The 121,778-nt window shown below is 43.9% G+C and overlaps 2 protein-coding genes across 9 annotated transcripts; both read left to right on the forward strand.

Annotated features, from left to right (window-relative positions):
- Nucleotides 1-7,155: 7,155 nt before the first annotated feature.
- CYFIP2 (cytoplasmic FMR1 interacting protein 2) lies at nucleotides 7,156-72,049 on the forward strand. 8 transcript variants are annotated; one of them, XM_066613490.1, is made up of 30 exons: nucleotides 7,156-7,272; nucleotides 9,617-9,706; nucleotides 10,295-10,372; nucleotides 13,386-13,487; nucleotides 16,691-16,872; nucleotides 17,146-17,242; nucleotides 18,033-18,161; nucleotides 20,269-20,373; nucleotides 27,011-27,102; nucleotides 32,832-32,949; nucleotides 35,854-35,973; nucleotides 36,169-36,294; nucleotides 36,785-36,951; nucleotides 38,072-38,219; nucleotides 39,320-39,473; nucleotides 39,612-39,768; nucleotides 40,455-40,551; nucleotides 40,666-40,742; nucleotides 41,957-42,065; nucleotides 42,674-42,793; nucleotides 44,487-44,686; nucleotides 45,795-45,882; nucleotides 50,424-50,567; nucleotides 51,228-51,318; nucleotides 52,283-52,413; nucleotides 57,469-57,541; nucleotides 57,949-58,043; nucleotides 68,369-68,607; nucleotides 69,243-69,390; nucleotides 71,882-72,049. In XM_066613490.1, exons 1-30 carry the CDS (start codon nucleotides 7,156-7,158, stop codon nucleotides 72,047-72,049), a joined length of 3,762 nt encoding a protein of 1,253 aa, XP_066469587.1. The 8 variants fall into 8 exon arrangements, with proteins under 8 accessions (XP_066469587.1, XP_066469588.1, XP_066469591.1 ...); XM_066613491.1 differs by having other exon boundaries at nucleotides 27,014-27,102; XM_066613494.1 differs by lacking the exon at nucleotides 13,386-13,487.
- A 12,912-nt stretch (nucleotides 72,050-84,961) lies between these two features.
- NIPAL4 (NIPA like domain containing 4) lies at nucleotides 84,962-107,442 on the forward strand. The gene is made up of 6 exons (XM_066612938.1): nucleotides 84,962-85,589; nucleotides 96,644-96,892; nucleotides 102,261-102,317; nucleotides 103,591-103,681; nucleotides 104,628-104,788; nucleotides 106,838-107,442. The coding sequence occupies exons 1-6, from the start codon at nucleotides 84,962-84,964 to the stop codon at nucleotides 107,440-107,442; spliced, it is 1,791 nt and encodes a 596-aa protein (XP_066469035.1).
- The last annotated feature ends 14,336 nt before the right edge of the window (nucleotides 107,443-121,778 follow it).

Consider the following 121,778-nt stretch of genomic DNA (forward strand, 5'->3'; position numbering starts at 1 on the left):
TTCCTTTGTGAAAGGTAAAGTATTTCTTCCTGAAAAAGTCCCTTTTTCAAGCCTACTGATACAGTCATCCTCTAGTCCAGTTACGCGGAGAATGTACACTTGATGTCTTAACGGTTGTTCAGTATGTCAGACATGACAATGCAGGAAGTGTTGCACCTATACAAGAACCACAGCAAGTGTCGTTTATCTAACCACCCTGTTTGCTTTCCTTTGGAACATTCGTTTCAGTAAGCCCTTCCGAAATCAAGAGCATGAGGCACAGATGGCTTCTGTTGGCTCATGCCCCATGCTGACCTTTTGATGACTGACCTAGTGACCCTATTGCTCTATCATTGAAAAAAAGGACCCTCTTTGGCTTGAGTTGGTTGTGAAGATGATAATGGCATTAGTTGACAGATGTTCTTGGAACACATGGGAAAGCTTGATAGAGCTGCAGTAACAGCAACAACAAAACTCTTTAGAAATCATGAATTGAAAAGGCAGAGATGAGAGCTTAGTGTCACCTTTACATGTAATCAGTAAAAAAAACATTGTAGCCAGTTGTTTTTTTTCTAGTCAAGTCTCCTGTGCCTTGAGCAGCTGCCTGATGGGCAGAAATTTAATAGGGGAAATATTTCCAAGTTCCTGGTATGGAAGTAAGTGATGGGGAAAGCTACAACTATTGAATTTTTGCAGGCTGGGTCTAACTCTTAAAGTTAAAGAACCTTCCAGAATAAAGTTGGCAACCCTCTGTGTGTGTGTGTGTGTGTGTGTGTGTGTGTGTGTGTGTTAGTTTCACTGTTCTTTGTTTGAGATATTTTGGTTTGATTGCAGCAACTTTCCAGAACCACTGTGCAGTGGCAGACCTCCCCAGCCTTGTGCCCCGGGGCAAAGGTCCGCAATGGTGCCCCCCGCGGGCTGTCATTGCCCCCTGTGCAGAAATCTACCCCACCCACTCACCTGAGGCTCACGGAACCTCGTGCGACATGAACCTGCGTCGGGGAAGGTTCCTGAGGCTTCTCCAAGGCTTTAAACTGTGCTTCTGGGAAACCGGAAGTACAGTTTACAACCCTGTCGGGAGCCTCAGAAAAGATTCCACGGGGTCTTAGAGGCTCGCGCCTGGGGCATTTGCCCCATTGAACATAATGGGAGGTCTGCCACTGTGGCAGATGCTGTTTTTGGCAACATCCATAAACGCATGCATCCTCACAGATATTTTGCAAGAAGCAGTATTTGAGTCAGTAAGTTTGCAGTGCTGCAGCCAAGGGTTGTCATTTCCAGACCTGCAGTGGTTTCCTTTGCTTTTAATAGCAACTTTAGATTGAAGCCCAGCCGGTGAGGCTTCTATCAAAGAAAACAGTATCTCTAAGCACAGCCAGTAGTGACAGGAGCAGCCATGTTTGCTGACTGGTTCACTGACAGCCATGAAGCTGTTAAAGCACACATAAGTCTCCTTCATTTCAAGACTTGGCAGCCTTTTCCTAGCTGAATACACAAAGCATTTAAAGGGCTCTTTGTGTGTGTGTTTGTGTGTTCCCTAGTTTGCTACACAAGCATATAATGAAATCTACTGAATATAGTTTGCAATGAAAAGATCTCAGATTTCATTTTTAAAAGTATCTTTGTGGCCCAGTGATTTTAGAGACAAATGTAGTCATGTGTTTGTACTGATGCCCAGAAATCAAGAAGAGGACTTTAGGAGGCACTTTGGACATTAGGTAACTCAGGGTGAACAGGAAATGCAGATAAATGTGTACTTGTTTTCCTTACACCAGTGTTTCTCAAACTGTGGGTCAGGACCCACCAGGTGGGTTGCGAGTCAATTTCAGGTGGGTCTCTATTCATTTCAATATTTTATTTTTCATATATTAGACTTGATGCTAACATGGTATGTGACTGCATTTGGGGAAATGTTACAGATCTGTACTTTTAACAAGCTACTATGAATAATCTTTTAACAATGATAGTAAATGGGATTTACTCCTGGGTAAGTGTGGGTAGCATTGCAGCCTAGGATTGTTAAAGATTTTGCTGCTTGATGATGTCACTTTTAGTCATGACATCACTTCTGGTGGGTCTTGACAGATTCTCATTCTAAAAAGTGGGTCCTGATGCTAAATGTGTGAGAGCCACTGTATTACACTCTTGTATACACCTAAGATCCCTTAGGTGGGGTGGGCAATCAAAACAAAAGATGATTGTCTAAGGCCTCTCCCTCCTCCACCATTACATCTTGCTGAAATATCTGTCTACCTTTCATTCAGTTACTCTGTAATAGCGTGTTCTGCTTCTGAAGCAGATGTGTTTAATTAAATGATCATAAGTTTTCTTTTTTAAACTGGAACGTGGAATAGAATGTTTACTCTTATAATCATCCTAGTTATACATATTATAGAATAACTGTAACTCAGACAAATTTGGCAACATTTTAAAAAATATGGACCCACAAAGTACCCCAAAATGCAAAATAGGAACAGTGATTTATAGGAATAATTGTGAGAAAATAAAGATTGTCAGTGGTAAATGAGGATGAGTGAAAAAAGTATTGTAATAGTTTTCTGCTATAACAAGGCACTGAAAATCACAGCTCACATGCCTTCTTCCTCTTCTTTTTGCATAAGAGGAGGGGAAAGGCAACTGCTCTTCTTGGTTTGAAGGAAACCATAGTTCCATGTTATATGAGAATTTGGGAAACTAACAATTCAAACCAGGTTCAAACCATGGTTTCTTCAGAGTGCAGAACTGTGTTTTGCTTTAAACTCAAATCATAAGCTTTCACTCTTCTCTTGTGAGCAACAGTAACTATAATTTCCTGTTATATATGAATCTTTGTGTCTTTGCAGTGGATGAAGTGGGTGCATCTTCTCATCCTTCATATGTGTAACACACAAGTGTGTACACCAGCCATTTTCAACCATTGTGCCATGGCACACTGATGTGCCGCAAATGGTCTGCCAGTGTGCCGCGAGAGTTTGGGGGAGGGTGATTTGTTAATAGGGGCAGTGAGGATGTGAGCCCCCCACCAACAGCATGGTGTGCTTTGTCAGTTGTCAAAAAAAGATGATGTGCCTTGACAATTTTAGTATCTTGTCAGTGTGCCATGAGACGAAAAAGGTTGAAAAGTGCATGAGCTCCCAAGTATAGGATCAATTTCTGCACTTTACCCTGGTAAGTGTTATGAAAACCCCTCTTAGAATACTGCAAAGAAGTGTGAAGAATTAGAAGCACGAGTACCCCCCAGAGAAAAGTGTGAGATTAGCAGTGTACATGCGCAGATTAGCTGGTCCTAATGCATAGTATATATTATACAGAATTCTGTTATGACCTCATAATGCAAGAGTGTAGAGAGATAAACTGAGTCACCTTAGTCAGTACTCCTGAGGGAATATTGTTATCATGTTTCTTTCTCCAGAAGGTTGCTATCCCCTCCTACCTCTAAGGTTGCTGCAAGGGCAATGAAACTCAAGCTCTAGCAATGTGTCAGAAATTTCAGATTAGAACCTTTCAAATGACATAGGCAGGATTCATATGTCATCCTAGAAAGCTCTCCTTATAAGTCACTCTGACCCTGAAGCCTCGATTGGCAGCTGCTTTGCTGTGTCAGCTGTTTATCACACTTATCAAAAGGACCATTTCAGAATTACCTCATCATCAGTTTGTTGTGTCCATCTGTTGTTATCTCTGTAGTTGTGTTTTAATCTTTTTGAATCAACTGCCTCACAGTGCAACACTTCTGCAAAGTGTCGCTAACACACAAATACATAAAGCCAAATGGACATTCAGATGTATTCATGGACTGATGGGTGGGAAAAAATAACATTCCCCTGCCCCTGCACAACAGTGATGACTCTGCATGTTTTGTTTTGTTTTTAATATATGTTGAGGAGATTTTAGTGGCTTTGCCCTCAAAAGAGCAGCAAATTTGTTCAGTCATATCTAAAAAACTTTCTGGGAACATGAAGAGAATCCAGAAGTTGCATGGTGTGTTGCAATGAATTATCACAGCTTTTATAGACCTTGGAATAATAATAATAGTATTTTCCAGTGACATGGGCACTTTGTTATATCATTAGTGGCCAAACAAAAATAGTCCGAATTGAAAAAATAAAGCAACATCTCTCAAAAATTTATCAAACAATAAGTGCACATATATTTGTAGAGCATATATTTGTAGAGCAAGGACATGAAGGGCACTGTTGTCTTTGATGGCTCCACATCAGACCCCTTTGACATCCGAAGCAGCGTGAAGCAGGGCTGTGTTCTTGCACCAACCTTGTTTGGGATCTTCGCTGTCCTGCTGAAGCAGGCCTTTGGAACTACAACAGAAGGCATCTATCTCCGGACCAGATCAGATGGAAAGCTCTTCAACCTCTCCAGACTGAGAGCAAAGTCCAAAGTCCAGCTGAAATGTCTGCGTGACTTCCTCTTTGCCGACGATGCAGCTATCACTACCCGCTCTGCCAAAGATCTCCAGCAGCTCATGGATCGTTTTAGCAAGGCCTGCCAAGATTTTGGACTGACAATCAGCCTGAAGAAAACACAGGTCATGGTTCAGGATGTGGACTCACCTCCCTGCATTACAATCTCTGCACATGAACTGGAGGTTGTGCATGACTTTGTGTACCTTGGCTCAACGATCTCCGACACTCTTTCTCTCGATACCGAGCTAAACAAACGCATCGGTAAAGCAGCTACCACGTTTTCCAGACTCACAAAGAGAGTCTGGTCCAACAAGAAGCTGAGTGAACATACCAAGATCCAGGTCTACAGAGCTTGCGTCCTGAGTACACTTCTGTACTGCAGCGAATCATAGACTCTTCACTCACAACAGGAGAGGAAACTGAATGCTTTCCACATGTGCTGCCTCCGACGTATTCTCGGCATCACCTGGCAGGACAAAGTTCCAAACAACACAGTCCTGGAACGTGCTGGAATCCCTAGCATGTATGCACTACTGAAACAGAGACGCCTGCGTTGGCTCGGTCATGTCGTGAGAATGGATGATGGCCGGATCCCAAAGAATCTCCTCTATGGAGAACTCGTGCAAGGAAAGCGCCCTACAGGTAGACCACAGCTGCGATACAAGGACATCTGCAAGAGGGATCTGAAGGCCTTAGGAGTGGACCTCAACAAGTGGGAAACCCTGGCCTCTGAGCGGCCCGCTTGGAGGCAGGCTGTGCAACATGGCCTTTCCCAGTTTGAAGAGACACTTGGCCAACAGTCTGAGGCTAAGAGGCAAAGAAGGAAGGCCCATAGCCAGGGAGACAGACCAGGGACAGACTGTACTTGCTCCCAGTGTGGAAGGGATTGTCACTCCCGAATCTGCCTTTTCAGCCACACTTTTCGGCCTTTTCAGCTGTTCCAGAACCACCTTTCAGAGCGCGATACCATAGTCTTTCGAGACTGAAGGTTGCCAACAGAAGATTTGTAGAGCAGAGCACCTTTGTTCACAGTTTCCTTCGAGGGAATGTGCATGTTTCTCAGACACTGGTGTGTTATTTCTTTTTGTGCAAATTATTATTTTTATTATTATTATTATTATTAGCAGTATTTATATACCACTTTTCAATAAAAAGTTCACAAAGCAGTTTACAGGGAAAATCAAATAACTGTTATGTTAGGAGCTTACGTGCCATTTTAAGTAGACAAGATGTGGTAAACAGAATCTCTTTGCCCTTGTGGGAAGCTCCTGGTTGTAAACATGAAGTTAACTTGTCTTACACAGGCAGTGCACCTTCACCGTCATGATATTTGTAACCTGAACATCCGCAAAAAAAGTTTGACTCTGGATGTAGATTGACAGCAACACTTTGGCTGACACTTGGCTATCTTAGAGCAATGGGCAGGACAAAAATAATGACACTTTTCAGTTTTACTCATACCTGTCCATTGGTCAAGAATCAAGGTCATCCATTACAGCAAAAGAGAGATCTCAGAACTGGGCTACGTTTCCTGATATTTGAGGAGTCAGTAGGAAAAGGAGAATCCTGATCTCCCATAAAAGAGGAGGGCAGAATTGAGATGGTGTGAATTTTTTTCCAGCGCTTGCAGAAATACCTGTATGTTGCTGTCGTGCCCCTCTAGACTTGAACAGTGGAATTGCAACAAAGTACATGTCTAGCTAGGGAAAAAACCCAGGTAGTTTATATTAAAATTTTATTTCATTTGTGTCTAATTCCAAGATATGCTTTTGTTTAATTTCATGTCTGGTTTTTCCCCTCTAAATATTCAAGGTTAGTCTAATTTCCCATTTTACCATTTTTACTCTGAATAATCAAATTCTCCCACCCTCCCTCCCTCCTTCTCTCCCTCTCAATACATTATTGCTCTCTTAATATTTTCCTTTAGTTATGTGGACATAGCTGTGCAGCCCAATCCTATGCATGTTTACTCAGAATAAAGGCCCACTGTGTCAGAGGGACTTACTCCCAAGTATATGCACATAGGATTGCAGCCTTAGATTGTAATATGATCTACAGCTAAAGTATGCCTAAGACCAGTAGAGGAAGGGGGGAGGGGCGGAGCTGTAAGTGTTGCACAGCTCCGAAACTCGCCATGTAAGCTGTCCCTCCCCCTTGCTCTTGGGACCATTCCAAGGAGTGAAAGCAGCACAGAGATGGCTCCTCTGTGTTGCTTTCATCCCCAGATAGGCTCCTAGAGCAAGGGAGAGGGGCAGCTTACATTGCAGGTTTCGGAGCCATGTGGCACTTACAGTTCCAGCCCCCATCGGCTCTGCTACTGCCTAAGAGCCAGTGGTTTGAATGGGACAGGCGTAAATGCTGGATTCTGTGGTCTAATTTTTCAGTTCCCAAACTGTGTGCTATAGCACCCTGGAGCGCTGTAGCAAACTCACTGGGCACTGCGGGATAGTTTAAATTTCGAAGGGAAACACAGGCTGCAATCCTATCCATACTTTCCTGGGAGTAGACCCTACTGAACACAATGGGACTTACATCTGAGTAGATATGCATAGGTTTGGACTTACAGTGATGGACGTGAAGAGGACAATGTGAAAAAATTACTGGGAACTATAGGGGTGCTGTGAATTGATAAATTTCGGGAACCTCTAATCTATTTTGTTTCCATTCATTCAGAATTCCTAAATTTACTGGCTTTGGTTCTCTAACATAGTTTTATATTCTTTGCATTTAGTGGTGAATCTGAAATCCCAGAGCCATGACGACTCACGTAACACTGGAGGATGCTCTGTCCAATGTGGACTTGCTGGAGGAGCTGCCCCTACCTGACCAGCAACCATGCATCGAACCACCTCCATCATCTATAATGTACCAGGTAAGCAGGTTGATTGTAAATCCAGTTGATTAATGAACTGTCCTGAAGCGTAGGAAGTATTCTTTTCCACAAATCTTGCCTCCATCTTCATCTACAAATCTCACTGTAAATAATGCCTTCTCAGAGTGACTACAATCCAATATTGCAGAGTTCTTCATTCAGAGTAACTTCATTCAACTTGTTCTGTATGTTTTCTAACAGTTTATTGGCCATAGATTTTCCCTCAGTAGTGAACACTACTTTCTTTTGAATATGTATGTATGTATGTATGTATACACACATCAAATGTTCTCACATTGTACTTGCCAAGCAGCTATATCAGCCCTAGAAAATTTCCATGGTTGTCTCTGAAGAGCTTGTCTGAAGATCCCCAACACACCAACCAGTGTGTACACACCAAACTATGTATCAGCCACTAGGCAGTCAAACACTCCACCTCAATCCTGAATTGTCCCCCTGCAGACATCCCAGATGCAACCAGAGCCTTGTTCTGGTCGCGATTGGGTGGTTCAGAATGACACTTGGAGCATTTTTTCAATGTCTTTCAGTTTAACCAGAAGTTGCTCTAAAAGATAGAGCAGTTTTTTGATGAATTCCGGTTTAACCAGAAGTCTTTGAAAATATGCTCCAGGCATCATTCTGAGCCTCAGAGAGGCCACATGCAGTGGTGTGTGGCACTTTGAGGCTCAGAATGGCTCTGGATGTGAGTGGAGCAAGGCTCAGGTGGGCTCAGAAAACCACAGGTTTCGTTTTCTGTGGTTTTCAGTATCTGCAGGGGCTCCAGGAATGAATCTCTCACTGGTACAGAGGCACTTCCCTGTATGCAGCGACATTGACGAAATCCTAATCGGAGACATCTTCTAAGAACGTACATGATTCATTTGGTTTTCTGCTGTGTTAGAGCTAGCTTATGTCTACCAACGGGCCTTTCTTCTTCAGCTTGGGCCTGCTCTTCCTCTGGGAAGCAGGGCTGCAACCTCTCATTGAAGCCATTCCTAGAGGGTGTTTTTTGTTTTTCTCCAGTGACAGCTTGTAATGTTGGAAATTCCTGAAGCTCTTATTTTAGCCTCCAGGATTGCTTTCAGTAGTCTCCTGGAAAGTGATAATGATAACTGAAGATCGGCAAGTCAGTAGAAGGGAAGGGTGGAATCAGGTTAAAAACAGTAATGGAGGCAAAAACCTGGAGAGAGGGAAGAAGAAGCTACAGCCTGGAAGTTTCCATTGAAAGTCCAGAAATGACAGGCAATTTGTTCTGGGCTTTTTTCACAGACATTGCTGGAAAAGGCTGACAGCTCTGAGTCCTGTTACACTGCTAGGCAGAGCTTGGAGGGGAGGCAGTTGCATTAGGCCTGACACATGGAGAGTGGCCCATCAGTGCTTGAAACGATCAGCTCAGCATATTATATAAATATCCAGCTGCTTTTTTTCCAGCTCAGTATTCAGTGAAAAGAAGACATATATTGCAGGAAGGAACATAAAATTAATATTTGCATCCAAGCTTCTCAGAGTCTTAAAGGTCCCGATGTTAGGTTTTACAGTCTTGGTTAAGCAGCACAACTGGGGAGGGGTGCCAAATTTGTATAATTTGGGGGGCCCCAAATTGGCAAGGGTGCCATTTATCCTAGAGCTGTCCCTGGCCGCTATTTATCCTAGAGCCGTTCCTGTCTAGCCCTGCCCACTTTGTTACAAGTTAGCCATTTTCAGCCACTGTGCTGTGGCACACTGGTGTGCCGGGGATGGCCTGCAGGTGTGCCATAGGAGTTTGGGGGAGGATCATTCGTTAGTAGGGTCATTAGGGAGTGCAAGCCCCTGCTATCAGTGCAGTGTGCCTTGTCAATTGTCAAAAAACTGATGGTGTGCATTGACAATTTTAGTGCCTTGTCAGTGTGCCTTGAGATGATAAAGGTTGTAAATCACCGACCCGAGATGTTGTGGAGTGCAGTCAACACATGCTATGTAGTGACACGTTAAATGTGTTCAGTGCTTGTTGGCATTCCCCTACCTGCTTTTGACAACAATCTCTGCCCCTGCTATGTGACATAGTTTTGCCATCTGAATAATGTGCATAAAAATTAGGGCTTCTTCTCCCTGTACTAGTCTTAATATTTATAGAAAACCAGGAAGCAGAAGGGTTGAGGAAGAGAAAAGATGGAAGAAAGTCACTCCTGTGCCATATGATCTTCTGTTTTATCTGGTTAGGTATTGTCAGATAACTGATAACAGGGGTAGGGTTCAGCTCATACTGGGTAAAGTTTGGATACTATGTGTGTGTATAATGTGTGAACTTGCCTTAATTCTAGTTGTAAATTGTGTTACTCACTGTTGTCTCTTAATTTGCTCTCAGGCCAACTTTGACACCAATTTTGAAGACAGAAATGCCTTTGTAACTGGTATTGCCAGGTATATTGAACAAGCCACAGTGCACTCGAGCATGGTAAGCACCACAGGTGATGCACAGTTATCTTCACTGTTGGTTGAACTTTGTTGAATTGTAATAATAATAATAACAACAACAACAACTCGGTATTTATATACCGCCTTTCTGGTCATTGGATTACTCCTCTGACTTTATTCAAGGTGGTTTACATAGGCAGGCATTTCTAAATGCCTCAAGGGCATTTTTACAATCATAAACGTTCTCTCTTTCAAGAACCAACAGCATTTCAGAATGGATCTTCCTGGTTTGGTCTCGCTTCTGGCCTCCAGTTCTCCCATGCAGGCTGGCAAGCAGCTCCATCTCTCACATGGAGGGCAGCCAAGACGCTTCTTGCTCACACCAAGAGCAGGTGGAATCACTCAGCTGGGTTTGTCAGCTGCTTCAAGGTCTTGCCATGCTCAGCCGTTCAGGGAGCTGCTGGTGTCCTCGAACTAGTGACTTTCTGATGTTATCTTCAGGCTAACGGAGGCTCTACCCTCTAGACCAGACCTCCTGCCCGTACTTAATTGATTGATCAACTAATTGATTTACTCTGATTATCAGTGCTGTCATTCTGCCACCGATGTTTGTGTGTCTCTATTTTAGAATGAAATGTTAGAAGAAGGACATGAATATGCTGTGATGCTTTACACTTGGAGGAGCTGTTCCAGAGCTATTCCCCAGGTAGGATGTATAGAAAATTGGTCTCCATCCCAGCTCAGCTGAACAAAAAATACAGTCTGGTAAGAACAAGGGATGGACATAGCTGGGAGGATAGGACAGGTTAAGGTCTTAGAGAAGGAGCTCTTATGCAGGTTTTATAAATGACAAAAAGGGATGCAAACTTGTTATATAGTTGACAAATAAACAGCAAGATTGTCAAATTTTCCTACTGCCTCCTTAGCGTGCAGAGTAATGTCTTTCATATAGCCCCAAGATGTCAACCTCCCCCTGGAATGATGGGGAGGTGGGGGACCACCAGGCAGGCCAGAAGGAGGATTGGGTCCAGCAGGAGGGCAGGGATGGTGGCAGACTCTACTACTAAATTGTATGCCCTTTCCTGATCTGGAAAGCCAAACACTTCTTTCCTAAATAGCAGGCCCATGTCCAAGGAGACCCATTGCCGGCTATGCAGCTTTAGGAAATGTTTATTCCCTTACTACATAAGAACAGCCCCACTGAATCAGGCCATAGGCCCATCTAGTCCAGCTTCCTGTATCTCACAGCAGCCCACCAAATGCCCCAGGGAGCACACCAGATAACAAGAGACCTGCATCCTGGTGCCCTCCCTTGCATCTGGCATTCTGACATAGCCCATTTCTAAAATAAGGAGTTTGCACATACGCATCATGGCTTGTAACCCATAATGGATTTTTCCTCCAGAAACTTGTCCAATCCCCTTTTAAAGGCATCCAGGCCAGATGCCATCCCCACATCCTGTGGCAAGGAGTTCCACAGACCAACCACACGCTGAGTAAAGAAATATTTTCTTTTCTCTGTCCTAACTCTCCCAACACTCAATTTAGTGGATGTCCCCTGGTTCTGGTGTTATGTGAGAGTGTAAAGAGCATCTCTCTATCCACTTAATCCTTCCCATGCATAATTTTGTATGTCTCAATCATGTCCCCCCTCAGGCACCTCTTTTCTAGACTGAAGAGGCCCAAATGCTGTAGCCTTTCCTCATAAGGAAGGTGCCCCAGCCCAGCAATCATCTTAGTCGCTCTCTTTTGCACCTTTTCCATTTCCACTATATCCTTTTTGAGATGTGGCAAACAGAACTGGACACAATACTCCAGGTGTGGCCTTACCATCGATTTGTACAACAGCATTATAATATTAGCCGTTTTGTTCTCAATACCTTTTCTAATGATACCAAGCATAGAATTGACCTTCTTAACTGCCGCCGCACACTGGGCCGACACTTTCATCGACCTGTCCACCCCCCACCCCCAGCCCCACAATCACTTCTGTTCTTCACCACTCAGAAAAGTTTGGTGTCATCTGCAAACTTTGCAACTTCACTGCTCAACCCTGTCTCTAGGTTATTTATGAAGAGGTTGAAGAGCACCGGTCCCAGGACAGATCCTTGGGGCATACCACTTTTCACCTCTCTCCATTGTGAAAATTGCCCATTGACACCCACTCTCTGCTTCCTGGTTTTCAACCAGTTCTCAATCCATGAGAGGACCTGCCCTCTAATTCCCTGACTGTGGAGTTTTTTTTAGTAGCCTTTGGTGAGGGACCGTGTCAAACGCCTTCTGAATGTCCAGATATATAATGTCTATGGGTTCTCCCACATCCACATGCCTGTTGACCTTTTCAAATAATTCTATAAAGTTCGTGAGGCAAGACTTACCCATACAGAAGCCATGCTGATTCTCCCTCAGCAAGGCCTATTCATCTATGTGTTTTGAGATTCTATCTTTGATGAGGCATTCCATCATCTTACCCAGTATAGATGTTAGGCTGACTGGCCTATAGTTTCCTGGGTCCCCCCTCTTTCCCTTTTTAAAGATTGGTGTGACATTTGCTATCCTCCAATCCTCTGGCACCGTGGCCGTTTTGAGGGACAAGTTGCATATTTTAGTCAAGAGATCAGCAACTTTATTCTTCAGTTCCTTAATAACTCTTGGGTGGATGCCATCAGGGCCTGGTGACTTATTGATCTTTAATTTATCAATGAGGTCTGAAACATTTTCTCTTTCAACCTCTATCTGACTTAATTCCTTGGTCAGGAGGGGCCGTTCAGGCAGCAGTATCTGCCTTGAAGACAGATACAAAGAACTCATTCAATTTCTCTGCCATCTCTAAGTCTCCTTTTATCTCCCGTTTCCCTCCTTCACCATCCAGAGGGCCAACCGCTTCTCTGGCAGGTTTCCTGCTTCTAACATATTTGAAGAAGCTTTTATTATTCCCTTTAATGTTGCTGGCCATTATAATATAATAATATAATATACAGTATTTATATACCGCCTTTCTTGGTCTTTATTCAAGACTTTATTCAAGGCGGTTTACATAGGCAGGCTTATTAAATCCACACAGGGATTTTTACAAATTGAAAGAAGGTTCTTTCTTTCAAGAACCACTACATTCAAGGTGTTACACTCAGATCTGGTTTAACATTCTGGCCTCCATCCTCCCACGCTCCGAGCAGATGGAACAGCTCAGCTGCAGCTTGCCAGCTGCTTCAAGGTCACACGGTGCCGGTGGCCTCGAACTGGCGACCTTGTGGATGTTAATCTTCAGGCAAATGGAGGCTCTACCCTCTAGACCAGACCTCCTGGCCATTCCTTCCTCATACTCTCTCTTGGCCTCCTGTATCACCTTCTTACATTTCTTTTGCCACAGTTTATGTTCCTTTTTATTCTCTTCATTAGGGCAAGACTTCCATTTACAGAAGGAAACTTCCTTGCCCTTTACTCCGAGGAGACTCTGGCAGCTGCCCCAGCCCCACAGGATGCAATGGCAGCCATTTTGGCACCACTGGTCCTCATGGTGGCCCTGGGGCTTAGGATTGGGTTGCCCATGTCTTTTATTCAGAGCAATATAAATGGAACTCCCAATTATCCTTCCAGGCACTGACCATTCCTGGACCTAGACCTGCTTAATTTCAGCAAGATAGTTGCATCATGTGCCTTCAGGTCATTCTGAGACCCTTGAGGAGGGTTAATGAAAATGGGTTCTTGTTGTTCTTCAGGTAAAGTGTAATGAGCAGCCAAACCGAGTTGAAATTTATGAGAAGACTGTGGAAGTCTTGGAACCAGAGGTCACCAAACTCATGAAGTTCATGTATTTTCAGGTAGGCATTGGACAGGCTCCAAAGCCCCCATATTTCAGCAAGATCCTTGTTTATTATTGTGGCCAGCCCTGATGCTTCAAGTAAAGTTGAAAATGCCTTTATGAATGCACATTAGTTACCATATCTTGGTTTCTTTGTAACATCCCAAATCATATCGGCTCCTAGTCTAAATTTGGTGGCTTTACTAAATCCTCTGGGGTGGTGTTAGGGGTTGGTCACATGAACAGTAGCTGACAACCTCAATTGTTGGGGACTTGACCTGGCCAGCTGAACTCCTAAACCCTCAATAATGGTGGCAGTGATTACATCTAATACACCATTAGGGGTTGTGAAGGTGGGAATTACTGCCACTTTATGGATGTGGGGTTTTTTACTACTTCCCACAGATTAATGCACTTAACAGGGCAGACAGCTAGTTGTCTCCATAACCCATGCCAACATAACACGCACTGTGGGATAGACAGCCAATTGCTTGTCTTAACAACCCAATCCAGTAGCCCTCACAATTGTCCGCTTGTCTTCAAGGCAAACACAAAATAAAATAATAATAATAATAATAATAATAATAATAATAATAATAATAATAATAATAACAACAACAGGTATTTATATACCGCCTTTCTTGGTCTTTATTCAAGACTTTATTCAAGGCGGTTTACATAGGCAGGCTTTATTAAATCCCTATTAAATAGGGATTTTTACAATTTGAAAGAAGATTCTTTCTTTCTAGAACCACTACATTCAAGGTGTTTCATTCCGATCTGGCTTCACATTCTGGCCTCCATCCTCCCACGCTCAGAGCAGATGGAATTGCTCGGCTTCAGCTTATCAGCTGCTTCAAGGTCGCACGGTGCCGGTGGCCTCGAACTGGCGGATGTTATCTTCAGGCAGATGGAGGCTCTACCCGTCTCCTCAGCCAAGTCTCCTCCCCAACTGCACCCCACTAATGCTGAGCATGCAGGTGTGAAGACAAAGCCACCTTACTTATTTAAGTATGCAATCCTATCTTGCACTGGAACAGGCAAGTCAAGAGGCTTGCACTGTATCCAGCGCAGGATATGTGCCCAAAGTGGCTCAGCAAAGAGGAAAGGGGAAACTTTTCCCCTTACCTCCAGGTAAGCCACTGCAGCCCCTATGGGTCTCCTTGGACTTGTGCCACCTCCTGAGGTGGCGCAAGTCCAAGGAGAGCAGAGCAGCTTGAAGGCGCTCTGCACTGCTCAGAAATGGGATTTGGGATCCAGCATAACAGCTGGATCCAAGTCCTGTCGCCCGCTTGGCCTGCCCCTGGGACCTCCCCCCCCCCTTGGAGCTCAGTCAATGCAACTTACCTGGGGAAGCTGCCATGGAGGCTGGATGCAGCCTCTGTGCGCTGGTGCAGCTTCCTCCCGAGGAGGCACAAACGTGCTTCACAGCACATTTGCAACCCTCCTAGGCTGGTGCAAGGGACTTGCACCAGCCTAATGTACAATTAGGATTGCGCTGTATGTTATTTGAGCACATGTCATCTTTGAATACACATGCAGGCTAATCAAAGTAGAAGAAAAGTTTATTCATAAAAGCAAGGTAAAACACCTCCAACAGGGAAACACCACTTCCATTGCCAAAAAGCAAGATTGCTGTTCTAGGGTGTTTCCAAGGTGTCAGCATACAAGATAGCACAAAGAAAACAATAACCTAGTTCTATCTGTTTGAAGATTAAAACTAATCATCCAGTTACCAGTGCTGGCAGATGTCCATTCAAACAGAGTGCTTCACGGCAGTTACCAAGTTGATTGAAGACCCACAAGAGGTATAGGGCCAAAGACCTGGGTCTCTCCTGAATGTCCAAACTAACCTTTTTTATAGCAAAACCTCCTTGACTCATAAGGGATCAGAACCAATCAGTTACACCTAATTCTGCTGAGTCAGTTACACCCTATGATGTTAATCCAATTTCATGTCACCTGTAAAGTGGCATCTGCTAGTTTTAAATCATCACATCTGTGTATCTCTCCTTTCTACACTTACCTGCCCATTCTCAAGGTCTCTGCAGAGCCTGGCTGAATCTTTTACTCAAAATTAAAGGCATATTAAACCCTTACTCACACTGAGGTTTTTCAATACTACACACTTCAATTAAAACCCAAATGAATAACCATCCCTGTGACAGGAGTAAAGGTCAGGGGATCTGGCAGGGGGCACTATTATATTTCACATGTTTATCCTATATTGAGTTTTGCCTGAATTGACCTATTTCAACTTTGGTAGCAGACAGAACACATGGTGCTGTTCAGATTGGCAGCCATCCTTCCCCTTGAGAACAAATTAGTGGCAAACTGATGTGGGCAAGCTTTTCTATCTCTAACCAATTTCAAGTCTATTTTTTTGTTTATGTGTTTTTCAAAGGTGGTCAGCTTCATGACAGAAGTGAGTCCAAACCAGTGAGCTGAGGACGTGACCCCAGACAATGAGAGCCTTTTGACACCAAAGATATTCCCTTTCTAGGGTGACTCAGTGATTAAGCTTAATTTGAAAGTAGAAATACTTTAAATCATATCTGTGTTCTCTCCAAAGTACATAAACAATCATTTTGAGGATACCCAGAACAATGATATTGTGGTTAAATTTGGCAGCCACTTTGCACTGTAAGTCTTTCACATGCAACTCAGACCACCAAGATATGGGTTTACTTAGGGTGCAATCCTAAAACATAAGGGTAATGCAACTTCGAGGTAAGGGAACAAACATTGCCATCCCTTGAGGAGGCCTCTGTGCCTGCCCCTCAACTGCAGGATGCAGCATATGCCCCACTGGCATAGCTATGCCAGTGCTGGAAAGTGGGTTAGGATTGCGCCCTTATTCTCTCAATTTAAGACTATCTTTCAGCTTTTCTGAACATTTAAGATCTGTCATGTCTTCTTATACAGTTCTAAGGCATAAACAGCTGTACTGATTTAAAACACTACCTTGACATTCCATTGTCACTGACCCTGTACAGCAATTTTTGCTACATGAATCTCCAAAAGGGAGAAACCAAGGTTTGAGATATTAACCTCTGGCAACAACACACCACAACACTGTGTAGGATGGAAACATAGTAACACCAAGGGTGAAGAAAAGGAAAAAGAAGTTGGTGCAGTCCCAAGATGTTTATTAGAACCCAGCAGCTTGTTACATGCTCTCTTCTTGCCTCCAAATTACCAGTCTGTTGCTGTTTTTTTCAGAGAAAAGCCATTGAGCGATTCTGTAGTGAGGTGAAGCGTTTATGCCATGCAGAGAGAAGGAAAGACTTTGTTTCTGAGGCATATCTGCTGACACTGGGGAAGTTTATCAACATGTTTGCTGTTCTGGATGAATTGAAGAACATGAAATGCAGTGTCAAAAATGACCACTCTGCCTACAAAAGGTGAGGCTGGTAAATGTTGGCATACATTCAGTTCTGTCATTCTAGTTACACTTGGAATTGTGACCTTTGTGGCATGAGACTATTTATTAATGGGACAGATGTTTCTGAATGCATTTTCTCTAGAAACTTATTTGCAGTGAATCAAAGAAAATAAAAATGGCATTTTTGTTTTAGCTTCTTAAAATAGTCTCCTTTTTAAAAGGAGGCTAAGCCGCAAACTAACACGGCATGGAGAGATTTCCTAGACAAGGCTGGATTTCTGTTGTCTTTCAGAGCTGCACAGTTTTTGAGGAAAATGGCTGATCCACAGTCTATTCAGGAATCACAGAACCTATCCATGTTCCTAGCTAACCATAATAGGATCACGCAGGTAAGTTTTTTCTTGTTTTTTTTTCCATTTGTGTGCTCAGTGAAATTATGACAAGTTTTGCTTGCTCTGAGGTAAAACTTCTAATTCCTGTTTTTAGAACATAGCTGTTTAAGGATAATTTAGGGCGCAATCCTAGCCCCTTATGTCAGTGCTTTCCAGCACTGACATAAGGGCAGTGCAGCTCTGAGGCAAGGGAACAAACATTCCCTTACTTTGAGGAGGCCTTTGTGAGTGACACCCAACTGCAGGATGCAGCACATGCCCCATTGGCACCGCTATGCCAGTGCTGGAAAGCACTGACATAAGGGGTTAGGATAGCGCCCTCAGTTAACATATAATTAGAAATATGTATGTAGCACAAACAATCACATTGCACTCAATAGTGCACTTGCAAGAAACTGGAAGTTACTTCTAATAACTGGAAATAGCTTCTGGAGGTTTCTGCAGGCCATTCGGAGGCCCATGGAGCCCTGGCACAAACTGTAAGAGGCCTCTTGGGCCTCCTAATGGCAACATCAGTACAGAGGTAAGGAGCTTTCAGCTACTGTACAGTAAACCAACAGGTCTGTTGTTGGTCCGAATGTAGCTAAATGGCTCACACCTATCTGCAAAGCAGTAAGCCACTGAGTTTAATGAGACTTGCTCCCAGATAAATGTATGTAGAATTGCAGCCTAAATTTACCCTCTGAATTATAAACTGGAGATGCAATCTGACTTCCCAGTCTTTGAAATCTTCTGTCTTTTGCTCGTATTTGAAATTACTGATGGTCTTATGTGTTTGTTTTTAAAGTGCCTGCATCAGCAGCTAGAAGTCATCCCTGGTTATGAGGAGTTGTTAGCAGATATTGTCAACATCTGTGTGGACTATTATGAAAACAAGATGTATCTCACACCCAGCGAGAAGCACATGCTCTTAAAGGTAACACCCCTGCTCTTCAAAGATGTGTCATCTGTATCTCAATTTCCTCTCTCACTGTGATTCCTTCTTCCAAAATAAATAAAGCCTTTGTGGCTTCTGAATGGGCTTTCATTTGCATTTACCTACACTCTAGATTTAGGTTTTACCTTTCCTGAAGAGAAGTCTTATCTTCAAAGTAGCTTAAATGGAAACATTGCAAAAGGGACTTGGCAGCCAGGTTCAGTAAGTCAGTTTTAGCAGGGATTTATCCCATTGAGTAAAGCAAATGTCCCTTACACTGGCGTGCCTGTGGGAGGAAGAGTTGCAAATGCCCCAGGCAGGGGGGAAATGCTGGGTGGAAGCACAGAGATCCATTCCCCTGGCACCTCCCATTTTTTTTTCCCAGAGCAAAACAAGACAGCAGCACTACTGGCTTGTTTTACTTTGAAAAAAGCTATTCTGAACCAATCTACCTGCCTCCCCCTTTCTCCCCTCCTTTTTTAAAGGGAAAGAACTGGTGGCCCTCAGATCTGCATGGAATCAGGCTATTAATGGCTGCAAGATTGCAACCACTGTTGGTCTGGTTCCAGGCCTCACCATCCTAAGGGCCATCTCCATCTTCCCCTTTTTAAAAAAGGTGATAACATCACCACAGTTACTTCCGGTTGGGGGCAAGCAGCATTTTTATGCACTTCCCTGGGGTAACTGGGCAGTCAGAGCCACCAATGGGCCCTTACATCAGGGTTTCTTGCAATGTTGTCACTGCTGGGCACTTTGGAAACCTTCAAGCAGCTTGAGTAACTGCATCTAAGCTGTGCAGGCTGACTGAGTAGAGTGGGGCATCTTAGAGGCCCCAAGCAAAACTGAGCTCCTTTTAAATTAACTTCTCAGCCCATAAACATTTTTTTTTTGTCTTGGGATAGGGCTGCACATTACAGAAAAGATGGAACTGCTGCTAACAATGGCAGTTCTGTGTCAAATTCCCTCCTCCCTCTTGTAGTCCAGTCAGGTTGGATCCCATTGACGATTCATAAAAGAAACACAGTCTCTAGATATAATGTTAGAATCTAAATTAGTGCTTATACTTTTCCTAGAAATGCTAATATATGATCTTTAAAAAAAAAGAGACAAAGCTTTAACCTCTGTTATTATTTTCATTTTTAATTTTTACCTGGATTTGTATCCTTTGTCCTCAAAGTGACCCTCAAGGTAGTTCACAACATATTGGAGACATAATAATTAAGAAGATTGTCAGGATCCCCCTGACTTACAGGGGGGGGGGGGGGACAGGCTTGCAGGGCTAGAGGGAAGCTCAAGGCAAGGAGGAGACAGGCCGCAAGGCCAGCAGCAGGTGGAGCACTGGCCTGGAGAGCCAGGAGAGGGGAGGAAACACCAGGCTACAGCTTTTTGGCTCTTATAAGTGGGAAGGGGCTGGGAGAGGCCAGTCAGCCTTTTAACCCTCCCATGGAGGAAGGGGCAGGGCCTGGAGGGGCTGTCATGCGCCTAAAGCCCAGCTGGGCCAAGGATGAAATCATCCTGGGGTAGGCAGCTAGAGGGAGCAGAACCCAGTCTGCCTATGAACTAAAGACTGGCTAGGAGCCAGAAAGCCCTGGCAGCTGGGGGAGAAGGGCCTGGGTGATGCAACCCCCTTCCCCCCAACACTCTCTACTGAGGCCCTGGTGGCGGGGCAGTTGCTTTTGCTCGTTACCTCCAGAGCCCTGCCGTTACCTCTTGCAAATATGAGGGTCCCTCCTCAAGCCAGGACCCCACAAAAATAATAAAAAGTTGTTATTATTATTATTAACAGTATTTATATACTGCTTTTCAACTAAAAGTTCACAAAGCGGTTTACAGAGAAAAATCAAATAACTAAATGGCTCCAAAAGGGCTCACAATCTAAAAAGATGCAAATGAATACCAGCAGACAGCCACTAGAACAGACAGTGCTGGGGTGAGGTGGGCCAGTTACTCTCCCCCTGCTAAAAAAAGGAGCAGCCACTTGAAAAAGTGCCTCTTACCCGATTAGAAGGGTTAAAGTTGCAGTCAATCTAAAAGACATAGTAAAAACAAACAGTACAAACTGAACAATTCAATATACAATGCATTTTTAATATCATTTTTCTTCTAGGTGATGGGTTTTGGTCTATATCTGATGGATGGAAATGTCAGTAACATTTACAAGCTAGATGCTAAGAAGAGAATCAACCTCAGTAAAATTGATAAATTCTTCAAGGTCAGTTTTTGGCATAGCTTCAGTTTGGGCTTATAGCTGAAAGAATCTGTGACCACTTTACTTGAGTACCTATCTAAAGCAGGCATGGTAGAATTGGCATGCTGGGATCAAAAGGGTAATGGGAACATTGCAGTAAGCCAGTGATTTTCAACTAGTGTGCCATGAATACTCTACAGGTGTGCTGTGGGAGTTTGAGGGCAAGTCATTTATTAGGGCCATTGAGGGATGTGAACCCCCCACCAGCAGCATGGTGTGCCTTATCAGTTATCAAAAGACCGATGGTGTGCCTTGACAATGTTAGCATCTTGTTAGTGTGCCATGAGATGAAAAATGTTGAAAATAGCTGCAGTAAGTTGAATGGCTGTGCTAACCACACATTTCTGATATCGGTCAACATTTGCTGATATTAGTCAACAGTTTTATCGTGTCTCTTTATGAGACCCCCATTTCTGTTACTTTTCTGTGAGCAGCATAGTACTTAATACTATACCTATTTGCAGCTTTTCAGTGCTTGTGGACATGTGGTCATGCTCTAAAAAAATGGAACATTGTAAAAGGACCTTCTTTTCCCATGTTATAACGTGGGGACAATATAGGGTAGTTGCATTTGTGTAGATTCTTTCTCTGCATTGCACGCAATGTATTCAGAAACTTTGAGCTGACATACTTAAGGGCACATTTTCCAACCCAGTGGAAAATGCCACATTCTGCATGATCGACAATGCTTCTCATGGGATGAATAATGTGGTAATCACATGTGGTGAACATGCAGGCAAGAACCTTTCCCTGTCATAGTTTGTGTGTACCATGCACTTTCACAAATATAACTTCCTCCACGCCTTGTAGCAGTGACCGGAAAGACAAAAGAGAATGCATGGGAACTTGGCTTCATCAGAATACTGGAAGTGTTGCAGGTATCTCAAATTTAGCATAATGTTATCTGTAGTCCTATCATTTTTGGTTATTCTAGTAGAATCAATCAAGTAGCCAAATCGTGTTTCTTCTGTATTTTGGAACCTGTGTCAAATCTGATCTTTAGACAGCTTCTAGAAACAATTCAATCTAGCAGAGTTGTGTAAAATGTGATATATTTTTCACTTTGGTTTTAAATGGATTTAGCGCAACAATAAGAGATAATTTTGTATGACCTCATAGATTCTTGTAGGGCCCAGATCATGGATATATTTGTTAAAATACTTCTCCAGAGCTAGAACCACTGTATACTAGTTTGGTTGTCCCATTTTGGGAGCAATGTCTTCCTCCCCTTGGGTCTAGCCCTGTTCTTGGATCTTACTATGTACAAAGGTTATAGTCCTGCCCTCAGTTATTCTTTGGTAGGCCCCATTGATTTAATGCACAAGATGTGCAAGACTGTAGTCTAAATGTCTTTGGAATGAGCAAGTAGGGTACTGAGAAGGAGTCACTGCAGCAAAGAAGCTGCTGATGGAATTCAATGTGCAAAGCTGATTTTCCTTCTTGTGCTGTTACAGAGTCCTTTGCTGTTGATTTTCCTTTTAGTACATACTGTTATGACCCTATTTATTTCAGTTCTGTCCTGCCGCCCCAGGGCTTGTAGCATTTACCAAAAATTTTCAAAACTTAATAAAAAAGACAAAATGTACATCAGAATTTATTATAATCTCCCTCCACTTGCTTATGTCCAGTCATTCAGTTCCAGGCCAAACAAGTAAGACTTGTACTATTTCCAGATAATAGGCTTGCATTTCTGTGATGGAAGTATATTTCTGTATTATAAATCACTCTGTAAATGGCAATACACTGTCCAAGCCAATGGAGCATTTCTAATCAAGTATGAGTTCTATAGAAGGGAAAGTTTTCTCTGGTGCAGGTTTTTCCATTACAGTGTGGCACAGGAAGTAGAAGCAGCACCTGGTGGAAATTCCCACATTCTTAAAGAAACGAGGGTTGATCTGCACACTCTTACCTTAACTCAGTGGTTCTCAAACCATGATGCCCCACCCAGATTGCCCTGGCATCTGTCCCCTTAAGGGGGTGGAGAGGGGAGGAGGCAGCAACACAGTTGCCAGGGTGGCCTCACTTTGGAGGGGTGCAGGGGCTTGGCTAGACTCACCACAGCCTACAGCAGCCTTCCAGGGGTTCAGGGAGTCCTGCGTTAGCATCTGCAGGGCTCCCCAACATATAGAGAATGTAAAACTAACCATTGCGACCCACTTCCAGGTGGTGATAGTGAAACCAGAAGTGGTTCACAATAGTTACTTTCATAGACGCTGCGTGTTAGGGAGGCTGCTGTAGGCTGTGGTTACTCCATCCAAGCCCCTGCACCCCTCCAAAGCAATGCAGTCCTAACGATTGAATCATTGCTTCCCACTTCCCCCACAAGGACTTACTGTGGAGCTTAAATTCCCTGCAAGTTTGAGAACTGCTGCCTTAACTGTATGTATTACTTCTATCAACCCCCAAAGAAGAAAAGCTAATAATCATTTGCCTTTGATCACATGGCCTTCCTAGGCTAGGTGTTTATCCTGTCTGCCTATTCCACTGAACAGAGTGTGCACCAACACTAGTACTAAACTGTATTATGAATACTTTGTAACTCATTTAAGGTGTACGGCAGTCTGCTATACAGTGATCCTAGGAAATACTTTAAGATGAGATGGTTTGTTCTCTTTGTGCCATCGGCAAATTATGGAGTAACCAAGGATCAGTTTACACAAGTGACAGTCAATCTCCTACCTGGTTGCATTCAATTTTCTTGATCAAGGCAGTCTAGGATTGCCAACTGTAGCTGTCCTTTTAATAGCAGTTTGATCTACAACAATTGGCAGGTGGTCGTGTTTAGCTGTGACAAACTTCACCTGCTGATTTCTGTTTGTCCTTTTGTTTAAAGCACAGAAGCAAACCAGGCTGGGAGATTGTTTTTGGGCTAACCAGTGGGCAACCTGTGGCAGACACAGTCAAGCAGGAATCCAAAGCCTTCCGTATGAAGGAGGCTCCGTGGTATTGCTAATCATGTGCACCAGCTTATGACCCATTTTTTTGCATGGTGATACTAATAAGTCCTGACCACTATAAAGTGTAATTTAAGAACTACCATTCATTTTAACTTAATTGCACCCGTTAATCTGCACTCCATCTGTTGCTTTTCAGCTGTGGCAGTATAACTCTTCACTGACCAGCTGGAAGAACCTGATCTGTTTGTGGCCTCTGCTTATGAATCTAGCCCCATTCCCACCAACAGGGTCCTTTCTGACCCTGTTGTTCTTTGAAGCTATAGGCTGACTCATGTTTATCAAGTAATAACTTTGGCTATCATTTATTAGCTTGATTGTGTGTAAAAACCATATTTGATCCGCTATCACAAACTGAGCTTTTGTCTGTTTGTTTTGTTTTGCTTTAAGTTGATATGTTAATAGTTGTAAACCATTCAAGCGGGAAGCTAGTCACTTGATGATTATCATCTTATCTGATTGTGAGAATTTGCCTGTAGTGGAAAGTGTTCAGATTTCTTCCTTGATTTATGATATTAAGTCAAACCAAGCAAAAGTTATTCATATGTTTAAATTGGTTTTGTAGCTAGAGAATAAAATATTTCGTGATTCCTGCTGAAGTGCTCATGGTATCATTCGGAGTTGCTTTAAAAAACAGTCAGGAGGTGCTGTAAGAGCTCCAAAACCTTTCAAAGGTTTTACTGCTTCTTAGAGGGTGGGAAAGCAGATATCGTGGCCATTGCTGAGTTCCGGCTAGAAGTCCCTGAGGTGTCATGTGCCCCAGAACTTCACTTTTTGTCCATAGATACATAGAGAAGTGACTCCTGGAGAATTTTCCAACAGACCTTAGAGTCCTGATAGCCTGTGACACTAAGTAGAAGCTTAGTCCAATTATTTGTGGACTTCATTCAGGTCTTTGGCTTCTGTTGTAATTGTTCAAATTGTTATTGGAAATTTGTTTAATACAGTGTTTGCCCGCCCCTTAGTCTTGTCATTTCTTCTCCACCCTTAGGTTTTTTTCCCCCCTTTAACTGTTGCAAAATTCCAGATTTCATCACTACCCAACCTAGTATGTTTGAATAGTTCAACAACTCTTCGGCTGCAATCCTAACCATGTTTTCCTGAGAGTAAGCCCCATTGAACCAAATAAGACTTACTTCTGCATAGACCTGGTTAGGTTTGTGCCCTTTGAATTCTTCTGTCTCTGTATTTTTTCTGTCTGGTAGGTGGTTATTCCATGGCCAGGATCCCTGCTACCCCCCCCCCCCCAAGAAAATATTGTGTTGCTTTGACTCTCTCAGATAGAAGAGTACACCCAATAATGGGTGATTCCTTGTGCCTCAAAGTGGAGGCAGAATTTTCAGAAGCTTCAGACTGCCTCTGGGATGAATTATTCACTAACAGGGCTATGTGATTCTCTTGCATTCCTGGACTTTACCTTCTGAATTCAAAGCAAAAAAGAAGACCTTTTATTTTCTCTGTACCCTTCTTCTGCTTTAGTTAGTTGTAGGAGATTTTCTGTTTTTAGCATAAAATTCATTCTCTGAGTCTGCGAACAGAAACTGGGACAGACTTCAGAGCCTTGTGCTCTCAGGATGATGAGGAGAGAATTTCTTGGTGACAGAGAGCCCACTTTCAGCCAGCAGCCTATCCAATAGACGTGAGCCTTGTGTGTGTTGGGGAAGAGCTTATCTCTGAGAGCTCTGCTGCTTAAGATTGGTGGTTGAACAAGGAAGCGTCTTTCAGCATCACAGCCTGGACTGAGAGCTTATTTCCTAATAAGCTTGCCATGTGTTCATTTCTGTCCCCATTGACAGGTGCTGCTTTTTCATTTTCAAAGGGTTTTGTCTGATAGCTGATGTATGGTGATAATGTCAGACAATCAAGCAATTGTAACTGTCATGGTTATTACATGGAAAACATAATTGTGTGACCAAAGTTTTGTACTGTCTCAGTTGAGAGGCCGTAATCCCATAGCAAAGGTCCTGGGTTCAACTGTTGGCATTTCCAGGTAAAGCTGGAAAAACCCCTCTAACTCAGTGGTTCTCAAACTCTCAAGGAATTTGAGAACCAAGGTAAGTTGCTGCGGGGGTGGGGGGAAGGTAGTGATGTGATCCCCAGGATCATGCTGTTGCCAGAGATGAGGGGGGAATTTACACTTACCTAAAACCAGTGCTGGCCTCCAGGGCATGCTCGGAGCCCCATGCAGCCCTCTGCAGGGCTCCCCAAGATCTCCAAATTTCTCAAAATAGCAATTGTAACCCTTGTATGGGGCTGCCTGCACTCCTGCCGGCCAGCACTTGATCAAATAATAGGTAAGTGTAAACCCTCCCTTGTCCCTGGCAGTGGCATGATCCTGGGGATTGCGTCACTATCCCTCCCTGCCCCTTAAGAGTGCAGAGATAGGGCTTCCCAGATTGGTGGGCCATGATTAGGATGACCAGTTACAATGGAGGACAGAGTACCTATACCTTTAACCATTGCATAGAATTTTGGCAGGTGCTTTTTAAACCCTTCCATGTTGAACTTTACCTGACAAAATTTCCTCTTCTATACAATGGTTAAAGGTTTAGGCACTCTGTTCTCCGTTGTATCTGGTCACCTTGGTCATGACCCACCAGTCTGAGAATTGCCTGCCCTAACTGAAACCCTGGAAAGCCACTGCTACTGTGCTGGATGGATCAGGGCAGGAGGTCTGGTCTAGAGGGCAGAGCCTCCGTCTGCCTGAAGATAACATCCACAAGGTCGCCAGTTCGAGGCCACCGGCACTGTGTGACCTTGAAGCAGCTGACAAGCTGAAGCCGAGCTATTCCATCTGCTCTGAGCGTGGGAGGATGGAGGCCAGAATGTGAAGCCAGATCGGAATGAAACACCTGAATGTAGTGGTCCTTGAAAGAAAGAATCTTCTTTCAAATTGTAAAAATCCCTATTTAATAAGGGATTTAAATAAAGCCTGCCTATGTAAACCGCCTTGAATAAAGTCTTGAATAAAGACCAAGAAAGGCGGTATATAAATACCTGTTATTGTTATTATTGATTTCTTTGGGGAGGTTATGTCTCTAAACATTTCCTTCAAGACAGAGCTGCCCCCATGGAGGGAGACCCCTATGGTCACAGTTCACAAGAAAGCATAACCCCTAACTAAATATTGGGGAAGAGATGCCTTTCACACCATCATGCAGGGTTTTTGTCTTCATTGCTGGTGACGATAACAGGAGCATAACAAGGTCTACCATGTTAAAGACATAATTTCTTTTTGTGTGGTCTATTTAGTGAGATCTGGAAGTTAACATATACTATATTTAATTTTTCAGTGTTCTCCAGGATGCAGAAATTTCTGGAGCATCTTCAGAAAAATATGCTCACTGCCCCCCCCCCACCTACCTCCAAAAAAGGATGGTTTATACACATGGCAACTTTACTGTGTCAAGAACTAATGTATGAATCTGGTTTGAAGTATCTCTAACTTCTTATAGATTTATCCAGTTTATTATGAACACTTATTAGTGTTTTTTGCTCATACAAAAAATTTGTGGGAAGACTATTGCAGAACTTTATTCTTCTCTGATGGACAGATATCTCCCCCCACCCTGATCACTTGTATTGCTTTCTCAGACCAAAGGGAGCCTCTCTGCCTTATTTAAACCATCTTTTGTTTTTTCTTCCAGCAGCTGCAGGTGGTTCCTTTATTCGGCGATATGCAGATAGAACTGGCCAGATACATTAAGACCAGTGCTCACTATGAGGAGAACAAATCCAAGTGAGTGCCTGCCATAATGTCTCTTGGCTTTGGTGTGTCCTGGTCAAGAGAGGAAGTTGCCAAGACACTTGCAACTCTCCTACTCTCGTGTGTGAGGTCTGTGTATGAGTGCCTGAGAGTGTGTGCCTGTTATTGTACGTTACTAGGCATGACTCCATATGAATGACTGCTTAGATGTGGAATGCATGTGGGCTCATTCCTCATTGTTTTCTTTGCTTGAATGGCAGTGGTCAAACTATCTGATCCTGTGCAGAATTAAGTCTTCTTAAGCCCATTGAAATAAATGAGTTTAGGCACACCTAACTCTGCAGAGGTTGAAAGTAGCCCCAGCTAGTCTCTGCTGTCCAACTGGTTCAGCCTTCCAACTATTTCAGCAAAAGAAGCTGCTGACAGCCTGGTCTACAGTTCAGTTGTGAGACCCCTGGGATTTGAAAGTTTTGTGCAGGTAGAACCTTATTGAACATTATTTCTTGATCGTTACTGTCAACTTTGAAATTGTTCTGCAATCTTAGTGAGTCTTTCCTGGCTTGGCCATGTCTTCATTTAGCCCTCAGACATCCCAGACAGCTTCACCTTGAAGTGAAGCTGGTTACCTCAGAAGCCTCACATTCTTTAAACTTGCCCAAGGTATAGTTACTTAGGGTAACTTAGGAGATTCCTGAAGAAAAAGAACATGACATTCAGGTCCTGATCCTGTGGGGCCCACACTTGCAATACTTATCACTGGGCCAGCTCCACTGCTGGCTGTGTGAGCCTGCACTGAGCCAGTGCTGGGCAGAGGAGCTCCAGGTGAGGGCAGACTGGTAAGTCGGGGCGGCGGAAGGGAGAGGGGCAGGAGGGGAGGTGGGAGGTGGGACCACTTGGGGATTAAGGGAGCATAAACATAAGCTCCCTTACCCCAAGTAGACCCAGCACTGCTTCCCAGCCCCATGGGATGCAGCGGTAGCCATTTTGACACTGCTGTAGCTCTGGACACTGGGAAGCACAGGATTGGGCTGTCAGTCAGCAACTGGAATCTTGCAGGCACAGAATTTGGTCTGCTTCTTTGCCAGCCAGTCTAAAGCCCCTCACTTCCCTGCAAGCTCACTTTCCTTCACGCCACTGCCACTTCTGGCTGAGAGGCCTTCTCTCTGGCAACGAGGCCTTTGAAATCAAGGCTCTTCCCCTTTAAGATCCTTTCGCCCCAAAGCCAAGGAACAAGGTCATTGAAGCTCTTTATCCTACAGGATCAACATCCATACTTCTTGGAAGCTCTCCCAGATCCTATAAACCCTGTCTCCGCCTTTTTGCCTCACATTCTCTGTTTCCTGTAACCTACCACATGTAGTTTCCATCTGTTTCAGTCCTGCTCTTTTTCCATTGCTCAGGACCTCAGCCAGCTCTCCTGCATGCCTCAGGTGCACTGGTACAAAACACTGTTGCCCCAAGTAAGATATTACCACTTCCCTAGTCCCATATTGCTCAGAGCTGGTCCTGCCTGACATCTTGTCAGACCCAGTCCTGTCTCCCTGCCTGCCCATGCCTACTCCTCCAAGGACCATTGGAATCAGTTCCTGAAATCTCACATAAGAACAACCCCGTTGGATCAGGCCATAGGCCCATCTAATCCAGCTTCCTGTATCTCACAGTGGCCCACCAAATGCCCCAGGGAGCACACCAGATAACAAGAGACCTGCATCCTGCTGCCCTCCCTTGCATCTGGCATAGCCCATTTCTAAAATCAGGAGGTTGCGCATACACATCATGGCTTGTACCCTGTAATGGATTTTTCCTCCAGAAACTTGTCCAATCTCCTTTTAAAGGCATCTAGGCCAGATGCCTTCCCCACATCCTGTGGCAAAGAGTTCCACAGACCAATCACATGCTGAGTAAAGAAATATTTTCTTTTGTCTGTCCTAACTCTCCCAACACTCAATTTTAGTGGATGTCCCCTGGTTCTGGTGTTATGTGAGAGTGTAAAGAGCATCTCTCTATCCACTCTGTCCATCCCCTGCATGGTTTTGTAGTCTCAATCATGTCCCTCCTCAGGCGCCTCTTTTCGAGACTGAAGAGGCCCAAACGCCGTAGCCTTTCCTCATAAGGAAGGTGCCCCAGCCCAGTAATCATCTTAGTCGCTCTCTTTTGCACCTTTTCCATTTCCACTCTATCCTTTTTGAGATGTGGCGACCAGAACTGGACACAATACTCCAGGTGTGGCCTTACCATCGATTTGTACAACGGCATTATAATATTAGCTGTTTTATTCTCAATACCTTTTATTCTCAATACCTTTTCTAATGATCCCAAGCGTAGAATTGGTCTTTACTGCCGCCACACATTGGGTCAACAGTTTCATCGTCCACCACCACTCCAAGATCTCTCTCCTGATCTGTCAGAGACATCTCAGAACCCATCAGCCTATATGTAAAGTTTTGATTTTTTGCCCCAATGTGCATGACTTTACACTTACTTACACTGAAATGCATCTGCCATTTTGCTGCTCATTCTGCCAATTTGGAGAGATCCTTCTGGAGCTCCTCACCATCACTTCTGGTCTTCACCACTTGATATTTGGTGTCATCTGCAAACTTAGTCACCTATCAGAGCTCCCTCTTTGTTTGCTTGTTTGTTAAGGAATACAAACTATTCATATAGTGTAAACATGAAGATATTTGGGGATACAGGCAGGTGTCTGTAAGTACTGTATGTGTGTCCAGGCAACAGTGACTTGCACTGAGAAAGTTGATGTATATACAAGTTTCAGTATGTGAGTGCCTGTGAGAGTGCATGTACATATAAGGGTGTATGACTGACTTACAATGGGAGCAAAGAGTATGTGCATATGGAGTATACTTAAGTAACTGCAAAGTTGGATAGGTGCTGAAGTGTACATGTGCATGATCCAATGTCTGTACTTGCATGTCCACTATCTGTTCCAGTATGATTTTCTGCTTGCTGGCTGTGAATGCAGGTATGAGTGTTCATGTTGTGAATGAGGTGTGCTTGCTCTGGGTAGTTTTTATCCACATTTTTCAGCAGAGGATATAAAATCCTCCAGAGCATGGACACAACACTTTCTCTATCTGTTCGGTATCCAGGGTGTTTATTCCAGAGGAGATTAGTGGGGACAACAATGACACATGAATTTGCAAATGGGGTGGAGGAGCTTTCAAGTAAGAGAGCATGTATAGGATGACACCAGAGGTCAGTCCCACTGTTTCAAACTAAAACCACTTTCAAGGGATCAATAACATGGGTTTGTATCATGTTAAAATGATTTGGAAATGGGTGTTGAGCATCATAGTGTACACAGCATGACTCTGCTGCTTTTCAGGCGCTGTCAATCACTGCGAAAGAAGGTTCAGTTTAAATAGCTATGTTCTTAGAGGTAAGAATAAGCACTCATTTAAAGCTCTCTCAGGCTTGGTTCACACATGCAAGTAAATGCATGGGTAGCTTCTTAAAAAGGAACCACAGGAAGCAGTCTCCTCATTGTTTCAGGTTGCCATCCAAATGCCTACTTACGTGTAAACTATAAAGGCAACAAGAAAAAACTGTTGCAAGTACTAGTTCTGGCATTACTCTAGTATCCTTTCTAAGCCAAGACCAGCAGCTCTGAGAATATTGGTCAAATCTCTCAACTGGTGTGTTTTGGGTAACCTTCACAGCTTCTATTACACTCCACAAAGCAGGTGGACTTTTTGAAATGACTTTATAATCTTGACAGTATAAACCAAGTTTCATGCTGGTGCTTCAATTTAGATTAAGATGTGTCAGTAAGTCAAAGATCATCAGTTGTATATAGAAGTTTAGGTTGAAAGAACTTGGTTTAAAAAAGAGGGTGCAGTGTCCTTGGTATACATATTTATTGGACATTTTGAGTTTTGTGATGAGTCTAAAGCACTTTATTATTAATGATTTCCCTCACCAGCATGAATGTGTGCTTCCTCACGTTTCATCCTAACCTTTCCCTCATATGGCCTAACTTTGTTGGATCCTATTCTGAGGTAAATTCACAAATTTTACTGAAGCTCTTCCATTTATGGAAGCTGCCGAACACTATGTGTGTTTAATCCCATTTCTAATATCTTCAATTACATCTGAATGGTCAAAACATGAAATATTTTTTCCTACTGTTTTTCCTCACCTACTAACAATTCCTTTCTCATTCAGTTTTCAATCAGAGCAGCGTGATTGGGCTTTCTCCTTAGGCTTTCTCCTTTCCTGGAGAAGAGATTATGGACATTATATGGTTGCACAAGCATTTCCCTATGTTCTTCCACTTTTATGCCCTTCCCTTTGTTGTCCTATCCCTTCTGTAATCCACCCTTATGCAATTAACTATGTTTTTTTCGCATGGCATTTTAATTCTGCTTTATGGACTAGATTATATGTGGCAGGCTGGGCTAGCGCAGCAATGTATCTCATCATCTCTGTTAACCTGCCGATTCCTTTGGGGGAAGCAGGACAGTGAAAGGGTAAGAGTGAAGTATTTGGATTGTGGGGCATCTGAAAGTACAAGTGGGCATGATTGTCCATTTTAAACATGTCTAGCAAAACTGCATCCACCACGGTCTCAGCAAGATCTAGTCCAGAGTCAAACAAGCAGATAAAAATAAAGGCTATAATCCTATCCACACTTTCCTGGGAGTAAGCCCCATAGACTACAATGGCATTTACTTCTGAGTAGACATGCATAGGCTTGGGCTCAATGCCAATGCACAAGCAGTTGTGCTTGAATAATTATTATGTATGTATTTGAATAGTGAAACAGCTAGCATGCAAATAACCAGTATAAATGCCATTGACCAAATCTGTTTATTCTTAAAACATTTGACCATTTCAGTTATTGAATTTGTGACTGATTCACAATTCACTTGGAAGGAAAAGAGAAATGGAATGGTTCAGGCCAGACAACATGTAAAACCATGGTCAAAGAAACATAAATGTGGTTTGATGTGGTGACTGAACTGTTAGATCATGATTTGCAATCGGCTACAAAACCATAATCAGAACAGTTTGAAGTAGGTGAGGAAATCCATGGTTTATGCCACCTATGGTTTGGAGTAATATATCATTGGCCTGTGGAGGATGCTTTAGCATAAAAACAGGCATGCTAAGCGGATGCAAAACAAAAGTAGACAAGCAATTATAAACCATGGTTTTCCATGGATGTTCAAACCATCATTTGAGTAATAAACTGTAGTTTGTACTAACCATAGTTTGTATTACAATATATAGTTCATACAAACTGTGGCATTTGACAAAAAAATGAAATAAAACATTAAAACATTCTCTCCCCCTCCCCCACTTTTGGTCCTAGACATGGTGTTTCATTTTTACTATGAAAGATACTGAAGGCTAGTTTTATACTTTGCTCATTCTTGCATTCATTGAGAAGTTATTATACAGTGATGTTAAATTTGCTGTTCAAGTCTTAGCTGGTAGTCTTAATTTTCCTCATGACTGTAAATTAAGTACATTATAGATAACTGCATGAAGGTATGAAAGATGAAGGCGCCAAAGGTTGTCCTTTGCAGATGACTGGCTTTGTACCACCATGTCAGCCAGACTCCTACCCACATGCACAGTTTGACAGATGTCTGTGGCTGGATGCAGCAACAAACTAAAGCAAACTGGGTGTGATTACGTGCTGGTAGTGACGGAGTGAAGATGTCTCAAGCAGTTACTGTTTTTTTCACAGTACTAAGTGTTGCCCCACCACTTAAAGGGATTGGTTTTCTGCCCAGGTGGACATGCACTCAGAGCAGCATCAGTCCTCAGTACAACATCTGCGAGCAGATGGTGCAGATCCGAGATGACCATATCCGCTTTATCTCCGAACTTGCTCGCTACAGCAACAGTGAGGTAAGCTAAAGTGGCATCTGTCCATGGACCAGGTACCAGTACGATGCATGGGATGAAAGAGGAAATGCTGAACTTGGACTTGGGAAAATCTCGGATCAGTCATTAATTCATCATGCAATAATGAACAAATAGCTACCGTATTTCTTAGATTCAGTTCTCCATATGTAACTTTAGGATCTTGCATTAGGGTTCAGTCTGTCCCTCTTAGCTTTTCTGAGAATGAATGTAATTGCTGTTTTGATGTATTTTAGAAACTGGTACCCTGATCTGATAATTTGGCAATGGTATTAGGTCAGTGGTTTCCAAACTTTCTAGTGCTATGACCCACTTCACCCTCCACAGTGGGTCATGACCTTGTGCTCCCTGCCACACCACAAAGCCTTACTGGGAGCCACCAGAGGCTTACTGAAACTTCCAGAGGCTGCTTTTGGGTCATACTGGCTCTGCAACCCTCTCCATTGGCCTCCATGGGTCCCAAAATGCCTGTGAAAACAACCTGAAACTGGAAGTTGCAGACACAAACTGGAAGTCTCTTGTGGCTATTTTGGCATTTGGGGGCCCATGAAGGTCAATGGAGTGTGTTGGGGTCCAGCACAACCCAGAAGTGACCAGAGATTCCCAGAAAAGCTACACAGAATGGTTCTCAGAAAGGTGCAATAGGGAGTATCAGGTCATGACCCAGTTTGGGAAATACTGTATTGGGTACTCACAGGGTTTGAAGAATATTAATGAATAATACAAAGTTCAAAAAGCTGCATGTATCATCTCTGGGAAACAAGAATCCACAGAAATGCATGGTGTTGTTCAAGTCAGTCATGGCAAAGCAGCCATGACAAAGCCATGGCATAACAAAGCTGTGAACATTGGATATTTTAACAGTATTTTAATACTATAACAGTATTTTAAACAAATTAGAAAACCTCTGTGTGTCAGCTTTTCTTTTGACTTTTTACAAATATTTTATCTGTAGAGGATGTTAGATTTTTAGAATTGTACCACAAATAAAAGAATCATGCTATGTTTTTAGAATGTTTTTCCGTTTGGAAAACCCACATATGAGTGGTAGTGAACAATGAGTTGCTACAACCATTAGTGTAGTGCTATTCCTCTTCCCCCATTTTTATTTATTTTTTGTGAGATTTATAGTGACTCAGTGACTTGACTGAGGACATCGGAAAATTTTGCTGTTTTCTCAGTGGTTTTAATTGGTTGCTTTTTGTCATTGCGTTACCTAAGCAACAGCAAGTCTTGTTGATAATCAGCTTCTGAGTATCTGAACATGTTACTCTTTGCTATCTCCCTTTTTTGCTGAGACTTTGATTCTTGCTGTGGGTATAACTAAATTTACCAGCAGAACAACCTGAGTTTTAGAAAACAGAGCAGCGGTGGATGGGAAAAGAATGCTGGACATTCCTCGAGTCCAGGCTTTCTTTGCTGAAGTTACTTACCCTTAGTTACAGTTTCCTGTGGGGCTTACTTTAAGTCTCCAAGCCCAGCTAGGAAAAAACCAGTTGTGAAGAGAGAAAAGCAGCTATAGGAGAGGGGACTAGTGCCATAGCTTATGGGGTGCAGGGGTTAGCAATTGCAGCGGGCAATAGGCTTTAGGTGGACAACAAACTGAGCTTGACACCAGTGGTCAAAATTGTGAAAATCTTGGTATGTATGAAAAATAGCATCATGTTGTATATCTTTAGAAAGATAATTTAATACTGAATGCAATGAAGCAAACCACACTAACATATCTGTATACTATCAAATGTTATGGCCAATTAACCAGAAAATGAAGACACAGCTGCCTTATGGAACAAAAAGATTTTCTTAAAACTGACTGTTCTGAGAGCCAATGAGATGTTGTTATGATACAGCATGGAACATGCACTGTTTACCCATGCTAACCGGGTAAAGGCACATTTTCAAGTGTTGCTTCTCTATTTAGCAAGAGAACAAAAACTGACTGTTCTGAGAGCCAATGAGATGTTGTTATGATACAGCATGGAACAATAAGATGTTGATATGAGTCAGCTCTCATTTCCATGTATCATAATACAGTTACCCATGCTAACTAGGTGTCACTTCCACTTGTGACATCACTTCCGGGACATCATTTTGAGCTTGGCACTGGGCTACACAATCATTAACTGCACCACTGGAGGGGACTGTGTGCAGGGTGCTCCCTTCCTGCCCTTTCTATCTGTGTAATATTACCACACACATCTGTGTATATATTACTTGTTCAGCAGCAGTGTTAAACAATGAGACTGCAAGCCCTTCACAGCTTGCCAGACTCTGTAATATACCTGTTTCTGGACTGTTCTTCACATCCAACAGTGTGAGGTGGCTGAATCTGAGGTAACAGAATGAATGGCACTATTTTAATCTGTTGAGTGGGGAGGAGAAATCACATTTTTAATTTCTACTCCCTTTTGTACAATACAAAACACAAAAACAATTCCCACTCCCCGACTGGAAGAAAACTGGCACAGAAGGAAGTGAGCTAGGCTAAAACCTTTCCCTTTGCTAATTTTATGAAGCTATTTTTTTATTTGTAAGGAATATTTTACATGTGAAAATAATAAAAAAGTACTTTCAACCACAATCTAAAGTGGAGCAGTTCATTCTGCCACTTCACAGTGTTACATATGTAGACTAGGATTCTTCCAATTTCCCATGTGCAGTTACCTATTTGATTTACTCAGCACTCATTATTTCTCAGCTCTTTTTGTTTTTCTCTACTTCCTCCCCTTTTCCTCAGTACAGTCTCTTTTTAATCCCCATTCTCTTGCTTTTATTTGCCTCTCAGTTAATGGAGATGTAACATTGATTAAGCTGTGATTGTTACAATATTCAGCTACTGCAGTAATGTGTACCTGATAGTAATAGTAATAGTAATCTGATGTTCTCCAGGTTGTGACTGGCTCAGGACTGGACAGTCAGAAGTCAGATGAAGAATACCGGGAGCTTTTTGATCTGGCTTTAAGGGGACTGCAGCTTCTTTCCAAGTGGAGTGCACATGTTATGGAAGTGGTAAGTACTGACTTTAGCTACGTATAGTCTAAAAATTTGTTGAGATTTTGGGTGGCCATAATCAAATAATATTTTATCAAGAAATACATGTATAGATTTTGATAGCCACATCACAAATCTAACAAAAAGATAACAGAAATTGCATTTGCTAGAGATTATTTGTTCCTAGATTTTGGCTTTTTTTTTTTTGTTTAGTACTCATGGAAGCTGGTCCATCCCACTGATAAGTTCTGTAACAAAGATTGCCCAGGCACTGCTGAGGAGTATGAGAGAGCCACACGGTACAATTATACCAGTGAGGAAAAGTTTGCTTTTGTGGAGGTGGGTGGTTGCATTGTCTTCAGCATAACACATCTCATTAAAAGGGTGATTGAAGCACCTAAGGGTGAATGTTGTATTATATAGGATATGAAAGCTCTCTTGGGGTCAACTGTATTTTAGTATGGATGATAAAGAAATAAATAGGAACTAATTGTTCTCTGCAATTTTCAAGTAGAACATCATCAAAATCCATGGTTTTGAATTAATTTTTTAATGTCAATATTTTTATTTGATTTATACATATCAGTCTTACTAAAGAAACTTTCTTAGTGTTTATACTATTTGCATATCAAGTGAAAGGTTTACTGGGCAATTTTGAAATGGCTAAATGTTTGAAATGGGTTTTACTCCTCCTCAGTTATAAATCTCATTTTCTGACGAGGCCTAATGAATGTGGTTGAAAGGTAGCTGATAGAAAATAAAAGAAGGGCGCGAATGTCCTTCACTACAGGATGCCTAAGAAATGTTCCTCTTGCTTTTAACTGTTCAGGTGATTGCTATGATAAAAGGTCTTCAAGTGCTTATGGGCCGCATGGAGAGTGTCTTCAACCAAGCCATCAGGAACACTATCTATGCAGCTCTGCAGGATTTTGCTCAGGTAACCCTGAGAGAACCACTAAGGCAGGCTGTAAGAAAGAAGAAGAATGTTTTGATCAGGTGAGAGTTCACAGAGAAAAACTCCATCACAGAGAAAAACTCCATCCAGTAAGGGTGAAACTAGCTGTTACACTCAACACCAGGTTGCTGTCAAAAATGGCAGCCCCACTCTATTGTTCAGGGACAATTACCACAACATGATGACTTTACAGCACAGATGTCATGCATTTCATGTTTCACACTCCGCATCACTAACTCTTCCTGTTGGTGGGGTGAAGAAACTCACAAGGGTAGCAGCAATGAAGTCACATGTTGAGAGGACTCAATATGGGTCTGCCATTTTAGATGGTATCCCCAAGAAACTTGTAACTTAGTTCTACTACTCTAAGCATATCTTAGTTTCAGCATAACACTTGCGAGCAACCATGAGTCTGAACTGAGAGCATGACTAGATATTTTGAAAGGGAAAATAATAGAAGAAAAGAATATTTAACTGAGGATGTTTTAAAACTTTAGGACTATTTCAGCCATGTTTAGCTATTTGTCATCCTCATGCCAGCAACACTTTGGACTGACTTAATTCCATGATTTTCTGAGTCCCTGGCTTGAGAGTTACATTTATATGAACACAGCATGCATGTATCAATCGAGATTTAACATTGAGTGGCCATTGCTCAGGTGTAGAGTACAGTCTGCATTCACAAATTTCTCTGTTTAGTTCCTAATCTAGCCAGTTAAAACAGCCAGACCTTTAAGTTTGCTGCTGCAGTATTGTTTTCTCCCTTTACAGGTGATGTTTTTACTGATTTGTGATTTAAATTTATTTTTATTTTTGTTATTGTTTTGTTGTTGTAATGCATTGTTGTTTACAGCCTTGAATTATTAACAAAAGTGTTACAAAGTTTTTAAAATAAAAAATATAAGCACTCCTTAATAGCTTATCAGCAAATTGTATGTAGAGAATTTTTCACTCCCATGTCAATCGGTGTTGCTGTCATTGAACAATCATGTTTGCTATCTCATGAAAAGAGCTCAGGACAGCATATGTGGAGTGGTCCTGTTCCTACATACCACAACCCTGTGAGGTAGGCTAGGGTGAGAGAAAGTGACTTGCCCTATACTACCCAGTGAGCCTCAAGGCAGGGTGGAGATTCGAACAAAATTTCTTTCATCTTCCCAGTGTCCTTCAAGCAATTAGAAAAACAATCTGTGATTGGGAGCAAGGTCGTGAGCCTCCAAATGACCCCTGCCTGAGAGGAGAGAAAGACCCCAAAGGTGGCTTTGAGATCAAGGTCCCACGACGAGCAGTAGGGCCATCTAGCACCCAGGTATGTCATTCCTTCTCTGCTTAGACCTAGCAGCTTGGGATATACGCTTGTTGACGAAACAAATTAGATGTCTGCATTTGTCTACATTGTCTATAATGTTGTTCTCCTATAGTCTTCTCCTTCACATTAGTTTTACTGTAAGAGCTGGAGTCTTCATAAGTAAGTGATAACTGCAACTTTGTTTGCTATACTGCATGTACTGGTGGTTCACAGTTGGAACCTAAACACCTTGGCTCTGATTCAAAGAACCTCTTCAGTAGCAACAGACAGGCTACTTACTTGTCATGATATGTGAGGAGCCTCACTTCTCCTGCCAAACAGATATCAGTTCTGGTGAGTGTGAGTTTAGGTGTGTGGGTGAGTAAGTAAGCAAGTAGGCAAAAGAGAGCTGACTCGCTCCCTTAACAGGAGATCAACACTGTTGAAGCTGACAGCATTGGAAATCTGTAAGGTAAAGCAATTAGGTGTGATGTCATAGCACTTTGTGCATGTTATAAAGAGTGGATGTGGGCTTTTTCTTCTTTGTGTCAATTCTTTCTAATTGCAGGATCTGATACAGTTGTCCACAGTCATGTATAGGTCATTTCTCTCTCATTGGATTGGGGCTAATACTTGGAAATAAATTCCATTAAGATCTATGGGCTTACTTATGCATAGTATATAAAAGCTGAGTGCTCACTGAGTGACCAGTGGGGGGGGGGGGTTGTCAGTATGGAGGAGCACTTGGCAGAAGCAGTTCTGACCTGCTGTTGCCCCATGCAAAGGCAAAAGACTGGGCATCCTGGTCCCCTCTACTACCTACCTATAATTCCCTTGCGCCATATTTGGGATGGGATCAGATCTCCATTCTTTTCATCAGTTACTTTATAGTAAGTGACATAAGGATAATGTTTCCCCAGATCTTTTAATTTAGCAACAATTTTAGGTTTAGCAACGATGTGGGGTGATGGTGTTCATTGCTGAAACCAAAAATCAGTACTATTTATATACTTCTTTAAAAAGATGAACTACAGATTACTTCACTCTTGGAAGAACTCTAGTCATAAACTGTAGGAGATTACTTGTAGATTATTATGACAGTAGTTGAAGTCTTCTTGCAGCTTTACATGGTAAGAACCATGCTGGAGTCCCTCATAGCAGACAAAAGTGGCTCAAAGAAGACTCTCAGAAGCAGCCTTGACGGACCAATAGTTCTGGCCATTGAGGAGTTTCACAAGCAGTCTTTCTTCTTTACTCATCTTCTCAACATTAGTGGTATGTAGCAATGCCAGATTTTTATAGGTTTTATTGAAATAGTGTGCCAAGAACCAGTAATTCTCTTCAACAGGGTTCTTCAGAAGAAGTAAATCTTTCTCTCTTTCTGATCGGGGGATATACTGTGTTGTCTTTCAGAAGCCCTCCAACAGTGTTGTGACCTATCCCAGCTTTGGTTCCGAGAATTTTTTCTGGAGTTGACCATGGGTCGTCGAATTCAGTTTCCTATCGAAATGTCTATGCCGTGGATTCTAACAGATCACATCCTGGAAACCAAAGAACCTTCCATGATGGAGTAAGAACCCTGAAATACATGAAGTGTTGCTATAGAAAAGAATGAGCCTATTTGGGATAAAAACCTGAGGAAAAACGCATTCTGCAGCTATCCCTCCATATCTGCAGGGGTCCTGTTCTGGGGCCCCCTACACATACACAAACTGTGGATATGGCAGTACCCTATTCAAACAGCAGTGTCCCCCCCCCATTCCCATTACCTTAGATTTTTGTTTAGTAGTGCTGGGAACATCGGTGTTTCTTGTTTTAACAAAGCAGCGTTCTCGTGTTGGTACTACTCATTGGGTCATACAGCACATATTGAATTGTCAGTCAGTATCTGCATTATGATATGCAGATTGTATGGGGAGAGCCACCATATATGCATATGGTTTGTACAGATTGAATGTGTCAAAAAAACACATACAATCAATGAAAACTGCCCGTAGAGATACCAAAACAACAAAGAGTCCTGAGCCCCTTAAACCAGAACAGAGGGTTCCAGAGAGGACATGTCTGTAGGTAAGCGGGGAAACAGAATTGATATCCCTTTCTACAAATACATGTAATAGAAAGCACCAGAAGTGTTGCATGGCAAGAAATACTTAGAAATTTCACCCTGGAAGTGCTGTCTTACATTGACCTCTAAAGTGCTGAGAACCTTGAGATGGAGACAATGCTTGAAGTTACCTGTTTCCTTCATTGCAGGTATGTGCTCTATCCATTGGACCTTTACAATGATAGTGCATATTATGCTTTGACCAAGTTTAAGAAGCAGTTTCTCTATGATGAAATTGAAGCCGAAGTGAGTTTCTTTTCTTTTTTAGTTTCTGTATCGCTTTGGGGAATTTCGTAAACAGTTATCCATGTTTATGCATATTTGTTCTAAACCTTGTTTCTTTTGCCCTTCTTCTGTTAGGTGAACTTGTGTTTTGATCAATTTGTGTATAAACTGGCAGACCAAATCTTTGCCTATTATAAAGCAATGGCTGGCAGGTATGAAACTTCTGTTAGTTTTTTTGCTCAAAACTTGATGCTTTTGTCTAACTTATAATTGTTGCATCAGATGCTGAATGGTTTTATGAGGAGGAGCTAATTCTTGACCAGATAGATCTGGTTTGTGAATTGGGTGAGACCATAGTAGGTACTGCTGGAAAATGAGGAGGAGAATGGATTGGATCTGTACTTGCAGGATTGGAACACTGCTCAGACAAGGGATCTTCCCTGTCTCTCCTCTGTAGCCAGCTAACATTCCCCCAAAACCTCATTTGTTGGTTGGAGGACTTTCTGGAAGTAGGTGGGATGGGGCATGGATTGCTTCAAGGAGAGAGAGGAAATTAAAATTGTGTTCATGCCTCTTTATGAGGATGGAAGAGAGAGAAGATGAACAGAAAGGGCTAAGGGAATTGGAGAAAGGAGAATTGGGACTGAAGTGCAGAGATAGACTAGCTGGAGGACCAGAACTGGGCTAAGTGATGCCTGGCATTGAGGAGAAGTCATACCCAGGGGTGTTAGCAGGAGCTGCTCATCAGGGCCATCTCTTAGCTTGGGGTGGGCCAAGGAATGGTCCTGAAAGTGCAGTCAACCTCACCTGTCACAAGTTCTGGGGATGACTGTGTGCCAGCAGGTGTCTTGGGTTCTTTGATACCCCCAAAGGCCTTTTCCCAGACTACACCCAAGGCAGAGTGCTTCCACCTGACCCTTGGCTTCAAGGCTTTCTCAGAGATCCAAAGGCTCAACCTTTTTCTGTTGTGGTATCCATTGTCCAATAAATGCTAAGCCGATCTGGACTGTCTACTTGATCTGGATTTGTCTACTGAGCACCTTGTCTACTGCTACGTACTTTCCCATGGCCATCCAAGCCTCCCCTGAAGATACAGTTGCCCTCTCCCCCAGAGGAGAATGAGGAGATGACAAGCACATGCAACGTGCCTGCATGTCCCAGCAGGGAAACTGGGTTGTGATCACAGTTAGCGTGGAACTAATAGTTGGAACAAAACAGATCTCATAAGTTGCCTGCAAGAGGGAAGGATGGAATGCTGTATTGATTCTGCATGGGTTAGGGTCAGAAAGCAAGGTTAGAAGTAGCCTAGATCAACATGCATTGTCTTCAGGTATCCCCTTATGTAAAATCTTGTTGATTAAAAAATAAATAAACTTGTCTCGTCAGTAGGCATTCGTGGAAACATATTGATATTTTCAAATTACAGCGTTTTACTGGATAAACGTTTCCGGGCTGAATGTAAGAATTATGGAGTAATTATCCCATACCCACCATCAAACCGCTATGAGACGTTGCTCAAACAGAGGCATGTCCAGGTACAACTTTTGTTGATCTCAACACAATTCCCAGTCTTTTCTATGATCTTTCCAGTTAGGGTGGATGCCCATATTTATTTTAGATGCTCAAATCTGTGGGTGCCAAGTATAAAGGTGTGTGTGAAAGCATTAATAATCTCTGATAGCACACCTCAGATAAACACACCAGCAAAAGGTGTGCTGGTGGTTATCCCTATACGTGAGGCAACGTAAATGAAAAAATGTTGGACACATAAATTGACAGCCCACTCCTAGCCAAATCACTCTCCGCCGATGCAGCCACTCCACTAGAGTGTATGTTGTATCCTTTGCGGGGGGGCAGTCATGGAGGTCTCCTCCAGCTTTTTCTCTGTTCCAGTTAGCTTTCCCTTAATTTTATCTGAGTTTGTCTCTTGTCTGGTTGCCTCTGTTATGATCATTTAGTTGTTGCATGGTTGTTTCCATTGTTTTAAGATCACTTTTAATTATAGTAGACTGCCCTCATGGCCACTTTATTGGGACTGAAAGGCAGTCTAGCTGTTTTTAAAAATAAATACATTTTGTTGTGGGGCTTATGCTCAGTTTTAAATTTTCTTCTCATTTATGTCTGTTTCTTATGTCTTCCACAGCTGCTGGGCAGGTCAATTGATCTAAATAGGCTTATCACCCAGCGTATCTCAGCAGCAATGTACAAATCACTAGATCAGGCCATTAGCCGCTTTGAGAGCGAGGATCTGACATCCATTGTGGTAAGTGTGCCTTAAAGAGCAGAAAAACAGGGTAGATGGGAGTACTGCTTGCTGCATGATTATTGCACCTCTGACAATGTACATATTTTTTCTCTTCTACCCAACTTTCCTTTGAAGATGAGTTATTGCTAGTTTGCTCATTTCCTAGAGATTTAGTTCTGCTCGTGTATATGTTATAGTTGATAATTGCAAGGGAATGTTGATGGTCCTACATATACCATTAAACAATAAACATCGGGTAAATTGTTCACATGCACTGGTCTGTTTCCAGATGGAAGACAAATTGCTGCATTTCCTAGTGATTGTTAACAGTCTTCATATCTGGAACATTCACCATAAAATAGATTTTTTTTTTCTTTTGGTTCTCTTGTTTGCAAATATGAAGCCTAAATAATTACAACACAGTGTTTTCAGACAATTCAGGACCTGATCCTGTTCTTTACGTGCCGGCTCATCGCAGGCAAACACTGTGCCATAAGTCACGTTTGCAAGCATTACCACGGGCCCAGTGCCAGGGCTAGCCCAGCATGAGTGCGCACTGGGCCAGCTCCAGCACTAGGCCCACATTCCATCGCCTGGTGCTCGCCTGAACTGCTGGACAGCAGAGAGAGGAATGGAGGTGTGGTGGGAGGTGTTACGGGGCAGGCAGAGTGTGGGGGAAAGCCAAGGTGGGAGAGGGAGGGGGCAGGACCCGCCAGATCCAGAGCCCTATGTTGGACCACACAGCCCGACACAGGACTCCTTGATTCTGTGCTGGCCAAAGAACCGCTGCAGAATTGAGTAGCCCCATTGCAGTCCTCCTTCCCTTACCCAGGAGAAGCGGATGAAAGTCTTCTTCCCCTGAAGAGCCAGTGGTAGCTGCCTGGTGCACTCAGGATCCAGCTGAGTGAGGGATCAGGATGGCGCTGCGGTAGCCCTGCGTGCTGGGCAGCTCAGGATTGGGCTGCCTGTCACAAGATATTTTCAGCTTAGAACTAAGGTAGCATAATGAATGAGGCTACACGCCTTCGTACATTTACTTGAGAGTAAGCCCCATTGAACTTTGTGGAACTTTCTTCCAAGTAAACACTCATAAAATTGAGCAATGTGTTTTAAAAGCTCAGTCTGTTTTAGAAGCTTCCAGGAACTCACTAGATGGTCCTAGCAAGGTTACCATTTTGCAATCTCTGCTTCACCGCAATATGGTATAATAATAAGGACAGTAAGGGATAAGATGTGGTATTGCTGAGATAAGGTATGTGAACACAGTAAAATATTTAGTAAATGCCAGGTATATTATTATGCTGTTGTTAAGTGTATGATGTTGTCAGTCACCACCTTCTTAGGGGAATGTCTGGAGTCAAATAGTCTAAAAATACCAAATTCCACTTTTCTGATGTAAAAGGTGATATTCTGGAAAGATTGAGTCACAAAGGAGTTTTTTGTTTACACCTCCTGTAGGTATAGAAATGATATGACACTCTCCTCTTCAAGTTCAAATGCCACTCATCTTGACTTTAGAGCAAAGGCAGTGTACAGATACTCATGTTCTGATGTCCTATAACTGATGTCCTTTCTTGATGTAATGAGACCTTTATTTACTAAATTTATTAAATTTCTACCCCGTTTTATCTCCCCAGAGGGCATTCAAACCTTTGTGTTGTGATCTTGATAACACACAATGTCTTCTTTCTGCTGCTTTCTCTGGGTGCAGGAGCTCGAGTGGCTTTTGGAGATAAACCGCCTGACACACAGACTCCTGTGCAAGCACATGACCCTGGACAGTTTCGATGCCATGTTCCGAGAAGCAAATCACAATGTCTCAGCTCCATACGGGCGCATCACCCTGCATGTCTTCTGGGAGCTAAACTTTGACTTTTTACCAAATTACTGCTATAATGGATCTACTAACAGGTAAGAAAAAAAGACTTCAAAAGTGGTGTGTTTTCAGGACCTAGTGGAGACTGGACATAGGTCACTGATGCCATAAAAGCTTTGTAGATTTATCCCTTTTAGTTTGATCTAAACCAAGATTTCATCTTCACTGGTGAAATGCTTGTTCCAACAACTGATTAACCTGATAAGATTGGACTGTTGGAGTAATTTTTGAAGAATGTAGCGAAAATCCAGTTATGACAAAATACTAAACCTATATACTTGTGCAGAAGTCTATCTCATGGATAAGTCAAGGGCATGTTTTAAGTCAAGAATCACAGAATTTGCTATGATCCATGGATAAATCGAAGGTTAAATGTAGGTGTGTATGAAATTCTTTGAAAACTACTCAACAGTGATTGTGGAGACAGCAACAGAAAGCAAACAAAAAGAAAGCCATTATACCTTATTCTGATGCAGCACAGAAATGCAGCTGTTCTTCAGACAGGAAGGACGTGAGATGAAGACGCGTATTGGAACTGTACGCTTTTTGAGGAATGCAGTACATTACTTCCATAGCAGCAGCCCATAAACAGTACCATTCCCATAAAGCACCTTCAGCTCTCTTCCTGTTTATCTGTGCTGCTTCAGAACCAGGTAAAAGGGCTCAGTTTTTTCGTTTGCTTTCTGTTACTGCCTTATAACAATTACTGGTAAGTAAGTAAAATGTTTTCTTAGCCATTCCTGTGTCCTACTTCTCAGCCTGGTCACACACACCCCTCCACCTCACCAAGCAGCTATTCTTAGAAGCTTTTTGACCATATTGAACCATGTATAAGTTGACCCATGTTTTCTTAGTCAATTTTAAGGCTTAAATTTTTTGACTTATACATGAGTATATGTGGTATATTTTTCAGTCATATTTGTTAGAACAAATCCTGAAAATGCTAATAATTTCTTTTTGTTAAAAATACTGGGCAATAAAAGGTTTTTTTTTTGCTAATATGCTTAAAAATGATAAAAAAATGAGGAAAATATTGTTTTAGTTTGAAAGAAAATTGGTGCGTTCATATGCTTAATAAACATGGCACAGCTGCTTTAGAATAAGGGAATGAATCCATTTCTATCTCTCTTTTGTACACACAAGGTTTGTACGCACAGCAATTCCTTTCACACAAGAACCTCAGAGAGACAAACCAGCTAATGTCCAGCCATATTATCTTTATGGCTCTAAGGTAAGTCAAGAAAACAATCTGTATTTCAGGCTGAAAGGAATTTGTTTGAGAATGCATTGTACAATGAGATCATGCATCACAAGTTACATGACTGTAAAATAAAGGTTGATTATCAAAATAAGAGCCCAATCCTATCCATCCCTTATAAAAAACAAAAAACATTTTTTGTGGGGCCCCAGGTTCACAGTCAAGGTTTGTAAATCTTAGAGATATAAATAAAATTTATTATAGACTTTGCTTTCCATTCTACCATATAAATATAATCAAAATGTGCACTTAAAAAGTGCGTGTGAGTTAATGGTCCAAATGGATCTAAGACATTTTAATATAAAATTGCATACAAGACTAGATTACCCTAGTACAGGGGGAGCCCTTAGGTGTGGGACACAAATGGGAGCAATTTGTCCAATTGATTTAAAGCTGGTCCTGTTTTGTCCTGTGTGTTAGCCAGGTATTAGATCTACAACACTTAGGGCGCATTCCTAACCCCTTATGTCCGTGCTTTCCAGCACGGACATAAGGGCAATGCAGGTCTGAGGTAAGGAAACAAACATTCCCTTACTTTGAGGAGGCCTCCGTGAGTGACAACCAACTGCAAGATTCAGCACACATCCCATTGGCACTGCTATGCCAGTGCTGGAAAGCACTGACATAAGGGGTTAGGATTGTGCGCTTAGGCGGAAACCAGATAACCCATTTCTGTCCAAATCACAGGTGTACACAATTTGATCCCTTTTGCAACTTGGGCAGAAATGGCTTAAAAATAATGTGTAGTGACACCTTACTACATTAATCTTTTTCATTGTACAGAAATTCTCTACCCACACTATCAATAATCTTCAGGTTCATCTGGACCTGTTCAGACTCCTAGCACAGAGTGGAAAATCAGTGCAGAAACTGTTCTCCACTTTATACCTGCAGTATGGTGAAACTGCCACTTGGGTGCTGTTTGCAGCTTTTGCCACTTGGGGGCCTCCGTGAATAGATCAGTCCTTCCCTACCTTTCCATTTTTTTACAATGAAGAGTTTGTGTAGCTCAGGATTCTCACACTCCAACAGAAAGTGATTCAGCAAAATATATCACTTTAGCTGTTTGGTACATTTTATTCACCTAATTTGAAAGTGTTGTTACCTGCTTCTTGATTAGAGTAAAACCAGAAAGCTGAATGAATAAATGAATTCCCTGTTGAATATATTTGAGCTGCAGTTGAGTCGTAATAATGGGAATAATTGCTCTTCCATAAATTGAATTTTTAAAAAATCTTTATATCTTAACTGGCTTTTCTATGACAGGCTTCATATAGGACACAGTTAAATAAGTAGCATTGACAAAACACCTGCATATGATCACTGAGTATTATGGAAGTAGCAGTGCTGATGCAAAGTACTTAAGCATTTTTTCCTTTACTCCAGTATTCAGTTACTCCACCCCAAACTGTGATAAAATAACTCTTTTGTCATCCATATTTTTTTTATGGAAAAAAGCATTGAGAGATCATATATGGATTCCTGTGCAGTATCAGAATTCCTAAATAGTGTTGCTGTCCTGGACACTCCTACTCCACTATTCATCTGGTATCTCCCACTATTCAGAGATACCAGAGGGGAGCTTGCTGCTTCTTCTGGGTTGCCGTTGTAATGATTGTTGTTATATTCTCTCTATTGTCAGTGGCATTGTTGGAAACCGCTGCAAACAAAGAGAGTCATAAAGCAGAAGAGCCAAAGGCTGCTCATCAGCCATAATCTTTTGCGACAGCTGGACAGTATCTAGTACCGCCAGACCACTTGTTCAAGTGGCACTAGGTGCCAATAGGATTGTGCTGTCAGTCTAGCCCTTGACTCAGTTTCCCATTTTGGATGCCTTGCCCTACTTCTTTCCTGGCAATGCCTGGCAATTTTGCAAACCAGTCTGTTCTCTTCCTAAGTATCCTGTTGAGCCAACAATGGCTGCATCGTTGGTGCAAAAGCATTTCCTCTTTGAAAGGAGATTTGTTTTTGTTTATTTTGCATAACTATGCAGTTATAATTAGTTACAGTTTGCCTAAAGCTTTATTTAAATGTACATCATATTGGAATGTAAGGTATGGATCATCCTGTACAGTTTAGACAGATCACCTTGCACTTTCCCAATCAGACGGTGTTAGAAGATATAACTCTTTCTCACCTTAAAATCAAGTGCATACCTTTTAAGTACCGTTTTTTACAGTACACACTGTACACGTGAACCTGTTTTGTGGAGGCGGAGTGCAATTGCCCTACTCTCACTTTCCTTGACCTGGGGAGCCCTGCAGGCGCTCGCGCCCGGCTCCCCGCAACCAGGAACGGCTGCTGCAGGAACTGAAGGATGCACCCCAGTCCCTGCAGCCCGGTCTAAAGGGAACATGGAGCGATTGCGCACCGCTTCCGGTTTAGCGGAGCGTGGCATGATCGCCCCACTGTCACCTTCCCTGACCTGGGGAGCCCTGCCGAAGGTCGCGCAGGTCTCCCCGCACCTCCGGGGGGCTGCAGGGGGCTTGGGCAAGTGCACCAAGCTCCTGCGGCCCCCTTGTGCGGCACGATCCTGGGGATCGCGCTGCTGCCTCCCCCCGCCCCCGGAAAGACTTACTGCGGGATTCAAACTCCCTGTGAGTTTGAAAACCGCAGGTTTAAACAACGCCTCTCCATGTCCTTGAAATTTTGAGCAATTTCAGATATTAATTTTAGAAAACGCAAGTGACACATTATTCATACCTAAACAAAAGACTGGTGCAACTCAGTTGTGAGCCACCTGCCTCTTCTTGCAGTTGGTATGCCCAGAGCCCCCACTGAATGTTAGTATATACAGGAAGTGTGATTTATTTGAAATTATTTTAATCAGGCTGCAGTCCTACCCATACTTTCTCCATTAAACAAAATTGGGCTTACTTCTGAGTAACCTGGTTAGGATTGTGCCCTCAGTCTTACAGGTCATTACTGTCTTCTGCATGATAATTATTAAAATGGAATTTTATTTTTCATGATTTTCTTCTTTTAAGCAGGATTTTAAAAGATTTTCTTCTTCTAAGATTAAGGCTTTTCTTTTGTCATCATGATACATGGTTAATACCCCATCATTCCCTATCATTCCCTGAATTATTTCTTTTTCATGTTATAATCCTTTGAATGATATATTTCCCGCCCACACCAGCTTCTTCTTCCCCATAGCAAAAGTGGCAATCTTATACAGCTGGTGCTTCAGCATTTGCGAGGGATCTGTTCTCGGATCCCCTGTGGATACCAAGAACCGTGGATAATGAAATTCGTAGTTTTGGCACTTTTAACCCTCTGAAGCCAACTGGAGTAGCTCTGGTCACCTCTGAAGGGTTTTCTGAAGCCTACAGGCTTCAGAATGTCATTGGAGTGCAAAAATACATGACTTGCAGTTTCTTAAGCCTGGGAAATCCCCTGGAGGGAGCTTATAAGGCAGTGGTATTCAAACTGGGGTGTTGCAACGCCCCAGCCTGAGGGTCCTGGTTACTTTCCCCTTAAGGGAAAGCCAGGAGGCAGGGAGGAGGCAGCAGCGTGATCCCCAGGATTGCGCCACTCAGGGGGGCTGCAGGGGCTTGGGTACATTTGCCCAAGCCTCCTGCAGCCTCCCAGGGGTGAGGGGAGCCCTGCGCGACCTTCGGCAGGGCTCCCCAGGTCAGGGAAAGTGAAAGCAGAGCGATCGCACCCCGCTCCACTAAATAGGAAGCACAGCACGATCTCTCCTCTTTCCCTTCTGATGGGGCTGCAGGGTGCGCCCTCCAATCCCTGCAGCAGCCATCCCTGGGTGCGGGGAGCCGGGCACGAGCGCTTGCAGGGCTTTCCAGTTCAAGGAAAGTGAGAGTGGAGAGATCGCGCTCCGCTTCCAGCTTAGCGGAGTGGGGTGCGATCGCTCCGCTTTCACTTTCTGCAGGGCTCCCCACACCCCCTGGGAGGCTGCAGGTGGCTTGGGCAAGTGTACCCAAGCCCCTGCAGCCCCCCTGAGCAGCGCGATCCTGGGGATCGCGCTGCTGCCTCCCCCCCCCGCCAAGACTTACTGAGGGTTTCAAACTCCCTGAGATTTTGAAAACCGCAGTTATAAGCGCAAAAAATGTCACTTCCGGTTTCCCAAGGCTATTTAACTGATGCCTTTCCCCCACCCTGGAATGCCTCCCTCCCTGCCTCGACCTACCCATTGGTGTCCAGCCGGACTTTGACTGGTGCTGGCCCACAACGGGCTCCTGCTGAACCAGCACTGACTGCCACAGGCATGCCTTATGGCACGTTTGCGATAGTGCATGCTTGCGCTTGGCCGGAGCGCATTGCATAGGATTGGGCCCTACGCGCACTGACAATCTGCATGTTTCCAAAATTCACGATTGCTGTAAAGCTGTTAATGCTGGTGGAATGCTCGTTCCACCAGCATTGAAGCCCAATAGGATTGGCTCTAAGAAAAGCAAGTGGAAACTGTAACAAAATATTCTAATTCTTTTTTACTATGGTTAGTGTACTAATTCGAAGACATTTTGTCCCACTGACTTTTTTCCTGTTTTCCCCAGCCACTCAACATTGCCTACAGTCACATCTATAGCTCATATCGGAACTTTGTGGGGCCTCCTCATTTTAAGACAATCTGCCGGCTCCTTGGATACCAAGGGATTGCTGTGGTAATGGAGGAATTACTGAAGATCGTCAAGAGCCTGGTAATGGTGTCATCTGAAGTTGGGGATTGAGGTTCAGGCCAGGAAATTAAACAAATCTGAGCTTGGAACGTGACTTTAAAAAATGATACCATTGTAGAATACGCATTTAGGCTGCAATGCTCTACGCACTTACCTGTAAATCAGTCCCATTGAAATAAATGGGGCTTACCTCTAAGCAAACATGCATAGAATTAGACTGTTGTTTTTTATATTTGGATGCTTATTTTTGGTTAGTGAAGTATGTCCCTTGAAAATGTTCCATTCTGGACTCTGCTTATGAGATCAAAATTAAGCACAAAGAATACAAATCCTGGATCTATCTGCAGTTAAAAATGTATATAACTTTTATGTCCGCTTAACTGACATGACTTAACCCAGAGAACCTTGGGAACTGTAATTTGGTGAAGAAGCTGAGAATTATTTGATTTATTCCTAGCCCTGCCTGCAGGATTGCAGGCCCTAAGGTTTCCTGAGGCTTTGATCAGAACCTCAGATCCCTAAAGTATCAAAATGCCACTATTTTGAGGAACATATCTGTAGGTGGGATGAATCTATTTGTTAAAAGTAAGAAAGCAAAAATGCTTCCCAGTGAGCACTTCCCACTGCGCTTTGAAAGCAGCAAAGTGTCTCTCTGACTTTTTCTTCCACTGCTTTTGATAGTTGCAAGGAACCATCCTTCAGTATGTGAAGACCTTGATAGAAGTGATGCCGAAGATATGCCGCCTGCCAAGACACGAGTATGGATCTCCAGGTTTGTACTTGGATTGCATCATGAGAGATCTATAAATGCAAACTCTTCATTTGTGAGCATCCATATTTATGTGTGATATGTTTATCCAACCTTTTTTCTTAAGGCAGTGGTCTTCAACATTTTGGGGGGCCATGACACCAATAAATAAAATATGAGACTAGGGACCCACTGCCAGTCCCACACCCCATCCTGGGATCTGATCCAGCAAGGCCATTGTTTTGAGTAACACAAATCAAGGAGATAATCCCACTAGGACTCCTGGACTTTGCTCCTGAGGCTTGGGTACTCATTAAGGAGACTGTTCCACTGTGAATTGGGCAGATTCTGCTTCTTGGGCTGAGGTGTCAGATATAGTCCCACCTGGTTATGAGGTCTTTGCCCCAACCCTCAAGTTCCAAGTCGTCAAACACAGAGCCAGGGTTGAAAATGCCTGTTTTTTTTCCCACAAGTCCACTACCACTTGCAGAGCGGCAGCCTAGAGTCTGGTCCCTGCATAAGCTACTCTTTGGGCTTTTCTCATTTCATATATTTATTATGTCTCAGAGCAATGCCAGGACTAAAGGCTGCCTTGTGTTTTCAAGCCCTTGCCTGCCACTTTGCTGATCTTGATGGGCTATGACACTCAGTCATAGCTTTGGGGGCTGTATTGGCTGTAGTTGTGGAAACCTAGTTCTGGTAGGGTTTCTTTTGTCAGGGAGTAGCTGGCACCAGTTGATGTTGAATGGAACCTAGTTGAACTCACCAGCCCTACTAATGAACCTGTGTCTTCCACTTTCTGCCCTTACTATAGCAATGATAAAACCCAATCAAGGAGCCTGTCCTCCACTACTAGACACTATGAAGCAGCTTTGCAGGATCACAGCTAGTTGCAAAGGCATCCATGACAACTTGTTTTTCTTGGATGGTATCCTTCTTTTCTGTCATATCCGTTCTTGATTCTTCCCTCTTTCTTGCTTCTTTGAAGGAATCTTGGAGTTTTTCCATCACCAGCTAAAGGACATAATTGAGTATGCAGAACTAAAGACTGATGTATTCCAGAGTCTGAGGGAAGTGGGTAATGCCATTCTTTTCTGTCTTCTCATAGAGCAGGCCCTGGTGAGTAAAAACAAATTCTTTTGAAAATTGGTGGGTTTAATATATTTTAAATAAATAAATACTCAACAGAGCAAATGAGATATCCCAGTTCCATAAGATTTAATGTAACAGATCTAACAAGGGCGGTACCATTTAAATACGGATGATGAAAACAAATCAGCAGAAGCTGTAAGGTACTGTGAATGGTAACAGACTTCAGGCAGTAACCACCAAAGCAGAATCTAAAGATTGCTGCATGTTGGAATTATATTAATTTGAAAGTGGTGTGGATTATAGATTGGTTCCAAATCCAGAAGGACTGTGTATTCTGAATCTGGTTTGGACGAAGTAACAGAAATTTATGATGAGATTTGCTTATTGGATTGAAGTGCTTTATATACAGACAGCGTGAGGATACCATGATGCATGGAGATCTGAGGCTTATTTGCATGGTGGTGTTTATGCAGGATGGACATGCATCCTTTGTGGATCCAATCCCAGCAGTCTTTGTGTACCTGTAACCTCATCCCTTGTTGATTCCTTGCTTATCTCTAGTCATGTCACTTCAGGTGTGGCAGCAACAGTGGAATCAGTGCAGATTGTGTATTTTGCATGACATTGGCATTTAAACCTGCAAAAGCAGTACCTGATATTTCAGAGTACCCACACTGTCCTTCTTCCTACACATCTGGTTTAGCACACAAACACAAATCCAAGGCTGTAGGAAGCTGCAGTTTCGATATGCCTCTAGTCTAGTCCTTCTGGTAGTTCCCACCTTCATCTATATGATGAAAGAAATGTTTACCTAGAATACTTGAAGGTATCCTAGCTCTCCCAGAGGTGAATTCTCCCACTGTGGTTATGTCGGTCCTTCTTTTCTGCGTAATGTCAGCCCTGTGCTTGAATGTGCACATCCCCTTTACCCTCTTCCTGAATGCTTAACGCACTTAATTGCTGCTCGTAGTAATGACACATCACTAGTGTTTTTGAGAGCTGATATGATCTTGTCATAGGAAAAGATGCCAATGGCAGCATGGAGGTAAGGGCAGTCAATCTTATGGAGAGGAAACAAATAGATGAGCCTGTGGTATTCTGGGAAGGATGATCAACAGAAACCATATTGATTGTATGTGTAACAAGCTTATCTAATCTCTCTGTCAGGTTTGAATTTTTCTGCAAGGATTCTCATTCTCGTTTCCACAAGGATTCTCAGTAGAACTGAATGTGATACAACTTCACTTCCTGAGTATAGCTGTATTGTGGGTTGATTCATTAATTTTTCCTGTCTGAGATCCTGTTTATCCTCTGAGACTCAGGGGAGAACATTTTGAGTTGACAGGAGTTCATTTTCCTCCTTCACTGCTTCAAAGAACAAAACGAATCAGAATTTCAGGTCACTAGTTGTTTTATCAATAATGGTTTACCTAAAACCTACTCCTGGTGGGTTGGTCTTTGACAAAGACCTGAATTCATGATTTCCTGAACATCATAATGTAATTCAAATTTTAGTATGATTTTATAAACACTTCCTTTTTCAAGGATTAAATTTATGCATCATTTCACTAGTCTATTAACTAAATCCGATGCTTAGGATATGCTGCAGAGCCAGATAATTGTTCTCTAAGCTGTCATGTGATAAAACAAGGTTTGTGTGCGCGAGCAAGGCTGCCTCCTTGCCCTCTGTAGAAAGGGAAGAAGGCTTTTGTGCTCACAGACTACCTCCTACCATAACCAGCAATGATAACCTTCCTTCTGTTTATCATTCTAGAAGTAAGATGAGATTGGATAAATATCCCCAAATCATCTAGCATCTTTATTATAAAGTAGGAAGTGCTTACTTCTTACTCTATAGTTCACTACTTATAAATATTACAGGTGATATTGAAATGAGTAACACCCATCTTCTAAAATGTTCATAAAATTACTTTCTGTAAACGACTGAGGTTTGGATCAGAGACTGTTTACATATTTTTTAAACTATTTGGCTTGGCTGGATATTGGAGAATTGATCACAGCATTCCTAATGTACACAGAGATGGACATCTCCTCCTTTTGCAGTGTTTTGCCTCTTTGCATGCAGCCTGCAGCCATCATGGTTTACTTTGTTGCTGTACCGCCCTGTAGACTCATGCAAAATTTGCTGCCAACCATTACTCAAGTCTCCTCCAGCATTACTGCTTCCCAGGTCTCGCCTCTTTGTGTGTCTGCAGTTTTGGATTAGTTCTGAATATCTGTATGTGTTTTCAAGTTGCTTCTCATTGTGTGGTTTAGGCCTCTTCCAATCGGATCCTAATCACAATTGCTTGGAAGTAAGTTCCACTGGTTTGCTGGGATTTACTTCCAAGGAAGTATGTCTAGGATTGAAACTTTGATATATTTGTTTATTTCTCCTCACTGGCATCTGTAGGCCTTCCCGTCTGTTAGCATTAAGGGTGCATGCCTTACCAGAGTGGCGTAAACTAAACAGATGACATTATGTGACATTTATTATTCATTCAACTCATGCACCTGTTACAGCTACAAAGCTCCAGATCTCACCCAAGAACTCAAAATCCCAAAAGTGATTTTGTTGTGAACTTAGAAACAATTGCATTGAAGTTGTCAGACTGCTATTTGGCAAGTGAGGTTTGCTTCCAAGTAATTGTGTTTGGAAACATGGTTCCAAACAGACACATCATTTTTCATTGTTGTTAATCTACCATTGAGTGAGCCACAAGCCAGTAGTGGAGAAGGATTTTCACACTTTAGATATGTCTTATAAAGTTACCCCAGAAGTCACATCCACTTGAAGTAGCAAAGCATTAGGTGTGTCTGCACCAGCTGTTTTTCTTAGGGAAGGCCCCAGAAGATATCAAAAGCATCATCTTTGCTTCTCGTGTTGAGCCTTTTTCTTCCCATCCTCTAAGTTGTCTGTCTTAGCTTGCTGATCGCAGGCCACATGAGCAGGCAGGAGCTTGTTCTCAGGGATCCTCTGTGTGCAGATGATGTCAGAGGGCAAAGCAGTTGTTTGGGGCATGGAGGAAGGAGAATGAACCTGTGCCAGTTCACATAGACTCTTTTTCCTTTTTCATTACCTTCCAAATTACACTTGCTCTGCACGGATTCTCTAGATGCAGAGGATCCATGAGGAGCAAACAGATTGGCCAGGGGATGAAGGAAGAATCCAGATACGTTAGTAATGTTGGGTGCATTTATGCTTATCATTTCAAGCATCAAGAAAGCATATGAAAGCAGTCACCCTCTAATTTTTTGGAATCTACTCATTTGTCCATTGTTGTTCTCCATTATTCCTATGCTGATCTGGGTGCTTGTGCATTGCAAATCTGCAAAAGTTCAACAATGGGCAAACTGAAAATACATGAAATGAAAAGTGATGAACTGAAGACAAGCATTTAGTGCTTTTAAACTTACAGTGTGCATACAATCAAGTGCAAAATCAGTTGTTTGTAAAATCTATATTCCTGTTTCAGCACTTCCCAGTATGATACAGACAACTGGTTTCCAATCAGTGTTGCAATCCAGCCAGACAGTGAGCTTGCGGCCTCAGCTGGAGTCACTCATTTGGAGATAACACAACCAGTTCAAGTCCCAGCTATCAGAAGGAGTGCCAAACTACATGTGATGCAAGAGATCCACATAGAAGATCTTCAGCTTTTAAAAATATTATTTAGTTTGAAGCCCTGCGTGATTGCTACAGAAGAGTAAACGGGGCTGTAACTGCATGCTGATGCATTTAGCACCATATGTAGTTTGGTCCTTAAGGACTTGAAGTCTTGCACAGTAGTCCATTGAATGACTTTCAGCTGTATTCTCTTAGGCCTCCCTGGGGGGATAGAACTGCCTTAGATAATGGGTGACCAAAACTTCAATCCTACCTACCTCTCCTCAAGGCAATATAGCAGTGCTTCCACAGCTTCCATTGCATCCCATGGGGGATTTTCAACTACTGGAGGTCTCCTTGGAATAAGGAGATAGCAGCCACTATAGGGCAACTTGTACTTGTCCCAGCTCGATAACTGGCACAAGTCCTCATTGCTTCATGAAGGTAGATCAGGCCCAGGAAAGGAATTGGGATTTGATGTACACCACTGCCAGTCCTACCCCCCCTCCCATGCTTACTTGATCCACCCTCCTCCCTGCCCCTTACACTACTCTATTCTGCCCACCCCTCCCGTTTCACCCTCCTCCCATCTTGTTTAACCTCCTCCTTGCTTCCTTCCAACTCCCTTTGTGGGTTTACCTGCTCTGGTGGATGTCCATGGGCCCACCGGCATGCGGGAGGCCACTGTGGTCTCCCTGCTGATGGGCCTGCACTGTGTGTCAGCGGAGGCTGGTTTGTGACAACTGCAAAGCAATCTTCACCAGCGTTGCTGGCGGAAGGTGTTAGGATTGGGCCACCAATCTCTGAAACACCTGAACTGCCCCTTCTACATTACAAGCTTGATAACTCATCTTCCTTCAGAATCTTCTCACTAGACTGGTGGGTTCTGGGGTCCTGATACCTCCAGGGCAGAAGACCAGGCATAGAATCTGAGGAGTCAGAAACAGAGGAGTCTAGGGAGCCAGGTTACAATTTTGGATTGGATGGGCATCCTGCTCAGTTTACACATGGTTACCGTGTGTAAATAAATGGTTGTCTGTAGCCACCCAAGATACACTGGTGCAGACACATAATCCTGGACAGTACATGATGTAATTTGTGTCACACAGAGTAGAAGGAACTTGTAGTAATAGTGAAAGCACTTGTCTGAAATTGGCAGAGTGCCACACAACTCAGTACCAAGGTCCGGACAGCCAGTTGAACTATTTATTTATCCAGCCTTGCCTTAGATCCTGTAACTGGATGAGGTAAAGAACCACTGTTGAGCTCCAGTTTTTACAGAAGCAAATAATCTTTAAGCTTACTTTGGTAATAAAGGCTTTGTCTTCCAGTTCTAAATTGGGGCTGTATTTGAATAGCCCTCTTGAGGCAAACGGATATCTCAGTATGCCCTTCCCAAACCTTCAGACACCTGAATAACCTATCCCATAGGGAAATTTTTTTAACACCTTTTATCTTTCTTCCTCCTGCCTCAGTCCCAGGAAGAAGTGTGTGATTTGCTGCATGCTGCTCCCTTCCAAAATATTTTGCCCAGGGTCTACATCAAAGGTAAGGAGCGAAGAGGTGAACAGATAACCAGTCATTCCCAGAGATGTGTAACGCCTATACAGTTGTAGATATAGATTTGCGATCGATACATTCCAGGGAAACGTGCTTAGATTTTCAGGGCTAGTCAGCATTTGCTGACCTCTGTTTACGCTTGGGCCCCACTGAGGAATCCAGGTCAAAAATGTCACAACCTGATCAGCAAAAGCAAGTCCCTGCTTTTAGAGCATGATCCGTTTATGAGACTTCTAGTGTCACGGCTGTAGTCATGGTACTTTCTTCATGATGCATTACCTTGTTTTTGTTCTGTCACACCAGTTCCAGAGTTGGATAATGGTTGGGAGGTGACTCTGTAATGCTAGACTTTTTTTTTTGCTTTCTCATTTCACTGTTTGCTGCTCGCTTAACAGAAGGAGAACGCTTGGAGGTACGCATGAAGCGTCTCGAAGCCAAATATGCCCCACTTCACCTGGTTCCCTTAATAGAGAGGCTGGGAACACCTCAGGTAAGGATGAGATTGAAACCCACATTGAGTGGGTGCCCCAAAGTTTCACATTACTCCCCCCCCCCATTGTCCCAAAGCTAGATGAAGTATTTTCAGTTATTGTCTGGGTTTTGGTCCCATGTAGATGTTGTAGTTCATCCAGATATTTCACAACAAAGCTGAGCTAGACTGCCTCTAGTGAGGTTGTCTGTATTGCATGTGCAATGGTTGACCGCCCTGACATCCCTCACCAATAACTCAAGCAAGAATCAGTTTGTTCTCAGTTGTCCTGAACCTGTTATCAAAATATCCTCTCTGCATATTCACCACAAGAAGCTGAGCCAAGGCATTATTTCACATAAACGGGCTCTTTCAACAGTGTCTACTTCATTTCAAAACTGCCATATACAGGCTTGTGCTGCTTAACAATTCTTCACTTAACCATGGACCACATATATGATGGTGGTCAAAGTACAATAAAGATGCTCTTAATGAGGCAATCACATCTCCCATAGCCTGCAGCAGAGTGCCTGTTTACATGGCAAAGGGTGCAATCCTAACTCTTTATGTCAGTACTTTCCAGCACTGGCGTAGCGGTGCCAATGGGACGTGTGCTGCACCCTGCAGTTGGGTGTCACTCAGAGGCTCCTCAGATAAGGGAATGTTTGTTCCCTTCCCTCAGAGCTGCATTGCCCTTAGGTCAGTGCTGGAAAGCACTGACATAAGGGGTTAGGATTGCTCCCAAAGAGGCTCTTAATCCAAAGAAGAGGCAATCTATCTCCAGTAGCCTGTGCAGCCAGCTAGTGTCTGGCAGGGAGTGTCTGTTTACACAACAATGGCAATAGATTGAACTGAATGTTCACTTAATGTCCTAATTGCATAACAATTGGGGATAGGAGAATGTTTCCCAGTCTTCATTAAGTGGCACACACCTGTACTCACATGTATACCAGTCATGATTAAAATTTCCCCTCTTTTTTCCTTGATCTTAATAAGATCCAGAGCTGGAATAAGACCCAGGCTACCAGTTGTTTGATCCCAGTGGCACATTTTCCACCCCCAAATGTTACATATTACAGTATTTGCTACATAAATTAGAACCGTCACATAATGGGTTCTCCAGCTCCCTAAGACAATGTATAACCCAAGTCTAAGATACAACAGAATGTGTACTCCATCAGGTCCCAGAGCCATTACACACATTATGTAGCAGCAAACCTGGGTTTGTCATCAGATGCACATTCAACTGGAAGGTGGAACCAATTCTGGTTCTTCGACTAGGGTACTGGTATGATCCACACATTTCCAATTTTGTGTTTGTTTCACTCACACACTACAGTTTTAGATTTCATCTTGAAAAATTATAAGTAAACGCATTAAAATGGGTCATGTAATATGGCCCTGAATAATCACCAGATCTGGGAATGGAAAGGAATTTTCACCAGGCCAGATTGGCAGTGGCTTTGGAAGGGTTTGGGGTTTTCTTTTCCCCATTTGCAGCCTGTGGCTTGGCTCACTTGCATGAGTCATCTCAAGCTATTTGCTCTGCAGGGCTCTTTCAGCAGTACTCTTGCTCTCTGCTTGTGGTCTGGATTTTGGATGGATGGGCTTGCCTTGCAGCAGATGGCTGAACTAGATTTTCCGTGCTGTACAACTCTTTGATTTCTAATCTAGTAGGATAATGGTACTCCATTCAAAAGATAGAATACCAATATTGAAGTAATTATAACTCTGTTTATGATTGACAACATTCAAATTATTGCTCATGAAAATTTAATATAAAGGAATCAGTGGGATTTCATAGAAAGGAATGATGCTGCTTGATTGGGGCTTGATTTTCATCCACTTTAGTGTACTTTAAGCCTATTGATTTCAGGAAAACTAAACTCATATAGCTGCCTTTGAGACACACCATAAAGTCTCTCAGGACCCACTTCAGAAGTGTTTATGTGCTTGCTTGAGGTGCACATGAATTGAAGCATCATTGATTGCTTTTCTGAAAGAAATTTTCAGGTTCTGAAAGAAAACCTAGTCAGGTTTTACATTTTTAAAAATGTAATTGTTGTTAAAAGCTTACAACAAATTTAACTACATGAACATAATGCCACTAGCAAAATGTTAAAGTATAAATCTTACAGTCAGATCCTAAACAGTTTTACTTGGAAGAAGCCCCCTTGACTTCTTTTGGTAGTTTTTGGTTAGTGCATTGGGGATTACTACCATAGTCTCCAAAGCAAAATAAAATTTTTTGTTGCACAGTTCTTTCCTGAAACTGGGTCAAACACTCTGTATAGGAAGACAACGCAGGAGCAAAACAGTCAACTTTCTTATATCCTGCCGCATCATTTTTATAACGTGAGATAATTTTCAATTTTATTTTGTTGGCGATAAGATGAGGCAAGGGTGCTCAAATTCCTCTCAGAGAGAGTGTTGTGATGACATTCATCTATGCGCTTGTGTGTAGTTTTTTTATGTAATGCTTAGCTATCTGTCTGTCTAACTTTTCATTCATGTTTCTGAGTCTATCAGCTCCTGATTTATCAGTATTTTATTCATAAAGAGGTTAGGTAATAAAAACACAGAATAAACAAATCTGGGCCCTTTCAGTGCTCCCTCTGATTTCATTGGGAAATATTTAAACATGTGCTTAACTCTCCTCCAACTGAAGCTAGTGGGACAAGAGTCAAACAACATATGATGTACAGATCCATGATCAAGATCTCCTGCACGGTCAGACTTTCAATTACTTACTAATTAGCAGCCCCACATATCTGCTTTGAAGATTGAGGAATGCACTGAAGAGATAATGTTTCTCCCTAGTAGTTCTCTGACCTAAATTGCCCCTCCCCCACCCCAAGCTTCTATTATCTTTGCAGGGAAAAACATGCTGATCCATAAAAGTACCTGTATGTTTCTCTCTGCAGAGTTATAACAACTTCCTGGGTGGAAGTGTTAACTATTCTGTTCCACGGCACCCCTCCCCAATATTCAAAGCACCCGCATATTATCATAAAATAATATATAATGCTCTCCTGCTCTTCCTTTGAAATGTAATACCTGGGGTATGGCCTGAGGGTGCACCTTGCTGAAGCTAAGCAGGTCTATCAGTAATTGGATGGATAACCACCTAAGGAACCCATAAATATTGCCTTGAGCTATGATAGAAGAAAGGCAAGATATTAATTCAAAAGAAATATTTGGAGCATATAGACCCATTTTTCTCTGTTGGCTGACTATGAAAATGTGAGGGAGGATATTGACCTTCTAAAGGAGTAGTCTCCAAAGTGGAGACCACTGCGTACTGGGAAATGCTTCTTGGGAGCGAACGGTGCTTACCATTCCACTGGGGAGCCTCAGGGTTGCAGTGCTGCTCTCTCCCAAACTGAGCCCCAGCTTGCTGCTTCCAGTCGCCCCAGCAGCCATTGCTCCTGGATTTGCAGGCAGACACGTCAGGCCAGGGCACAGTTCAGGAGAGAGCATCACTGCAACCATGAGGTTCCCCTGTGGAATGGTAAGCACCGTTCATGCCAGGAAGAGGTTATGCAGGGCACTGGATCTGGCCTGTGGGCTGCAGTCTGGAGAGCTCTGTTCTAGGGTAATAAGCTTGTTTGAGAGTCATCTTCCACCAGTTTTTCCATGGTAGAGCAGACATGTGTCCCTTCAGTCTCGAAAGACTATGGTATAAGCCTACAGCACCCGGTATTCCCAAGCAGTCTCGCATCCAAGTACTAACCAGGCCTGACCCTGCTTAGCTTCCAAGATCAGACATACTGAGGCATACAGGTGTGCATCACTTAACAACAGGGATGCGTTCTCCATGCTAGTGATGCCTGACGCTAAAGAAAGCCTCTGAAACTGAGGGGAGCAGTGTTTCTCTAGTCTCCAGGGGCTTTTCTGAGCCCCGCAGAGGCTCAGAATGGCCTTTTCAGTCAAAAAGATTTCCCCAAGGAAACTGGAAGTGACTTTTTTCGCCTTATAATGCATTTGGCTTCCCTGGGCCTCCAAATGCCTTATAAGGCAAGGAAAGGCACTTCTGGTTTCCTGACCGGAAGTTTTGTCTTTTTGACAGAAAAGGCCATTCTGAGCATTGCAAAGGCAGCGCGTGGTCATGCACTGCCTCTGTGGGACTCAGAAAAGCCCCCAGAGGCAAGGCTTGGGTGGGGGATGGAACAGTGACTGGCGACAGACCGTAGCATATGCAGCCTGTTGCTGGTTGGAATGTCACAAAGTGACATTCACATACATACAGTGAGAAGCCATAATGGGCCACACAGGTTTCTACAGCATGTCAATTGAGCATCTTTATATTTATATAAATATAAAGTGGGAAACATCAGTGGGATGTCTCCCACTAGGGGAAACATCAGTGGCACATGGCTCCAGCAGCGAGAACCAGTATAATTCTAGGGCATCTGTCATTGAGGTTAGGCACTAGAAAGAGGCCATCTTGTGAAACCAGATTTTAATTGCATTCATTTTAGCAAACACCTATTTTCCGTAATGTTTCTATGCAATAATTTGGCTTCCTTCCCTAACACTTGCTCTGTTTGACTACTACCATAATTCCTTTCTTCTGTATCAGAATGTCCTTGTAACTATGCCTCAGATAACAAAGGTGGAACTCCTAATCTCAGTATTTGCTAACTGAAATAGATTTTAGTTCCAGTGAAACCAGGCATTAAGGCAGGGTCAAGTATTTGAAGCTATTAAGAAATGTTAGGAGTATGCTAACACTAAAATAGTGATGGAGCCTGCACTTGAGTTACAGGCAACCCAATCCTATCTTGTGCTGCAACAGTGGACCTGCACTATATCCAGTGCAAGTTTTGGGCTGCTCGTGGGTCAGCCCAAGTCAAGGGGAAACTTTTCCCCTTACTCCAGGAAGAGCCACAGCAGCCCCAATAGGGCTACTTGGATCTGCACCACCTAAATTGGTAGTGCAAATGCAGCAGTTTAGGACTGCCCCAGGCCACCTGGGAAGTGCCGGATAAGTGCCGGATCCTGGCCCCTCCTCCCACTCCCTGCCTTCCACCCCCAGGAATACCCACCGCCTTCCCTTCCCTGCTCTGAAATGCCTACCTCCCCATAGCCCCCCCCCCCAGTCCCCTGCACTAGCTGAGCTTGGCTGATGCAAACTCACCCAGCGCCTGGGTCAGCATGGGGAGGCCGACGCACGAATGTTAGCATAAGTGCTAACTCTACTTATGTTGGCACAAAAGTGCTTTATGGCACTTCTGCAACGTTGGGCCAGTTCAAGGGACTTGCATTGGCCCAAGGGCACCTTCGGTTTGCACCCTAAGAAGGTGTGTAGCAGAAAAAAACAACTGTCTGTTCATTTCAAGGCAGGTTTTCCACATTAACCAGGCAGAAAAGGCCTTGATGTAAAGAAAGACCCACCATACCATAACAAAATAATCCAGAGGATCTCCTATTTATGTGGAACTCATCCACAAGAAAGGGCTTTTCCATTGACTGGAATATTGGAAGCAATATCGTACACACATCACTACTGCACATGTGCAAAGCTGTTCTCAGCAATGAATGGGAAGCACCAACTCACACAGTAGGTCTATATGAATGGCAATAGAATCATGCAGACTTACACTGTGAGCCAAAATCACCCAAGGTGCATTGATTTAGGAATAAGTGGTGGTGACAATCAGGAAAATGAGCTGACATGTCTCTGTTATGTACTAGTGGTGGAATGCACTACACAATTGAGGTAAAGGTATAACCTAATTATCCATGGATTTTTTTTACCTGCGGTTTTATCTCAGCATGATGAGAAGGGCCCTTTAAATTAAAGGAAAAAAGTTGTTTAACAGTAACCTGGTTAATGCAAGAGTCAGCAGCTGGCTGACAATCCATCAATCATTCTCTCTCCAGGCACTTAGAGCAGCTTCACTCCAAGGCAAGCAACCCTCCACTTCCTACTGAGCCCGTGAATGAAAGATAATCATTGTGCTCTGGATGAAGGGAAGGGTCGCTGCCTCAGAGTGAAGCCTTTCTAAGCACCAGGAGGTAGACTGATTGATGTCTGCCTAATGACTCTGTCTTACGTCACAAAGCTCAGCAAGGCTGTTTTTAAATTGCCTAGGAAAGGGACATTGTTTTTTAAATGGATGTGCTTTAATTCGATTTTTGCCATCCATATGAGCTCTGGAAACTGAACCCGCGCGAATAATGAGACTCAACATGCAGTTCCTCTCTCCAGATAGAGCTTTTGGAGGCTGAATGCCAAGTTGAACATTCTTCCGTTATAGAAGTGCTGTTATCTGATAGCTGATGTGGTGTAATGGCCAAGCTGTGAATCAAGACTTTCCCAATTTAAATCTTGCTTTTGCTATGAGCTCACTAACAGCCCAGTCCTATGCTTCTTAGCACCTGCTAGAGCAGCAGTGCCAAAGCAGCTACCACTGTATCCAGCCGGTGCCAGGAAACCACCAGACTTTCATCCCCTTCCCCCAGGGAAAACCCCAAGCCCCACAATGGGGCTTCTCAAGTTTGCACTGGCTATTATGCCGGTTCAGACTTGAGAGACTCCATGTTGAGCTTTTCAGCCCAAGAGGCAAGAGTTCAGGATAAGATGGAGTGCTCTGCTGGTCCCACATCCTCCTCTGCCTGTACCACCATCCCCTGCCCCCCCCCAGAGGTCGCACCACTTCGCAGTTTCACTTACTCCCCAGTGGCAGTGTGTCCTCGTCCTGCCTGGTCCCAGCGCTAGCGCTTCATACTCTCCCAGGGCTGCAAAGGCACCCAGTGCCGCTGTCATTGGGATCATTCAGGACTGGGACCTAGGTAGCCTTAGGCCACCTAAAGCCACATCTCTCAGCTTCAGCTACAATATGGAGACAATCGTATTTGCTTACCATTCAGGGTACCTGCAAAGGCAACATCTAGATAATATACGTGAAGCACTCTGCATCCTCAGAAAGCGTATACAACTAACTATTATTATTATAAACAGTATTTATATACTGCTTTTCATGGCAGCATAACTGAGAGATAAGAGGAAGGGCAGACACCATTCCCATGATCCTGCTCCATATACAAACTTTGAGAGAACTCAGTCAAATAACATCCCATAGAGAGAATAACTTCACCCACATGTTTTTGTCTAGAAATTCTCCACTCTTGTTAAGCCAGTTTCTTGGTGGAGGTGCCTTGACAAGTTTATTATTAAGTAAGAAGGGTTGTGGGTGTGTTGTGGTTTTTTTCAGTCTGCCATAGGCTGGCATTTGGTCACAATGGTTTAATTTAACTTGAAAAAAATACCATGCTTAATGAAGTTGCTTCAGTAGCCGCAAAAGCAAATGCTAATATTTGAAATGAAATTGTCTGATTTTTCTGATTGGCTTTGGATAAGACGTTTACTGAAATCAAAATATTGAAATAGCCTGTGGCTCAAAACAGGTCTGTTTTGATAGGGCTGTGCCCATAATTAAAGAACACCAAGTACTTTGAAGATCTATTTCCATTGTCAAGACACTATTTGAATACCATTATTATAGACATCTGCTGTCTGATAATATGCACAGTTGCCTGGAAGTAAGTCCTACTTAGTTCAGGGGGGTTTATCAGCAAGTTAGGGTGCAATCCTATCCTGCACTGGAACAGGTTTGCACTGTATCAAGTCTTACCTCCGGGTAAGGCCCCCTGGCCCCTATGGGTCTCCTTGGACTTGCGCCACCTCCTGAGGTGGCACAAGTCTTGCTCTACCTCCTGAGCAAGTCCAAGGATAGCGGAGCGGCTTGAAGCTGCTCCGAACTCCCCGGGAACGGGTGTTGGGATCTGGCATAACTGCTGGGTCCGAGCCCCGCCTCCCACTCCTGTGGCTGTCCACAGCCCACCCTCCCCCTGCCCTGAAATGCCTCCCACCTGCCTCCTCCCCGCTCACCCCAGAGCCTTGCTGGCCTGATGCAAGCTTGGTGCATGTCAGCCTCCATAGGCTGACTTGCACGTCAGCCTCCACAGGTCAGCGTAAGGCTTGTGTCAGCCTCCACAGGCTGGCGTGCCTCTGTGTGCCGGCCTTTCCAACTCCCGAGGAGGCACAAACATGCCTTATGGCACATTTGCAGCCCTCCTGGGCTGGCACAAGGGACTTGCGCTGGCCCAAGGGTGCCTCTGGATTGTGCCCTAAGTGTACATAGGATTTCATTCTAGGCATCTTTTGATATATTCTTTTATTTGTTATTTATTTTTTAAAACATTTATGAAATTAAAATGTATATTAAAGCTGTTAGCAAAATGCTTTCTCAGAACAGCTTTATAGGCAATAAAGCCAGTTAAAATAATAAAACATGCACACTCTCAGAATATAAAACACCACAAGCAAAAAACTTGATAGTAATAGCAGACTGAGACTGGTATAGCTAAAAGGCCTGGGAAAATATGTCTTGGCCTGGCGCTGGAAAGACACCAGATTTGGCACCAGGTGAGCCTCTCTGGGGATGGCATTTCACAGGTAGGGCAACACAGCCTTAAAGATTCTCTCATTGGTTGCCACCTGCCTAACTGGAAAAGCTGGGAGCACCCAGAGAAGACCCTCTGATTAAAATCTTCATGCACAGGAAGGTATATGTGGGGGGAAATGTTCCTTTGAATCATGCAAGATACTGAATTTCAAGGAGCCATAGAGGCTTCCAGTCATCTATTTTCAGATCCATAAATAGTTTGCAGCATCTTATCTGCAAATATGGACTTATTACTGGGAAAATGGTTTTCTGGAGTTGGAGGTTTCTTTAATGTCTTCCAATATAATAGGTATATTACATATATAGATATATGTATCTATAAGAAGATATGACAAAAATTATATCAAGAAACAGCTTCACGTTACATGTTAGACTTTCTGCTTTAGTTTCTAATGGATGTCTGTCATCCATTAGACAGCGATGGATAAATCCCTAAGGGAAGAATTGACACGCTGACTGTAAAGATTTGCATAGCTGCAGCAGTGCAAAGAGTAGCCCTTGCTGATTTGCAGCTGCAGCATCCTCTGGGGGGAAAAAGTGGATCAAATCTACCTTGCTATGCTCTGTGCCAGTTGCAGCAATTTTCTAAAAGGTTACTACCTACTCCTGGTCCATAGAGTTGACACAACATAACTCTGTGGTGACTGAAATGCTTTGAGTTGTCCCTGTGCTGCCCCATCTCATTCTGCCTCCCATTTCTGTGCTACGTATTTCTATTCTCTTCATCTTACCATTTTACATCAAGTGATCTTACAATTTAAAAGAACAATTCTCCGGGCAATGGTCCTGTGCAACCCTCATTCATTTCAATGTGCAGAAGAGCCATGATCTCTAAACGCATTACCCTAATTACATTATAATTTTTTTAACTAGTTCTACAAAACCAGGGGATGAGGAGTAGCAGACACTATAAACATCTTAATACCCCATGGTTTAGGGGAAGTAGCCGTAGCAAATAAAATAAATCAATTTTTCCCATTCTAAAAAAATTTAGCCAATCCTAGCCTTAAAATAAGACTTAAAATAAGTCACAATAATGCTATAAAAATATGCTAAAATTGCAAAACATATACCAAAAATATGACTGGAACACTGTTGTACTTTTCACACATTCCTCTGTAGCATCTGCCTTATTTTTACAGTCTTCATAGAACTCTGCACCTTTTATTTTCATCGCTGGAGTAGTCCATTTGTTCACATATATTATGGCTGCAATCCTATGCATGCTTAGTTGGAGCTAAATCCCATTCAACTCAGTGGGACTTACTTCTGAGGAAACACGGATAGGATTGCATTCCATGTCACCTTAAGCAGCAGATGCTACATACCTAACAAGGAAGTGCCATTTGGATTAGTCATTGGCAACATCCAGACAAATAGAGGGGCAAAAGACATGATCACATGCAAACCACACTGCAGGGCAGGTCAACCATCACTATAAACCCTGCAAAAATAAAGCGTCACTTCAGAGCAGTACCTTGTAGGCTGGAGTTAAGTCTAGGACAATGCCACAATGTGCAGGAAATCTTGAAAATTAAAAAAACCCAACACACACACACAAAATCCTGATAGCAAAGCAAATTTGAACTTTCCTCTTCCAGCATACAATGTTTTTTTCCAGGTTGTCTACAAAGTAGTTAATATTTGGACAACAATGGACACTTTGAACAATTCCACCTCAGTCTAAATAACAAGGCAGCCCAGTATACTCTGTTACATTTGGTTGGATTTTAATTGAAGACAAGGGTATATTTCCTACATGAAATATATTGCCAGGTGCAAAGCGCTGCAGGGGAGAGGTCAGCATGAACATTCTACAAAGAAGTAGCTGCTTACACCTGCTTTTATTGTTGGGCTTCTCTTCCTCCTCAGCAAATAGCCATAGCTCGAGAAGGAGACTTGCTTACTAAGGAGCGGTTATGCTGTGGCCTGTCCATGTTTGAGGTTATCTTGACCCGTATTCGGAGCTACCTCCAGGACCCCATCTGGCGTGGGCCTCCCCCAACCAATGGCGTCATGCATGTCGATGAGTGCGTAGAGTTCCACCGGCTCTGGAGCGCCATGCAATTTGTATACTGCATTCCCGTCGGAACAAATGAGTTCACCGCTGAGTGAGTAGGCCTGTGCTGTACTGCATCAAACCATAATTGGCATGTATTAAAGAATAATCTCTGCAGCTCTGAGTAGAATTGCAAATTTGTGAATAGCTCCTTGCTTGTTATTTGGTTTTACATGAATGAATGAAAACCTCTTTCCTGGTGACTGGGTACAGCGCATTGTATTTGCAAGGTAGTTGTTCTTAATCCAGGAGTAGCATCTAGGATTCCCTAGCTGATAATCAAATGCTTTATCTTCTGAAGAACTGTCACCTGTTCTTGACTGAGGGCCAGGTCCTATCGGCCTTTCCAGCGCTGGTGCAACTGTGCCAGTGGGGCATGCGCTGCATCCTGTGCTAGGGGAGCATTCACGCAGGCCTCCTCTAGGTAAGGGAATGTTTGTTTCCTTTCCTCTGGGCTGCATTGCTGCAGTATTAGAAAGTTGGATAGGATTGGGCCCTAAGAATACAAGTTGGCACCACTGGCTTCTGGTTATACTGGGACTGGAAATCATTAATTCATACACCTTTTCAGTATTCGCTATAATTTTATCAGAAGCAAGCCAGTAATTCAGAGAACAAGCAACTGAATAGTGTCACATGGGTCAGTAATTCTCTGTATAATTTCTGCCCTGTCCCCTTTCTCTCTAGGCAATGTTTTGGAGACGGTTTGAACTGGGCTGGCTGTTCAGTCATAGTACTCTTGGGGCAGCAGCGTCGTTTTGATCTTTTTGACTTCTGTTACCACCTCTTAAAGGTTCAGAGGCAGGATGGGAAGGATGAAATTATTAAAAATGTGGTAAGTCTGAGACTGAACACCATCCCTGGTTTTACCTAAATGCAGTACTTAGTGCATCAGTGGTCCGTATCTTGCGCTTCTAGGATGCTGCACTTCTGTGAAGAGGAACTTATGAGGAAATAAGTGGGGTTAATCAGCTGCTGGGACAATGAACAGTGGGCCCTTTATGGCTAGCGAGAGCAGGATCATGCCTGAAGTAGTGGTTGGGAACTCCTGCAAGAGTTCTGGATGAAATTTTGATCTAGAAATCGTAAGAGACTTTCAGCTGAATCCTATTTGGATGCCCCCACTAACATAACACAAATGCTGATGTAATATCCATCGTCATACCCATACCCATCGTCATAGTCAATACCCATCACCAGGCCCATCCAGAGAACACCACACCGGCATGGCCCTCCAGTAATGCTAGTGCAGCCCTCTTAGTAATGCTGACACAGCCCTTCCCAACAACACCAACAACATCTTCTACAACTTGGACTCCACATTGGCAAGTCTAGTTGAGGTATTTGATGTATCTGTTGGTCCTGTTTTTCTGGATTCTTTTCAGCTTCTAGGGCCAGAGATTGTGAATAGTATCATCTGTAGTATGAGGTTGCCTGGCTGTCCACTTGACCCTTGTCCAGTATAGCTGGTAAAAGCAGCTTGTTGAGGTTTGGTTGAATGAATCAGGAGGCTGATAAATGCATCACTATGGGAATGCATCACTATGTTAAATTGAAAATGGCATTAGTGTGCCCACTCCTGAAAAAGCCCTCCTTGGATCTGTTTTAAATAACTTTCATCTTATTTCCAACCTCTCTTATCAGGGCAAGTTGATTGAGCAGGCAGTGAGGTCTCAGCTACAATTACATCCTGGAGGAAGCAGATTAGCTAGATTATTTTCAGTCTGGCTTCAGGCCTGGCTTTGGGGCAGAGATGGCTTTTGTCATCCTGATGGCTGTGTGTGTGCTCCCTTATTGGCCCTGCTGGAAAAACTACTATTACTTCCCCTTAGTCTCTCCTTATGTGATGTGCCATACTGTTGTTGATGCTGACATTATTCTGGACCCAGTTGGTGACTTCCCTCTGATGGCAGGCCTGTCATCAGCAGAGAAACCGACAGGCAATCTTCAGCTCAGAGGATAGACCCTTCACAGCTTGTAATGGCAGTCTTGGTGCAATTGGTGGAACTCTCTTCTGGTCTCCAGTGGTGGCATCAGGGGCTCATGCTCATTAGGTAGACAAACTGGCTATGCCAGCCCCTAAATCCTTAGGACTGGTGGCAGTGATAGAGCCGGTGCCATTAGGGGATGAGGAATAGGATGAAAGAACCAGTGCAGGGCTTGCTTCAGGGCCTTCAGCAACCTGGTGCCAGCACTGCTGGGGTCTCTCTCTCTCTCTCTCTCTCTCTCCTTTAAGCTCAGAAAGATTAAGGTCTCCCTCCACTCCAGCTGCGTCTTCCTTTTGTCTCTCAGGCAAGAACTCTCAAGATTCAGACAGATCTCACTCTCGACTGCTCGTTTTCGGCTATCATTCTCTGCCCGCCACCCTTCTCTCCATCACCATAGCAATCAGCACCATTCGCAGTCTTGTCCAACCTTCCAGTTTAACAGAGCACCACCTGTTAAGTAGCCACAGCTGGAAATGCAGTGTTACAGCCCAGTCCTATTCAGGATTGGGCTGCTGGCTGGGGTGCATTGTGACAGCAGAGCACACTTCCGCTGTGGCAAAATGACCGCTAACAGCATTTGGAGTGACCTTCTGGTTGCCATTTTGGAAGCGCTGCCACAAGCGGCAATAGCACTCCCTAGCCATTGCTGGAACTTGCCGTGTGGCAGGAGTTAAGGATTGGCAAGGAGAGAAGCAGGGGCAAGGAGGCCTTGGGAGGAGGTGGATCTGGTGGTGATTGCATGTACTGGATCCTATCCTCACAAGCCTCCCTGCCCTCTTTCTCTCCTTGACTTTCTCTCCAGGCCCAAGGATACCAATTGCAGAGTGGAAACCTTCTGCAATGACCCCCTCTTTCTCTTCCAAAGCCTCTCAATCCCCCCTCCGGCTGGATACCATTTGTGGCACAGCTGAATCAGTGTTGGGGGGGGAGAGGAGAGGATAGGGTTGGGGCCTTCATATTCTTGTCTGTGCATCTGAAACTAGTAAAGGAAAAAATACTAGACCCTGACAAAGAACTTGGAAAAATTGCAAACTTAGGGCCCAATCCTATGCAATTTTCCAGTGCTGGTGCAGTTGTGGCAGTGGGGTGTGCACTGCATCCTGAGGTGGAGGGGCAGTCACTGGGGTCTCCTCAAAGTATGGGAACAGATCAGCATTGTGGCTACACTGGAGCTGGAAAATTGGATAGTATTGGGCCCTAAAACAGTAATTTCCCTCCATGAAGATCTAGGGGAAGTTATACTAGGCACTTCTGTCTCCAGCTTTCACGGCTGGCTAGCTGTAGAAATGGAGATCAGTTCTTTCATCTTGCTTTACTTGCTTGTGTTTTCATCTCCAGCCACTTAAGAAAATGGCCGACAGGATCAGGAAGTACCAGATTTTGAACAATGAAATTTTTGCAATCCTGAACAAGTACATGAAGTCAGTGGAAACAGATAGCTCTACAGTCGAACATGTGCGTTGCTTCCAGCCCCCCATCCACCAGTCCTTGGCCACCACATGTTAAGTGGTCACTGCTGGAAATGCATTGTTAGTATCCTTGTCTCTCCATCTGATGCTGGTGAAGGAGAAGATGCTGGATCACAACCAAGACCTGGAAGAGAAAAACTAAGAACACAGACCTGGCCACAATGCAGACTTAGATGTTCCCAAAATACAAGGATGCATTTTCCTAGAAGGCCTTGTTTGAATGCATGTTCTTCTCTAGTATCTTTCTGGTTGGTTTTGCCCATAGCTTTGAAAATGTGGTGAGAAAGAGCAGGACGTAAATTTTCTTCTGTGGTATTGCTTTTCCCCCAAACCTCTCAATCAAGCACAAAACTTTACAATCTTTAAATGTAGTTGTTTGAGGGTTCCAATTAAACCACCCAGTGTGGCATAGAGTTTAACTTTTCTGCTAACTGTGCATTGGGGGCAGATCAATATTCCTGCTTGATATGAAATAATAGCTTCATGACACTTGGTTAAGTCAGGTATGAGTTTTTCCAGTGGCAGGTGATCAGAAGCTGGTTGCTTGACTCAAGCAAAGAAAACCAGGTACCTTTATATTCTGAACAGAGTATCATTTTCCATCTCTTAGAATTAGAGGGTTGTTGCATCACCTTCCGTGCCCTTTTAGATTTTTTTTTTTTGTCATTCTTGCCCAGCCAAATTAATGATGTCTGGCTTTTGTTACGTAGTGGAATATTGTGTCCTTGGGTTTTATCTGGAGTACCATTGCTATGGCAGTCCCACAAAGCAAAATAATACCTTCTGGTGGACCAATTCTTGTTGATTATAGCCTCACCTGTGTTTCTCAGATTTTAGCATTTTTGACAGCCAAAAGAATTGCCCAGACCCCAGATGAAGTGATCCGATCCAGAAGCCAGCAAGAAACGTGATGAATGCATTTTGCTCAATATCTTTCTCTTCGGAATACATTCAATCAAAGAATGAGAGCAAGGAGTACTCTTCCCTGTTCCGAGAAGGTATAAGACATTTGGTGATTAGTTCCAGATTGCATATCCACGCTTTGGTAGAGAAGTGGAAACACCACTAGGAATATGTTCAGCATGACATTTGGTCCTTGTTCATAAGGAGTGATGTCCATATAATTTTGGTGAGAGAGTGCCATCCACAGAAAGTAAGAATATGAAAGGTACCTCCTGGAAGTGACACATGGAAGACAAGCATAAAAAAGAGAAACCCAGCAAAGAAGGCATGTAATAGTGCTAAGCAAAAAGTAGAACTAACTAGTCGCTGTCCAGTGACATCTGGTGAGAAATTTTTTCCAGCTAAATATATAGAGATTTAGATCCTGAGAATGAAAACCCCATCTGAACCTCCTTCAAACATTTAGCATATGCTATTTAGCATATGTCCACCTAGCCCATTACTTGAATATAGTCCTGTTTCATGCCATAAAAGAAAAGGGAAGATCATTAAAATCTTATGGAAAAAAAATGGCATGACAGAGTCCATTAGGCCACGTCTTAGTCAGTCAGCTTGCAAGTTCCTTCTGGCCCCTCACTATTACAATTGGTGTGGAGGGGTAGGGGTGGGTTTTTTTTTGAAGTTGCAACTCCATAATGTTTAGGACATTCTGTTTTTATTTATCCTCACCAAGGAAAGGACAAGTTTTGTTTCCCATTTGATCTGCTGTACAGTTTCCAAAATTAAGCATTAAGGAAATATTTAAAACTCAATCATAAATCCCAGTTAGACATTAAAGGCAAACGTTAGAATACACCAGGAAGTTCTCTTGTGCAAGATCTCCAGTAAATAAATGGAAGTAATGCAAATGCATAACCTCATTCACTGCACTGGGGCTTGTTTAAAAGAGCATCCAGGAGATTATGTCCAAAGAGATCAAATTCATCCTGTGTTGAAGTAATACAAGCTTCATTTTTGTTGACATATTTTTACCTTATTAAAAGTGGTCAGGCTCTCTGTCAATGTCAGGACAGATCACAAAATGTTCAGGAATTATTTCACCCTGCTCCAGACTCTGCATTGTAGCCTTACCTTGGCCAAAGAAGACGCCACTCATTTAGAATTCAGGTATTTTACTCTGTTATTCCACTTTGTATCCTAGAAAGTAGACTTGAGTTGCTGGTTCATCACTATGCAACGGTAATGGGTATTATGAAGCCAGAGACTATGTACACTTTTTTCTCTCTGAGAGCACATGAAGTGGAAACATCTTCATGTTCTGTCTCTGATACAGGAAGAACGTTCTGTCTCAAGGAACAGTGGCAGCATAAAATTATTAGCGTGAGGTATTGTCCTGTTGGCAAATGCCTGCTACTTTGAAGACTTAAATCTGTTTCCTGAGTAATGATAAAATCCCCCCACAGGGCCTGGTGACCATATTTGTCACTTATGGTTACTGAGGCAGCTCTTTAAAAACTACAAGCTACTTTTTGTTCACTGGAATTTGATACTAAATCAAGTGTCAGAGAAGTCATTTGAAGACTAACTCCTACAGGAACGATGAGCGAAACTGCTTACGGTGTGGAAGGGGAAGAATCCACTTCTGTCATGTCCCCTCCTAAATATATATGTGAACTTTTCAAGAGATTCAAGATTTTTGTGGAAAGCAGGTGTCACTGTTGAAGGGCAACTGCAGGCACAACCCTAACCCACTTTCCAGTACTGACACAAGAGCTATGCTGCTCCAAGGTAAGGGAACAAACATTCCCTTACTTTGAGGAGGCCTTCATGAGTGCCACCCAACTGCAGGATGCAGCACACGTCCCATTGGCACAGCTGTGCCAGTGCTGGAAAGTGGGTTAGGATTTGGACCTGCATTATCCCTACATGCCCTCATAGCTCTTGACTTCAGACTTGCAAAATTTTAAGAATGTAAGAGTTTCAGGGTTAGCTTCCAGACAAGCCACCTGCTCTTTATTTGCTCTTTATAGTCTTGTAAATTTTGTAGCATAAGGGCAACATTTTTAACATTGCAGGGGGGGGGGGTAATTAACCAAAACAAGACACCACGCAGGTATAAACTCTCAGTTGACTTGGGAAGCTTCTAAAATCCAGAATGAACACTATCATGAAGCATACGCTTATGTTTTGCAGAAGAGTCCACAAGATGATCATGACTCTCATAATTGTTTCCATATCTATGAAATGGAAATGTTGAAGTGTGCTCCGCATTTCACATCCTCACTTTGTTATAGCATAAGGGTTTCCATTTATTCCCAAGTGAGATCAGCATTGTTTATGTGGAAATGCTAAATGTTATTTGGAAGGAAGAGAGAAAGAAAACAGTGTTGACCTCAGGGTAATTATTCTAGTCACTAAATGTGGAGAAAAACCCAGGGTAAAGTAATTATTTCCTGGAGTTTTAAAAGATCTGTCCAATATCTGTATTCCAAAGAGTTTTTTCATCTGAGATTGGTGCCTTCTGCATCGCAGTGGTCTACACAAAATATTCCAGTAACTCTCTGCTGCAAGTTACGTATGGCCCAATCCTATGGGCCATTTACAAAAGCAGATCTCATGATCCTCTGTTGTAAGTGAAACAGTAGCAACACAAATGCTGTGCCATTGTCATATACAATGGAGCCATTGATGGAAACCTCCAGAAGCTCCATGGATGTGCCAGAACCACCTGGATGCTCTGCCACTCCAGATAAGGTAGTGAAGGTAGTGGTTTGGGACATGGAGTGGGCCTAACTGGAGGGGGAGGTTTTGAGGGAAGAGGAGGGGAGGATCTTGGTAGCAGAAACCAATGCCAGATCCTATCCCCCTTACCAAGCCCAGTCCTGTCCCTTCTCAGACATATCAGCAAAATAACTGGCATGAGTCCGAAAAGACCCATTGATAAGGTAGGCTACCAGGACACAAGTAAACAATATTTTTACTTACCTCTCACTGGCCATCTGATTGCCCCACCCGTAGCATGCAGTGCACACTTAACTGGCATGTCAGCATGCCATGGTGGGGAATAGGATTGGGCAGTTAATGAGGTTGGTGTCAGGGAGTAAGCTGAAGGAATCCGTTTTCCCCCATGCCATGCCAAAAAAAAAATTAATTTCCAAACTATACGCTAGTACACACTATGTCACATAAGGACACTGCTAGTGTGTCAGTAAATAAATGAAAGAATTAAAGAGATCTGTGAGCCCAGTGTACCCATCTACAGAGGCGGCTACCTTCTCTGAGTCTCTGTGCGATTCAATGCTCTGGCCTGGCCTCCGTCCAACTGACATCTACTAGGACAGGATCATTCTGCAATGTCTTTGCCACTGGTGTGATGCAGTGGTTTCATTGCTGACAAAACAGATTTTCAGGGCATGTTACCTTACCCATGACCAGAACAGTGACCCAAGTAGAAACCCTAGGGCAGAGTCCCTCTGACAGTAGTTAGTCTTATACACTTTTATAGAATACATTCAGGTGATCAGCATGAGACACACCCCTGTTTTAACTCAGAAATTAAAAACTGTTCCTCAGCTTTTGGCAGTTTGGGAGACACTGTCGTAAGTCTTGGTCAGTGACCTGTGTAGGTTGGGAGATGCCATTTTGAATAGGCAAATGGCAAAAAACAAAAGGAGTATTTCCCTCTACTCCTCAGGGTGTTTGGTTTGTTGTGTGTGTGTCTAAGGTTAGAAGGAAAGGAAATTATGTAATGTGTGGCTTGGCCCTATATACTTGCCTGCATAGAGAAAACCACTGAGATTTGTCCCAGAAGATAAGGAGGCCTAGAGTAGAAATGTAAGGATAAACCAGGCCTGAGCCCAAGCAATCCAGACTTCTTCAGCAGTGGTAATCGTCGCCATAGTCCATTCTTCCATATAAACAGTCACTTTGTGACTATGTATAAAAAACAAAAATGAACAAACTCTGTGCTCTTCAGCCATGGTCTTGTTTGCAACAGCACTTATCAGGAGCATGGGTTGTCATATTAATTCCTCTGCTCTTCTGTATTACTCTGGTTTTAATTGATATGTGTCTATTTGAGAACATGAGCAAGTGTTGTTTTTTTAAAGAAAAAAATGTTAAAAGAAAACTTTGCATAATTCTGTCAAATGTACCATATTTGTATGAAGAATTGTCCAGGACTTTTTGTACAACAAATTTACATTTATTTAAGGTGAGGTATATTTACAGTAGTGATCAACTATGGTGTTTGAATTCTTGAATCATATTTGCTATGCAGCCAGAAATGGTATATATTGTTTTGTATTTTCTGTTCTTTCATCATTGGTCAACAGAAGTTTTTTTTTTCCCCATTTCCATTTAAAATGCTTCTGTAATGATAAAAAAAAAAAACACAACACCTTGTGTATGGTGACATGATGACTTGTATTGCATCTTCCAACAATGTGTACAGCATAGCTGGGATAAATCCTTTTGACAAGGGAAAAAATAAAAGTTGAATCATAAATGGTGCGATCTGCAAGAACGTGAATGAAAGGTTATAGGATTGGTTATCATGTACACACATCCAGATGGCTTGGGAAGGCTTGAATCAACCTGAAGAAGACCCAACTAGGGAAGGTGACTGCTCTGCCTGCCCCATTGGGAGTTCCAATTGGTATGGGGGTGGGGAGCCAGGTACATCCAGGTACAGTTAAAACACTCTTGGTATTTGCTCCTATAAGGAAAGGCATCTGTGTGCCTCATAGTTGCTGTTGGTCAACAAGTAATGGTAAGCTTATTACTTTGTTTCAAGAGAATGTCTGACCTCTAAAAGTGTATATGCTCCTATAAATGCCAGAAACTGGAGATTCACCAACAAATGCTATTATTTGTACTGCTGATTGTCAGCATGTTGTGTGTGTGTGTGGGGGGGGGGAATAGCTCTTTTAACCATTTCCAATTTCTGACAATCACAGAAATATTTTTTTTAATTTAAAGAATTGTTTGCTTCATGGCATGCACACCTACAACCATTACAGAAACGAGCTGAAGGCCCAGCATAGTTTGCAACAACAAACATAAAAACAATCAAACTTGAATTTATAATGAATTATTTCTACAAAACTTCTATATGACCAAGTTGTACAATAACAACTATATCAATAAGGACAATTATGAGCACAATAAAACAAAATGACCACTGTTCCTGAAGTACAATAGCTAAGAGAATGTGTGGCAACTTGGGGGATCCCTCATTCAAATCTTGCATCTGCCACAAACTCACTAGATGGCCTTAGGCAAGCCACTCTCTCTCACCTTTAGCTCTCTAGCTGCAATATGAGAATATAATGCCACCTTACGTGGTTTTTGTGAGGACTGCATCAAGATGTGAAATGCTTGACATTCAGAGAGCACCATAGAAATATTGAAAGCCAGCACCTCAAATTGGGCTCCTCAAATAACTAGCAGTAGCAAGCTGTACTATCTCAGATTAGTTCCTGTTGGAGAACCAGGCAATATCTAGCTCTATTCAAGTTCAAAAAGCATGAATGACAGCTGTCGGAGCCCTGTTTCCAGGACTGTGCCAGGAAGTGGCACAGTCAGCATATCAGCTAACACTCCTGGGAAATGCTCTTTTCACAAGCAGAGTTCAAGTAAGAAACGAAATCTGCTCAGAAGAAGCACTTGCCTTCCCAACATAATGTGGGCCACACATCAACATCAGATGGACAAATGGAAAATAACATCTTCATGCTACTCCTAAGCTAAAGTGCTAATTCAAAGTCCCTTCAGTATTCATGTTCATGTTTATGGTTTATTAAAGCACCTAAAGGCACACCAAGGAGTTCTAGCTGGTAGAGGGACTTCTAGTTGCATTTTATTGGACATCTTCAAAGTCTGTTTTAAAACTAGAATTTCTCAAGAGTGGTAAGTGACCTGCCCAATTCTATCCCCCACCATTGCCGCCGATACAGCCACACTGACAGAGCAAGAGGTATGTACTCTCCCCGTAGGCTGCCTGATCATCTATGGGTTGCCGTTTTGCTGGCATAAGTCTGAAGAGAGAAAAGGGGTGGGACAGCCTGGGAAAGGGGATAGGATCTGATGTGTGCTGGTGCTGCCGAGATCCACCCCCTCCCTCCCCACCCACAACACTTCCGCCACTAATTTACTGGTGCTGATGGAGGCTTCAAGAACCAGGCAATACCACTGCGGCCTGCAATGCCCATTTGCAGGAACCACCTGGAATTTCCCCGTCCTCAAGCACAGGGTTGCTGCACTTTGGTTGCAGAGAAATGTTCCCTTTGACTCAAAGGAGAATAGCAGGCAGAAACAGCTCATTCCTTCAAGGAAGAAGTTTAGTTTTCTGTCTCTACTTTGGGGAGGGTCACCGAAAATTTGGCATCATGCAAAAAGTCTACACTGAAAACTAAACTAAAATCTAAACTACAAGTATTGTGTTAGCTTAGAACACTAAACACTTGCATTGACCTGAATTGCACCAAGCCTCTTTTCTACTCCCTTTTCTGCATGCTAATCACACAACCACACAATATGACATGCACACAATTCTGAGCTTTTAGACTATTAATACTTTCACTCTTATTTGGCTACAAGCCAGCTCTCCACCCTCCTGAGATGGTGCCACCAGCCGGCCCAACTTGGGCACCAGTGCAAAGTGCTCAGCCAGGCATCAGCCTGAATAGTACAGCATGTGAAAGGGACATTAATAACACTTCCTGCTCTGCCCCATAGAACTGGAGGCTGGAGGCACAGCAAGTTGAACAGTGGAAGTTGAGCAGTATGGTGCTGTCAGGGATATGGCCTTTTTTACCCTGTTGAAGATGAATCTACTCATGCAACTATTCACATCTTCCTAAGCATAGTGGACCTGGTGCAACAGAAGTATTGAATCAGCTCCTGCTAATTTTCTGTTTACTAGATGACTAAGGCCCCAATCCTATCCAACTTTCCAGTGCCAATGTAGCAGCGCCAGCAGGGCGGGCACTGCATCTTGTGGTAGAGGAGCAGTCATGGAGGCCTCCTCAAGGTAAGGGAACATTTGTTTTCTGACCTCAGGGTTCCATTGCAGCTGCACCGGTGCTGGAAAGTTGGATCAATCTGGGCCCTCAATATACACCATCTGGAAAACAAGCGGGCTCATTCATTTTTCCAAAGCAAGCAGATAATATTTATCGGGGAAAATAAAACCAATCTTTTTGTTTTCTCTAAAATAGTAATATCTGTTCCTGAAGCCTCTGGTTACATTTATCAAAAAGGTGTTTCAACAATGGTCCCTTATGGGGTTTACAGACCAATATCAAGAAGATAGCAAGCATGGATGCTCTATCTTGTTGTGATAATATTAGATTTGTGGTACACATAAATTGTTCTGTGTCGTCTCCCAGGCCAACAAAAGAGCATCCCAGAAAATGTATTTGGGCCATAAACTGGTGTTAACCTACACTCCAGATTCTTGCAATTACCTCAGTCTGACAGAACACTGTTTGCAAACCAGTATTTCAAGAGTGCCTGCATTGTTACAAGGCCAATGTCCTGTAGAGTTTTATGGAGAGGGCTGGGGGGGAGGGTTGATGGGTCCTTAAAATGAGCTGTTTGAGAAGTCCGTCATAGCTTGAATACCTATATCTCTTTTCCCATTTTACTGTGCCTTTAAGTGGTACACAAATTCCCTTCCCATTTGAAAGGATCAAAGAAAAAAAAAATTTCTTATAATGTTTTGGTATCTGGAACATATAATCTGCTTGAATTCATAAATGACAGATGGCCCAGACAAACCATGCAATATGGCCAGTGAAAAGGGAAGAAAATGAATGCTATTTTTTTCCCCTTTAGGGCCATGAAAACACTAAATATTTATCACCTGCTTCCATTTGTAGGAGAGCAAGTTTGTAGGCCAGGAAGATCTGAGGACAATATATAGCATTCTGTACAGTGCTCCACAGTTCTGTGATAAGGGTTCAATTCCTGATCTCTTCAGTTAAAGAATTTCAATTACAGGGCTGCTCCTGTAGTCACCATTTGTTACCTATAGTCACCATTGCTAATAACTATTCAGGCTTATTAATATGCAAGCCTGGCCGGAAGGCTCTGCAATGAATACCAGCTGAATCCTTGCCACATCCCTTGACTGAGCTCAAGCCTATCTTGCCTGGCTCCTAGCCTGTGCCTTTGTGCAGTGAGTAACCTCCACTCTGCCTTGCCTGAGTGCTGTTGACACCCCCCCCCCTTCTGACTTGTTCCAGTCCATCCCCAGCCATAAGGGCTCCTTCCAGCTGGTGGATGCCCCCAAGTGGACCCTTGCCATGGAGAGACTTGCGTGCTTGTTTGGCATGGCTGCCAGCTTCTGAGGGAGGTATATTTCTGCTCTTGCTCTGAATACTTTAGAAGAGCATTCAGGCTTGGATGTGTGTGCAAGCCAGTGGGATAAGGAGGCGTGAGCCTTGGGTGCAGAAGTTCCTAGCCATTCTTTGCCTTTGTCTCTGCTGCTTATGCCACTCTAGCTCCTGTAGTAGGAGGTGGGGATGCTGTGGTATCCTTGCGCAAGGTGACCAGACATCCTCTTTCTCCAGGACTTGGTCCTCTTTTTTAGTCTTGTGTACTGGAAAAGAAATGTCCTCCTTTTCCCTGTGAGTGGGTCCCTGCAAGCAGCACATAGCCTTCTTGTAATTAAGAAATTATATGTAATAAAGTGATTAATTTAACCACACAAAATCTATATACGAGTCTTTTTAGCTTTTATTTTGTCATGTCCTACATTTTTCTAGGATGTCCTACATTTTGGAGTACCTTGGGGTGTTTTGTTCTTGTCCCCACATCTTAAAAAAGGACATAGTTGAACTAGAAAAGGTGTCGAAGAGAACTACCAAAATGATTACTTGGCTGAGGCACCTCCCTTATGAGGAAAGGCTGCAGCACTAAGGTTCTTCAGTCTCAAAAAGAGGTGCCTGATGGGGGATATGATTGAGACATACAAAATTATGCAGGGGATTGATAAGAGTGGATAGCTCTTTTCCCTCTCACACAACACCAGAATCAGGGGACATCCACTAAAACTGAGTGTTGGAAGAGTTAGGGTACACAAAAGAAAATATTTCTTTACCCAGCATGCAATTAGTCTGTGGAATCCTTGCCACAGGATGTGGTGATGGCATCCAGCCTAGATGCCTTTAAAACAGGATTCCACAGATTTCTGGAGGGCAAACTCCATTACAGGTTACAAGCCATGATGGGTATGTACAGTGTGAGATTAGCTGGTCACTCATTATGAGGGCTGGGTAGGAATTTTTTTCTGTCATCCAAATTGGCCGTGGATAGCCTACCCCAGACTGGCAAGGGAGTGAAGGTATATTCAGTAGGTTTCATACATTAAAAATTGGTCACTGTGTTTAATGAAGTAGCACAAGTTAAACCCAATTGCAATCTAGTGTCTTCACTGGGGTGCGTGAGTGTAAATAGAATGCTAGATGCACGGAGGTGGCAGAGAGCTGCAAGTATCTTGTTGTCTTGTGTGTGCTCCCTGAGGCATCAGTGGGCCACTGTGAGATATAGGAAGCTGGACAAGATGGACCCTGGGCCTGATCCAGCAGGGCTATTCTTATGTTCTTGTCATCTTTTGTGATTATGACATCTGGTCACCCTGTCCTTGCGTCGTGTGTGTGTGACATCCATGGGGTATGTCCCCATGGCTGGGGTGGAGTGATCCCCAGGAGAAAGTAAGGTTAGACGGACTTTCAGGAAAGACAAGGTGTGGCACATAAATGGTGTGCTCTGACACCTCACATTGTGCAGATTCTCAACTTTTGTTCTCTGCCGTGCCACTTCACATGGTCCACCTATTTGAAGTACCACTGGAAGTAACTGGTGACGTACCTGAGCTGCGCGGACCTGGCCACAGTAACCCATGCCCTAGTGACATCTAGATTAGATTATTGCAATATGCTCTACGTGGGGCTGCCCTTGAAGACGGTCCGGAAATTACGAGGGTCGCCCAGAAAGTAATGCACCACATTTTTTTTCTTCAACAATTATTTATTGAACACAATGAAACTTACACACAAGAAAGAATGATGTTTCTTCTACTCTCCCTATTTTTCCACGTAATCTCCATCCAGTTCTATGGCCTTCCTCCAGCGAGACACAAGGGCATGTATGCCCTGTCGGTACCACTCCTTGTTCTGGTCACGAAGCCATTTTTGCACTGTGCGAATCACCTCTTCGTCATCCTCAAAATGTCTTCCGTGAATGGAATCCTTTAATGGCCCAAACAAGTGGACGTCTGAGGGAGCTAGGTCAGGGCTGTAGGGTGGATGGGGTAACACAGTCCAACCCTGTTTAGTGATGTGTTCCGAAGTCCTCAAACTTGTGTGAGGCCGAGCATTATCATGTTGAATCAAACATTCACCTGGGTTGTTATGGCGCCGAAGTCGCTGGAAGCGCTTCTTGAGTTTGGTTAATGTCTTCACATAAGCTTCAGAATTAATGGTGCTGCCTCTTGGCATCACATCAATGAGTATGACACCCTCACAGTCCCAAAACACAGTGATCATGACCTTACCGGCGGAAGCAGTTGCTTTGAATTTTTTCTTCTGTGGAGATTGAGGATGATGCCATTCCATCAACTGTTGCTTTGTTTCGGGCTCAAAATGGTGAACCCAGGTTTCATCACCTGTCACAGTCCTGGACAAGAACGCTTCCCCCTCATCTTCAAAATGTTTCAGCAACTCAGAAGAAATGTTTTTTCTGAGAGATTTGTGGTCCACTGTAAGACAGCGTGGAACCCATGCGTGCACACACTTTTGAATAATCAAGAGCACGGATGATTGCATCCACACTTCCTTTGCTGATTGACAGCTTCAGCACCAACTGCCTAGTCATTATGCGTCGGTCCTCGCGAATGAGCACATCAGCAAGCTGCGTCTTGTCAGGTGTGACAGCCGTGGATGGCCGCCCCAAATGCTGCAAATCTTGGAGCTCTGCCAAACTGCCTTCTAATGGCCTCACCTTCTGTGCCCAGCGACTAACCGTACTTCTGTCGACTGCAGATTCTCCATAAACTGTACACAAACATTTGTGAATGTTCCCAACAGTTTCTTTCTCTGCAGTGAGAAATTCAATGACGACACGCTGCTTGTAACGTACATCACTTACAGACGCCATTTTGAAACACTGCTGCAGCTATGCTATCTGTCTGAAGAAACCAAAAATTTGTGTGTGCACTCCTGAAAATTCAAATAATGTATATCTAAAATTTCGCATTCGTACCATTACTGTAGGCTGAGAAAAAAAAATGTGGTGCATTACTTTCTGGGCGACCCTCGTACAATTAGTACACAATGCGGCTGCTCGTGTGGTTGCCGGGGCACGTCGGTTTGACTCTCTCGAGCCGTTGCTTCGGCGACTACACTGGCTGCCGGTTCTGTTCCGGGCCCAATTCAAGGTGCTAGTTTTGACTTTTAAAGCCCTTTATGGCTCGGGTCCGGGGTATTTGAGGGACCACCTCCTTCCTTATAATCCTGCCCCTGCTCTTAGATCATCTGGGGGGGGCCTTTTGACCAAGAGAGGTGAGAGGGGTGGCGGCCAGGAAGAGGGCCGTCTCGGTGGTAGCCCCCGAACTCTGGAATACCTTTCCCTTAGAATTGAGAACTGCTCCCTCTCTGTTAATATTTTGGCGTGGACCGAAGACCTTTTTATTTCAAAAAGCTTTTAATTGCTGGCAGGCTGGCTGGCTTTTTTTCTCTCTTTTTTCTCTTTTATATTAGAATCCACGGGGCTTGTTTTTAGATTTTGTAATTATGTGCATCTGTTTTAATTACTGTTTTTAATTGCTATTTTTGTATTTTATTGTTGTAAGCCGCCTTGTGTGCCCATGGGGCAAAAAGGCGGGATATAAATTAACAACAACAACAACTTCTGGGTTAGGAGGCCACCCCAAACACCATGAAGAGGCTCAGGATGGACTGGAAGGCTTTCTCAAGTGTGGAAAAGCATCCTTTGGAGCTCTGCCTGCTGAGCCAAGCCTCCTGCTGCTATTTCTTGTGCCATGTTCCTGGTCTGGCTGCCAGGCGGCAGGGGTCCAGGGGTCCTGCTGGTATCACCAGATACCACCTCAAGTACCACTGGTGGCGCAGGTACCGCTGGCAGAGAAACACTGTTGTGGAATAAACATGAGGCAGAGCCCTTGAAGAGTTATGCATCCCATGCATCTCCTGACACCAGGACATCTGGCCTCTGGGGTCCATCTCTGGAGTGTGCACATGTGCAAGGCAAGCCGGGCTGGGGAGCGGGTGTTTGGCCTGGGGTGCTCTGCTCTGGCCAAACAGGAGGCTCCAGGGCTGAGCTGAGCACTCGTTGGGGCGGGAAGGAGGAGGAGCGGCGCATCCGGCTGGGGCAGGTGGCACCTCCGCGTTGGCTGCGGAGGGCGACTTTCCCGCCTAGTACGGAGCGGGGCGAGGTGAGCAGAGGCGAGGCTGACGAAAGAGCAGCGGCAGCGGCAGCGGCAGCAGCAGAGAGGCGCTCCGAGGCCCCCCGTCGCCCGCTTCTGGCTCTTGCTGCCAGCTCCGCCTCTGCTGCCCGGCGATGCGCTGAGCCCTCCGAGCCTTGGAAGGCGGCCGGGCGCGCGCGCATGGAGCTCTCGGAGCCTCTGCGGCTGAACAGCAGCTGCGCCAACGGTGAGTCCGGGAGGCGCTGGGCTGCTCTGGGGCTCCAAGCGCCCTGCTGTGACCACTTTCCTGGCGGCAAGCCCGACTTCAGGCCACGGGGCTTACTTCTGAGTAGACACGCCTGGGGCTTGGGCTCGCCAGCCTCCTTCAAGTCCCCTCTTGTTTTTTGCGCTCGACTCTGGAGGGGCAGCCAGAAAACAGGGACGTGCGGTGGGTGGGGAGGCAGGTGAGGCAGAGCCTCCCCACCGGAGTCCTTCGAAAAGCACCGCCGCCGTGGGAGGCACCCACAACTCATGCACTTCTCAACCACGCGCTCCACAGTCACGCGTGGGTTGTGGGCGCTTGGGTGCCTCACACGGCAGCGGCGCTTTTCGAAGGATTCCGGTGGGGAGGCACTGCCTCACCTGCCTCCCCACCCACCACATGTCCCTGCCAAAAAAACCAGCCACGCCCAGAGAACCACTTGCCCCACTTCTCCCTGGTCGCATTCCTTAACCCACCCCGCATCGCCAGTTTTTTGCCCTTCCCGGGGGTGGGGGCTTTGCAGAAGCTGGTGGGACTCTCTCCTTGCTTGGGATGAGTTCCCACAGTGTGTCTCTTTACCTTATCTTCACCCCCCCCCCCCCCGGGTGACCATGGAAAGTGGCTGGAGAAAGTTTGCGTGGGAAGATGCTGCAGAGCTGGAAAGGGGGCAGCTACTTTGACTGGGGGGATGGTTCTTGTTAGGAGCACTCCTGGATTCCACAGTCCTTATCCCTGAGAAACCCCCAAGTTTTTCCTCCAACAGGCACTCTGTGACTGTTTGAGGCAGTGATTGCTAGAACAGAGTGGAAGTACTGAAGGTGGAGGTCACAGTGTTACCCTTGGGCCTTGACCAAAGGACGGATTGTCTCTCCTGCGAGTTTCCTTCTGCCTGCCTTGTCCCATAGACGTTGGTGCAATACAGGCCAAAGGGCCCTGGTGCAATTGGATTGGGGGTGTTAACCAGCCTTAGTGACAGAGACACGAGGAAAATGTGGGAGGTGAACAGCAAGTAGGAAGCGCTGGGGTGCCAAACAGTTCTGTAATTCCCAACACAGTCGAGCAGGTAAGACAAAAAACCAAGGAACAAGCAAGACAGTGGAGGTGACCTCCTGAAGACCTCTTGTGCCCACAGACAGACTAGCCCAGCGATTTTCAACCACCATGCTGTGGTACACTGGTGTGCTATGGGACTTTGGAGGAGGGTAATTTATTAGTAGGGCCATTTGGGGGTGTGAGTACCCTACCAGCAGCAGCATGATGAGTCTTGTAGATGGTCAAAAAACTGATGGTTTGCATTGACAGTTTTAATGCCTTGTCAGTGTGTTGTGAGATGAAAAAGGTTGAAAATCGCTGGACTATTCAGTTGCAGTGGGGGTCATTGTAGTGCTTCATACTGCGATGTGGACTGTCTGTGTTTGTTAGTCACAGCAGACTCCTGGTTGGGTAGATACAAGGGCCAGTGGAAGTTGACAGTCAAGGGATGCCAAGAACATATTCCAGGAAGGTGACCTGTGAATTCTGCACCCTGTTGCGCTGCTGCTGAGATTAGGACAAATTGGTTTGCTACAAGGTGGCTTTTTTATTCTGATTCCTTTGCCCCTGAGTGCCCCAAATCTGTGTTTAAATTAGCCTTTGAAAATCAAAACCAACGAAGGGCCCTACTGCAACCTTAAAGACCATTAAAGACCATTATTTATTGTAGCATCTATCTAGGCCCAGACTTCACGTTGCTTTAAGCCCATTTTTTACAGAAGGGCATAAAGGAGGACTTGGACTAAGAGATCATCTGAGCCTCCAAACAGTTATGGAGAGCTAATTTGGTGTGGGACCATGTCAGATGACAAGAGGGGTTAATGCTTTCCTCTATCACTGATTCCGCACTAAACAAATCCCCCCCAAAGCAGCTTTAGCCCTCTTGATTGATTGGAGCCTACTTCATCAAAGGCATCTGATGACATAAGTTATAGCAAGGGTGTGTGTTTTTTTGGGGGGGTGATGTTTTCCCCAAAATCTCTTGATTAAAATAGCAAATTGTGGTGTTATGTGTTTTTATTCCAAGGGTGCATTTAACAAATTTATAATTTTAAATGATAATTGCTTTGTACTAGGTAGATGATATAGTATCAGCAGATGCAGCCACAGTACTATTCCTAACTGGAAAAGTAATCTGTTTTAATTTCTGGAAAATATCTTGTGGACCAAAACGCAATGTTTTTGTGTTTTTATTTGGACATTTTAACACCAAAAGGCAGTGTTTTGTGTTTTTATGTTTTCAACCAAAAAAGAAAAACAACCTCAGTTATAGCCTGTACAAGCATATGCTGTTAGATGCTACAGGGCTTTTTGTTCCCTTTGCTTCTTGGATAAAGATGGGTGCTATTGTGAAAGTTGCCTGTTGAGGTCATAGGGATAGTTGGGCTGGAGAGGAGGATACAGTCATGTAACTAAGCTGTGGGTGTTTGAAAACACCCACAGCTTGAGTAGTGCAGGTTAGTTCTTGGGGTGCAATTAGTAGAGAAGAAATTAACAAGATGAAAAGGCAAATGAATGTACAGATCAGACGGCCTGAGTGTATGTTAAAAGGAATGAAACCGGCTTTGGGGAAACCCTAGAGCACATCTGTGCAACAATAAAAGTTGTTGTGCAACAACAAAAGTCATGGGAAAGCCCTAGGGTTGGGAGGCATCCATCTGTGGAGGCGTGGTTTGTACTGTAGGTGGGATGGCCTGTGGGGTTCAAAGAGACAAAGGAGACAAAATCAGTTATCACCCAAAGAATGTGGTTTAATTGGATGTTTTAATTGGAGCCTAATCCTCAGGCTCAGGAGCTGTGATAGGGAAATGGCAGTCGGAAAGTTGGATAAGTCAGCCTTGACTAAGTACTTGCCTTATTTCAATAGCTTTGTTGCTCTGGGTAGGTGGAGTCAGTGAGACTTTTTCTTTACTTTTTCATGCTGCTCCTGTGAGCATCAGTAGCACCTTTGGCACCATCTGACGCACTGTCAATGTTCTTGGCAGCTGACCCTGTCAGGAATAACACTATATGGTGTGAGACAGGATCCTTTTGTGGTGGCTGGGGATTGACAATGGACCTGCCTGGGGCCTGGCAGACCAGATCTGCCTGCTGGTAGTTTTGTCTGCCTGTTGCATTTCATCAACTAATCTACTAATTGTAAAACCTACTTCAGAAACAGTGTGAGTGAAGACATGCAGCCAGTAAGAGAAACAGTGAGAGATGTCCTCTCAGCCTTGTGCTTCACAGTGTGGCGTCCAGGTTCCACTATCTAAACTGAATTCAGTTGTATACACTACATATAGGTCATATATCAGGGCTATAATTAAGGCTGCAGTGCCAAGTACAACTTTAAGGGCATAAGTTCTGTTGGAAGAGGGACTTGCTTTTGAGTAAACATGCACTGGATAGTGCTTTAAATCATGCTTTCTAATTATATACCATATTTGTTATTTTTGCTTTATTATTTGTTTTGGAAGTGATTTTTTTTTTTAAATGTATACTGCCCTGGAAATTCCAAGACCAGTCCCCTTCCACCCCACATTATACATGCTTTGAAATTAAGTGTGTATGTGTGTGTGTTTTAATATCTTCTCATAGAATGTGGAAGAGTTAAAGCTTCCAAGCCAGGGTGGCCATAACAGGCCTCCATGCTCTCCCCTCTCTTTTCTTGTTCTAGGAGCCTTGCTTTTGAGGATGTTGGCTTTATTGTCAATCTTTGAGGAAGGAAAAGGCTACATGACATTAGGCCATTGTGTGTATGGTGGAGATAAGAATCCACTTTTTGTTTGTAGTCTCACAAAGACTACTCTGTATCAGGCAAAGTGCCAGTGTCTCAGTGCCACGCCACATTTGAATTACTGCTTTTGCAGTGTAGCCCCATTTTTTTCCTTCTTGATCTGGTAAAAGGTAACTGATGTTATCGTTTTTCTCAGTAAATTCTCAGTAAACTTTTCATTCTGAATTTAAACAGCTTTAGGAATGGGGCATGCCCTATTTATTTTGAGTATAGAGTTGCCAACATTTTTCTTCACAGGGCTCCTGTGCTTTTAAGAGATCTTTTAGTTATTGTGGCACCACCAGGAGGGAGGGTGGGGAGGAGGCATGCTGGGGGGAAGGAGCAGGGTGGGAGGGAGGCGGGACCGGTGGAGCAAAGCTCCACTGGATCCTGAGCCTTCGTGTCGGGCTGTCCGTCCGACACAGAGGCTCTAAATTCTACGCTGACCCTTGGGATTGTTGTAGAATAGAATAATCCCATTGCAGGGTTACTTGCTTTACCCAGGGAAGGGGTTGAAAGTCCCCTTTTCCCAAAGTGGCGGCAGCGGCTGCCTAGGGTGTGCTGGATGCAGTGGCAGCCATTTTCAGCACCACTGCAGCCCCATGTACCAGGAAGCTCAGGATTGAACTGTCAAGGTGGTTTACGTCAGCAGGCTGACCATAAACCAATTATTTTTCAAATAGGTTTTTTACAAGTGCTACTTTATGAAAGAAACTCATAAGGTCCTCCATTTCTCCAGATGTCTCCCTTCATAGTGCAATTGTTATCTTGGCTGCACAGCTCTTGCACTTTCCAAGCTTCCACAGGCAGCTGCAAAACATGTCTCAGGCTGGTTCTCAAGATGCTAATCATTTCTTGCCAGTACAGATTCCTCTGTCTCTAGCCAGTGGCTTCCAGTCACCCATCCAAGGCGAGACCTGACTGATCCTGATTTATGTAAGCTCTAAAAGGTTTGCAAACTCTCTAGCTGGCTAAAGAGCAGGGCACAAGACCTTTAACTATACAGGCGTGCTCCAGTATCTGTGGGGGTTCTGTTCTGTAATCCCTGTGGTTAGCTGAAACTGCAGATACTGGGACACCTCCGCCCTCTGGAGATGAGAGGAGCTTTGCTCCCCTTGCCTTCCAAAGGTCTTCTGAGCCCTGCAGAGGCAATTGTAGCTGCCTGCGGCCTCTGTGGGGCTCAGAATGGCTGTTCGGCAAAGTGCTCTGCACTGCTCAGAAGACCCTCTGGAGGTGAGGGGAGCAGTGCTCCCCTTGTCTTCAGAGGGTGCAGGGGGTGTGGGGGGCCCTCCTGCATCAGTGGTTAAGTCAAACCGCAGATATGCACCCCCCCCCCTGCATAACTAAATACACAAACATGTAGCCAATTAACATTGATCTCTTAGGGCCAGTATTATTTGGACCTAGCAGCCTACACGGAATTCTCCTATCTGCAGTTGGTCAGCTGAAGTTTCTGAACTGTCTTTAAAGGCAACCCCACATGGCATGCATTATGGTAGTAGTCAGTTTAGAAGCTACCAGGACATTTGGCCATTTCAGACGTTGCACAAAACCAGATTCAATTTTGCCTTCCTGTGATGTCCTGAGGGGAGGGATACTTTTTTAGCACCTACCCTTCTTCTTCCCTTCCACATAAGAAGGAGAAATAATTCTACTTCTGATTTGGGTTTAGAAGAACCCAGGATTGACCATAACATCCACAACATGGTTTACTCTAACCATGGCTTCAGAAAAACTAGAACCTTAACTGTCTGAGGACCCAATCCTACCCAACTTTCCAGCTCCAGTGTAGCCACAATGCAGCCCTGTGGTAATGGAACACATGTTCCCATACCTTGAAAAGGCCCCAGTGACTGCCCCTCCACCACAGGAAGCAGTGCACACCCCACTGGCACAACAGCACCAGCTCTGGAAAATTGGATAGGATTTAGACCTGAATCCTGGTTTTGTGTGAATTCTGTACTGGCCATTGATTATGGAGGCAAGATCTGGATCAGTGAAGAAAGGGTATATCGGGGGCACCAGACCAAACTGTAAGAAGACTCCTCATCACTGCTGCACCAATAACATCACTCTTAAGAGCCAGCTCAGGACATTTGTCTTGTGCACATTTGTATATATTATGAGCGCTGGCTCTTGCAGAAGGATCATTTAACCTTGAAACACATCTAGTGGCTAATACATGCAATAATGTTTAGAATGGACAGTATTTTCCTTATGGTTGCCAACTTTTCAAGCAGTTTGCAGTTACACCTTTAACAACACAGGTTTGTTGATCAGGTAACTGCTTATCTCCATAGAGCATCACTTACTGATTTCTGCACATTCCGCTGTTGTTAAAGGAATGAGACGGGGTTGTCAGCTGGCAATCCACTTCACCTTCTCCTCATTTGTTCCCCATAATTCATATGATGGACTGTCCTAAGCTAGATGTAGGTAATCATAGGCACCTGTCTTCTGCAAAGTAGGTAACTTTGTTCAGGGTCCTTCATTTTGCATCATTCAAAAATGAAAAAATTAAATAACATCCCTTCTTCCTAATGCAGCAGGCCAGAGTCCAAGCTATTCTTGAACCCAGCATGGACATCATGCCCTCTACCACTGTGATCATGCTTTACACTTTAGAAATCCTTATCCATGCCTGACCAATCCCTGAGTTATGAGATTTTATATGCTTCATATCAGGTCTGGCTCTTCCATCAGGCCCACTAAAGTGGTTGCCTCAGGTGGAGGGTAACCCATCTTCACCTGCTTACTTGCCTCCACTGTTCCCCCTTTTCTTTCTATTCACTATATTGAAAAGGAAGAGGGGGACAGACACTATCTCCCGATCGTGTCTGATCTTGGAAGCTAAGCAGAGTTGGGCCTGGTTAGTACTTGGATGGGAGACCGCCTGGGAATACTGGGTGCTGTAGGCTTATACCATAGTCTTTCGAGACTGAAGGTTGCCAACCATGATGAACAGTAGTCAACAACTTCTGCAAGAGATAATGATGTTGTTTGGAAGATATTGTTTTGTGCGAGGTAAATGGGTCAGTATTTCAGGCATGCCTGGAGTGTGAAAACCACAGGCTCAGTAACTGCCTCGCCTACAATGACTGGCACATCTAAGATACTGCCACTGATATTTAACTTGTCAAACATGATTTGCATGCACCTTCCTTCCAGTTAAAAACAAATTGTGTGTTTAATCCTTCAAAATGCATTCAGTGAGTGTCAGAGAGAATTTTGATTCTTTTTTCTCAACATTTTAATTCATTTTCCTCTTTCTTTTTTCTAGTGATCTGTCTAGCCTGTTGTCTGATTTCTATTATCCTACACTGTCACAATTTTATTCATTTGTGTGGCTTGTTAATCATTTACCTTTAAGGTTCACTTAGTTATTTAACTGCTGTTCAATAGTTTATTTTGCATTTTCAGAGGTAATCTGTTCCCCTCCTTGCCTCCACTGCTCCTCCTTCTCCTTCCTTCTCCTTCTCTCTCCCTCTGAAGTGAAAAGGAAGATGAGGACAAAGAGGGGGACCTAGAGGAAGAGGAAATGTAGAGGGGAGTAGAGTCCTCAACTAAGACAGCACTAGGCAGGATCTTAGACTTTTCACCTGTGTCTTCAGCAAGAGTGGCTTTCTGTATAGTTCCTTGTCAATCCACGCAACAGGAGATGATTGCAACTTCAAGCAAGGGAGGGGGTTAGGTAAATCAAGTTTTTCCAGTTTTGCAGTTTGCAATGACATTTGTTAGTGAATAAGTATTAAATGTAAATCAACTTGAGCAATACTAATATAACAATCCGCATAATAGAACACACAAAATAAAGCATTCTGGCATTAATAAGAGCCAACATCTAGATGTGTTCACTTTTCTAAAATCTCTGTGTCCTTCTGGGAAACTATTCTAAAATGCTACCCCCAATATAGCATTCAATTTTAGTATTTTAGAATGATAACCTGCTTTGCTTTGCATTAAAGGAGGTAATGCAGTAATTTATTATCTCCTCATCCTAATAATAACCCAGTAGGTTATGTCTCTGTCAATTGCAGGCACATAACCTCTGCTAACTGAGTAAGAGGCACTTTTTCAAGTGGGTGCTCCTCTTTTTTTAGCAGGGGGAGAGTAACTGGCCCTTCTCACCCCAGCAGTGTCTTTTCTAGTGGCTGCCTGCTGGTGTCTTTTTAGATTGTGAGCCCTGTTGGGACAGGGAGCCATTAATTATTTGATTTTTCTCTGTAAACCGCTTTGTGAACTTTTTGTTGAAAAGCGGTATATAAATACTGTTAATAATAATAATAATAACTTCAATGTATCTCTCATATCACTGGATGCTATTATTGCACCCACCTCTTCCCCGAGTTATTCACTTGTGTGCCTTCTATCATCTAGAGCCAGTGTGGTGTCAATGGTTAGAGTGATGGACCATGAAGTTAACTAGGGGCCCAGTCCCAGCGCAGATGCAGCTGTGCTCACAGGGTGTGTGCTGCATCCTGTAGTGGAGGGGCAGTCACAGAGGCCTCCTCAAGGTACGGGAGTTACCTTGGGGAATGTTTGTTCCCAAAAAGGGAATGTTTGTTTCCTAACCTCAGGGCTGCATTGCGGCTGCATCAGTGCTGGAAAGTTGGATAGGAATGGGCCCTAGGTGACCTTGGACCAGCCTAAACTCATCTATCACACAGGGTTTTTATGAGCACAGTGTAGGAGAAGGGAGAACCATGTGTGCCCCTCAGAGCTCATTGAAGGAAGGATAGGATGAAACTGTAGTGCTTGAAGCCCTTTTCATACCCTTTTTTCACCTTCTTGTTTCATGTGGCTTTAGTAGATCAGAGGATCCTCTCAGTTACTTCACTAGGGAAAGAGAGCCCGAGAACCCTTCATGTTTAAGGAGCCAGTTTTTTAGCATTCCTTGTGCTATTCCATCCTTTACTGATTGTGTTTGCTTTTATTGTACAGATACAGTGCTATTGTATAGATGCAATACTATACAAAATAGATGTACAATCTATACAAAATAGATGTATAGATGACTGCAGTGGTATCATTAGGGAGGGGTAGAGGGTGCAGAACACACCAAGTGACACCCTCAAGGGAGTAATACTAAGGGAGTGGCCAAAATTTTGGAGACCTTTTGGAAAATATTTATTTATGAATAATTGTATTTATTCATACATAATATGTATGTATGAATAGTTGTATAATTGGAAAGGTAGTGTCATACATACATAATATGTATGTATGAATAATTGTATAATTGGAAAGGTAGTGTCATGCAGAATGTAATGAAACAAACCCTATTGAATTATCTGTATTCTATCAAATGTTATGGTAATTACCCAGAAAAATAAATACAACTGCTTTCTGTAAGAAAAAGTAAATTTCTGTATCTCAAATCTGACCAATGAGACTGATTGCACCTCGAGCCAATGAGGTGTTTTTATGACATAGTGGAGAACCAATAAGATGTTAGTATGAGTCAGCTCTCATTTCCGTGTATCAGAGCTAATACTAGAATTCTTATTCAGTTGTGTAAGTGTCATCAAGATGGCCACTGGTTTTTTGTTGGTTACTGATCTGTTGGGTGACCTGTACTGTTGTGCATTAAACTAAACTAAAGATAAAAATAAAATAAAGATGGTCTAGGAGGATTTCTTGCTACAGGCAGGGGGCTGGACTAGATGACCTATTAGGTACCTTCCAGCTCTATGATTCTACGAAACAAATAAAAAAATAAAGTTAATGGGGGTAACACCTACCCTAGTGATGCCACTGCATTTATGTTGTGAGTATGATGTTGTAATTTGTTCTGTATGGTCTGATATGGAAGGAGGTCCATCATGGGGGTGGTGCAATGAGCTCTTGCATCAGGTGACATAAAGCTTAGGGACACCTCTGGGTACAATGTCATCTATCAGTTGGTTGGCAACCTTCAGTCTCGAAAGACTATGGTATAAGCCTACAGCACCTGGTTTTCCCAGGCAATCTCCCATCCAAGTACTAACCAGGCCTGACCCTGCTTAGCTTTCAAGATTAGACAAGATTGGGCATGCGCGGGGTAACAGTTGTCATCTATCAGTTAGGTCCTATCAGGGTTGCCATGTCTTGATTGCTGTCTGACAGATAAAACCCAGCAGGTTCATCTTTCCCAGTTCACAGTATGGTGGGGAGAGCTTCTCAAGATGAATTTCTGGTTGCCATGCAGCTGTTAAAAGTGCAGTGCTCTAGCATGGGAAGAGATTGAAGTTCTTTTCATGTGCCTCACCAGGATGAGCAAAGATCCATCCTCCTCCTTTTCTGACAGAGCCTTCTTTGATTTGAGGAGGAGAAATGTAGCATGTTTCAATTCCTTTCTCCATTTCTTTGTTACAAATAACTGCAAATATTGCATTATTATTATTATTATTATTATTATCATCATCATCATCATCATCTATTGAACTTTCTATTAACATGAAGCTGTTAAAAGCACCAGAGTAAAAAGGGAAGAAGGTGGCAACTCTAAAGATGAAGAAATAAAGGGTTGGAGGGTGTAAATGATGGTTGATTTCTTGCTAAAAACAATAGCATTTTTAGCAATTTAGCAATCCAACACAGACTTATGTTCAGGCCGTTTCAGTATAACTAACCATATTTAGGAGTACAGGAAAAAAAAATTAATGCATTCAGTTGGTTTGAATCTTATGCAAGGGTTGCATTTCAGAGTCTGTGTAAAGCTAAAATAGCGTATTCAGGTGAATGTCATTTAGTGACGTTCCGATCAGCGACAGATCGCATATATGGCAATCCGTAGTTGATCCCGTGCTTCCCTACCCAAAGCTTTCAGAGCGAGGGGAGCTGTGTTCCCCTCATCTCCTGAGGCTTTTCTGAGCACCACGGAAGCTCCGTGCATCTGCCCGCAGACTCTGTGAAGCTCAGAATGACAATTTCAGTCAAAAATAAATGCAACTTCCGGTTTCTGGGCTTCTCCAGGCCTCAGAATGCCTTATAATGCATAAAAACCTCACTTCTGGTTTCCCTCAGGAAACTGGAAGTTGTGTATGTGTGTGTTGGCCGCAATGGCCATTCTGAGCCCTGCAGTTAGAAAAGCCTCCAGAGGTGAGGGGAGCATAGCTTAGAAAAGAAATAGAAAAAGAAGAAGAAAATAGAAATAGGAAAGAAGAAGAAAATAATTTAAATCATGTTGAGAGGTGACATATTAGATTGAGGCTTGCAAGCTATCCATTAATTTCCATTTTTCCTGCTTTTCTCCTCCTTGTCTTCCAAGGTTCATTGCTGACTCTGACTTGCCTGTCTCATCAGGCTATCTGCCAAGTGATTGGGAACGTCAGCTCAGCAGTCTCATTCCACAAGAATCTCACTCTGGACACAAACTGGACAGTGACAGTAGAAGACAAATATGGCTTCTTCATTGGCTTGGCCTTGGCTGTCTTCTCAAGCTTCCTCATTGGCAGCAGTGTCATCCTCAAGAAGAAAGGACTGCGACGATTGGTGGAGAAAGGAGGCACCAGAGCAGGTATGATTTCATTGGCTAGGGAAGTATGGATAGAGGGTTTTTTTCTGAAAGACTGATGCCAGTATTTGATAAGCTAATGAACAATAAAATCTCAGTTACTCTTCCTTTTCTAATCTTCTGTAATGATTCTGGAACTATGAGTAATTGTTCCAGAATCGTTTCAGAAGATTAGAAAAGGATTAATTGTTCAGTGAGTCAACCAGGATTTCAAAACTGTAGTCCACGTTTGCTCAGGAAAAACAGCAACTAAACAAAATTACTTATTTCAGGGGTGCCCAAACCCAGGCCCTGGGGCCACTTGCAGCCCTTGAGGCCTCTCAATGCGGCCCTCAGGGAACCCCCAGTCTCCAATGAGCCTCTGGCCCTCCAGAGATTTGTTGGAGCCCACACTGGCCCAACGCAACTGCTCTCAGTGTGAGGGTGACTGTTTGACCTCTCATGTGAGCTGTGGGATGAGGGTTCCCTCCACTGCTTGTTGTTTCATGTCTGTGATGCAGTAGTGGCAGCAAAGGAAAGGCTAGCCTTGCTTTGTGCAAGGCCTTTTGTAGGCCTTGAGCTATTGCAAGACCTTCGTTCATTCATGTAAGTTCATCTTTAATATAGTCATTTACATAAACTTATGTAAATTTACTCAAATTTTAAATGTAAATTAATTCTTTCCCCCCCCCCCGGCCCCTGCCACAGTGTCAGAGAGACGATGTGGCTCTCCTGCCAAAAACTTTGGACACCCGTGACTTATTTCAACAAACCCCACAGATTTCCAAGTGATCAACTTGGCTATTTCATCTCCAACTTGGATCCAACAAGGAGCATTGGATCTGGCGTAGCAGGGCACTGCTGGTCCCACTCCCTTCCTGCCTCAGTTCCTCCCCCTCGCCTTGTGCTCCTGCCACCCAGTGGCGTAGCTAAGGAGGTGCAGGGGATAGCAGTGGCACAGGGCATCAAGCTTTAGGGGGGGCAACAAGCTGAGCTTGACACTAGTGACCAAAATTATGAAAATCTTGGGTATGTATGAATAATACCATCATGTTACATATCGTTGGAAAGGTAATTTAATGCAGAATGCAGTGCAACAAACTGAACTGGAATATCTGTATTCTATCAAAAGTTATGGCCAATTAAGCAGAAAATGAAAACACAACTGCCTTGTGGAATAGAAAGTGATTTGCTTAACTCCAAACTGACCTATGGGACTGATTGTTCTGAGTGCCAATGAGATGTTATTATGATACAGCATGGAACCAATAACTTTTTATTTATTTACTTAATTAAATTTGATTTTGTCATGTGGGGGGGGGGGCTGCATAATCTTCTTTGACACCAGGTAGCAGATATATGCCTTAGCTATGCCACTGACTGGGGGGAGGAAGCAGAGCAAGTGAGTGGTGAGCTGCTGGGGGGAGCAGGTGGTTTCCTCCCCATTTTCACTTTTTAAAAAGCCCGGGCGTGATGTCACTTCTGGTTGTGACATCACTTCTGGGGCAACATTTTGAACTTGGCACCGTGCTACATGATCATTAGCTACGCCACTGCCGCCGCCCAGTCCCCATCCTGGAATGCCTCAAGCCCACCTGCCCCCACCCTGATGAACTTTACTGCTGCCTGGAGCTCTTCCCTCGCTCCGGGCATCTGTCCTGTGCTGGGCTCAGTACTGATTGGCACTGGGCTGGCACCATCGGTCCCTACATGGAGGGTGTCATGAACATGCTTTACAACATGTTTACAACATCCAGCACCAGCAATACCATCCTACTGCCAGCACTAAAGAGTTCAGGACTGGGCTCCTGAGACTACATTTTTTCATGCTGACAGAGAGAAGTATAACATTTCTGGTCACTAGGAGTTCTGATAAACATCTGTCCCCTTTTCTCAACCTGTGGTTTTGGCAGTTATTCTGCAACTGAGCTATTTCACCACGCTTGTGGGTTTTATCCTGATTATACATATTTCCAAACTATCTTTGGCCCTACAAGCCTTCAAGCGTCAAGCCTCCTTGAACAAATTCATTATAACTGAAACCTAGCACAACAGTTGTATTGCTGCCTTTCCAATAATATTACTTTTTGTAATCCCTGCAAAATGAGATCTGGCTTCTGACAGTGAATTTGTCAGTTAAAGTTGGTCTATTAATTTGTATGCCCCTTTGGGAAAAGTGTGGCATAAATAAATAGTAAACCATGATATGGTGGACATGCGTGTGTGAGCTAACTCAGCCTATGGAATCTAAGCCCCTGTTTAGCCACAGAGAACTACAGCTCTTACAGGGCCATGAGTTTGGGACAAGGCTGTTCCACCCCATATCTACCCATCTAATCTCTCCATCTAGGTTCTCCTGCTGGAGCTGTTGCCATGGTATATGCTACCTCCCTCTTTCTTGCATGTTAACATTCCTATGAGTCAGACATGCACTGATAGGTGGAGCTTCCTGGTCTGTTACAATACATTGCAATATGTGACCTTTTCTGCTTCCATTACAACACTGGGAGGGAATCAGGGCATTGATATATAGCCACTGATAATCTCACCCAGTATTTCCGCATCACACACTTTTCACTGGCTGCATTTTTCAGTGTTATAAACTGAAAAATAGACACTTCTGTTCTTGCAGTTCATAACACTGAAAAATGAGGCTGATGAAAAATGCATGATGTGGAAACAGTGAGTGAGATGACCTGTGGATACATTTGATACATGACAGTGAATGTAATGATAAACCTGTGTTCAGTTGGCTATCAGTTAATGTGATTTAACTATCTCTGGTGATACAAGTCGCTAAGTAGATAGTCATATGAGTGAGCTCCTCATTTTTTATGAAATTTATTGATATTATTATCATTGTTAATATTGTTCTGCTTCTCAGCAAATTGTTGTCAGAGCAGTGTACGTAGCAAAAGGGATGAGAAGACGCTTTCCTGTCCCAGAGGGGCTCACATTTGAAAAAGGAGCACAAGGAAGAAATCAGCAGCAGCCATTTAGGATCACCAGTTACGGTTGCAGCTAAATATAAGGCTGCAATCCTAACTAATTTTCCAGCACTGACGTAAGGGCAATGTAACTCCGAGGTAAGAGAACAAACATTGCCCTACCTTCAGGAGGCCTCCATGACTACCCCTCAACTGCAGGATGCAGCACATGCCCCACTGGCATAGCTATGCCAGTGCTAGAAAGTTGGTTAGGATTGCACCCTAAAAGAGGCCCTATTTTCAAAGGTACCTCTTGTCCACTTGGTCTGGAAGGGACTGAGGGCCCAATGCTATCCAACTTTCCATTGCCAGCCCAGCTGCAATGCAGCCTCGAGGAAAGGAAACAAATGTTCCCTTACATGGAATAGGCCTCCATGATTGCCCGCTCGCTGCAGGATGCCATGCATGCCCTATTAGTATAGCTGCACTGGTGCTGGAAAATTTGATAGGATTTGGCCCTGAATTGTTGGCATGTGTTTAATAGATTTTCGTTAAGGCTCTTGATGGGGGAAAAAGAGAGATTGTGTTATCTGACTCAGCACAATCTAGGTGCATTGCTACTCAGAAGAAAACACAGTTGAGTGTAATGAAACTTACTACTATAGACTGTAAGAAAAATAGAATTGCAGCCTTAGGCTATGCATGTTAAAAACCAGATATTCACAAGGACTCCATTGTCAGTCAGTGAACAGAGGCATTTGCTCTCCCTCAGCTAACTATAAAACAGCCACGTCTTTAAAGGTGATTCTTTGCCCTGTTCGCAGTGGCTATGCAATATTAACACAGCGTTGCTAAATAAATAGTATGCAGTATTGCTAAACAAATAGTACTGTATTAGACAAGTCAGAGGTGTAGCTAACCTCACAAACATTTTTTTCTTTACAATCTACAACCTCAGCAAAGGACATGTAAATTAGATCATTTGTTGTATGAATTACCTCAAGGGATCAGATGGTTACTTATGAGGCTCAGGGAGTAGGAAAAAATTGCTACAGGTTTTACAACCACCATGGAATTCAATTATACCCCTCTGCTGCATGTATCTAAGAACGGAAGCACCTCCTTTTGGGAGACACTAGAGACATGGGACAAGATAAGACAAAAGCAAATGCTTGTAAAATGGCCTCTTCCTAAGGTGGATGAATTCTTTTAAGGCTTCCTTGTTCCTCCTTCAAAAACAGTTGACACATACTTTCCACCAGAGCATCTGACATGGTGGAACTGACACCAGACTACTTTTCCTTGTCTCCTTACTGGTGGGCTTTCTTTTAAAAGCTTGTTGGATTTGATTGTGGAATGTCCTCGGGTATTTTCTCTGCAGTTTCTCTACATGAGGAACCATCAGCTTATGTTTGCACTTAAAATCTCATCTCATGTTACAGTGTTCTGCAAGGAGATACTTCTTCAGAGGACTGAGTATGAAACCTATATCTAGATCACATAGTTTCACAATTGCATGTGTGGGTGGGTTGTTTACTGCATGACAGATGCATACTGATGTTAGTCTAGTGTCATTTTACATGTCTGAGGAGCAAAATCTCATGTATCATTATTGTAGTGTGTGACCAACACAAAGGTTCCATGTTATCTGAAGCTGTAACATTTGAGTTAGCACTTGAGGTGGAAGCATTCGGAATAGAAAATCTATAACCCAACAGAACATGAGTAAGGTCCCACGTTCACCTGTAGCATATCCAATTATAAAAGGATCAGTGGTCAGAACTGCAAATTGCTCCACTTGAAAACTTGGAAACCTGTTTGAGTTTGTGTGAGCAATGCTTGGCTACACAGACTGATCGGTGAGCTCATTGTTAGCCAGCTTCCCACACTCAAAGCTTGTAGAGCACGGATTCTTAATCAGGGGTGGCCGTACTCCTTGGGGGAGGGGAACCAAATGATGGGGGTATGAGACTCAATCTCTGAACAAGTTAAAAAATTGTTAGATTGGATTATTTAAAGATGTTGTTAGAATAGATTAACTATCATCATTATCAATATGGACCGAGGCATTCTGACACAAGTCCAAGGAGAGCAGAGCATCTTGAAGCTGCTTGAAGCTACCTGGGAATGAGGATTGGGATCCGGCATAACTTCTGGGTTCCAGCCTTGCATCCTCACCCACCCACCCCTGGGGCCACCCACCCTCCCCCCACCTCGGAATGCCTCTCTTCCGCCTTCTCCCTGCCCAACCCAGAGCCATGAATTAATCTGGCCCTGTTTTAAGTCAGGTCAATAGCCCCACTCTTTGTTGTGTGTGAAACAAGTTCAAATTCCTAGATTATTTTCAACCAGTCATGCAATCTAGCTATTTGCTCTTTTTATCTTAATTTAGACTGTATGCATTTTTCCTTTTTTTTTCTTTTTCTTTTTAATGATCTTGAAATGTGTGTGTTTTGCTTTTCCAGGGGATGGAGGTCATGGCTACCTAAAGGACTGGTTGTGGTGGGCTGGTTTGCTTACCAGTAAGTATGATAATTTGCACCGGCCTTGATTTATACTTGCTCAAATGCTTAACCTTCATGATCCAAGACAATATGATACCTATTCGTTTCCCCGTTCTGTATGCCGATCCCGCAAAGTGTGAAGCGGGATCAAGCTTTGTTTTGTCGGCCGGGAACACAAGAGCCTCCTCCCCTGAAAGGGTATTGGATAGGGACTGGGAGCTGGGTGGGCCCAGAGGGTTCTTAGGGCACCAGCGCCTGGCCCTCTTCCGCTTTTGCATGTGGGCACGGTGCTGACTCCCACCCGCCCATCCCTAGAGCAGTCTGAGTTTTTACTGGTCGCCGTTTGGGGCCGGGTAGGAATTTTCTGCTATCTGCCAAGATTGGCAGGCAGTTTTTCACCTACCCCAGACTGCCGGGGGTTAAAGGGTTCCCCTTTCCTACTATCCCTGGTCACTTTATGGCAGGTGGTGCGGGGTAGAAGGTGTGAGCTAGACTTTGGGGTGCACCTTCAGGCAGCTTAAGCAGGGCAGAACCCATTTTCAGTCCTCAGGGCCCCAGCGGCATGAGGGCTAGGACGGGTCCCTGAATGGGACTGCAGGGCCACCTCAGAGGCTCAGCGGCTTGAGGTGGCATTGCTTGCAGTCCGGCTGCCTCACCCCTTCACGGGGTGAAGACCTGGATAAGCTGCGCCGCCTGTAATGGGGCCTGGCTTGGAGTCGGGTGCATGCCCAACTTGGGGGACAGATACGATTCTGGTGCCTTCCGAGGGTCCGGCCTCCGCACCACAGGTGCTTTGCTGCCCCTGCATCTGCAGGTCTCTCTCTGCCTCTCCGATAATATATTACTTGGTAATAAAGTGGCCCTTTCTCCTAGCTCAAGTTGTCTCGAGTGTTCATTGGGGCGTGCACAAACAAAGAGCTACTTCCTACATTGCTGATATCCACATAGGCCAAATAAAACTGTTGGACTTCTCATAACGGCTGAGAATGGCATGGAATGCATCTGTGTGATTAAGATGAAATGGAAACGTCTTTCAGATGCTTTCACCATTGCTTGGAGCACTGCCACAGAAAATCAATTTTCTGCTGTTCTGTGAGGGAGGAGGAGAACTGGAGAGTGTGAAGCCCTCCCCAAATTTCCCCTTTCTTAGCTTTGGTCTCTGGGTTTTAATGCTCTTTTTAAGTGGGCCAAACTCATGGTATGGAATGCAGACAAAGCTAGCAAGACAACTGAACAGGACTGATACTTCTTGCAATTAAACTTTTTTTTTATTCTTGCTCTCTTTGCTCAGTGGGTGGAGGAGAAGCTGCCAACTTTGCTGCTTATGCCTTTGCAGCTGCAACTATTGTTACTCCACTCGGCGCACTGAGTGTGCTCATAAGGTAATTTCTTCCCATTTCTCCTTTGTCCTCCCATATTTATTTTGAGTCTCAAGTCCTCCGGATGGTAGGAATGAAGTTTGCCATGCAAACAGAAAAATGCCTTGATGACATTCTCCTGATAAACAGACAGCTGGAGATTTATTTCAGCCCTGCATTTTGCACATGGCCAAGCTTACTATGGTTCTTTTTGACATTGGGATGACTTGCTATCCAGCATTCATTTAGAGCAGTGGCTCCCAACATTTTTTCTCTTGTGAACCCCTTGGCAGCCCATTCCCATAAATTGTACCCCTCATATTAGAAAGTGTTTGTGATTAATATAAATGCTGTTATTTTATATTTATGTTTTCAACTACTGATCCATATCTGGTAATACACAATTTGATGACCCACAAGTAGCAGTTGGTGGGATACTTGCAGCCAGCTAACTGCCTTCCTTCCTGCCTTGCCAGCCCCGTGAGACATTATAATACAGACCTGCCTTTCCTTACCATTATTTAATTCTTTTTTTAGTATCCCTAAAGGTCCTGGCAAGTACCCCCTGGGGGTACACATATCCCAGGTTGGGAACCACTGATTTAGAGATATACACTGTGTATTATTTTTACACTTTTTTCTATTCTTAAAATAGAGAGTTGTTCCCTTTTTCTTGGAATACACTACCATCAAAATGTAATCAATCATATTACTGGAATGTATTTAGGGGTGAAGGCTGTAGCTCTCCTAGTAGAGACAGTGTTCAGTTAGAAAGTTACTTCCTATTTGAAATCTCAAAATACTGTATATACTTCTGAACTTTTTTCTTTCTTCTCTGAAAGGAAGTTTCCAAACATCTATAATTGTGTTTTTACTTTGCTTCTATGATTTTTGCCATTTTGCCTCTGATCTGGTTTCTCTAAATGTATCATCTCAAAGCAGTTTCCTTTTCTTTCTCTATTCTGTGCAGTGCAATTTTGTCTTCCTATCTGCTTGGAGAACGGCTCAATCTCTTAGGCAAACTAGGTTGCCTGCTCAGCATTGTGGGTAGTACAGTTCTCGTGATTCATGCTCCTGAGGAAGAGGAGGTCACCACTCTAAATGAAATGGCTTCTAAGCTGAAAGAACCAGGTAATCATGAGGGCAGGGCATCAAATGTTTAAAAGTGTTGCTTTTTGGCTGAAAACCTAATTTTACCTCAGAATGCCAGACGCATTTTATCAGCTGCTTCTCTAAAATGAGACGTAGAGATGGCAGAGAAATTAAATTAGTTCTTTGCACCTGTCTTCATGGCAGAAGACCTCAGGCAGATACCACTGCCCGAACGGCCCCTCCTGACCAAGGAATTAAGTCAGATAGTTAAAAAAGAAGATGTTTCAGTCTTAATTGACAAATTAAAGATAAATAAGTCACCTGGCCCTGATGGCATCCACCCAAGAGTTATTAAGGAATTGAAGAATGAAGTTGCTGATCTCTTGACTAAAATATGCAACTTGTCCCTCAAAACGGCCAGGGTGCCAGAAGATTGGAGGATAGCAATTGTCACACCTATCTTTAAAAAGGGAAAGAGGGGGGACCTGGGAAACTATAGGCCAGTCAGCCTAACATCTATACCGGGTAAGATTGTGGAATGCCTCATCAAAGATAGCATCTCAAAACACATAGACGAACAGGCCTTGCTGAAGGAGAATCAGCATGGCTTCTGTAAGGGTAAGTCTTGCCTCACGAACCTTATAGAATTCTTTGAAAAGGTCAACAGGCATATGGATGCGGGAGAACCTGTAGACATTATATATCTGGACTTTCAGAAGGCATTTGACACGGTCCCTCACCAAAGGCTAGTAAAAAAACACAGTCAGGGAATTAGAAGACAGGTCCTCTCATGGATTGGGAATTGGTTGAAGACCAGGAAACAGAGAGTGGGTGTCAATGGGCAATTTTCACAATGGAGAGAGGTGAAAAGCGGTGTGCCCCAAGGATCTGTCCTGGGACTGGTGCTCTTCAACCTCTTCATAAATGACCTGGAGACAGGATTGAGCAGTGAGGTGGCAAAGTTTGCAGACGACACCAAATTTTTCCGAGTGGTGAAGAACAGAAGTGATTGTGAGGAGCTCCAGAAGGATCTCTCCAGACTGGCAGAATGGGCAGCAAAATGGCAGATGAACTTCAATGTCAGTAAGTGTAAGGTCATGCACATTGGGGCAAAAAATCAAAACTTCACAGGCTAATGGGTTCTGGGCTGTCTGTGACAGATCAGGAGAGAGAACTTGGGGTGGTGGTGGACAGGTTGATGAAAGTGTCGACCCAATGTGCAGCGGCAGTAAAGAAGGCCAATTCTATAGTTGGGATCATTAGAAAAGGTATTGAGAACAAAACGGCTAATATTATAATGCCGTTGTACAAATCGATGGTAAGGCCACACCTGGAGTATTGTGTCCAGTTCTGGTCGCCGCATTTCAAAAAAGACATAGTGGAAATGGAAAAGGTGCAAAAGAGAGTGACTAAGATGATTACTGGGCTGGGGCATCTTCCTTATGAGGAAAGGCTACAGCATTTGGGCCTCTTCAGCCTAGAAAAGAGGCGTCTGAGGAGGGACATGACTGAGACATACAAAATTATGCAGGGGATGGACAGAGTGGATAGAGAGATGCTCTTTACACTCTCACATAACACCAGAACCAGGGGACATCCACTAAAATTGAGTGTTGGAAGAGTTAGGACAGACAAAAGAAAATATTTCTTTACTCAGCATGTGGTTGATCTATGGAACTCCTTGCCACAGAATGTGGTGATGGCGTCTGGCCTGGACGCCTTTAAAAGGGGATTGGACAAGTTTCTGGAGGAAAAATCCATTACGGGTTACAAGCCATGATGTGTATGTGCAACCTCCTGATTTTAGAAATGGGTTATGTCAGAATGCCAGATGCAAGGGAGGGCACCAGGATGAGGTCTCTTGTTATCTGGTGTGCTCCCTGGGGCATTTGGTGGGCCGCTGTGAGATACAGGAAGCTGAACTAGATGGGCCTATGGCCTGATCCAGTGGGGCTGTTCTTATGTTCTTATAGTCCTATGTGTTTGAATGGCATCATCATGTCAAGCTCTGACATGTATTGAACTAATCCTGTTGGTTGACTGATTTGCCACAGACAGATTACCTCCTGATCTTTTCTTACCTTTCAGGTTTCCTTGTTTATGCTGCTATTCTTCTTGGGATCTGCCTGATTCTGATTATCTTCCTAGCACCACGTTATGGCCAAACTAATATTCTTGTCTACCTCACCATCTGCTCTGTGATTGGGGCCTTTTCAGTCTCTTCTGTCAAAGGCCTGGGCATTGCCATCAAGGGCTTTTTTGCTCACCGTCCAGTTCTGCGGCATCCACTAACTTGGATCCTTGTCATCACGTTGGTGGCCTCTATTACCACCCAAATTAACTACCTCAATAAGGCTCTGGACATTTTCAACACCTCCATGGTTTTCCCCATCTACTATGTGTTATTTACCACCATTGTCATTGCCACTTCTGTCATCCTGTTTAAGGAGTGGGTCGCCATGTCTGTCGTGAACATTATCGGAACAGTATGTGGATTCCTTACAATAATTTTAGGTGTGTTTTTGCTCCATGCATTCAAAGATATGGACATCAGTTGGAGGAACCTGCCACAAACACTTCAAACGCCTGAGGAGACTCCAGTAATCAAGGATGACAGAAATAACCTAATAGAGCTGGATAATTCTGTCACCATAAGTGACGACAAGTCCAAAGTATTCATGATCTGCAATTGATTCCTACAATAAACAATCCTATAAGCTGCAGGGACTTGAACTAGACAGTATCTCAGTACGTATCTGGAGCAAGAGTTTGCAGTATACAAAACTGCACCATACACAGTTTCTGAACACAGCAACATCATTGACCACAGTGAATGAGCTCCTTCACCACCTTTTTGCTTACTTGATGATTCCTTGTGTCCTTTTCACTCTTTGGAATTCTATGGTACTTTTTGTATGGAATCAGCATGCCTTATATGTCTGTGCCAGGACAATAGGTAGGTCATCGTGTAATATTTGAGGAAATTTGGTTCCTTCCCAAGACCTGAAGCTGCTTCTAGGACCTGGCGTAAGCCATCTGAAAAGAATACAACCCACAAAAGATCTCTTCAAGCGGATAAAAGCCAGAAATAAGCTATTTCCTCTGATTACATGATCTGCTTCTAGGAGCATGAAAGAAAAAGTGCTGGTTTGCAGACCTTATTTGGTTCTTTTAGGTCAAGGAAGGCATTACTTTTTGATGGATCTGATGCCTCATTGTAAGCTGTTTGGCACCTTGTCAACCTTGCATACCCAACTCTGGAATGTTCTGTTTCTCAAATGCCAACTATGTCAGGGGTGTGCTAGAACAGGGGTGTCAAACATAAGGCCTGGGGGCCAGATGCGACCCACAGAAGCTTTTTATCTGGTCCTCGGGCTCTCAGCTGCTGACTAGTGCTGAGGTGTTGCTGCTGAAAGGGCAGCCCGGATGCTAATTAGGCTCTGCCATATCTTGAAATACAATCAAGACTTGCATATTTTCTCTTTGATCATTTGAAGCTACCATGTTCAAGTGAGAAGTGCTTATTTCTGGTTATGACCTGTTTAATGACATCACTTCCTGCCTCGTGACATAACTTCTGGCTGTCAACAGGTGTCATAAATGCCATTTGGCCTGCTGTATGAAATGAGTTTGACACCCCTGTGCTAGAATGCTCCTCCCTGACACACTCGAAAAGTGATTCTCATGATCCAATTTTGGGTAGGTTGTGAAATTGACAGGGCAAATTAGACTATGTGCATCAAGAGTTAAGCAACCTGCTACTTGAGAGGGAGCACAGCTACTCAAACACCATTATAGTCACAGAGGCTGGAGCGGCTGGTAAAGTGAAGCTTTTTATTTTTAAGTGGGCCCTGATGTTAAAAAGTTTGGGAACCACTGCACTAGAGAATTTCCTCATGCAGGAAAGTGTTCAATCATGAGACACCCCCCCCCTTGTATTCCAGTATGATACAAACCCAGTAAGACTGTACCATTTCCTTTCTTACCGTGTCGTAGGACATCCACATCATTGTCCTCTTGGGCTTCTGTTACTGTAAATAGTTTTGCTTCAATTGTTGGAGTTAATATGTTAATTATATTGATTGATACTGGTCTGACAGATGCTGCAGATGAGTCCTCCAGTGCCAATGAATAGGAATGCGCTTTAGTAGTTAGATTTCAGAATGCCTATGTAATAATGTCTTGTGTAAAGACATAGTCATGCCAGTGCCAAAATGGAAATTATATTCCATCACTTTTTGGGAAACTAGGAAACAACAACAACAGTATTTATATACCGCAAGGAAACTCTTGGGTTACATGGTGGTATGAAGAGGAGTGACACTGCTGTGGTTCCCAGGCTTCCAGAGAAGGGTGCACTGATCTTCAATAGATCTTATCATAAAAAGGCCTCAGTTAAGGAGCAGAATAACTCCTTGGTTATGTTATGTTATGAACATAACAATAGGATAATAACAACATAACATAATAACACCAAGAGTTATGTTTGGGAATCATGTTCTGCCACATTTTAATGGAATACCTAACAGTATGCAAGAACACCAGTTGTCAGTAAGATCTACAACTTGCAACCATGTTATTTTTTCCTCTTGGATGCCTTTAATAAGGGTGGAAGAAATACTTCTTTCCAATGGTCATGAACTGCATTTTTCCATAGCTATATAGCTATTAGACCCAGATACCTTTGTGTACAGCTCAGATCCCATTTATGAACACAGCAGTGTGAATTGGGATGATGTGTGCCAAACATTTGTGGGATTTACAGTGCGATGACAGGTGAATGAGGCTGAAGTAAAGTTCTCTGTAACAGGCAAACATCTTTGACTGTGGGAAACTCAACAGGCTTCCGAGCTGAATTTTTCAAAAATTAGTGAAATCTTCATGTCAGCAATGAATCCAGTAAGAGATGTTTTGATTGCTTTTTTTTTTTTTTTTTAATGTACTCTTTAGGTCAGTGGCCTTTAGAAAATGGAGTGGACCTATTTTCCCCCAATCCTCTCTGCCATCCCTTTAACGGGGCTCAGGAGTAAAGGCACAAGACTTGGCTGCCTCAAAGTTCACAAAAGTAGCTGCCATCCAGCTCTTGTGCTCGGCTGAAGAGAAAAAGCAGGCCATGGTGTAGAGTGCCAGCTCCCACTTTATGAAGACCTTGTTCTCCTGCAATGAACAATACTGGGCCAGGCTTAACCCCTGCGCTGTATAGCAAATACTCCATATGGCACGGGCAGCCCAAGCCTGAGCTGCCTATTGCGCCAGAAGCCAAAACGGCTGCCACAGCATCTTGTGTGCAACAGGGCAGCTGCTGGCGGCTCCTCAGGGGAAGGCAAGTAACCCCACAATGGGGCTACTCAATTCTGCGGCAACCCTTGGGCTGTCATAGAATCAAGAGCCTCCTGACACAGAGACTCTGAATGCAGTGCAGCAAAGCTCCACTGGTCCCGCCTCCCTTCCACCCCATTCGCTCCTCGGGCACTCCTCCTCCCTGCCCTCCCCTCCCCCTGCCCTGGAACAGCTCCTCCCTGCCTCCCTTACGCCCCCACCTACCTCTCTGCCACCTGGCAGTTCAGGTGACTGCAGTGCAGTGGAGCCACGGTGGTCCACCGGTGCTAGCCCAGCTGGTGCTACTTTCAGCTAATTGAAAAATCTGTGCCCTTATTGAATCTACTGGGAAGTTTAACTCTGAACTTCCCAGTAGATTCAATAAGGGCACAGATTTTTATCTGATTCAATAAGGGCATTAGCTATGGAAGAAGATGGCACAAGTGCCCAAGTTTAACTCTGAACTTGGGCACTTGTGCCATCTTCTTCCATAGCTAATGGAAGCTAGCTGGTGCTGGGCTAGCTCCAGCGGCTTAAGAACATAAGAACATAAGAACATAAGAACAGCCCCACTGGATCAGGCCATAGGCCCATCTAGTCCAGCTTCCTGTATCTCACAGCGGCCCACCAAATGCCCCAGGGAGCACACCAGGTAACAAGAGACCTCATCCTGGTGCTCTCCCCTACATCTGGCATTCTGACTTAACCCATTCCTAAAATCAGGAGGTTGCGCATACACATCATGGCTTGTACCCCATAATGGATTTTTCCTCCAGAAACTCGTCCAATCCCCTTTTAAAGGCGTCTAGGCTAGACGCCAGCACCACATCCTGTGGCAAGGAGTTCCACAGACCGACCACGCGCTGAGTAAAGAAATATTTTCTTTTGTCTGTCCTAACCCGCCCAACACTCAATTTTAGTGGATGTCCCCTGGTTCTGGTATTATGTGAGAGTGTAAAGAGCATCTCCCTATCCACTCTGTCCATCCCCTGCATAATTTTGTATGTCTCAATCATGTCCCCCCTCAAGCGTCGCTTTTCTAGGCTGAAGAGGCCCAAACGCCGTAGCCTTTCCTCATAAGGAAGGTGCCCCAGCCCCGTAATCATCTTAGTCGCTCTCTTTTGCACCTTTTCCATTTCCACTATGTCTTTTTTGAGATGCGGCGACCAGAACTGGACACAATACTCCAGGTGTGGCCTTACCATCGATTTGTACAACGGCATTATAATACTAACCGTTTTGTTCTCAATACCCTTCCTAATGATCCCAAGCATAGAATTGGCCTTCTTCACTGCCGCCGCACATTGGGTCGACACTTTCATCGACCTGTCCACCACCACCCCAAGATCTCTCTCCTGATCTGTCACAGACAGCTCAGAACCCATCAGCCTATATCTAAAGTTTTGATTTTTTGCCCCAATGTGCATGACTTTACACTTACTGACATTGAAGCGCATCTGCCATTTTGCTGCCCATTCTGCCAGTCTGGAGAGATCCTTCTGGAGCTCCTCACAATCACTTCTGGTCTTTACCACTCGGAAAAGTTTGGTGTCGTCTGCAAACTTAGCCACTTCACTGCTCAACCCTGTCTCCAGGTCATTTATGAAGAGGTTGAAAAGCACCGGTCCCAGGACAGATCCTTGGGGCACACCGCTTTTCACCTCTCTCCATTGTGAAAATTGCCCATTGACACCCACTCTCTGCTTCCTGGCCTCCAACCAGTTCTCAATCCACGAGAGGACCTGTCCTCTAATTCCCTGACTGTGGAGTTTTTTCAGTAGCCTTTGGTGAGGGACCGTGTCAAACGCCTTCTGAAAGTCCAGATATATAATGTCCACGGGTTCTCCAGCATCCACATGCCTGTTGACCTTTTCAAAGAATTCTATAAGGTTTGTGAGGCAAGACTTACCCTTACAGAAGCCATGCTGACTCTCCCTCAGCAAGGCCTGCTCGTCTATGTGTTTTGAGATCCTATCTTTGATGAGGCATTCCACCATCTTACCCGGTATAGATGTTAGGCTGACCGGCCTATAGTTTCCCGGGTCCCCCCTCTTTCCCTTTTTAAAAATAGGCGTGACATTTGCTATCCTCCAATCTTCTGGCACCGTGGCCGTTTTGAGGGACAAGTTGCATACCTTAGTCAAGAGATCTGCAACTTCATTCTTCAATTCCTTAATAACCCTTGGGTGTATGCCATCAGGGCCCGGTGACTTATTGATCTTTAATTTATCAATGAGGTCTGAAACATCTTCTCTTTTAACCTCTATCTGACTTAACTCCTCGGTTAGGAGGGGCCGTTCGGGCAGCGGTATCTGCCCGAGGTCTTCTGCCGTGAAGACAGATGCAAAGAACTCATTTAATTTCTCTGCCATCTCTAAGTCTCCTTTTATCTCCCCTTTCCCTCCCTCACCATCCAGAGGGCCAACCGCTTCTCTGGCGGGTTTCCTGCTTCTAACATATTTGAAGAAGCTTTTATTATTCCCCTTAATGTTGCTGGCCATGCGTTCCTCATAGTCTCGCTTGGCCTCCCCTATCACCTTCTTACATTTCTTTTGCCACAGTTTATGTTCCTTTTTATTCTCTTCATTAGGGCAAGACTTCCATTTACGGAAGGAAGCTTCCTTGCCCTTCACAGCCTCTCTAACTTGGCTGGTTAGCCATGCGGGCACCCTCCTGGATTTAGTGGAACCCTTCTTTCTTTGCGGTATACACCTCTGCTGGGCCTCTATTACTGTTGTTTTAAGCAGCCTCCATGCACTCTGGAGAGACTGGACTCTTTTTACCCTCCCTTTCAACCTCCTTCTAACCAGCCTCCTCATTTGAGGGAAGTCCGCCCGTCGGAAGTCAAGGGTTTTTGTGAGAGATTTGCCTGGTATTCTTCCCCCAACGTGCACGTCAAAACGGATCGCAGCATGATCACTGTTCCCCAATGGCTCAGTAACGTTTACATCTCTAACCAGGTCCTGCGTACCGCACAAAATTAAATCCAGAGTCACCTGTCCTCTGGTGGGCTCCGTGACTAGCTGATCTAAGCCACAGTCATTTAGCACGTCAAGAAATCCGGTTTCCTTATCGTGACCAGAACACAAATTGACCCAGTCAATATGAGGATAATTGAAGTCCCCCATGATTACAACCCTGTCCTTCCTTGTCACCTCCCTGATCTGTTTCCTCATTTCAAGGTCCCCATCCGATTTCTGGTCTGGAGGACGATAGCACACCCCCAGTATTACATCGCTGCTCAAGCCTGGTAATTTAACCCACAGAGATTCTACGGTGGAGTCGGACCCACCTTCAATCTCTACTTTGCTGGATTCTATCCCTTCCTTAACATAAAGGGCCACCCCACCTCCAACACGCCCCTGCCTGTCCCTCCTGTAGAGTTTATAGCCCGGGATTGCGGTATCCCACTGATTCTCCGCATTCCACCAGGTTTCCGTTATGCCCACTATGTCAATATTTTCCCTTGTCACCAGACATTCCAGTTCTCCCACCTTTGCTCGTAGACTTCGGGCATTCGCATAAAAGCATTTATACAAGGAATGCCCCAGGACGGGCTGCTTATTCGCTCCTTTGTCCCCGCATCCTCTCATTGTGCCAAACCGTCTATCACATCCCATCTCCCTACCTTTCCCAATTTCTTCTCCTACCCTGCCTTTGTCTTGTTGTTCTCTAACCTCCCCATCCTCATCCCATAGGGATGTGGAGTCCCGAACCGGATGCCCCTCGGCTCCTGTCGGCCTTCCCCCAGGGATCAGTTTAAAAGCTGCTCTGCCACCTTTTTAATGTTATGCGCCAGCAGTCTGGTTCCATTCTGGTTCAAATGGAGCCCGTCCCTCTTGTACAGGCCCCGCTTGTCCCAAAACGTTCCCCAGTGCCTAACGAATCTAAACCCCTCCTCCCTACACCACCGTCTCATCCACGCATTGAGACCCCTGATCTCCGCCTGCCTAGCTGGCCCTGCGCGTGGAACAGGTAGCACTTCAGAGAACGCTACCTTTGAGGTCCTGGCTTTCAGCTTCCTGCCTAAAAGCCTAAATTTGGCCTCCAGGACCTCCCAGCTACACTTGCCCACGTCGTTGGTGCCGACATGCACCACAGCCGCTACCTCTCCCCCAGCACTGTCTACCAGCCTGTCTAGACGAGAAGTGATGTCCGCAACCTTCGCACCAGGCAGGCAAGTCACCATGCGGTCCTCACATCCGTCGCAAACCCCCCTCTCTATGTTTCTAATAATCGAATCCCCCACTACAAGAAGCCCCCGACCCCCCTCCCGCCGAGGAGTATCCCGAGTGCGCTCGGATACGGGCCCATCCCCTGGAGAAGGGATCCCCCCTAGGGGATTGTTTCCCTCCTCTCCAGGATGACGTCCTCCAGTCCCGAGACTTCCCACCCGGGCAGCCGAGGAGCTGCACGCCTGAGGTTGGGACGAAGCCTGATCGTCCCCAGAAGTCTCCCCACGGTCCTCCTCTGGCTGCCTGCGCTTCTCCAGGTCGGCCACCAAGGCTTCAAGGGAGCGGACGCGTTCCCTGAGAGCCTGGAGCTCCTTGCACCGAGGACACACCCATGACTTATGCCCCAGAGGCATATAATCATACATGTGGCACTCGATGCAGAACACTGGATAGCCCCCACCCTGCTGCTGGCTGTCTGACTGCATAGCTTTTTTGTTGTTGTTGTTTTATTTAGGGGTCCTTTTAAAAACCGTACACTGGATAGCAGCCCTTTTCTCTGGGGAAGAGGAAGGGCAGTGTCTGGGGCCCTGGCCTCCTCGCCCTGCTGCTGAACTCGCCCAGATGCTAAACTCTTGTGCCTTACCTGGCACTTAGTTCCCAGAGGCCACACGCGTCTGCAGAGAGCCTCACGCGATGGCCTGCCTAGCTTTATACTCCTGGCTGGCTCCTCCTCCCTCCTTCCTTCCTGATTGAAAGGGGGGCTGGCCTTCCCAGGTGAGTTTACAAAAGCTCAGGAAGGCAAATGGCTGCTGATGGGCGTGACCTACTCTGCAGGCTCCTGAATGGACTGCTTGGATTAGCCTACTGGGGCTCTTAATAGGTTGGGAATTGGCCCTTCCTAGGTCCTTTCCCTCCTAGTTCTGTTCTCTTAGGCTGGACTGTTTTTGTAACCTCAAGCTAGTTTTTATTTGGGTTTGTTTAATTATTTATTGCTCTCTAGATCCTGTGTCCCAATTTACTGACCTGTTTAGGTTATGTTCTAACTTAGATTAGGTTTAACCTGGGTTAAGTATAGGTTTAATTTAAACAAGTAGAAAACCTGCTTTTCACTTTATCCTCCTCCCTTCCTTCGATTAAGTGCTACCTTAGGTGCAGCTAACTTTCAATTTTGATTTAAATGCCTGACCCTTGGGCACTTACTCACGAGTAGGACGCTGCTCTTACTCACGAGTAGGACTCTGCTCCTGCTCAGAGTAGCCCTATGTACCTCCCTTAGGTGCTAACTTTCAATTTTGATTTAAGGTTGCTTTAAAGGTAAGGTTAAGGTTAGAAGACAGGGAGTTAGAAAGACAAAGCGTTAGAATGAGTACACTTACCTCCTCCTCCTCCTCCTCCTGCTCCTGCTCCTGCTCCTCTCCTTCTCCAAAACTCAGAGGTCTCCTTGCCTTCTCCTCGCCCAGATGCTAAACTCTTGTGCCTTACCTGGCACTTAGTTCCCAGAGGCACTTGGTTCCCAGAGGCCACACGCGTCTGCAGAGAGCCTCACGCGATGGCCTGCCTAGCTTTATACTCCTGGCTGGCTCCTCCTCCCTCCTTCCTTCCTGATTGAAAGGGGGGCTGGCCTTCCCAGGTGAGTTTACAAAAGCTCAGGAAGGCAAATGGCTGCTGATGGGCGTGACCTACTCTGCAGGCTCCTGAATGGACTGCTTGGATTAGCCTACTGGGGCTCTTAATAGGTTGGGAATTGGCCCTTCCTAGGTCCTTTCCCTCCTAGTTCTGTTCTCTTAGGCTGGACTGTTTTTGTAACCTCAAGCTAGTTTTTATTTGGGTTTGTTTAATTATTTATTGCTCTCTAGATCCTGTGTCCCAATTTACTGACCTGTTTAGGTTATGTTCTAACTTAGATTAGGTTTAACCTGGGTTAAGTATAGGTTTAATTTAAACAAGTAGAAAACCTGCTTTTCACTTTATCCTCCTCCCTTCCTTCGATTAAGTGCTACCTTAGGTGCAGCTAACTTTCAATTTTGATTTAAATGCCTGACCCTTGGGCACTTACTCACGAGTAGGACGCTGCTCTTACTCACGAGTAGGACTCTGCTCCTGCTCAGAGTAGCCCTATGTACCTCCCTTAGGTGCTAACTTTCAATTTTGATTTAAGGTTGCTTTAAAGGTAAGGTTAAGGTTAGAAGACAGGGAGTTAGAAAGACAAAGCGTTAGAATGAGTACACTTACCTCCTCCTCCTGCTCCTGCTCCTGCTCCTGCTCCTCTCCTTCTCCAAAACTCAGAGGTCTCCTTGCCTTCTCCTCGCCCAGATGCTAAACTCTTGTGCCTTACCTGGCACTTAGTTCCCAGAGGCACTTAGTTCCCAGAGGCCACACGCGTCTGCAGAGGCACATTTGCTTTAGAGACGCGTCTGCAGAGGCACGCGCATTTGCAGACACGCGTCTGCAGAGGCACACGGCTTGCTTTATGGCACATTTGCAACAGTGCACACCAACGGTAAACCAGCACGCATTGTTTAGGATGGGGCCCAGAGATGCATGCTTTTAAACAGAGCAGCATTCCACGCTTTATACTGAAATACAAATCTTCACATGCAACAAAAATATCACCTGCATAAAGAAAGTTAAAGAATTCTAGGAAGCAAAATTGGCTGGTCTTCTCATGAAGCTGCTTTTGCTGTTGCAGTACAAAGTGTGATCCTTGCAAAGGGCTGCCTGCTTCCCAGACCTCACAAATCAGCTCAGTCTCTTACATTTTATGACATTAATCCATGTTAAGGGAAGTCCAGTATTAAGTGGTCATGGGATTATGGAGGTTCAAAATACGTATATCTACTTTTAGCTATTTGAAAAATCTGTGCCCTTATTGAATCTACTGGAAAGTTTAACTCTGAACTTGGGCACTTGTGCCATCTTCTTCCATAGCTAATAAAACATGTTTCGTTGTTTTATGGAAATGGGCCTTAAAAGTAAATTATGGTCTTATTTACAAACAAGTAAACTTTACCAGCTCAGTTGAGGCTCATCTAAACCCCTTTAATGAAAATAGTTCTGTGGGTGCCACCATCTAGGGCAGGGGTGCTCACACTTTTTGGCTCAAGAGCTACTTTGAAACCCAGCAAGGCCCGGAGATCTACCAGAGTTTTTTTACAATGTTCACACCATCATAACATACAACATTTATGTGTACAATGTATGTTGGTGTACCTTGCATAACCGCATGAGCCAATATTGCACAACACAACATAATTAACTATAAACATTTTTTGTAATTACTTGAGTTTACTTTGATGACTTGCACTGAAGTGAATCAGCCAAGGATGCATAGTCCGGACAGTAGCTGCTGACAGCCAGCCTCAAGCACACTTCCAAATGTTCATCAGTCATGGTGGAACGGTACTTGGACTTAATGATCTTCATGTAGGAAAAGGCTGACTCACATAAATAAGTGGAGCCCTTCCTGCCTCAGGTGCTCTTATATCCCTGAGGGCCCTATTGCCTTCCAGTGGCTGCAGCTGTGCACTCTGCTGGATGCCCAGGCCTTACCCTTAAAGGGGCCACTGCTGACACCACATCTACCTCCTCACCAGATCTTCCAATACAAGTGGGGGGGGGGGGAGCAGATCTCTATACAGTCCAGGGGGAAGATCTCTATACAAAACAGGACAAAGTCCAGCAGATCTCTATACAAAAACAGGGGGAAGGTGTGGGGGAGGGAAGATCTCTATATAGACATCACAGCAAGACCAGTGCAAAACCCCTTGCACACAGAACCAACAGATGGAAGTTGGGGGGGGGGGCAGATCTCCATAAATACCAGTGCAAAAACGGGAAAGGTAAGTCAGCCCCAGTAGAGTCAACGGGGCTCACTCCCAGGGATGTGTGGACGGGAGAGAAGCCTGCCAGCGGCTCCTCTCCAGGTCTACTCACGAGTCAGCCACAGTAGAGTCAACGGGACTCACTCCCAGGGATGTGTGGACAGGAGAGAAGCCTGCCAGCGGCTCCTCTCCCAGGGAGGAGCCTGCCAGGGGCTCACTCCCTGGGCTCACAAGCCTGCCAGGGGCTCACTCCCAGGGATGCGTGGACGGGTGAGAAGCCTGCGATCGACTCATTTTGCCTCGCGATTGATCAGTCGATCGCGATCGACGTAGGGGGTCTTCTAAACCTTCTGGGTTCTTTGGAACCCAAAGGAATGAACTGTCCATGAAATGTAATCACTGTAGCTTTTGTACATAGTTTTGATGTACAAGTGGGATCTGCCCCCATGTTTGATTATATGACATTTCAACACTGGAGGGAGAATAAAGAGCTTTTGATAGAAACACTTGTGTTGCTTTGGGGTTGCTTTTCCTCCTTCATGTTGCTCTGTGTATGTGCATTATAGTATATACGGTATATAATCATGTGTGCCCTAATCTGCCATCACAAATTTCTTTCATACACAAAACCAGGAGTGCAGCACCCTCTGCTGGCACTTGAAAGTAATTCTTGGGCTTATTTTGGTCTGTAGATGTGGGGAAAGAAATTTGCAATTGAGCCATCATTTTCCATATCTGAGGAATGCCTGTCCAAGAAGTAGAGTCTCTTTCCATATCTATTTATAATCTCCACCTAGAACACAAAGAGGCTAAGGATTAAGCCTTACCATAGACTTGCCGGGACTTCCATATTTTTTATAAAAATCCAACAGGCTTTTGTTTTGTCATCTCTCAGTGTTTCAGCAAACTTATTTCATACTTTGTTCTTTTTTTTTTAAATCCTCAACCTACAATAAGTATATGATACAGTGGCAGTGGCAGGAAGGACGGATCTTGTAAACTGGTGTAAGCTTCTTGGGGGGGGGGAGCAGGTTAAAAATGTAACTAAATAAAGAGCAAAACCAGCCCCTCCAGTGATTTGACAAGCAATGACAATAATAATAACCATACAATTTATTAAATATAACTAGGCAAAAGGCACCACAAACTGCATTATTCAAGTATTTGCATAGATACACAAAGATCATATTGTAAACAACTGAGATTTTCCATGGTGCATAGGTTCTCCCAAAGTAATGAAGTCACAATTTTAATTTTTGTTCTCCCATCCCATCGTTTAAGCATACAGATGAAAATACAACATTCTGTGTGAAGCATTTCCCCTTCCCGAGTAGAGGTAAGGTCACCCATTGCCACACTTGGAAGGACCCCTGTTGGAAACTTCATATAAGAATGAACTTTGGCACATCTGGCTTCCCATCAAGATGCAACAACTGTTGGCTCACTCATCCCTCTGCTATCCTTTGTAGCACATGGAGAGGAGGGGGCTTGAGCTTCACACCACAGCCATATCACTGCACAACATTGAAAAAGAGAGGGTGCGCAATGGTCATCTTTTAGTTTGGGAGCTTTTAATAAAGTCCCCATGGAGAACTGGCAACCCTATTCTGAAGGTGCCTTTTCAGCTCTAGATGTTTTGTTTGGAAATTTATCCAGTTGCTCTTTGAAGTATTCTGGGACAGCTCAGTCTAAGAAGGCTTAATGAAACCCGGACTCAATATTTATGGAAGGTGAACTAAATTAAGAACAGGTTTGTTATGTCTTCACAAGTCTGACTCTGCATGCATTTGTGCAGTTTTGAAACGGAAATAGTAGCCATGGGGGAGAGAGGCTTTAACCCTTTGCATCCACTGGAGCCAGTGGCAAGTTTCCTTTCCAGGGCAAACAGCAGCCACAAGGACCCCTGATTCTGATCACAACCATGGGTGGGGGCAAAGAGTTAAAGCTCCCAAGCTACAGTCTGGTTCCTGACTTTTTAATAGCAGTGGCTATTTAAGTTAGAAAAAACACACACACAAGGCCAAGTTACTGATTTAACATGATTGAAGATCATGATTGAAGATCAACCCAGTGGAGGATGACTGATCATATGGTGTTGTCAGTGCCTAAGATTTAACCTGAAAAGTGCAGAGACCAGCCAAGCTGTTCCGGAGATACATGCTTCCCATTTTGAAGGAAATGGCAGTAGGTACGCAGCTTTGTTTAATTTGAACAGCACCCTTCTTCAGAATCTTTAAAATTTTAATGAGCGACAAAACACTTAATAGCGCAATCCTAATTTGCGCTGGAACAGGCAGGCTATCCAGCGCAAGTTTGGGGCTGATTGCAGAACAGCCTGGAGCAAGGAGAAAGAATTCCCCTTACCCTGAGTAACACCACAGCAGCCCTAATGAGGCTACTTGGATCCAGGGCACCTATAGAGGTGGCACAAATCCAAACAGCCTGGAAACAGCCTTGACAGGCCGGTGAGAACTCACCCATCCCTGGTACCACGGTGGTACGAGGAAGCCGGCACATGTCCTTGCGCCAGCAAGGAAGTGTGCCAGCCTCCCCGACTTGAAAGGAGGCGCAAACATGCTTTATTGCACATTTGCGACTCTCCCAGGCTTGCGTAAGGGACTTACGCCCTTACGTGAGGGACTTAAGCACCTGCCCAAGGCTGCTTTAGGACTGTGCCCTAAATATCATAAAACTCTAAAATGATCACTCTATGTAACTTTAGAAATAACACTGAAATTAGCAAAAAGCAGTGATCACTGCTAAGGAGCAAGGAAACCTTCTGCTGCCTACAAAACCACTTCCCTGTGACTACACAGACACAGTGAACAATAATCACTCCTTTTGTGACAAGAGACAAATATGCATCACAAGGCTAACAAAGGAGCTGATGGAAAACATGGGAACAAGTCTCTGGGACATTCCTTTGGGGACCCCCACTTGGTTTTTGGGAGTATAATTGGGGGCTGTGCCAGAGAGTAGCCAAACCTAAAGTGATAGCTTGGGCAATTTTTTTTTCTTTTTGACTGTAATATAAATATTTTAAACAACGTGTATTGCAGCCAAGAAAATGTAATGTCTTTGCATTAACAGCACCTAGTTTTGATTCCTCTGCATATCCAAGGTTGGAAACAAAAGCAACTCCTCCTTATCTGTAGCACCAGGATCCTGCAAAGCAAACAAATCACAGCGCAAACAAAATGCCCCAAAACCTGAGATGATACAGAAAGCCTTAGATTGATGATAATGTTGCAGCTGTGCAACTGGTCCATAAAAGTGCATAAAAGACCGCTTGCACCATGGTGGTGTCCAGCCACAGGAGATTCAGGTTTAATCAGCTGCCTGTCAGTAACAGCACCATGAGTTGAGTTAAACCCATTATTGAGCCCACTGAGCTGTGTGAGACACCTGACTTAGTTTGAGGATTAGGTGCCCACGGGAGACCGGAAATAGGCAGCCCAGAAAGGAGACATAAAACCTGTGAATAGTTGTTGAATGAGGTGACTTAGAGCCCAATCCTATGCTTGTCTACTCAGAAGTAAATCCCATTATAGTCAATGGAGCTTACTCCCAGAAAGTGTGATTAGGATTGCAGCCTTAATGTAAAACATTGGTGATGGGGGAAGAATGGATAGTTAGATGGGGATATTGGAGTTTGCTGTAGTATCTTTCAGAGGACTGGACTTCTCATAGTAAATTAACTGTAGTTGATCCTTT

This window comes from Tiliqua scincoides, chromosome 2 (genome assembly GCF_035046505.1).
Source record: "Tiliqua scincoides isolate rTilSci1 chromosome 2, rTilSci1.hap2, whole genome shotgun sequence".
In the NCBI taxonomy this organism is placed as follows: Eukaryota; Metazoa; Chordata; class Lepidosauria; order Squamata; family Scincidae; genus Tiliqua; species Tiliqua scincoides.

What these genes read in the sequence shown, in the direction of transcription:
- CYFIP2 (XM_066613490.1), top strand. Translation starts at nt 7,156, where the DNA reads ATGACGACTCACGTAACACTGGAGGATGCTCTGTCCAATGTGGACTTG. An exon ending in TATGAGGAGAACAAATCCAA is followed by an intron (nt 27,103 to 32,831) that starts GTGAGTGCCTGC and finishes TTTTCTGCCCAG; the next exon opens with GTGGACATGCACTCAGAGCA. An exon ending in TAGGGCCATCTAGCACCCAG is followed by an intron (nt 38,220 to 39,319) that starts GTATGTCATTCC and finishes GTCTTCTTGCAG; the next exon opens with CTTTACATGGTAAGAACCAT.
- NIPAL4 (XM_066612938.1), top strand. Translation starts at nt 84,962, where the DNA reads ATGTTCCTGGTCTGGCTGCCAGGCGGCAGGGGTCCAGGGGTCCTGCTG. An exon ending in GAACAGCAGCTGCGCCAACG is followed by an intron (nt 85,590 to 96,643) that starts GTGAGTCCGGGA and finishes TTGTCTTCCAAG; the next exon opens with GTTCATTGCTGACTCTGACT. An exon ending in GCACTGAGTGTGCTCATAAG is followed by an intron (nt 103,682 to 104,627) that starts GTAATTTCTTCC and finishes TATTCTGTGCAG; the next exon opens with TGCAATTTTGTCTTCCTATC.